At 41.7% G+C, this 144179-nt stretch overlaps 1 protein-coding gene across 4 annotated transcripts; it reads right to left on the bottom strand.

Moving 5' to 3' along the window:
• Positions 1-41247: 41247 nt before the first annotated feature.
• LOC135993877 (core histone macro-H2A.1) lies at positions 41248-88407 on the bottom strand. 4 transcript variants are annotated; one of them, XM_065644035.1, is made up of 9 exons: positions 88269-88407; positions 79868-80068; positions 66396-66502; positions 64729-64926; positions 61991-62101; positions 55246-55345; positions 49804-49893; positions 46481-46655; positions 41248-41975 (listed from the first exon to the last, which is right to left on the bottom strand). In XM_065644035.1, exons 2-9 carry the CDS (start codon positions 80037-80039, stop codon positions 41810-41812), a joined length of 1119 nt encoding a protein of 372 aa, XP_065500107.1. In that variant the 5' UTR covers positions 80040-80068; positions 88269-88407; the 3' UTR covers positions 41248-41809. The 4 variants fall into 4 exon arrangements, with proteins under 4 accessions (XP_065500107.1, XP_065500109.1, XP_065500108.1 ...); XM_065644037.1 differs by lacking the exon at positions 55246-55345 and adding an exon at positions 53661-53751; XM_065644036.1 differs by having other exon boundaries at positions 61991-62098.
• Between the last annotated feature and the right edge of the window lie 55772 nt (positions 88408-144179).

Here is a 144179-nt window from a genome sequence, read left to right as displayed (position 1 = left end):
CCAGGCAGAGTGGCCTGGCATGACCATGGCAACCGTAGACGTGCAAGGGCCTGAGGTGTAGCTGTGGCCTGCAAATGTTTGGCATTTGTTATCTCCTTCGGCTGATTTTTTGGGTTGTTTCTGCATTTCAGCATTTGCTCGGTGTCCTGTAGAGGAGAGGTTGCCACCATTTCCCTTTTCCATGCCATACTCTTCCTTGGCTCTTAATGGCGAATGGCTGCCTTTACTGCAGGCAACATGGGAAAACTGAGGACGAATGGGGCCATTGATAAGTCGCTAAAATATCTGCTTTCCTTTGAAAACCCCCCTGTGTGGTTTGCTTGAGTACTAAGAAACTTAACTGTTCGATGTATTTAAGTAATATTAAACTCTGCCTTTTTTTTTTTTTTTAATGTTCAAAGGGAAAGACCCTATATTGGTACAACTCATTTTTAAAGCTTTTAAAAAGTTCTCTTTTGCAACACCTCTTTGAAGTCTAATCCAATCTGCAATATATGTCTTCCGAGTTAATCCAAATTTTTTCAGGACAACCAGTAATGTTACATAAAGGCCTTCCAAAGAATAACAAGACTACAAGGCACAATATAGGTATATCTCCTGATAAGGGGGACAATTCTGCTGTTATTTACAACAGCATAAATCCACAGTCACTCCACCGGTGGGTTGACCGTGCAGGACCAGCCCTCTGGAAACCAATTTCAGCTTTTTTTTTTCCTGTACTTGCCACTCAAACTGAGATTTAGTTTTAAAATGTAAATTTTAATAAGGCAGCCATTTTGTTTTAGAAGGCTCCAGGAAGCAGTTCTGGTTTGTGTTAATCGCAGAGCTCTGTGGCTTTTTCAGGATCTCTCTAGAGCTTCCATATGCATTTTCTAAGTGCTTTTCTACGCAGTCTGTGCTGTGTTACGTTTGACCTCCGAAGAGTGAAATTAGGGACTCCACCTTCTGATACAAAAGAAAACACTGGAATAAAAAGTGGTGGAAACACCCTTAGGTGGAAGGAAAGATCTGTAAGTGGAAATGTAGTTCTGAACTGTCCTACCAATCTTTATAAGTCACAAATAAAAATCTGTTTAAGGTTGGCACACAAAACCCCCTGGCTTGAAGCCAGAAATGAAAAAATCGAAACTGGAACTAAGAGGTAAACTTTTAAACATGTGATTAACAGGACAGCTTCCCAAGGAACATGATAGAGCCTCTTGAACTCCGGTCTTATTGGCCGTCACAATTTTCCTCACACAACCCCCTTCTCCAGGCAACCCTCCAAAACTCCTGCTCTCTGTCCCACAGAGTTAAAATCTGATCACCTTCTTCAGCCTCTCAGATGCCAATCACCCTTTTTACTCAGACTAACAAAATGACTAATGTAATTACACCACGCAGAGAAGGTTTTCTCAGCCTGTGTTGGGCTTGACATTGACGACTTCTACAAGGGCTTTTGTGCCCCAAAACTTCTCCATAGTTTTCCAAGAATGTTTAGTCTAAAGAAGAAGCATCTTCTCACAGACTGTGCCTCTTCAAATCATGTCTTCTGAAAAATAAATCTAGTGGCTCAGCCATATGTTTTTGAACTTGGTGAAGAAATTATTGACTTGGGCAAAGAAAAGGGCAGTGCCCATTATTTCTGTGTTCCCTAGGGCCTTCAAAATGGGCGACTCTTCACTCTGTGTCAGTAGCCATCTACCAGACTGAGTTGGGAAGGTCTTTATATTGTTTTTCCCCAAAACACCTTAAGCACCTTACTGCTTCTTTGTCATCAGAAAAACACCTAGGCAAAAGTGGTGTCCAGTCTGAGCTGTTTTGGGTTTGTTTATGGTGCTTTACATTCCTGGATGGTGGACGCCGTGATATGTTGTGCTCGCGAGCCAGCTTTCCTGAGCCATTACTGCTTTCCAGGACTTTCATTATGTGGTGCAGGTGTTCTGCATTATAATTCATTTTTCACTCACACAGCTGTAAGAAGATAGGGCAGTCCCACTTATTTTTGTCTTTTCTTGTTACCAATAATCCATATTGGTGTTTGCTGTTGGCTGATGGCTCATTTGTACCATGAATGGTATGATATGTCTAGTAATATGACCCAGCAGATTTACTGCACAATTTGCAACATTACAGCACACCGAGACATCAGCCAAAAACCTATGAGGTCCAGAACAGATTAGGTAGATTGCTATTGCAGATACAATATACTTCCACAACGTCGTTCTCAGGGTTCATTTGGATACTGTTAAGAGCATTTGGCTATGAAGCATAAATCTGTTTCCATCTGCATTTATTTACCTTGAAGCATGTATATGCTGTTTGTGTGTGCATGCACATCTGTGCATACACGTGTGTCTGTGTGTTCATGTATGTGATTTATACACACATAAATATATGTATTTACTACTGAAATATTTTTCAGTTCAAGAACCTCTCACATGTCACTCCATCTGTTCCCTTTTACTGATTGAAAAAACACATCTATTGAAAAGAGTTAATTTCCCCTTACTCTCTTTTCTGAAGAAGTGCTGTTGGTCTGCAAGAGTAAGAGAATGTAATAAAAATGACTGTTTATATGATGAAGACACGAATGAAGAAATGTAGTATAGACTTTGCAAATGGAAATTACTGATGTGTGGAGCTGATAAAATATTGGGCAAGATTTTTCTGCAGAAAGTATGATGAAAATAAAGTTTCCATTACAAGCAACTTGTTGGCAGGAACTAATACATAAAATTTGCACTTTTCAGCAGATACATTTCAGTGCCCAGGATTTCCCTTTTCAGTTGAAAATACAAAGTTTTTAGCAGAAAGAAAGCACTGTCTGCAAGTTTCTTTTAGTCAGAACAACAATTTTGCACAGAAAAAAACCCCAGATTTTATTTTATTTTATTTCATTTTATTTTATTTTATTTTATTTTATTTTATTTTATTTTATTTTATTTTATTTATTTTATTTTATTTCTTTAAATAAGTCCTAGCTGTGTGGTTTTCTGGCTTCAGACAGTAATTCCAGAACTGGCTTAAAGTAAGATCTGGTGAGATGAACAAACCTCAGTTAGGTTTAGGTCATATGTTGAACACTCATGTCCCAAATTATTGCCTTGTGGCCTGTATGACTTCATAATGTTTCACTGGCACAATCTGATTCCTCTGTCAGACTGATAAACAGCTCATTAGATCATGCTGCAATCTTCTTAGTGGGCTGAACCCTTTTTCTGGTCAAAAACCTGCTCACTCCACTTGTGATAAGCAGAGGACTCACTTCATAAATTCGTTATGGAAGAAATGACTTTGTCCAGCCATGGCACAGCTGGCCATAACCCCTACTCCAATGATTATACAATAATATGGCACAGTTATGATATTATTATAGGTTGAGAAATCCCATATTTCTGTCCTGGTCTTGAATTACCCAGCACATACCGCAAGGCAGTCTGTGCAAACCCAGTGGCTGCTGGTGCAGGACTTTTGGGCAGCCAGTGGCTGCTACAGCTCTAAAGAGACTATATATAATATACACATGTGTGCGTGTATAAAAACATATATATAAAAAGCATTTAAGCAGGCCAAGTTGAACCCCAAAAAAGGATTAAAATGCCCATGCCCCCTGCAGCAAATATCTGTGTTATTGTCACTCCCTACTTAAACTGTACCTCATGTGGATGCTTTCTCCAAATCAAAACACTTACGGTTATGGGTTTCTTTTTTCCTGGCTACAAAAGACTTGGCCTTGTGCAAAGAGCAGTGAAAGAGTTTTGGCAAAAGTAATTGCTCTGCCTTTACCAGAATTATATTTCCAAGAACACAATCCCCAAAGAAAAGGGAAAGCAACTTATTCTTTTAATTTTAAACTGAAAACCGAGATTCTACTTCACATTTCTGGGTCTCCTCTGCCAAGAAAATAAGTTAGAAAGGCCAGTGGCTTTGCAGACCTACAAAATTCACCTCGAGCTGTTCTGAAAATAAACAGCATCAGAACTAGATAGTTTTACTGAAATATAACCCTGCAGTAATAAAACAAATGACTAACAGTTTCTATTGGTCTACGTAGCATAGTACATGATACATACATGTAAGCAAGTCAAGATGGATGACTCATCTTGACTTAATAAAGCTTACAAATGCTTGCTAAATATTTGAGAAGTCACATGCCAGGAGCCTTCATCACTTGTTTTGTTAGACTCCTGCTTTGCCAAGTCAAAACAGTCAGAAATCATAAAAAATAATCCACGCAATCTGTCTGAAAATGCACTTTTCTGGCATTATTTTTCTTGGTTTACAGCAGCAAGTCCTCCATTCTGCCATCAAAATTTTGCAATCTAGAGCACAACTTCCTCTTCTCATAAGGTAAGAAAATGTTTTGCATTTATCAAGTTCCCAGAGTCTAAATGGAGATGGAGAGTCAGCAGACCTCACATGTTTATGTTTCTGTGCTGGAAATGAGCCACGGGAAGTTGCAGTTAAAAGGCTGCTGTGTCTCGAGGTTCAAGGAACACAATAGACTTCAATGACTTTAACATAGTTGAACATCTAAAGGTCTGTTTGCCTTAAATATGAATTTTAAGTGCTCAGAACCTCTGAGAACGGGGCCAGAAACCAGAAGCCTGCATTTATTCATGAAGCCCACTACTAGTTCATGTTGGTTTACAACCTTGTTTTCCTATTAAAAAAATACTAATTGCCCCTACTCCCCCATCCCACCAATCTAAATACAGTCCAACCTAGAGCTATGTCGACAACTGCATTTTCCTGGACACATTCTCCCTTTTCTCCTGGAAATTTTGTCTGAGTGTAATCTGGAGATTTTTTTTTTTTTTTTTTTTTTTTAATTTTAGGGGCGGATATCCAGATGTTTGGCAATCCAAGCGAGTTTTCGTGCCAGTTAAGCTGCTGGCCATCCTGAAATCTCAGCTCTATCCATTGCCCGTGATTAGATCAAAGCTATCACGAATGTGCTGTGAGATAAGTGCTTTGGGGATAGTCAGACCTACTGCTCAGGAGCTGCAGACACAGTCTGTGCTAGTGATAAACATGATGTGTTTGAGTCATGGTGAGCTTCCTCTACCAATGCTTGCATAGAAGGACGGAGTCTTCCCAGAAGTGTCAGGCTTGTTAAATATACCTAGAAGTGAAAACACGCCATTGGTATATGGAAAGAAATATTGCAAGATAACCCAGCAGCACATGAAAAGTCCACACGGGCAACAAGAAAAGCTTGGTACTTCGAATAAAAGCAGAGAATGCAGTTGGACAGGTGGGAGGATTGAAGTCTCAGTTGCCAATTTCCTTCCAAGTTACCAGTGCAGGTTGAACCTGTTACTCACTAAATAGAAACACAATAATCAACAGTAAAACAGGCTGCTCTTCCCTTGTGACTGTGCTCCATAAATCAGAACTCAGGTGTGGTCCTTCGGCAACAGAGATAAAGAAGTGACTGAATGTCAGTGGAACAAAACAAGTGATGGAAAGGGCTGAACATTATCCACTGAGTTGCTGGGGAATTAAATTAGCCTAATTGACTATGGATGGATAAAATTTCCCTTCTTACCTGACAGTTGTGTTACATTTGCTGTCTGAGGGCTTAATGCAGATTTAGCTCTGTGCTGTACACATTCTCAGCGCCTGGGAGGTGTTGGTGCACTGCTGAGCCAGAGTTCCGCAGTTATAAACAGGAAGAAATAGCATTTGGCTTTTACTGTAAAATTTGTGTCCCACAGCCTTCCTCCCATCAGAATTCATCATTTGTCTCTGACACGGAGGAGGAGCTGCAACATTACATTCTATATGAGTGTCTAGATGTCGTATTATCTCCTTTTAATTGTAAAATGTCACAGGTGTGAATGCAAAGAAAATGGAAACCTAGCAGTGAAGCACTTTTACCTCCAGTGGAGGATGTGCTTTAAACAATGTATATATGAAATTAAAACAGCACGGAACTCTTTTACAACCTATGAAAATTACTGAGTTTTAATTTTAATTAAAACAGATCTTGGGGAGGAGGGGAAATGAGTATCATTAAAACATCATGGGACTGTAAAGATCTGTGGTGGCAACACTGGTTAATTTTTCACAAACAGAAATTATTACTGTTATGTAGAGGTCTACTTGTATGTCAATGCACATTCACAAAACATCTAGAAGAGGAAAATATTTCATTAACTGTATCAAAATCTCATATGAGCACAAATAGGGATTTTGGCAATAAGTGTAGGAAAAAAGGACAGATTTTGTAGAAGCTCTCCCAGCTAAATGGGATCAGCTGGGACATGCGTAGGGCACTTCGGGACGAGAAGGACATGGTGGCATTAGTTCTATTTGTCTTCAGGAAAAATTATATCTCCCAAGAAAATGGTACTGCTTGTGTGAGAAAGGAAAAAAACCAAACCAAACCAATCCAACGATTTGGCCTCTTGGAGAGGAAAGCAAATGCGTTCTTACTAACCTCTACTAACTTAGTCTGTTATTTTTAAAAAGCTTGTGTGGAGAATACGCAGACAGTTATTAAGTCATTTGTCTGTTGCAACAGAAGATTAGGAAGGGTTTGATCTTCACTCATATAAGGACATTGTCTTTACTCATAAAAGCTTTCCTTTGAACATGCGGGAGTTCCTAACCTGGGGCTGGATCGCACCCCCACCCCTCCACTATTAAATGCCGGGAGAGGTTTTCCCTGTGGACTTCCCCATACATCATCCAGTCAAGAGATCTGTAGTTGCTGGCCTCCTCTTCCCCCACCTCCATCATTCTTGCTTTCCTTGTGGACTGGGCCATGGTTCCCAAGCTCCAGGTACCCCCTGGGATCCAGAAAGTCCTGGTTGCTCCCATGTGAAACCTTTTTTCTCCAGATGACCTTGAGAGCCTCCACGCTGCTGCTGCCCGGCATCTTCTCCCTCCAGAGCTGACTGCCAGCAGCTGCTCCCAGGACCACCCGAGGGTTTATCTTTCTACCCTGGAGATGGACAGACAATCCAGGTCCCCATGGGGTAAGGTGGAAATGCAGACCCTCTCTTGGCAAATTCCATCTGGGAGTTTTTCAGGAGTACCAAAAGCTGTTGTGAAAAATAAACAATATGACCATACAGCAAAATGAACTCAGCACAGGGATTCATAAACATGGATTTTGGATTTCTTTTGTACTTTTCGGTGGCTTTCAAGGAAATAACTCAGTAACTCAACAATAACTTAATGCAAGTTATTGTATTTTCAACTACTGAAATTCAGTGGCCAATCCATGGAGAATAAGATTAACAAAATTAGTTATTCATTATTGTTGGAATTTTAATGATACGACTCTGTTACTGGAACACTTAAACGGCATGACGTCTTTCCCTTTTTGATATTATCTGCCTTGGTGTCTGCTTCACTTCGTAAGTAGGGACACATCAAATATTTTATACTACTGTAAAACAGTCTGAATTATATTAATGTACTGTGTTCCTATATGTCTGCTTTCCTATGATTTTCAGAATATGGAACTCATTTTCATTTCTGAGTATCTTAGCGCACTTAGCACCCCTTCCTTTTTAGTAATCTTTGCATTTGCTATGCACTATATTCCTCCTAATAAAACAAAATATTCAGACTCCCATTTTACAAGCTTTTAAAAGAACACCAGACTCCGGCGACTTGGTAAAATCTCTTTTCTACCAAAGCTTAAAAAAAAAAAGAGTAGATAACTTGGGAATGTGTGGCATTCTTATTTGCCTCAAAAGCCTTTGATTCGACGGTATTTGCAACGGCGTTTTGTATGCAGTTGTTCAAGACAAGCAGTAACTGGGCTTCCTTATCTTGGGCTATGCAGCTCCTCGGTGGGAATAGCCCTCTTTACATACAATCTAAGATATTTCTTTAGCATAATGTGCCTTTGCTCCTGTTGCTTAATTGCACTCAGAAAGCTAAGTAATTCATGCAGTTTTCATATAACAGTGGCAAGAATGGTATATTTTTAATTCAATTTTAATGTTTTCATTGTGTTTGTGAGAAATCTGCAATTGGGCCTGAAGGAAGAACATTTTGTCAGTACAGCATTATTGCTTGTAACACCAGAGTTTCATTTTTTTACTTTAGATCATTTAAATCTAATCTCTTTACAGCTTTGCATGTCTTTAAGATGACTTCAGAGAATTCTGAATCAGGCTCTAAAATGCTTCAAATTAACTGGAAATACAGATCAAACAAAAAGAGACACAGCAGCAGGCTACCCGGAAAAATCTACAAAATCTACTGACTACATGACAGTAGAAAGTACATTTCCCATTTTCAAAAATCTGTTTAAGCCATTTCTAAAATCTTTGGCTTATTTTGTTCTTTGCGTATTTGATTTCTGTGAACCAAAATGAGTAATTTCAAAATATGGGCATTGATGGTTATTCTCATAGAGATATTTCCTCAATTCCTACATTTCTTCAGTTGGTAAAAATAAAAAGATTGATGTTTGCTGATTACATTTGTCTTATTTATTCTGCATGTGGAACCCCCCTGTAGACTTTATTTTTATAACAAAAAATAGAAAGGGGTATTGAGCTAAGGAAATATTTTTTCTATGCATCAGCAGAAATAACAGACACAGGAACAGCTTAAATATCAGTGGTGGATCATAAGCCTCTTTTTACGTTAGTCTGCGCAGCTGAACTATATGATAGCAGCTTGTTAGTCTATAGGTTTTTATTGAAATGCCTATTGAGTAAAACATAATTCATGCTGCTGTTCACCCTTAAAACAGGAAATAATATACCCATTTAACTTAATCACAATTTATATTACATGTGCATATTTCTAAACAAGTGCTGTAGATGGAGAGTTTGGTAGCAATAATATTTATGAATTACACTTTTAGTTAGCAAAGGAAAATGTGTGACCTCTTACATTTTGTTTGACATTTGAATTTGGTATCCCATATATGTGACATGGGTGATGAATGCTTATTAACACAGTGTATAAACAGGAAATGCTTCTAAGCTGACCATTTATTAGCGCAGTATGTGTTCAAACTAAAATTTGAATTTTGGTTGCAGTGTTCTTCTCTGATGACTGCAGAGCTGAAATATAAGGTGGGTTTCTTTTTTTCTTGCTTGCTTCCCTGTACAGAATGGACAGTTTTACACAGTATAATTTTTATATCTAAATCAGTCTTCCATATGGAGCCTGAGTAAGTATTTGAACACAAAGGCTTTTCTATGAATTGTACAAAAATAGAGTCATAGGAACTGTATCCAGTGGAAGGATTTTGTAGAATTTGTAGCGAATTTTCCTGGGTTAAATAAATACATGCGCCCAAGTTCTCCTTCATGTCCTGACGTCTGCAACGAGCCGTTTCCCCCTTTACGTCGTTACTGCAGAAATGCAGAGAAGAAATATCTCAGACTTCACCAGAGCTCTGACAGTCGATCCATTTATCTATTTTTTGCAGAACTGGAGACAAAATAATTTTTCATTCACACTTGATCGTGCTGTTTTGTTTATTTTTTAAATTAAATTCCTGACAAATATCTGGAAAGCTTTTTCAGTGAAAGTTTCAGCACTTCATCTTATCAAAGTAGAAGTGAAAAACTTCATGTATTTAGAAGGATTCTTCCAGCAGAGAACAAGAATATTTTTTTTTAAAAAAAGCAGCCCCTTCTCCCCAGTTTTCTTAATGATTTGCTGGGGAAAATATAGACTAATACAGAGAATCCATTTCCCTTTCTGTATCACATTTAAAGCCAGCCATCGGGAGAGAGAACATGAATCTTTTTTTTCCTAAGCACAGGCTTAATATTCCAAATCACTCGCATGAGAATTATTTGTTTAACAAAAGAACTGTGATAAACTGTTTAAGTATCTCAAAGGGAAGATTTTATTTTAAATGTCTCTGTCAAAAGAGTTCTACTGTATTGCACAGTGTGGGTCAATGAAATTATTCTCTATTTTAAAAGTCAGTAGAGAACCTCCATCTAGCTATTGTAAGTAGCAGGTATAAGACCATCTTGACTGTTACTATTAATATTAAATACCTTTACTAAATATAGAGCTTTCCACATTTCAGGACCCAATCACAGGAAGGTTAGCAACCTGGAAATTGAAACTGGCAGATCTTTAATCTAACATTCTGCTTTTTAGTGGAAAAAAGTAACGTCTTTATAGATGAGAGTCAAAGGTTAAATTTAGTTTGTATCAAATTACAAAAATATGCTTTTGGTGAGGTTAGATTCTCATGCTCAGAGCAATTCGAACTGTAATGAAAGCAAACATTGAAAGAGATAATCCCATTAAAGATGAACTATTCACTTTAACCTCAAATATTTGGTAACTAAAATAAAACCATGCTAGTAGGAGGATGAAGTTGAACTCTTAAGGGAAACTGGAACTCAATATTATACCTCAGACGGCATGAAAAAAAAAATAGCACTCCTGTTTCTAAAAGAAAACCTTATTTTGGGGGAACAAACTAACCCATGTTTTCCTCTTGAGGTCTACACGAAGCAGTGGTGACCCTTTTGACAGTGTGAGCTTATACACTGCAGGGTAAATCATGTTTTTCTCCAAACAGCAGCTCTTCCAGAAACAGTGAAACCTCCATGGTGCTGTTGGACGGCGGCGAGTCAGGAGCAGGGGGATGAACGTCTGCAGCTGTGACCTGGCTCGGACTCACGTGTGACATCCCACAGCAAAGGTCTGTGCCGACTCTTCCTCCACACCTTCCACCATCATCAGCATCAGGTTCTCTTTCTTTGCAGCTGTTTTCTGAGAAGGAACTGAGCTGAGCTCAGAATAAACCTTCAAACAAACCTGATTTCAGATATCCCAGCCTGTCCCCTGTGCTACCGCAGCCCGGCACAAACAGGGAGCATGGTGGGACTCCTTGCTCGGAGCTTGGTCAAGGTACCGACTGTGGTTTGGAGGTCCTGGTTATTTAAAATTATCCACTTCCCTGCACAAAAAGGGGAGCAAAAAATATTTTTAAAGCACCATTGCTAAAGAACTGAGCTCTTGCATATAATATGACAAAGCTTTTGGCTTTTAAGAAATACCAAAAAGCATCTTTAGTCCCTGGACTTCTGATACCCCAATGGAAACTCGCCCCTAAATGCAGCCGCAGGCAGAGTCTTTGTTCCCAGAGGCACGGATGCCAGTTTCAAGAATTTGGGAAGAGTCTCATATTCTTCCCTTTTACAACTTAAAATAGACTGAAGAGGTTTTTTTTTTTTCCAAGGCTAAAATTAAAAAAAAAAAAAGAAAAAAATAATCATAGACTGTTATTTCTTTTTCATGCCAAGTTTCAGCCTGGAGAAAATTTTATGGCTGAGTTCTAATCCACCCCAAACCCTGGTTTATAACAGAAATGCTGACACAATGATAACTATAGCGTTACAAATGCCGGTGCTATGATATTTATTGCTCCCTAGTGCCAGTAGGGGTTAATCCTTATTAAATGCATTCATTTTCTGGCCTGGTGGAGAACAGATCATTTAGTGATCAGGCAGAGTATGGGTTCCCTGGTAGCTTTAATGGGAGATATCACACAAGACGTACTAAGTGAGGAGTCTTTAAGGGGGCTACTGTAGGTGTTTCTGAGGATTAAGTGACCTTCTCTAGGGGCTTGAGTTCAAATCCAGAGTGTCTATAGCCAAGAAGTGTCTTTGCTGCAGCAGAACAGAACATACTGAGAAGAACGTTCTTCTTCTTTTCAGCTTTAAGGAAGAGTATGGAAGGAAACGTGACATTATCACGTATTTCCACAATCAGATCCCACATATTAGGAATTATCAATCTCTCTCACACCTGGATATCCAGAATCCTCTTCTACATTGAACTATCCTGTTTAATAGTTTCAGAAGAGTGAAGGAATATTAAGATGCCTGTTAGATATCTACCAGCAGATCCTTGTATTATCTGGCAGAGAAAGTGAAACTTACAGTTTAATTGCATTCAGTTTTTCACATCCTATCCTCATAAGCATATATTTTAGCAACAAGAGGAATGAAAAATCTCACAAAAACTTCTTCATAAAGCTGTGTGAGATGATGGATAGGATTTTTTTGTTGTTTGGTTTGTTTGTTTTGTTTCGTTTTGTTTGTTTTTTCCAGAGATTTACACACTGACATGTGCTTGCTGCCTTTATGCGATAAACTAGACAAACATGAAGGAAAGTTGCAGATTTGGTTTAGAAAAGAGTAGGATACAGTGGACATTTTAACATGTTGCTCTTGCTGCAGGGTCCCCAGTATGAGCCTGAAATCACCTGCCAAGCTCTCAGCGTTGGAATTCTGTCTGCAGGCTTTACGCAAGGGGGTTGCTTGCTATGAAAAAAAATCTGAAGACCAAAGGAGTGAGCATGCGTGCAAAGTTCATGATGAGTTCAGTGAATGATCATCTTTTCCCCACAATAATAAATACTTCTATAATTTATAAATGCCTCAAAAGGCTGGGATATGTGGGGGATGCAGAATCAAAGTGTCTTGACAGGAGAGAGACAAAGGAATGAGCCAGAGAGGGAACAGACTACTAAAATTCCTCGTCTCTGATTTGTTTCTTTCAGAACTCATCCCCAGAGAAAAAGCTGCACTTTCTAGAAAGCCTTAAAAATAAAAAGAAATCCTCTGGGCTTGTGAACAGTCAAGGAGAATTTTAAAAACTTTCAAATTGAGCACAGAGCCAAAGAGCAATATTCAAAATGTTGTCCTCTGATTTTTTTTTTTTTTAATATGAGTAATGAGGTAGAGAAAAAAAGTGAGGCTTTTTATAAAAACATTAAAATCAGAGATTTTTTGTCTTCGTTTCAAAGCAATGTTCTGCCTCGCTACATGTAAGCTGTCTAGTAAAAGAGAACCAAAGTAATTTTCATCAAAACTACTTAAAGCAAAACCAAGAGTGTTCAAGAGAACAGAAAGCCATGTCTTCAGTGTTGGGAAAAACTTGTTTGCATTAAAAAGTCATTTTGAGAGAAAAGGGGCTAATGTACATTCCTTTGATATTCAGAGGAACTGGAAATGAAAATAAAAGTAGCTTTATTTTTGTTTAACATTTCCACAGGGCAAAATACAATGTCATGACCTTCTCTAATAGATAGAAAATAGAAAAATGCTCATGTTAAAAAAAACCCCAGCCACTGAAACATTCAGGAAGGTGCCTTTAGCAAAGAGACAAAAAAGGCTTGTTTCTCTTTGTCCTTCTGTCAGGTACAAAAGTTTTGTGTTGAACCGTGGGCTGCAGGGCTGCAGGCCAGACCCAGCACAGGACTGCAAGCTCCTGAGCATCCCCAAAGCCTCCTGATTTTTAACAGGAGCTGGGAGGGGCGAGCACATGGCAGAACTGTTTTGGATCAACAGGATGGAGCTGTGGAAAGACAGGGAGGGTCAGACATCACTGCTTCACATCTGCACCATCCAAAGGAAAAGATGGTTTGGGCAAAGATGGGCACTATGCAGTTGACTTGAGCTTCGTATCCTGCTTCCAGGAGTTCACAAAACTTCCCTCACAGAGAAAGAATTAAAAGGAGAAAGAAATAATATTAAATTCCATTGAAATATTCACAGGGATGCCAAAAGCTTACATGGGCTTCTCTGTAGATTGATAGGAAAAATTCTGAGGTTCGTTCCCTACTTCTAGGGTTTCTTTACCTCACTTGGCTGCTAATTTGTTCTCTGCCTTCATTTTGAAGAAGGATTGAGCTCTACGACTGGAAGAAATGTTTTCTCACCCATTAGCCATTTGAGACAGAGATAGATTCTCACAGAAATCAAACACAGCCTCCTATTATCTGCCCCACCAGCATAGACTGGTCTAACAGAGCTTTGTACATCTTTGAAGTTAGCAGTGTAAGTGAGCCAGGTCTTTTTATAAGGTTGCATGTGAAATTGTCAGAAGAATGAAACCATTTGCAGATGGTGGAGTGATAAAGATGGTACAGTATCTCACTTGTATTTGCCCCTCATTTCCTTGGGAAGAGAAGAAAAAGAAAAGGAGAGGAAAAAAAAAAGGCAGTAGGAGGAAAGAGAAACTCCAACAAATGAAATTCTTTTGACAACACAGTGTTGAAGGAGTAAGTGAGATTTCTGGCAAAAGCACTAGGACTCTGAAGACAAGCTGACTTCTGCAATATTTATTACTTTGCTTTGATGAAACCTCTGACATCAAGGACTTTCCTAGTGACTGATTTTTGTCAGAATAATGTTGCAGGAACTGGAAGTGACAGACGATTTTTTTGTACATGAAGCTTGTGCATAATGGCATGAGAAAGAGGACATTAAAAAGTCTGCCCTGAAGCAGCTTAATGTGGCCCTGGAGAAAAGAGCTGTTATCACCGCTTACTGATGTAGTCACAGCAATATGTGTTACCAAAAAATGGATCCTGAAGTCAGACAGTTCAGCATGGGGCAGATTTTCTAAGAGTTGTGTTCCCTTATCACAGCCTTGTGGAGGCTGGGACTGCAAGAGGAAATCTGGCAGAGGAATGTACCTCCGGAAACAAAATAGAAATTTGCTTTATTGTGTCAGGTTTATCCTCTGTATTGCGATACCACAAGACCATATGTGGCAAAAATAAATGTGTTGATGTTGATGTGTGTTGCTGGGCTCGTGACAACTGCTGATGCAGAATGCAATGTCCCTCTGCTTACTCTTCTGTATTTTCTGAACACAGGGCACAGATGCATTGTGATGTGCCTATGGTGCAGCGACTGTAGCTCTCCACAGAAACACAAAACTTCTAGAAAAAATGTTTCCAAACTAGCTGTAGGATCATATATACTTGTGTGCAGCCAGCTTTTCAAATAGTACCGAGTACCAAATTAATCAAGAGAACCTATGGGAATGTAGAAAAGTTGGGGAATAATTTAAGGTGTAATCTATAGTAATTTCAAAGTAATTAATTAATTAAAATATTAACCACCCTTTCCTCAAGTCCATAGGTCTTTGAGATGGTATTCGTGGAGAAACTTGCAGATCAGTCTTTGGCTTAGGGGAGATACCTGTTCTGCTTTTCTTCCCATCAAAAGGTTCCAACTGAAAATCGGAGTTACAGTGCTTTGCAGCAAAACTGCTATTTTTAAACCCAGAGGCCAGGGTTGCAGCAAGATACCATAATCTTCTCTGGGTATCTCAGTAACCTTTCTCTGTGCTGTACAGACACACTTTGCTTTGATTGTGTCTCATGCAGTGGAATCATGCTTGTTTTCAGTGGGAATATTGTGAGGTGCGTAGTTGGTATTTGTATATTTTGGTGGGAAAAAGGCAAAATCGTTTCAAACCCCAAACTGTGTACTTATGAGAATCAGATTTTGTTTTGACTTGCCTAATATTGTCTGTACATTGAGATGTGGGCTTTATTCAAGGTATCAATCTGCCTGAATAAAAGCTAGACCAAAATGCTTTATATTTACTTATATGGCAAGTATAGAAGAATAATTTCCTGGATGATAAATACAACTCTTAATAGCATAGGGAAGTACCGTCGTTATGGGAAATAGATTACTTTGGAATGGGCTGCAACTCCTTTTGTCTATTTTGTTACATAGAAAAGGGAAAATAAGCAACTACTAACTCTCAAAACATCTGTATGTGTGAGGCCTTTAGTGGGAATTTATAATTCATACATTCTCGAAGAATGTGACGGGATTTCCAAGTACTGAAATGGCAGACACTTAGAGATGCTGTAAATTAACCCACACGTGAAACCGCTGTCTCTGTCATTTCTGTTCATTGCCTCATTTCAGCTGAATTGACAGGGCAGGATTTCTCCCTGGATCTCGGTACGTTACATACACCTGTCAAGCAGAAGCTTCTAGCTGGTCCTGGGGGAACAGCTTTAAAAGGCACTCCTGCAATACCAATGAATTCTCCATCCACTGGCAGTCTGTTTCTTTAAAAGGATCTTTGATTTAAGAACACACTGACCAAACCACTGCAATTTTCACAGTGTGTACTCTCAGGCAGAGTATGGTAACAGCCAGGTTTGGACCTGCACCTCTTCTTGCACGCCCACCAGTGAGGGCAGATCTCAGCAGAATTCAAAGCCACGACCCTGTTGCAAAAGCGATGTGAAGAGAGGGCAAGGTCCCCTCGCCGGGCAGTGGTTGGTGTGTTTGCTCTGATCCATCGGCCTGAGGAAAGCGGTCAACGTGCCGCTGAAGAAAGTCTGGCTTTCAGTTGTACAAAGCTCTGAGTCACTAAGATTTTACAGTAACTCTCCCGAGTGTTGCTGGTATCTCCTAGACAATATTGCAACGTTCTGTCCCCACTGCTCAGCTAAAACCTGGGCATACGGATGGCAGCCACGAGGCCTGCTCCCTGCGGCTGCCACGGACAACCCGCAGGTTGCTGCAAGCAACCGGTCCCCTGCCTTCTCCTCCCAAGGACCCCTTTAGTGTCTGGCAACATTTCAGGGGACACACCAGGGCTTCAGGGACTCAATTTTGTATCTGCTGCTCGAGTCAGGCCAGTTTCTCCTGGGCAGGGCCGTGAGTAACAAGGGCACAGGGAGCTCATGCAAGAGGCTTGTGTGTCCAGCTGGGTCCAGGGGAGATCCCCTCCCCTCCTCCCGAGTCGCTGGGTCTGCACGTGTTCCTCTCTAAATCCTGTCTGCCTGTTCAGGAATGTGGATACCAACTCAGCCATGGGCTAATAAAGCAGATGAAGTGTTGCCCTGTGCCTCAGAAAGAACATCTTAACCCCAGCAGGACTTTGCCAACTGCTTTTATGCAAAACCTCTTGCTTGCTTTGTACAAGACGGGAGGATTTGGCTGACAGTTTAAACTGGGCTAAAATCCGTCACTGATTTTTTTTTTCTTTTTTATTGTATTTTTGCAGTGCATGCTGGCTCATAAATTTATGAACTATTTTTTAAAGGACTCCTTACAAAAATAAGCATATTTGGGCAGTTTAAATTTGTTCTTAATAAGTGGAAAGATTTACTAAAACGGGCTTGATGTGATGACTTGGGAGGGATTATTCACCATTGATGCCAATATATTCCAGACAGCCTGAAGAATTAAGCACTCCGGGTGTCGAAAGCAATCTGAATATCACCTAAAACTTGTGCTGAACGAAGCTCTTGTCTGCAAGAGGTGAGGGTGTCAGGAATCCAGTGCAAGTCAAGGAACTGCATGGCCAGGGAAGGCAGGTAAGACCTAACTTCGCATTTTTATGAGTTTTTGGGATGGTGATGTAGTCAAGCTCTGCAAAGAAATCTGCCCAATAAAGCTGTGATGCAAAGCACAGCTTTGATAACTAGTATGCTTCACAATTACTATCCTACCAAGTGCTGCCATCACTCACTAAGCAAATTTATTGTATTTTTATTCTAAAGTGCACTGAATTCCAGGCATTAGGAATTTTCCCCCAACTCTCTTACCCTGCTTGTGGTTTCACTTTTCTATAAGTAAACAGATTTAACCACTTACAAACAGAATTTACTAACAGTTTTTAATGGTGGTCTCTCAGCAGGGAAAGGCATTTGAAGGAACTGCAGGCACTCCAATGGATCAGTGCATGCAGGTAGCACTGGCACGAGCAGAAGCAGAGTCCTGGCAGGACAGCACACCCTGTGAGAAGGGCTTTCCAGTGAGATCATTCAGCTGTTGATGTGCAGAGAAACAGTCAAAGGCAATGCCAGGAATTATTCCTGAGAATGAAGCATGGCCAAAGCTAGCATTGGCATAAGATGTTTTTTTTTGTAAAACAGGCAGGCTCAATTCCATTTCATGCATCTGCTTGTGTAAGTCTGAGTGCTCCGCAGAAGGCAGAGGTGTCAACTTGTATCATGTCCTGTCTCTGACTGATCTTCCTAAGCGAGTATTTTCCCAGATCACAGTTCACAGACAGCTGACAAGCAGCACGAAACTTTTTGTCCAGTGGTAACGGCTTTCTTCCTCATGTCCACCTATTATAATGGAATATAGACTGTTAAATACCTATTTAAAGGTGAGCTTGAAGTCTTACTTTTGCTGTAATAGCTACAAATATGTATTATTGTGTATGGAAAGAAAAAAAGCTCATTTAACTGCAAAGGAATAGACTCGTAGACTCATAGACTCGTAGACTCATAGACTCATAGAATCATAGAATCATAGGAACATTTCAGTTGGAAGAGACCCTCAGGATCATTGACTCCAGCCATAACCTAACTGTAGCACTAAACCATGTCCCTAAGAACCTCATCTAAATGCCTTTTTAAACACCTCCAGGGATGGTGACTCCACCATTTCCCTGGGCAGACCGTTCCAATGCCTGACAACCCTGTCATGCAATGACAGAGCCTTGAAAATCCTTTTTTAGACCCAGTGTGGATACTGTTTTACTTTATGTTGGAAAGAATCCTGTGCATACCCAATTCTTTGTCTATGTGTCAGTTTGTGTAGGTTTCCTGTTGTTCCCTTTGGTCAAATGGTGGTGTCATTCCAGATGATGCATGACTGTCACTGTCAGAACAATGACACAAATCACACTGACCATTCAATTCATCTGACTTGTGCTAAAATAATTATAATAAATTACTGACATTTTGCTGGCAGGGTAAAGTTGCATGGATTCGCTCCTTTTTACCATAGTAATCTGCATGTTTTACTAACGAGCAGGTGAAAGCCTACACTTCAGGAAGATATTGCAACTGCAGAAACAAGGCTTGAAAGCTGACTAAAATATTTCTCTCTTATTAAATGACTGGGTCATAATAGGGGCAGAAATGTGAGCTGGAGCATGACGTGGACTCATGGCACCATGAACAAGCTGCATGACAAGGCTGGGGTACTGAACATTTCCAAAAGTGCTGCTAGTGACATTGCTCCTTTTTAACTTTTTAACTGCAGAAATCAGCAAGTCTGAAACATTCCAAAGTGAGGTCCAGATCTTTATGTGATCTGTAGAAGGGTGTTTGTAAGAAGACTGTTCCACTTGGCATGGCCCTTTATGACATAGCTAGTGATCAAAGCACAAATTCCAAATCTAGTTTAACATCTTGCCTTCCCCATTTATAAAAAGTGAGAAAAGCATGAGGTGCTAGATGTGTTACTCCAGGAAAGAAGTTCTTTACACCAAAACCAGGGATTTTGTTGTTGTTGCTAGTGTGTTTGTGAGAAGTAATTCAAAGATGCCTTGACTGCACTGAGTAAGAGAAAACTGCAAGGTAAACATTCTGACATCACTTGTTTTATTTCTGTTTTTCTCTATCAGAAAGTCACCTTTGAAACAAAGACCTGGAAAGTTTCACCTAGGAAAACAGTGCCAATTCCAAGTCTGGAATCTCATTTCTGCTACATACACAATTCCCCCTTTTTGAAGTCAGGGGCTTGCTCAGGCTTCCCTACAGCTAAACCCTAGCCAGGAAAGTTGGGATCCAGATGCCTGTTTGGACTACACACAATCATTTTCATCGCTATACAGCACACAAGGATGTCAAGATCCTGGCTTACAGTTTGGAGGGCAGGTACAGCCTACGTAATTTTATCCTAAGCTCCCATTCCCAGTGCTCCCCGTTGGTGATGCAGCCTCATGGTGCACTATGGTAGACAGACTGTCAGGGTCAGGACCTTCATGTTTAGGTGTGTGAGGACTCCTGGTCTGGGTATTAAACCCTTCAGTGGGAGTTGAGACTGGCGCTAACCCTTGGATCTTCCTCTGTCCTTCTCTTGTGAACATTAAAATTCTTTATTAGCTTTGCTTACTAGCCAAATTAATTCATTCTACATTATTTCTTCATAAAAAGTTATTCTAGTTAGAAGATCTGATTCACATTCGTCCACTATGTAAAGCATCTCAAAAGGGAAGTCAATTGTACAGCTGTCTTAAAGTCCTTGGAGGTAAGAGGCAATCAGCCTCTTCACTCTGCTCCAACCCTTGGGTATTCCCGCAACCACTTCATTGCAGGAAAATGAATTGGCTGGATCCATATGAAGCAATTCTAGCAGGGAAAACCGCACTCAGCTGAAAGATGCGTTTTAGCCTTTTGGAAATAGTTTCAGCTTTCAAGATAACTATTCCTTTGAGGGGCTCTGACTATAAATCCCAAAGTGCCCGCTAGCAGTTGGGTAGCAGCCAAAAATGCCAAATCAGAGGAAAATAATTGTTTTCAAATGGTGACAAACCTGCAAGGTCGGCAGGGAACAGAGGAACTGTGTTGCTGAATGGAGACAGCCATGTAACGCAGGACTGTGAGTTCCGTACACTAAACAGAGCCTGACATCTCCACAGGATGTTTAGTTGCTGCAAATGCAGAAGGGAACTGGTCTGCACTGGTCTAACTCACAGGGCAGAAATGATATTGGAAGAGAATCTAAAAACATCAGGTTTAGACAAAGTATGCACTGCTAACACTTTGGCGTGTTCTGGTTTTGTTTCCTAGAGGTGAAGAAATGACAGGTTTGGTATTTTTAAAATTATTGCAATGACAATAATTTGACAGCTTGGTCTGGAGATTTCTGTGTCATTATGAAATGTTTGAAATTGTGCAAGGCAATACAAAAATTATATGGTCAAGCATGTCTGAGGATGAACGATACTTTGAGTGGAGGCTGGGAGTTTGCCACCAGATTCCTTTGTGCCCTGGACAGAAGCGTATGCAGTGAGGGGAGATGCTGCGAGGGCTGCCGAAGCTTCAGGAACAGCTTTGCTTTTGAAACTGCAGTTGCAAGTCGTGTGGAATCAGCTTGAGGGAGCCTGCTGATTACTTTCTAAGGACATACACGTATAAAAAAAAGTATGCCTGGTGGTATAAATCAGCATAACTCTGCTGACTGCAGCATGGCTGTATCTATCCACTGCAGCTGAGGATCTGGACTAAAGTACTTAGGCAACATAGAGGACTGAAAACTACCAGAACACCTTAAAAACTAATGTGCCAGCAAGAGAGGCTTTCAGCTGTGTGGAGCAGCCCCCTTTCATCTGCGGTAGTTAAAGCAGAAAAGTGAACTTTAGATTCTCACAATTTTACTGCATCTGTTAAAACAGTATTGGCTTTCAACAATGAAATGAGTATTCAGGCCAAGTGTCTCTGCAGAATTTTGGGTACTGCATGAACGGATAAAATTTCATTTGCAGAAACAAGAGAAAGTACCAGACACAAATGCACCACGTATTACATTTAAAGATAGACAGTGAAGTGGGCAGGTTACACCGTGGGAATAGGCAGCAGCTGGTGGCTGACCCCGGTGTTATGACTAAGTCACCGATGAGGCCACAAAAAATTAAGAAAATTAGTACGTAAGGGCAGCCTGCCTTTAAGAAATCCAGCAGGGCTGGTCTGCGGGCTTGCAGCAGGGAGCCGCTAAGATCCGGGCTTGTGCTCCAAGCTGGGTCCCTTGTTCCCAGGCAGACAGAGTTGGCAACAGCCCTTATCGCTCTCTGGTGGCCCCTCGGGCCAGAAAGACGAGGTATATTGGCAGCCGAGCGAGGGAACAGCAGCCAGCTCTGCTTGCCAGAAATCAGGTTGCTACACTGGCGGTGGAAAAAGGCTAAAGAAGGGCCCCTTCGATACAGCAGGCATGGGGCTTGCAAAGAGATGCCCGGAAAAGATCTGTGACCGTGCCTTTGGGATGTCGCGGCTTGAAAAGCCCCGGCCAGGTGGGACTCACCAGTCAGATGCCTGCACTGTCCTTCGGCAAGTGGTCCCAGGGACCAGGCGCTGTCGGGATGTCCTCGCTGGTTGGCACGTGGCAGAGCCAGGCGCTGGTGTGGACTAACATTGTCACCTGGTCAAAACTCTTTGGGGCTCAGCGCGGAGATTTCCTGAAGACATCTGTGCTTCAGCAGCTTCTGCGTCCGGAACCGACTGCAACTCTGGTTTCCCCATGCACGGGGCTCTCTGCATGTAGCTTTTCTCTTTCCACTGCTGTTCTGGACAGGCCTCCCACTCAACTTTTCACTTCGTTAAAAGGGGCCTTGACCCCTCCTCCAGCATCTTAAAAGACAGTGCTGGGAAAGTCAGCAATGACAGAAGTGACAGGCAGAACTGGAGTAACTACTACGCCCTTTTACTTAAAGCCCCTGCAATTACCTTCTTTCTAGGTGGGAATCTCTCCAGTGATTGTCTGGCTCTTCTGATTTTCATCAACTGGAGAGCTGCATCTTTGGGATTATCCTCTCAGCATCCTTGCCTACCCCTTAATTTCACAGGCTTTGGCCAGTTAGTGCAGTTATAGCTTCTCTCAATTCCAGCCTCATCCTCCTGGAAAAGTAACTTACAAATAAAGCAAAGTGGGAGTTTCCATGTTAATGTGCTTTCCCCGAGCCCTCAGGGAAAGGTCCTGAACATGATTTCTTCCGCTTGGATGGAAAGAGGAATTTCTGTTAGAGCCTCCATGAAATTACAGTCTTCTATTTTTTTTTTTTTTTTTTTATGAAACATAAAACAAACTAAATATTACCTTAGAGTCTCTTATTCATGTTGCAATAAAATGAGACACTTCCTTGGAAATAAGTTTTAAGACATGAGTCTTGTAATGTTCATATTTATTGGAGTGGAGTTCACAGCGGACCTGAGGTCTGGAGGGTTTGGAAGCAATAGTCTATGTGAACTTCCAATTCTTTCTCTCCTTCTCCAGCACATGAGGTGCAAAACTGCTCAGTTATTCAGACTTCCCCACCCTTCATAAGCTCGTGTGCTCATATATCTCTCATGGTGCATAAAGAATGACATATTGCAGTGAATCTGCTGAGAACAGCTTGTAAAATACATCATTATATGAATCAGCCTCATTAGAAGTCTCCTTCTCTCATGATTTAAAACAGACACAGTACTTGCAGGAATGGAAAGCTGTGCATTTTTTTTCTCTCCTGCTGGCATGTTGTGCTCAACCAAATGTTGAAACAGAGGAGAATAATTCTCTGAACTGAAGGCCAGAAGTGGAAAGCAAGTACTGCATTACCCTGATGCCTCTCTGGCATAATTAAGGTCTTGGGTGTTTCCCTGCATATATGACTTTCCAGCTTCATTAATAAAATATCATGTTGCTCTTATAAATAGCACAAAGCTGCATTCTTTGCATACTCCAAATGCCCCTGACACAGGGGCCTATAACACCTCACATTCAGCATCCTTAGCCGGTCCAGGCTTTTCTCCCACAGCTGCTGCTGTGTTTATGAAGGGGATTAGAGGACATGGTGCCTGTGATAGCAGGAGACAAGGCTTGACAATCCAGGAGGCCTCGCTCAGTCCTATTTTACGCAAAGACTGGTGCACCAGGTGCCAGGGCTGTGTGACTCAGACCTTGTTCAAACTGCTCTATGCTGGTGCAGCCACTTGCCTTTGAACTCAGTGAAGTTAGTGTTTTGCCCTAGATAAGACTGCAGCAGATGCCATCCAAATGACACACCATGGATGGCAGCAGCTCTGGGCTAGTGGCCATGGCATGCAGGACTCAGTGGTACAGAAGGGATGGCTCTTTGCTCCAAGGCAGTGAAATAAACTCTTTCACTCCCATTTGCCCTTGGCATATTGTAGAGCTCACTGACAAACTGCAGGTACAGCAACTTTTTATTGTTTCTCTCTTGTCACTTCAGTATCAGACAATGTAGTATTTCTTGCTGTTATTTCTTTTAAATCACGCCAACACACACACACTCCACACTACGTTTTGGCTTGTAAACCTCTGGCTGCACTCTTCTGAATCACACTGATTTTTTAATTAACTGTGAGAAGTACAGTTACTCAGCTGCCCTTGATTGTTCTGGTCTCTTAATGCTTCCAACCACGTAACCCACGATCTCTCCCTGGTTTGCTCTGCATTGTGGGCTTGTCACTGAAGAGCCTTGTTGGCTCAACAGTGTGTTATATTTCTGTTTCTCACCAAAAATTTTGAGCCAGGGACATCACCAAGAGCCTTGTCACAATCAAGACACCGTGCCTTTGCAGGCGAGCTGTATTTATCTCGAATTTACTTCTTTCCTAGACTCTGTTTTGAATTCCATGGAAGTAGGTCAGAACTTGTAGCCTGGATGAGTTTTACAGAGGTGATAAGCAGCTTCTGCTTGGCTCACCTGGATCCTGCAGGAAGCACCACAGGCTCTGCTCGTTCCCACAGCCTTTAGACACTACCCTGATCACAGACTGGTTGAGGTTGGAAGGGACCTCTGGAGATCATCTAGTCCAACCCACTCGCTAAAGCAGGTTCAGCAGAGCGGATCGCACAGCAATGTGTCCAGGCAGGTTTGAATGTCTCCAGAAAAGGAGACTCCACAATCTCTCTGGGCAGCCTGTTGCAGTCCTACAGCATCCTCAGGCTGCTCTTGCACTCGCAGTGCCTTCAGTGGCTGAACGAACAATCATGTTCATCCCCCGGATGCATTTGTATGCTGGCTTTCAATACCAGGTTTAGTTAGATGTGATGGACCTGCTAGAATGGTCAGAGGGTGCACTAAATACACAAGGGAGAGACAGGGGCTGGGAGTCCAGCAGCTGTAGTAGGGAAGGAAGGACTTAGGTCTCTCCTGTGCTCTTTTCTTGTCAGTGACTAATACAAATCCCTGATTTTCCTTCTGCCATAGTTTAGCTATTCTAGGTAGAGGTCAACGGATGGCCCTGAGGATTCGGCATAGTCTGAAGATGAGGCATTTGCAAAAACCCACATACTCTCATGCAACTGCACCTCAGTGAGGTGGTGGCATTTCAGGGCACAGAACAAGTAAATTTCCTCTCCATTTCTAGACTTGATCATCCTTTCCCACACATTTGCCTTATTTGTCATGATTTGGAGGAATTATTTTTAACAGCAATTCACATAACCTTTGTATCACTGCTGGTTTGGCCACTGACAGAAGTGGGTTTACTTTTCTTTATCACTCTGTTTATCAATAACTATTTTACAAGACCTGTTGCTTTTCAGTTGTGATTTATGCCTGGGGACTGGGCATCCCCTGCAATGCAAGCCTTGGATTTGACAGGGAGGATCTGGTTCCCAAAGCTGGGATTTCACAGCTGTGGTCTGACCGGTTTCCTATCATTACATACAAAAGAAGTGAGTGCACAGCAACAGCTCAATACCCTCTTCAAACTTCTCAGCTGGAACAACTGTTGCGGTTTGAAGTTGTTTTGTTAACTTCTTTGGTTAATTGCTAACATCTGCATCTCACCAGCCTTCCTTGCGTCTCAAGCTACTTCCAAATAGATCGGATAGATAATACTGTGGCAGATCTTGGTTTCTGTATTACTGATGTATCGTTACGCTTTTGGAAAATTGTATGAGAACTGGGGGGTGTCTTCAAATAATGCGTTCTTTATAAAGGTTTTTTTCGCACAGTCACAGAAACACGCCCAGAGACACTAGTAAAGCCTCATGCTATTCATTTGGCATTTTTCTTGTGGTCATGTTCAGATAAAAGAACTTCTAATTTCACACTTTCTTCCTCTGTTTTTCCCTACCGCACTTTCTAAGTTTGAAATTTACATTTGGGCTTTAAAATACTAGGATTAGCTTTTATTTTTCATTAGTTTTCATTTTCTTTGTATTACAAAAGATGGATCAGGAACTGGTCTATGTGATATTTTAGTAAATAAAATCATTGTATTCAGAATCACTCTTGAAGCCTGGTAATACACAGTGACACCATATAGGTCCCAAGGAGACATTATGGTTGTAATGGAAATATCATATATCTCATATCCCAGGTCTGATATATCAGCTCAGCAATAAAAAGAAACAGGATATTTGCAACTATATTTTAACAGGGATTTTGCTGTTACCATGAGAACATGGATTACTCAGAAATTTTGGTGAGAAAACTCTTAATGGCTTCATCAATGTCTAACCCCAGGAGATTTCAGTTCTTTCACTGCTATTGAAATAGCTATTAATGCAGTGAAAGTCAGAAACGTAAGAGCGTGTTTCATCGGTGTCTTACTGTACATCTCAGACTTAAGTCTCAGCACAGGTCAGATGGTCCCTTCTATCATATTTGAGGATTCCCAAGATCAGATCTGGGTTATGGCTAGAGACACATGTCCACTATGAACTCTCCACAGTTCGACATCTTTCCGGTTTTGGTTCTTTTCTCCACCTCTCTCTTGCTGTGGGGATGGTTTGTGCTGTTACTGAGCAAGGTCTAGAGATGTCTGCAGGCCCTGTCACGTGCAAGGAACTGATTTAAGCCAAGACTCAAAGGCTTGAAGTTGCTCAGCCAGCCTGGAGAGCCTCATGAATTTCCTTGTAAAAAGAATTTCTTAGGATTCAGGGATACTTGTGTTACATAATCCTTTGAAAACAATGTTTGACACCGGATAAGGCTATCCACTTTATGAAGTCCCCAGCAGAACCTGCAAGATGCCTTGAGCACTATTATTATTGCAATTCTTTTAGTTTGTGCCATTTCAGCATCACTAGCATCTACAAAAGAAGTCAGATAAAATCCCAAATACAGATCTCTCATAACTTCACCTAATGCAAACTCAACACATTTGGTCTTAATCCGAGTGCCTGGACTGGGATGAGTTCTGCAGGGCTGTAATAAAATAAATATTTTCTTGCACTGAGAATGGCTCAGCACAAGGTTCAGTATCAGGTCAACACAGTGAACTCTTTAACTGTGTTTTCTAGATATGGACCATGTCTTCACCTAAGAAATTGTCACAGCTCCATAGCAGCTGATGGAGTGCAAGTGATTTAAATCATTCACCTCTTGTTCATTTTAAGTATTAGATTAAATATTGGGTACAGACCCAGCTTCCAGAAATAAAAGTATTTCCACCAGGAAAAAAAAAAACCCAACATATACAGCCCCAAGTGAGCGACTTTCTGTGGAGTTCCCTTTCCTGCTCTACCCTGCTTGAATTGAATTACTTACAGAAACAAAGGGAACAAGCAGCCTTATTACAGGAGACTAGTCCCAGGTGAGTAAGTGTGAGCTACTTAACAATTAGCAATATGGTGAGAGCTCTTTTAATTTTTTTTTCAGACAAACCTGAGCCACCTGTTCTGCCATTTAAATGCAGGAAGCAAAGGCAATGTGAGTCACAGGTGTATTATAAAAGAGAAGACAGAGGTGCTTGAGAAGGAAGCTTTTCTTTTCACTATGGCATGAGACAGAGCCTGAAAATTCAGTGATTGACTATTGTTTGCACAATTTGGGCAGAAATAACCTGAACATCAGAAGAATTTGATAAGGTTAGTAGTTTTCCATTCCTTTGTAATAATGTTTATCAGTGCACTATAGATTAGCAAAAAGAGTCCACCTTCCTGCTAGGTAATTCCAAAAAGCTATTCCTAAAGAGAATATCACTGTACTAAAACACTTGGTAACCATATATATATATATTTTTTTGTTACTTTTTTACATATGGGTGCTATTACAGAGTCAAGATAACTCTCTTTCAATTTAGTGGGAATTGATAATGAACTCTAGAGATTCAGCTTTTTAGGTGATGATTCCTTAGATGAAAGTGATTTATGAAGTAACTCTTTTAAAGCTTAATACTTTCCTGGCTTGAGAAGTGGTTTATCTTTTACCTAACTATGTATGTTGTTACTGAATTTTGGATCTATTGTGCCAGATAGAAGCATTTTTCTCACTTCCAAACCTGTACTAGTTCAGACAAAGAACTCAAAGGTTCAATCAAGTTCATGAGGAGAACTATGAGCAGAGCTAGAAATGAGTACACGACTTCTGGTTTCAAGTCTTATATTTTTGGCTAATTATTCACTGATGTGAATCAGTCTTTAGAAAGACCAGCCACACTGCAGATTATCTCAGCTCAAGCAAAGGTATCTATTGCACACTTGCAGACTTAGGTCAGCAAGAAAACCTTCATGTGTTCATAACAGAAGTGGATGATGCTCTGCACCTGGGCCTAGAAGTTTTACTGCTCGTTTAAATCCAGTAAATGCATTCAATGTAATCTCGTATCTCTTGGTAGAACCTAGCTCTTTTTGTTGAATTAAATAGTTATTTACTGAGATACTGCAGCAGTCTCTCTAGGAAGAGAACATGACTCTTTTGGCTGGACTTAGCGCAAAAGTCTTCTCCTGTGATGCATTTTCAGGAGAGGACTTTTAAGGAAAGATTGATTCAAGTATGTATTGTTTGTTTGCTGGCTGCCAGCAGACTGGTTGATATGTCCTGTCCTTGAAGAAGCTGGTTGAGTGAAAGTATTTCTTTATGGCCATTGCCATTTATCCTTTCATTTTGGAGCAGCACTAATCTCAATCCTTTTAGGGTGTGTCAGTACATTTACAGACTATGATAAGTTGCCCCGCATTGAAGGGTTTACAACCATATGTATATTTTTTTATTTTTTGGGACATATATAGATTATGTTAAAAACCAGAGGTCCATTGTTCAATCAATCAAGTTAATCCTGGTGCTCCTTGATAACTATAGCTATCGCATTTCAGAGTGATTTTACTGGATATTACTGGGATTACTTGTAGTAGCCACTCAGTCTAGACAGGGGTTTCTATTACAGTGAACACAGACAAAAGGGTAAGAAATATTAATGCCCAACATCCATTAACCATGCACAAACTGCATATCCAAGAGTGGATCCTGTTCACTTGGCTGTGGTTCCCCCTCCCTCTTGTTTATCTCTCAGGAGGGCACTGGCTTTTTTAATTAAGAAGAAACAGGTTGTCTTAATAAAGGTGGGGGGGGGGCGGGGGAACCTCCTAGAAAACTTGGCCATTTGGAGTTAAGGAAAATTAGAGATCTTTTGATGAACTGTCCCAATAGGGAAAGGTCCAAGTATTCTGGCCCAAGAGCTGTTATCAGGATGGCTTTCTCTTGACCTTTCTGCAGGATGGGAGCAGGGTCATGGTGATCTTGCTGAAGTGAACAGCTTGAAACTTGGATCTCTGAGAATCCTGTCATTGTGAGAAATACGGTGAAGTGGATCTCAAGACTGTCTTCAGGGCTCAATAAAATTATACTACCCATTGTTTCTGAAACAAAGCTATTTAGAATGACAAGCACTCCAGGAATGCTGCTCCTTGGATAGATGTAATGTGACAGTGACCTGTAGTTCTCACCATCCCCTAGAAGACCATTCTGCTAAATTAAGACAGTTGGTTGATTAAAATTAGGCCTAGTTAACAAGGCACTGAGTGAGGTAATAAAGTCAAACTCTATAGCATTTCAAATTCTCATTTAATGCTACTCCACATATTCAAACATTGTATTTGTTGCCTGGATGGTTTGTTGTCACAGATTTTGTTTTGAATATGGCATATTTCAGATTGTTGTCAAATTGTCTATCATAACTTAAGCTCCACCAGGTCCAAAGCACATTAGGAGTAAGAGTAACAGTAGAAACACTAGAACACTTGGCTTACTTATGGCTTGCTATCCTGTATTCATTCACCCAAAGACCTTGATGTCCTTTTATTCTTGATGTCCTTTTAAGACTTTCAGAATCAGGAGCTAATTAGCCTGCTGTTTGAAGGGTCTGCAGATTCTATGGAAGTAGAAGCTTCCAAAACTGTGGTGCCTTTTCTCTTTTTTGGGGGGAATAAAAAAAAAAAATCCCCGGTTATATAAGAAGCTTGCAATTGTTTTGAGATGACCTTAATTCCCTGGGTGATAGAGCCAATTCAGCATGATGTGGATACTTAAATCAAGATTTCCCTGCAAAACTTTAGCTCAGTGTAGACTTGGGGAACATACTCTGCACACCAATGCTCTCAAGCCCCTTTTATATCTGACAGCTCGTTTCAATATGTTTGAACAGTAGGAAGCACTGGGATTCTGCATTGCTGCTGCTGTCGCGATGTCTGTCATTCAGTTTCTAAGGCTGGGCTCTGTCCACCTCTGATCTTCCTCAGTAAGTTTGCCCATGACTGGAAATCTTGTCTGTTGGCTGGCAGAGCTCAGCAACAGGTTTGGCTCCCAGGATGTCCCTCCAGGCAGGGGGGAATAAATAATGTGGTGGTTTTTGGTTTGGTTTTTTTCTGTGAGGCAAGAGTTGTGTTTACATCCCTACTTTTACAATATGGAAATTAAGAAGTTACGGTCCAAGTTTATCAAACTATGTGAGTACCTAATACTCAGGGTTATTTTAATCTGCAGTTATATTCTTAATACAGTTATGGATATGATAATAAGTTACTTACATAAAACTTGTGGAGCAGTTGGGTTCCCTCAAATTCTAGGCTTACCAATGAACATTTTTTTTCTCTTGTTGTGTGTGTGTTTATCTTGATCCAGCAGCTGCAGGTCTGCTTGTCCTGAAACACCTCCTCCCTTGAACTCTCATTTTAAGGTAATAAAACAGGAGTTTCTAGAGTATTTCTCACTGGAGTGTCAGAAAGGAGTGGACAGCATAAACTTATGCCCTCATTTCCAGGAAGACCACGGTGGCTTGTGTGTTTTACACCTGTATTTTGAAAGCAAAGCCTTTCAAAGGAGCCCACGGGGATTGTCCTCGTCAAGAAGTCAATGGGTAGGCAGGAACTATTGCTTGGAGACTAAACCTGATCCCTCCTTGGAATAAGTTTCCTTGTTTTCTTGCAGGTGTGTAGATGAGGTGTGGCCATTCATGTTGTATCCTGGTGTAAGTAATAGGTAGGGTGATCCAAAGAAAGCATATCAAATGCTGTTAGAGTCCGAGAACAACATGATCAGAAAATCTCCCCTATGGAAACACTGTCTTTGTCCAGGGTGTTTTGCTGGGCAGCATAACCTGACTCTATTGAAAAAGTTGAACTATTGTTATATACTTTTAAAAACAGTATCAAACTATACATATAATTTGAGGCTGTTTTAAATAAGTATTTTCTCTAGTGTGTGGTTCCCTCTGGTTTAAATGTTCTCAACATTTTTGTCAAATAACAGAATAGAACAGTATTTTTAGGAAAAGATAATACTTGGCAATGGCTGGGGATTCTGTGGCTTTCACTGCCCTTCAGAGCGCTTGGACTAAAGTGTATACTTTACAAGAAAACAACAAAAAAAATAACAGCTTGGGAAAGTTTCAGCTAAAATACCATCCAAGAAAAGTCACAACTTTTCCTTTGATTCTGTTAGCTGACATGAGGGTTTTCATTTTCGTGTGTGTGTGGTTTGTTTGTGGTTTATTTCCCCCTGTATATAACTAGGCTTTCTGAATCTCTGTATACCACCTCCTAATCTTTCTTTCCTTTATTTTTTCTCACTTTCCTCTGTTTTTCTTCTTCCTCTTTTTTGCTCGTTCATTCTTTCATTTATCTGTGCATTCCTTCCACTGTTTGTTCCTATGTTGCTGCTTTCCTTCCTAGTTCTTCTGCAGTTCAAAATTACCTTGTCTTGAACAGTTCCAACCAGCCCTGGCAAGAGTCAGGTCCTTGTTGAGGCCAAATTATGCTCTTGATCTAAAGTCCTGAGATTTCCTCTTTGCCTTTCCTTCCCAAATTATGCTTCTTGACAAATCCATCACTTGACTGTGCTGTCACCTCCCCTCAGTCTCCACTTTCTGGCTGTGTAGCTCAGCTCTGGATTTTTAGAAAGCAAAATGTTCTTCAGACCTAAAGATAGTGAACTGCCTTGATTTCTGTGGCCTCAGGCTGCCCTTTGAGCTTTTCTGTATTTCTTTCATTACTTCCCAAATACCACTCAGGTTCCTGCAAACTGAGCAATCAATGGTGCTATACCAATATCATTAACTTTGGATTAAACCTCTTAAACTTCGTCAGTGATGTGGACATTTTGGAAGGTAATCGTGTGTGGGAAAGGCTGGCTCATGCTATTTCATTAGTTGTCTGGCTGGGAGATCCTGATTGTACCACTTCAGTCAGTGTTTGAAAGACTGTAGAAGACGTAGATTTTTAAATGATAATTAATAACAGTATTCATCTCAGTGATTCTCTTGGCAAAACTCTTGCTTTAACATTAGTTTTCAATAAACCTCTGCCATTTTAAAGTTTCATTTTAAACAGAAAAATGCTTTTAAAGTTCCATATTTAGAAGCTTTTATGGGGCTTAACAAAAATTGGCTTTTGGGGCAAAGCACAGTTGACAGCTGTATTGGTACCGATGGTTTCTATTTAAAAACACTGTCTCTCCATTTGCTGCATCTTGCAGCTGCTGAGATTCTTTGTCTTGCTTCCTATAAGTTTCTTGTATCATTTCACAAGCGTCAGAGATGGGGGGTTCAAGTGTCTTCAACAACGCCAGTGGAGAGAACTTGATTTTATTCTCTCTCCCATTACTCAGCTCTTTGTATTGGTGTAGGAAGGATAGTGACCAACCTACCAGGTGACCGAGCAAAGTATTTTATATATAGAACTTGTTGGGACAGAGGCTACTGTTTATTTTACGTTGGGTATTTCCTTGAAGAATAGAGTCCTATAAAGACAGAAATGACAGCGCTGTGGGAATCCTGCTAAATGCTGTTGGTTTTGGACTGACATTCCAAGGACAGATAAGCAACAGCAAAATGATAACCAGAGTAACATGGACTATTCCAAGAGCATAATTTAGGGAAAAATGCACCTATGAATTCACTGGGCAAAACATCTGTCTGGAGAGTCTGGGATCCGACTCATCCTGCTGTCACACTCCTGGATGCCTCTTGCTTCTAGGAAGAAGTTAGCAAAGTGCAGAAAAGGAAACCAAAAAGTTAATCTCTTGCCTAACTAGTAGCTGTATCTCTTTACCAGCTTAGCACTTCTGCACCATATATTCATGCAGGAACCCCAGTTCTACTTCTTTTTATGTGTATTGACTTAGTGGAGTGCAAACATGTTAAAAAGTTCACTTTCCCCTTTATACGAGTCTATAAAAAAGCTCTTAAAATGGAGTCATAGGGTTTCAATGAGACAAATGAATGATCAGCCGAGACCTAACAGTCGTTTCTGATGGATTAGGTGCTTTAGTGTGAGAAAGTTTAAGATGCTAATCAGCCTAGAGAGTTTTCATGCCTCCAGCACTATGTAATGACACACAATACTGTGATGCCTCCCAGTTATAATGGAATAGGCAAGTAGGATGCAGTTATAGGTATCACTCATGATATTTGATTCCAGTTAAAACTACATTTTCAAAAGTCTCTAGGCAGCAAAGATTTCTTATGCATTTATGGGAATTTGAGTAAAACTGAACATATACACACTAGCTTGGAAATTCTAACAGCTATTTGGAACAGTAATGTACAGAAATAATTGTAAACACATGCACAAGTAGATCAGTGTGTGTTTTCAGTGCCTGCTTTTAGGAGAAATAACGCATTAACATGTTTTCTGAATTTTGCAAATACACTGCAAAATTGCAGTTCAATAAACTTAGCTTTATATGTTCTTCTAAACTGATGACACCAGCATAATATCAATGTTTTCTAGCTGGGATGTAAGAAGCTGTAAGACATGATGGAAGTGTTCATAATAGGACATTTCAGCACAAATTTTAACTTGCATGGAGTGGATCCAAAGTCAGCTCTCCAGCAAGGAATGTATCTGTTTACAACACTTACTGTGGAAGGGATCGATCCCACTGCGAGAGCAGTAAAACACACATTTGCTGCAATAGCACAGAAGCAGGTCACAGCTTACCCGAAGGAACCATTTACTGTACAGAGCTATTACACTTTATTTCTGTACATTTGGAATTTTGAGTTATGTCCTGTCACACTTGCAAGTATGTAAGTGCTGTGTTTATATTCCATGTTGGTCACTGTAAGAAGAAATAAAAAGGATATTTCATCTGCCTTTTTTTTTTCCCCTAGGAATGGTATTGTTTTGGGAGATAAAGAGCAGAACTTTAACGTTAGAAAATTGTCCCTGGGACAACTTTTGTTTCTACAGGTTTACTGAGCATCACAAGGATGAACTTGAGGTAGTGCTGAAACTTGGTAATGATGCAGGCTGGAAAGGGTTAACTAGTAGCACAGGGCTGGGAAATGAGGATTCATCCCTGGCACAACTGCTTCAGGAATTGTGCCAGGAAGCAGTAGCCAAAAGCCTCACTAAAAACAACAGGACAACACTATTAAACGCCTGGAGTCTTAAATGGAGAGTAGTTTGTCAAGGTGACGTGCTTGTGATCTTTATTGAAGTGCAAGCTAAAGAGACGTCTCTGCTATTTCCTGAAATGTGTAACCAATGCAGTTTGTGAGTATTTATGTTGTCATTACAAGAACAACACGTTATCTGCATAATTACGAAGTTATATTCTGATAGGGATTGTTATTTAAGCCTGTTACATGCTCCAGCAAAGCAGAAAATCCCTTACTGAGCACCGTTAATAATGGAGCATTAAGAATACACTGTTTTCTTTTCTTGTTTTATAGATATTTATTTTTAAAACAACTGGGTTCGGTGCTTTCTAGGATTTCTCTCCTGGGTGCTGGAGACGTCTCCACAACCATTTCTGGTCATGTCCCTTGTGCCTTGGTGGGACCAGCCCTGTCCCTCCCAGCACAGTCTGCAGCTGGGCCTGGGACAGGGATTTAGGTGGGTGAGGGAGGTTTAGCTCTAGGGAAAGCATGTGGCCCAGGAGAGGCTGGTCATGTTTGGAGAGTCCTTCCCATAAGGATTAAACTGAATTTCTATTTGGAAAAGTCGTGGAACTGCTCCTCCGCTTAGTGCTGTGTCTAGCGGGGATATTGTGGTCAGACAGTAAGAGGGGAGCAATCCCGGGAACCTGGTTTCCTGTGGGGATTCCCACACTGCGGAATCCTGGAGTTGGAGGATGGTTATGGCAAACCTGTAACTACCTCACGTAATGTGATTAGCTGCTAGGATCCATCCCCTTTCTGTATGAAATGAGCTTGTCTCTCCAGTTTCATCAAGACACAGCAGTAATGAAGCAGTGTAAAAAAAAAAAAAAAAAAGCAGAATTAAACCCTTTCCTGGGCTGGAACTTGCAGAACTGCTAAGTGTAACCTTAGCATTATGTGGCTTTATTATGGACACGTGCACACTTGGCTTTAAAGGCCAGTGGCTAGACTGAGCAAATATTCAGTGTGGATAGGAGGAGGGAAAACATCTATTTTCTTGTGCTGGTACAAAGGATGACTAATTACAGCAGGAACAGCTGCAGTGCACTTGAAACTATAGAAGACCAGCTGATTCTTATTGTGTTTCCCCAGCCAACTGGCAACACCTGAGCCCTGCCAGGTAAAAACCAGGCTCTGTGCTTTGTCCAAGTCATTAGAGCTCCATTTGGAGAGAAGTGAGCAAGGAACAAGCTTTGCTTCACTGCTTAGAGTTACTCAAAAAGGAAAAAAAAAAATACCTGGAAGAAATATTTCAGTCCAAAGTAATATTTACTCGGGTGCTTAAAACTTAGTAAAATGCCCCGAAGGTCACAAGCCATTCATCCTGCTGTGTATTTCTCTTTAAGAAGGTGCTTGTAAGTACTACTGGAACACATGTGTGATGAGGGGTTGCCATGGCAAACAGGTTTTGGCACTATTTAAGACAGAGTTTTATTGCGCAGCAGAATAAATAAGCATGTTAAAGCCACATACAGTAACTTGTTGGCACATACATTAGTGCTCCCAAGGGCTGCAATAACTTAAGCACCCTCCCTTTAAACATTTTTTTCAACGTTCTTTTTCTTTTTTTATTGACTACATGCATTTAGTATTAGGGCTAGGAATGTCCCGTTTCCACCCTCTTTTGAAGTGAGTAATTGAGGCAAAAAAGGAGGACTGTCTAATAAATCATAAAGAGGCATTGTGCACACACAAGGGGGGCAATTTTCCCTTTCCTAACATACATGAGGATAAACCAGCGTGAGACCTGGCTGTGCACTAAATCCTGACTCGCTCCCTCTAGACTTAGGAGTAGGTTGGTGTGTTTATATTTCTGATAGAATCTGAATGATCAGAGTTTCACACCATTTTCTGCAGTTTCTGTCATGCTCTTTTGTCCCAAGCCGGTCTTCTACCACATCGCAGCAGCAAGCTGGTTACTTCAGCTTTACTCATTTTAGGAACCACCTGTTCTGTTCCCAGTTTGGCTCCCAGTTCACACCAGTGAGTCCTGTCAGGTCTGGAAACACTCCCAGCTTCGAGGAAGTGCTGCGGGGAGGCAAGAGGCAAATCTGTGCCTGTAAGAGGGCTCAGGTTTGTGTTGCTCTTAAAGGCGAACATAAATTACACTTTATAATGAAAGCTCTGGTTTAAGAAGAGGTATTAGTGTATTAGGCTGGGCTTTATGAGCTCGGAGGTTTCAGAGTCATGTGGGAGGTGGGACACTGGCTCCCTCTTCTGTGGGAAGCAGTAACTTTTCTGGTTTGGAGGACTTTGAAGCTGCCAAAAAGCAGGCGAGGCCCATAAAATCTCCCCCTTCCCCTCCCACCTCAGAGGCACCAGGGCCCGACCGGCGCAGGTGATGGGATGAGAGGGGCAGAGCTGGGAGGGAAGGGTGGCCCAGGCCTCCAGCTGGAGCTGGCAGGAATTGGTTCTTGTTAAAAGCTGGCGAATTGCTGAGTGTGATGCACCTAATTCTCCTTGTTTCATCAGTGAGTGAGGAGGTTACTGGGGAACAGTAACAGTACATCTCACCCTAAAAGACTGAATTCACTGCCGGCTCCCATTACACTCAGAATAAAAATCTGGTTTACATATTCCCTGTGGTTTTAGGATGAAAGCTGTAATGTATTTTTACTTTTGATGCTCTTTTTGCCTCTTGCCCCGTTGCCAAGATGACCCCCCAGCATTCAGTGAGACTTGGGCTGATGATCATCAGAGCTACTTGTCCTCCCTAAACTTCCCTGTATGCTCAGCAATCGCTGAGGCGTGCTCAAACCTCATAAAAAAAAAGGAATTGATTTCTCTATGAAACATACATGTTTGTAATATCGCATACTGATAGGTTCATTATGAATTACAATTTGCTGAATAAGAGAATTCACGAGGGAGGGATAGCACATGGAGAGAAAAGAAAGAAAAAAGGCAGGAGGTGATTTTTTTTATGCCTATAAAGGTGTCTCCTGGGCATAACTGGAGTTGAAGATCTACCATTTTGTTCTAGCTGTTTGGATTTGCTTGCAATTAAAGCCTAGTGGAGCTGTCAGGGGCTGTTGACAAATATATTATAACCAACTTAGCTTAAGCGAAAGTTACTTAAAATTAATCCATCCCTGCACGATACTCCTGTTTCACTTCAGAAGAATGTGCCAGGAGGAATAAGTACAATCCTGCCTCTGCTGGGAGAACCTCCTCAAGGTGGGAATTTGCAAATAGGGCTACTGTAGTATGTAATGAGAGGCTGCAGGGCTTTCAATTATCCCACATAGTCTGTCTCTTTGCAGCTTGACTGACAGCTAATTATGCTGGTGCCATTTTTTTGGCAGTGGAATTTAATCTCCCAGATGGAAAGCAAATCAATCTGCCCATCGCTGCAGCTGAGGCATACTTTGGCTCAACTTTAATTTATTCTCCTAAGCCTGAGAAGGCTAGTCATTTCAAGGTACAAAAATATCAAATTTCTTCTGTTAACCAGGCTGGTGGAAAAAGTGTGAAAGAGTTGGGATTTCGTAGGCTACGCTGTGAAATGTTGTCGCTCTTTCCTTTGTATTAGGAAACAGCAGCATCATTGCCCCTTGATTCCTGTTCGTGGAATCTGACAAGGAAGAAGCATTTATGAGCAGGTTGCTAGTGATAATGGTTAAACATGAGTTGTGGAGGCATTAAGTAGGATTCTATGGAGGAATGAACTAAATCTCTGAAGAACTTGACACAAAAAGGACTCAGTGGCAATTTTCAAGCACTTTAGCCAGTGTGCAATAGCCCGGTTCCCGGCGGGTTTCATGCCAGGGATATAAATACAATCCTTCTACTTACCTGTGCTCCTCAGGCCTATCAATTATGCTGCTCCCTCTGAGTTGCTGCTACAACTTTAGGCATTACTGTCCTCTGGAAACCCATTGTAGAGCAGAGTATGTGACTAGTTACCGCAGGCTACAGACCTGATCTTCAAGCACCCAGGCACCTGCGCCTACTGTCAATGCCATTTTTCAGGCTAGAAAACGCCGTTTTAGCTGGGATCAAGGGGAAGTGAGCTCACAAAAACTTGGTGCTAATGAATGCTGGAAAACCGAAGTTTTTTTTTTCTGCAAACTTTTGTCTGTTTGGCTAATGCAGTCACAGCCTGCATATGGTACTAATGTTTTGTCCGTTTTGTTATTTTTCCCTTTTGGGGAACTTTCTCTGAGTTCTTAATCTCTCAGGTTATAGGATGGATGTACTCTGGTTTTTGGAGTTTACAAACTGAAAGGTTCCCAATGCCTCTTTATTAAAAAAAACAAACACCACATTTCTAGAAGTGCTTTGCTCGCACCCAATGAATCTGATTCCAGCCTTCCTCACACTTGGACAAACAGCCATTCTACTGACTCCTCCTTAGTACGTTTGGAGGCTGAATGATTACAAGCTCATCTATCTAGCTGTTAATACTCGTCTTTTTATATTTTCATATTATGCTTATAATTATGTTGATGCTGCTCCTAATGAGCCCGTGAATGGCTTTTTATAATTATGATGAAATCTTGTACATGGAAGCGTTCGTTCATGTCAAATCTCTGGAGAGCAGATGTTCTGACACTGTCCCATCAGTGCATTCATTACTGTGCTGCACACTGGATTTCTGCAATGGGATAGTTTAGAGAGAGCCTTTGCAATGCCCTCGCAATTTGTAGCAGAGATATAATTGAATGGATGATTGGAATCCTAATTAATCTAGTCTGTGGGAAGAACAATCAATACCTGGGGAAAAACAGTGTAGGAGCAACTGAATGAGGGCTTGACAAGTGACATCCTGTGCATCTCGTAACTGACATCAGAGGCTATAATGCCACTTAAAGATGCTCGTTGCAGGCATTTTTTTGAAAATGTACATGTAACAAAGGGAAATAAAACATAATATGGAAATAACCAGCTAAATGGAGTATTATGAGGAAACCCACCATTCTCGGCAGATGTCAGACCTCTCTTTGTAAAGTGCTGTAAAATATTGGTGTGTCCTTATGGCCTTCCCAAAGGGTGATAAATTTTTTTGCAAGTGGCGCTTGCACATTTAGCTATAATGAGCAAAACACTACGGAGATTCCCAAAGTCATGTCCTGGCTGCAGTGGATGTGTTAGCAGGAATTTCTTCTCTTGTTTTTCTTGTTATGTGTGTAACCTGATATGTTACTTTTTAGGTTCTTGACTGCATGCCGTAATCTGCTCGGGCTGCCCCATGTGGCGGAGTTCAAGCTTGTGCTGGGACCTCAGGTTATCCTGACAGAGCCTGCTGGATCTCTGGAAACTCAGAGCAGCGTTCCCGGGGCTGCGGGAGGTGGGAGAACACAGACCGGGAGGCAGGACCGTGTCAGAGATGGGCTCACCCCTCCTCCAGACAGACTCACCTGGCTGTGAGCACCGTGGGGACCGGCTGGGCAGGGGTTCAGGGTCATGTGCAGAAAAAGATGGGTCAAAGCAGCAGATTCGTGGTTTTCTTTGGACACACTGAGGGTTTATGGGCTTTTGAATGAATGATAATGGAGGGGATGCTCTGGAACTGGTACAGAAGGAGAATACGGCGATGCCTCTGGGAGAGCAGATTCAACACTGTGAATGGTTTTGTACAGGAGCAAAATGTGGTCCATAGTGACAAGCTGGAATGAGAAGAGACTTTCTGACAGCTCTGGGACTGTGGCCCTGCCTGCCATGGGAAGCAGAGCATGTCCCTTGCTCAGGACAATGGTAAAAATCCTTGATAACTGTTTTTGGTCATGCTGGGACATGGTGCTGAGAGCTCAGATTCTCATCAGGTGGGAGATGTTCATGGCATTTTTTTTTTCTTTTTGCAAAAGGCCCTGAGTTTGGACGAAGCAAACAGCACATCACCAGCAATCCCAGTGAAACCAACAGAGCTATTTCTGGAGCCAGGAGCTGAAGCAGCTGACGAGATGCGAGGCCAGAAGGGGCAAGTCTGTGTGATTTGAACTACAACAGAGTTTGCTCTGGGATTTTCTATAATAGTTGAAAGACAGAAGTTGGCCCTCCCACCATAGTGTAATGGTGTAAAATACCAATTTATTAAATGCAGTTGGAGGCTGTGCTTTTCACTACTTTGAAAATACTTGTGGACAAACCCATTTTTTTTCTCTTGCTGATACTAGAATTGAGACTTTAAAAAAGTGAGACTTTCTAGAGTGTACAGTCTACAGTGCAAAAAGACCAGAAAGCTGTAATCTGTGCACTCATTTTGATGTGTGCATTTCTTCTGTGTTCAAAATCTCCTTCTGTGCTGAGAAAACTTGGGCCTTTCTCTCACCAAGTCTTTCCTCGGGTACCTCCTCAGCTGTGCTTGTTTTTCAATCCTTTTACTGACACCTAGTGAAATTTGTGGGAGGTGCAGTTTGATTTTTCTTGAAGAATCAATGCAACTGCAGTAACACACCTTTCACAATTAAATGCTGAAGTGCTGCACCTTATTTCATTTACTGCCACTTGAACTGCTGTCTTTGAAGAATGACACCAGATGCATTTTGGCTGTTTAAAAATTAAGTTTGAGCCCATAGTATGGTCAAACACCTTATGTATTAGAGGCACAAAAATTAATTTACTCTTTCTTCCTTTTAACTTTGTGTATGTAGAATAATGCTTATTTTAAATTTTGTCATCTTTTGTTGCTGCTGTTGTTCCTCTAGAGCAGCCCGCCTGCCGAAGCCACAAGTATCTGGACTTCTACACAAAACACCAAACTCTTGCAAGAGCTTGAGCTACACATTTTTAATATTTGGTATTCCTGAGCTCACTGAAAAGTCAGTCAGATTTGGCCCATTCATTGCTCTGGATAAATCTAGTGTGGATCTGAAGCATTCTTTCATCAGCAAATGAAGTTCTCCACAGTGATGGCTAACACATGCGTGCTACCTAGAGAGAAGGCTACAGTCTTCAAAGGAAAAGCTTCCTCTTCAGAGCAAGTGTTCATATGTAACTGCTTTTGAACGTGTAACCTCTTCTTCCTTAAACCTTTGCAGAAGCCACTTGTTTTTGTACTTTATTTTGGTATGGAATTCAGCTGTGCAAATGATACAGCAACCATTACAAACAGGGCTCATAAATATTTGGAAAAAATACAAAATGGCTTCAAATGGGCCAATATGAAATGACTGGAACTCCTTCAAAAAATCCTAGGCCTTGCTTAATCTAAAAGACTTCAACCTCCCCAAACTAAACAGGCAAGTAGGTCAGATTCAGAACAGGAATCTGTGAAGCACCAACTGGGAAGACAGAATGCTTATTGGGAAAAGATGTGACCATGTGTCACCCAGCTGGTGCAGGTAAGAGGCCCCACATCTCCAAATGAGCTTCCAGCTCACTGGTTCAGATCTGGTGATCAGATCTTCTTAGAATTTAGAAAATGAAGGCTTAAGGGAAAATTAATTCAAGTACACCAACAGTTCAAACATTTTACTAAATCAATTCACACAACTTCAAAATTGTAAATATAATCAAGGACAACAGGGTTTCTGTATTTTTTCTTCCAGATTTATCATTAAGACAATAAACAAACACAAATCAGGTTTATAGCATCTGTTCTTTTAAAAAACGAAAGGAACGCCACTTGATGTATTGATAAAGCACCACAACACAGTTACAAAAGGAGTTGGCCTGTTTCTTTCACAAGTAAAAGACTACATACTCCTAACGGCTTTCTGTTTCAATTCATACTTCATTAAAATAAAACTATAAAATCTCCTAGATTACACTAAGTTCAGACAATGCCTGGTATACAGTGCATTAACAGCAGTAATGCCAACTATCAGTGCCAACATAAAACATTTTAGGAAGTAAAACCAAAACAAACAAAAAAATCCTCAAAACAAAGAAACAACAGAAACCCCACCTTTCTTCCCCTAGATGAGCAAAATTTAAAATAAGGGATGCTCTGCTTCACAATGAGTTAAGGATGGGGAGAGGACAATGGGCAGAAGAGGGGGCTGGTACTGCAGCTTTCTGGGCTTAGTTGGCATCGAGTTTGGCCATTTCCTGCACGTAGATCCCTATACTCTCGCTGTCAAAGAGCACGAAGTACACTGTCTTGATTGAAGAGGACATTGTTGACACAAAATAGCTGGAGATGGCTTTCAGGATCAGCTGAGCGGCTGTCTGCTTTGGGAAGCCATTTCTAGAAGGAAAGGCAAAAAAAAAGGAAAGAAAATCAAGACTTGCTGAAAAAGCTTTTGACAGTCTGACCTTGCAGGGAATGCTTAGTTTTTTTTCTCTACCGCAGCACGGTAAATAGAGCTACAAAGCCAGTGTTTACAGTCTGAACTAGAAAATACAAACTTGTTTGTTTAGGCAAGACTTAAAATGTTCAAACAGAAGAAAAACATTCCCAAAATATAAACACAGAGTCCACACACATTAATGGCTTGAACCCTACAATATCTGATGGGTTAATTATTCTCACTTAACAGAGAAGTAAACCAATGGCCAGTCAGCCTGAAGTGTTCAGGAAAGCAGCACATATGTGAAGAGTTGCAGAGTTCAACCTGTCCTGAAATCAAACCAACCATTAAATAAAATTTAAAAAGGATAGAGAACTTGATATAGAAAGTGAAGCACAAAAAGACACAAAGTACAAAATGGTTTTATCGCTATTACTGGTTAATAATATAGCACAACATTTTAAAAGTTACTCGTCCAGCCTTGCTGCAGACTGAAAGGAAGAGTATGAGTTGTAGAGGTTTGGTAGTGAAGAACGGCACTGGCAGCCCCCTTCCCATCACAGATGTGGTAGAAGAAGTGACGTGTGCTGAGGGTCACCTGGGTCACCATGAGCCTTGTCCAGATGGGGCCAGTCTAACCCCACTGGGCTTGGGAAGCCCAAGGAGCTGTGTCGGGTCTAAGCACAGACTTGAGGGACAATGGCTTTTCTAAACCAACCTCAGCAACACTTGCAACACTCCTTACACCCTTTTTAATTAAAGGCTGATTCAATGGAAGTACAGTCCTAAGAAAAATATCTTGTAAGATACCTGCTTGGTATCAACCAGAAAGATTTAAAAACCAGAGGCCTTTCTACTCCCCTAGCAATGTCTAAAGAGGTTCCTGCCTCCTTCTGAAGAAGCCACAGACAAACAGAACAAACCTTGCTACTTTCTCTTCATGACTGAATTTCAAAGCTCAGTGCCTAATCTGGGAACCCTTCTTACAAGCTTTTCCACACTTTTATCTAACAGCCCCTGTCTGAAAGTTTCATCTAATCTTAAAACAGGTCAAGCACAATGTTCTGAACGAAGCCATGGCCCAAACTGTGAGTTTTACAGGTCATGGCAAACTTCTGAAATTATACCTGGTAACTACCATGGATGTGGCCTGAGCTTTGCTGCTGTATTACTCATTAAGAACCTCTACCCACCCAGGCTGTGGTTTCGCCCTGGCCGAAGTCTGTGTACTCCCTGAGCTGCAGCAAAGTCTGAAGGACACGATCAGTGTTACGAGCAGGACCCAGAGCTTGAACGATGCTGCTGAACATCACCTGGTTGCCTGCCATGCACTTACACATACACGATGGTCAGTACTCTCAGTTATAAAGTGCGTACTATTAATACTACTAATAATTTACAGATTACAGATAGCAGAGTTCCTCAGGAGTGTCCTCAGCAATTTGAAGAAGCTGGGCTAAATTCACCTCTGGCACTAAGAGGTGCAACATCACATAGCGTTTGCTCACTGAAGCACCAAACTCTGGTAATGAAACGCTGCTGTTCTCATTACATGCTGCAAGACACTAAATGAGAAAGGCAACTGCCTGTGTCACGGCCCACTTACTGCACATTACCTTACCATAAACTATATTCCAAGAGCAACTCTGTGGTAGTGCTGCCTGTAATCTGATATTGTACACACTGCCTGAAGATAATGCTTGTGATATTTCAAAAATGATGACATGAAATAGCTCATGCTGTTTCTTTCTTTCCTGAAAAAGCCCCATTTTTTCTTTTACCCAAGAAGAAAAAAAGGAAAAAGCATTATGAGAAAACCTTGTACTCTTCCAAAGCCAAATGAGCTGGTCAGCGAGAATCAGCTGTGTGACAAGTTAATCAACTGAGAGCATAGTTTTGACACAGGAGCTACTTCCTACTGTCAGCTAACACAGTGAAAAAGACAGAGACTCAGCATCCCTCCACCTCTGATCACTTGCTAGTTACTTATGAATGCTGCATTCTGGCACATAATCGAACAGTTCTTTGAGGAATTTTGCTCCCGAGCAGGAATTGTCATGCAGGCCAGCATCAAAATGAGGGTATACACCACTGCTGAATTGCTCACAGGGGATTCTGAAGTCAGACAACTTCCACTTCAGTAGTGTTCTAACAAGGTGGTCACACCAGGGCAAAGGGAAGAAGAGCAGCCTGGTCAGAGGGAGGGACACACACAGGAAGCCAATTAAAGTAAATCCTTTAGGACCACTCTTTCCCAAAAGAAAAAGTAAAAAATCAGAAGCTGCTGACCCAATGGCCATGTATGGGCTGCAAGAAACAGAAGCCTCTTGCATTGATTTACTGCTCTGAATTAAACCCTTGTGAAAAGGCCGTTCGAGACTTTAGTCAAGTTAGTGTCAATTCAGATCAAAGTCTGAGCCTCAGAATGAGATCCCTACTCCCAGGATGATTTTATGTTCAATCCCTAACTCCCCTTTCCCTGTTCTCCTGCTGGCTCTACCAGACTGAACTCCAGGCTACCTTTGTACAGCACCCAACTTCTGCTTTCCACAAGTTGGCTGTAGCTGCGCATCTGGCCCACTGAATGCTACAAATATGCTATTTTATTTTCGTCCGTGATTTATTTGAACTGCCTTCATGTAATCCCATTCCTCAACTATAAAAGAGAATGAAACTGTTTATGTGGGTTTATTGGGTGATGTCTGCTTGACAGATGTCTGTACTAGAACAGCTGCATACATGTGGTGTCTTTGGCATTTGTTGTCTTTAAAAGCTTTACTTTTATTTTTTTAACGCTTCTGACTTAATAAAAACAAGTAGAGTACTGTCAGAATATATTCTGTTCTCTCCAAAACTAATTTATGCTTGAATATCTCTAATTAGGAGAAAAAGGGAAAATATACAACCTCATTATTCCTCAAGGCCTGTTGATCTCTCTCCATCTTTCAAATGCACCACTTGAACTGCTTTGAGCGAGAATGACATGCATATGCCAAGCTGAGGACTTAGCCACAGATCTTGCCTGTCAGTAACCAGATTTCATAACAAAATGCAAATCTCATGATTATTCTAGGTCTCATCATCTTCCAATACCAATCCACTACTTCGCAACAAGGGTTGGAAATGGTTCTTCACGTTGGGAATATTTCTTTGCTGGGAGCTATCCCAAAAGGAAAGGGCTCTGTGGAAGATACTTTTTAGTCTCACTTTAGGCGCCTACATAACCAACTCTACAGTCTGTGGAGAAATACAGTTTCTCCAAAGAGCAATTCAGAGTTTCGCTTTGTACTGACTAGCCTGTGAACCTGACGGCTAATTCAACACGTTAATACAAACCTTCCACTGTATTTCTCTACAATTCCACAATGTTTGCTCATATTACCTCCTTAAAACGACACCCATGCAAATTAACCTTATTTAGAGCTTTGTCTGATGCAAGTCGTTTAAATTTATTATCCTGGTGAAAGTTGTTTTTCTTTATTCACCCAAAAGCTCAAATAGCCCTTCTTGTCCTAACCCACAGAACATGCAGGAATCCATCTAGTGTTGCAACACAGCACAATGGGAAGAATATTCTTGCTGTGCATCAGCCGACTTCTTTCATGGCAAATTCAAAAGTAGCAGTTGTTCAGGGTTAAATACACAACTGTGTAATTCAGCCTAGATTTGGCCCTTGGTCTTCACACTGAGCCATCATTACTGGCTAAGTGTTCCAAACCTGCCTTCCCATCCCAGACCCAAGAGCCTCAGATTAAATCTGTAGTCCATATTTAGGCTCTTAAGACCATGATCCAACTTTCAAAGGCACCGAGCATCCTGTACAAAGCCAAAGGACCTTAACAGGCTTCTGCTTTCAAAAAACTTGGCAAAAGTTTTTAAAGCCTTTTTTTTTTCCCCAGAAAAAGAGTCCCGTGATGTAAACTGCATGGAATTCCGCTTATGGTTTTGGGTGAAAGCTTGAAGTGACTCTGCAAACCCTGAGTATCAAGGCATTTCAGGTTTCCTGCTTAAACAAATGCTAAGCCATGTCTTCTGGTCATCCTAAGACATGTAGTCAGTAAGTTTAATTATGCACTAAAACTAGGTATAATAGATCTCTTTTCTTCACATTCTCCTCCACATCTCCAATTTATATGAAAAAATTGACAGCCTGAAGTCTTTTAATATAATCTTGAAAAGTTCATTTTATGCTCTTTAACCTATTTGTGTGCTTTAAGATTCTGCAGGGATCACTACTAGACCTGCCAAAAAGTTGAACTAGTATTCAGGACAACACTGCAGGCTCCGTGCAGAGCTTGAAGGAACCTAGAAGAAACATTTCATTCAGGGAACTGATCTGAACAAACAAGAATAAAGTCAGCATTGTAGCAATGGGTTTTGTGCACGAGAAGGAACTGGAACATACGAGACGGCACTAAGAAAATGTGACCTATTTGGCATGGGGTTTGTGTAACAGCCTTACCTGCCACTGCCAATTGAAGGAAATGCAATTGATTTCAGCTTCTTTTCATCAGCCAGAGCCAAGCAGTTCTTCACCGTCTTTTCCAGCAGCTCCTCACATTTGTCTGAGCCCCAACCTGGGCTATTACAATGGATCACAAATTTCGCGGGCAATCCGTGGCCAGCACTGACAACAGCTAGTAAGAACCGAAAGTGAAACACAATTACTTTCTTCTCCTTAGGATTAAGAGTGCATATATGATTAAAATAGCAAACAATTGACAGACATTCCTTTAGACCCTCTGAATATTTTACATTACAAATCACAGAGCCTTAAAATATAACAAGATGATTACATAGACTTTGTATTTTCCACTTCCAGCTGCACTTTACTGCGGTAATTTATAAATAATAGCTATAATCGAGCTTATTTTAGAGACAGCAAGAATTCATGGCTGACATCAAAGGAAACACATTTATATTGGGGATTGTGCAAACTTGTGTAATATGTAAGGAATAGGGCAAATAATCTGTTAGAATGTAAACCGTTCAGGGGATGATCTTGCTTTGGTTCAGTTTACTGCAGAGCTACAGTAAGTATCAGGATGTTAAACAGTCGCACAGTTACCACCTGTGTGACCTTGCTGCTCCTGCTTGATGCAGTTTGTTCAGACACCTTCTGATCACGCTGCAGCCCCAAAACTGGATCAGTCCAGAGCTACTAGTGCTCTGCAAACTGTTAAGAAAGGCTAGAAAAGAGGTGAATTAAGATTTTTGCTTTAGTTCCAGATTTGTTTCTGAGTAACTGTAAAGAAAACATTTTGCACGACTTCAAGACTTTGGGCCTGATGTTATTCAAGCTTTTTTTTGTGTATGGGTCGTCCAAGACCACTTAAACAATGCTGGTTCTAGTTTATCTCTTTCATCACATTCTCGACAGACAGTTGGAGAGGATGCATTTATATATTTACAATGCTTGATTCACACTGTTTATATACAAATGGACAAGACCTTGTATGTACAAAGAAACAAAGAAGAATTTTTAGTATGTTAATCCTATATGACCACCACAATACTACCACAGATACGTGGGGACTAAGGATGCAGCACAGGAGCGTTCTCTCAGCAGAACACAGTCTGGGTTCACCACAGCCCATCACAGAGCAAGAACAGACTGTGCCCTGCCTGCCACAAAACAAGACAAGAGGATCACGGTCATTTCTGAACTCACAGGTCTGTGGTTGCAATTAAAAGCCTGTAACTTCAGCTTGTTAAAAAAAAAAACAGGAGGGGGAAGGAAAACATTCCAATCCTAATCACAAACTGAGGGAAGAAAAACACCTAGTTGAAATCTCTGAAGAACAAACCCTGAACCTTCAGGAGTCAGCCCCCTTAACACACGCTTTGAGATGAGATCATACATGGCCACAAATGTGTAGGTATAAAATGGCAGCTTACATCTTCGAAAACAATGACGATTTTTTTATTTTTTTTTTTTTAATAATAAAAAGCCAGGTTTGTAAAGGTGCTCAAAGGCCAGAAATCCCCTACTCCATTCTGGAATGTTTATGAGACATTTTGTTACTTAAGTGTAGTAGAAATAACTATTGGAGCACAGTCATCACATATGGATACTATCCTGTAGCTGCTGCAGGAAAGAGAAAACAGACTTTGTCATGTGGTGTTCTGACCAGAGGTTAATCAGAAGGGTCCATTTTGAAGGACTATGGAAGTACAAGCATTTATATTCTTATGAGTTTGTAGATTCTCAACATGTTGAATAGCCTCAGTGGTAGGCAATGCTAATTTGTCATAATGTGCAAGGAAAATGTTGGCAGATTCATAACGCATCATAAATCCAAGAAAAATCTATTAAAAGCAGCTGACATATCTCTACTCAGATGTGAAATGCGGATAATACCATTGTCCTGAAGTAATAAAATACTGTATCGATACGCATCAACAACATTAATATTTCTCAGGGAGTGTTTTCTAGGGTAGTCATTCATTAACTCATTAGAATTCTGTTGAGGACAACTGTTAATTACTAAGAGCAGTTGTCCCTTACTTCAAATGCAAATGCTCTGCAAGGGGAGTGTTCTGCCTTTGCTGTAGAAACAGAAAGAGGGAACAGTGGCTATATCCTGTGCTAGTTACAATTATAATCCAGGTATGGATCCTGGTTATTGGTAGATTAAAGGGATATCCATATAACTGAGAAATCTGGAAACTGGATATCCATGTGACTGAGAAATCGAGGTGCACCAGTTCTCTCTAGAGTTCTCCAACAAGTCCTTGACAAGCAGTTTCTGCCGGTGTCCTGTAGAGCTCCCCCCGGGCAGGGCTGCCACGGAGCCCACAGATCTCAGGGATGCACAGATGGCTGAGAAAAAAAATCTTTTCTCTCCAACTTCTAACCAATTTGTGAGCAGTTTGTTCTGATACAGAATACTGTACAGAAGTAAGCAAAAAAGAAAAAAAAAAAAAAAAAGGAATCAATTATACATATTTTTCCAGAACAAGAATTCCAAGAAAAACTTATTACAAAATTTTAAAAAGGAAAAAAACCACCATATTAAGAACCAAAAGTAAACAGTTGTAATTTTTCCTGTCAGAGCTGAAGGCTTATATCTCCCTTTCAGCTTCAGTCAGAATTCGTTTACAAAACTGTGCACACTGTATTTATTTTTATAGCATAAACACAGATGGCAGAATCAGCCTTCTATATGAACAACATGCATCAGCAATTTCACAGATGGTGTAAATTATATATCGCCATTACCAAACTTTATTACTCATATAGTAGATTTTTCTCAGATATTACATAAATTTTGATAACTAGGCACCAAAACGTTGTAAGCTTTTATAGTGATGATTTTGGCACTGATTAAACAAAGTACCCAAACAGATGCTTAACTTTAAGCACGTTCTTAAGTTCAGTGAAAGTCAGTGGCACTTCAGCAAAGCAGATGTTTAACAGAGTTGGGCTCAACTGTTCTGAAAAATAAGCATCTAATTAATTGCTTTCCTGAACTGTGCCCTTAATAATCAACATTTTCTGTGTGTGCACGTATTCGTGCACAGCCTGCTAGTACTTGTAACACGACATCACTACACCATTTCCCAGATGCTTTGGTAAAGGTGACTTAAGATGCAACGTGTGTATTTTAACTTTGGAGAATACAAATATCACGTAACCCGTAAGAGTTGTCTGGAGATGTGACAAGAACCCAAGTGTTGTACTGGAAGGATTTCAGCCGCCTGACCACAACGAAGACCTGGCAGGCAGCGAAGTCTGTGCCCGCAGAGTTTTCATCTGCAGGTTCCCGAAGCGCAGAAACTCACCTCCAGCTACGTCCAACGGCCCGTTCTTTTTCCGAAGCTCAATGACGGCTTCCACAAACTCCTTGCCGCCTTTCTTTTCCAAAGTGCTCCCTGAACAGAGAATTGTTGTTTTACTCCTCTGATCCCAGGTTTCCACAGCAAATATGTGATTAATCGTTATTTTTTTATTACATCATTCTAGAGTTTTCTGCCCAAACATTTTTTTGGGGACTGCAAAGTAAGATCTAAACCTTTTGGGACTTCAGAATTAGCTAGTCATTAAAAATAACAACAACAACAACAACAACAAGAAAAAAAAAAAAAAGACAACCCTAAGAACCCAAAAACCTCACATCCATTGCTTACATTCTCAGAATCTGATTTTAAAGCTGAAACATCTGACATGACATCCCTACCTCCTTCCTTATCACGAGCATCTGTTAGTGTGAAATGTTCCAGAAGAATGTGCTAGCTCAAGAGTGGCTGAAGGTTCATAATTCCTTCCCCTAAGATTCATTTCCCCTCTCTCTTACAAATTGTTTTAAAGAGCCATTTGCCACAATAAGAATTTGAAACTCACCTGATCTTGGTCCCTGACCCCAACAGGTGGCACCAGGAATGAAACAGTCTCGTGAGTGCAGCGGGCTGCTTTACTTGGTAACTGCCCAGCTTGTTGAGCCACCTTTAACCAAGAGGAAGAGCCTCAGAAATCAGGAGAATCTCTAAGGAACATATTCCTCCAATGAATTTCTCTATACTACAGCTAAGGAGCTGGACAAAGTCATTCTGGGAGGAGAAGAGCTGTGCAGCGTGTCAGGGCAACCAAAAGATGTTTACAAAGGCAGTCCGTCACTAAATGGTTTAGATCTTATTTTGCAGCTCTAGTTGTAAATATTAACTTAAAAAAAATGGCCCAAGAAAGCATTTTCCTAACTACATAAGCATCCCACATAATTTTGCACTGTGCATATTAATTATAAAGGTAGATAAGTAAAAAGCAGTGATATCATAAAGGCTCTGATTTGAGATATTACTTTGAAAACTGATTTCCAAAAATTCAGAACTAGGATCTCTAAAGATCTAGACATTTATTTGGTGAAATCCTCTACTTTCACTGATGAAGAAAGAAAAAACACATGTTCTGATGGAAGTGCACATACTATACGCTCAAGGAAGCAGAACTCGTCCTCCGAGATTCAGTTTACTAAATGGGGTTATAGCTCTAAGAACTAAGAGGACTGCAAGATGCTTTTGTTTTGACACCGTTGCTACATTTCTTCCAAAATAAAACTAAAAGTTGAAAGCAATGCATTTGTTTGTTCACTCAAATACTGGCTCTCTGACTGCCTCTATTCTGCTATTGACAGTCTATTGTTTTTGGAGTACAAAAGCTGAGGATAATTAAACAATGTATGCCTTTTCTTTTGCCTTTTTCATAACCAATTCACAATGGGTGTTGGCCAAAAGCTGGATTGCAAGGTCAGATTGTAATTTGCTCTTTGTGCTCAGTTGAGCTTTGGTCTAAGTTTATTCAGACAAACTCCTCACTATGAATTTTCTGAAACTCAAAGTTACCTATTCCTGTGGAACTGAGTAGAAGGCACCATCTTACCAATCTCTTAGAAAAGACAGCGATGGCTTTATTTGTAGCAGCAAATAAATAGTCTTTGGAGAGTGTGCTGGGAAGGGAGATCCAGCCCAGAATGGAGGTGCCTGGAAACGAGCTGCCAGACACCAGGTTGTACAAAAATCACTGACAGAGCAGGGATGGGAAGGGAGAGAAACAGTCTTCCATTCTAGTTCTAGTCCTGTTGTATGTATTTCTATATCATTCCTATTTATATTTGTATATATTCCAGTTATATTCCCCTCGAGTCCATAAACTCAGATCAGTCCTAAAACCCATGACATTCATAATCCTTAATTTCTCTTGTTTCAAGGGGAAACATAATTAAGCCTTGTGCAGAACCGAGGAACAGAAAAGACCTATTAAGTAGGTCATTTCTTTGCCATTGCAAAGCTGTTGTACATTTAATGGAATTTAGCCTAATTTGGTTTAATTCAATCCAGAAGGATCTCTTTTTTTCCTTCTGCTGGGAATTAATTTATAATTAAAAGCAATGAACAACCCTGTCAGTTTATTTCACTGAGCTCTCTTCTTGCAGATCCAGTACAAAGAAGAGCAAAAGTAGTGTTTGCTATGAATCAGTGAGGTTTTCTGCATTTACTCCTCAATTATGCTGTTCTGTCTGATTAATAGTGAGGGTTTATATCAAAATCATCTTTCAGACCTATGTTGTAAATTAGCTTCATCTGGGAAAGGACATACTGTATTTAACTATTTTCCACTACGTTGGCAAATTTCTTGATGGAAGTCTTGCTTCACAGCTTCAAGGTTAGTAGCTTATTTGCTCACAGGCATAAATATGTGTCACTCCCATGAGAATAAGATCATTATTATCTCATGCTTTCCAAGCAGGCATTGGTATCAGTGTTGAAAACAGCGTTAGCAGAAATTTAGGCTCTAAAAGTCTCAGGATAACCCCCGGTACATTTAAATTGTTAGGGAAAAAACCAACAAAAATAAATAATAATAATAATAATAATAATAAAAATATATTTAGATGGGTAAAAGTTAATCATTGGAAGCTAAGCATTTGTGCACTTCTATTCTTTCTTACAGCAGTCAGAGGCAACAGGAACCTACACTAAGGAATGAGCAGTGCAGCTTCGAGAGACAGTTTTCTTTGTAGGGTAGGAAAGCGCTCTAAATGGGTCTGACAGACGTTAAAAGCATATTCTTCAGATACAGGGTATTAGGGCATTTTTATTTTAATGTCTCTGCATAACATTTAGGCAGCCAATTCCAGCTGTTCCTGCCAGGCTATGCAGAGCTACATTTGCCCGCATGTTACTCAGCAAGCGGCCTGTCCAGAAAAAGCAGGTGTTGTAGAACACCCGGCTCTGCAGCAGGACACGTGCCCCTCCAAGCCAGCACTGGAACAGGACCTCAGGCCTGCAGGGACTCCGTCCACACAGCAAAGAGGTGGTTAAGGTCAGAGGCTGGGATCACGTGGCTTTTTTCTTTTAAGTGTGGTGGGTCTTCACCCTTACCAGCAACATCTGTATTCAGCCCAAATTCTGATTTGCCTTCTCAAATTACCAAGGCAGTTCAGTAAAAGTACTGCTACCCTTTTACAAAACCCTTCAAAATACTGTACACAGAGAGGGGTACTACTAAGATACTCAAGGGACACTTAAGATACTGAATTAAGATGTCTGTCATGTTTTCTACTGTGTATTCTCGCATCAGTGTAGCTTAGATGACTGACCGCCTGGAAAATGTCTGTAACGTCACTAGCCATGTGCTTCTGGGGTTTAGGACCATTGAGCACAGCTACGAAGGTAATTGGTCCATAGGTAAAACATGAACAAACTAACCAATCTCAAGAGTTCATAAAATAGAGATGGGCTAGATCAAGCATGTCAGATGTGAACATCTGAAACTTGGCATGGAGAGGGTGAATTGGAACTAGTTAGAAGTCTTAAGATGAAGACTCAAATCATATTAAAAACAGGCATTTAACATGTCAAACAAACAATGCTGTAATTCTTTTTCCTGGGTCACACACCTGCATTGAACTGTTCCTGCACTTCAAATTTTGGCGGTGCATTCTGTTGTTACTTCTGAAAAGTCTGATTTGGTGATAAAGATCAGAAATGCCAACTGAGTTTGCAATTATGCATTTCTTTTTACTATCAGTCAGGACTGCTGGAAGTGAGAAATGAATGCAAATCTGCATAGCTACAACAAGCTTGTGGCTGCTGATTGACCATGCACACACATACAAACTCCGCAGCACTGAACTTGCCATTACCTACTTCACCACCGGTGTAGATGTCAGAGTTTGTCGGGTGAACGACAGCATCACTGTCGATCGTGGCAATGTCAGCCTGTACAACTTGCAACTACAACAGGTAAACAGATGTATATCAACCACGTTGGACAGAGACCCAGCACAGGCTCTACATTTACACATGTACCAACGTCCATATTTTCCTACCTTTACATCTCCAAACCTTGCGCCAAAGGAGTATGCTGAGGTGTGTGTGCAGGTGTGTGTAGGGAAAGGGGTGTAGGGAACAGGAGGAGGAATCTTGAGTATGACATGATCAAATAAATGTTAAAATGACAAGTCAGAGCAATCACACGAGATCATTTGCAAAGTTTTAAAATCAGCTAACACCCCATTTCACTTTGCAGAAACCTAGAACAACCAGTTCCCCACAGAGCATGACACTAAAATATGGAATCTGTTTAAACAAAGAAATTCAGGATCATCAAGCCAAACAAAATAACTAGTTTCTCCATTTTGTCAGCGTCAATAAGCTGACAGGCACTAATCTTCATATGTATAGTGAGCGACTCACCATTTTGTTTTGAAAAATGACAGTCTCCTTCATATGGAGGAAACCACGTATTTGCAGGCAGGGTCGTAATGAATTTGCTTTTAAAAATTTAAATGATCGATATATTTTAAAGATAAAGCATATTTGCTAATTATGTGTTGGAATGGCTGAGACGTACAAATATACATATTTCAGAGAAAGGCTGATTTAAAAATTAGCCTTCTTAAATATTTTTCTTATTAAATTACATATGTACATTCCCATAGGAAATGCAGTAGTAGGGGAATTATGGGTTGTAATCCATTAAGGAAGTTTTAGAAAAAGACAGCAGCAGGTATAATCAAATAAGAAAGGAAGGCAGTACATAACGCATAAAAGTTAATTTTTCTTTTGCTGAAGAACAGGCTTTTGTTGAAGGATTTTTTTTTTTTTTCCCCCAATCTGGAACAAGACAAAAGCTTTAAAAGTGATATACCACCTATGATAGTATCTGCAAGTTCAGTGTTGGTATAATAATGTCAGCATTTTTTTTCAGCTGAATGTGAAAGGGACAAGGAGTAATTTAAGCCTAATGGAAACAAATTATTTAACAGAATTAAACATGAAATCAAGGTAGGAAAGATTTGAGGATAGTTCATTATTTCATTATTCCTCTTTAAAAATTGTATGCTTACTCTGAGTATCAGGAAAAAACCCCAAGACTGCAGTTAGAATGGAGAAACTGCTTATTTTGAAAACAACCTGACAAAAAAGTATTTTAGTCCTCAAAGTATCCAAATAAGAAACCCCCCAAAATAGCTAACAGTCACATATGATCATTATGGAAAAGAATTTAAATGATTTGTTTTAACTGAAATCAACTTGAAGACCAGCAATAACTGCAAGTATTCAGATTTGGTGAAAAAAAGTCTTTTGAATACAGTTCTTCAAGAAAACAGAACCTGCAAGATTTGAATTTCTGCTTTTATTAAATGTATGAAGCCCTAGAGAGTAAATTCTGGGTTCCATAACTTCCATGTGACCGTTAGTTGTGTCAACCCATGCCCCATTTACCTAGGTCATCTTTAAGGTCAATGTCAGCATTGGTAGGATTGATAATGGCCTCCACCTCGAAGCCGGCTAAATTACTGATTTCACTGTGAATAAGGTTCAGCTGAAAAGAAAAGCATGAGGTGGGAAATAACAGGACAGCTGGGAAATCACAGAGAAGCTGCAGAAAAGTGAGCTTTGCAACACAGATGGAGATAGCATCACTGCAAACATATATGCAAAATAAAAGGCAGGTCATAAATGAGGATTATTATCCAAAAAAAAAAATCAAACACAAGACTCAAACACTGTTCACACTGGGAGGATATGAATGTACCTACTAATAAGCTCTATTTTGACATTTGTTTCTCCTCACCGTATAGATGAAGCACACCCCAATAATTTCTTAAGCATCAATTACAGGAATGTGCCATGACCGTTCAGCACTGCTACTGGATAAAAGGTGCTGCTCCTCCTTCTTTATGCCAGCAAACAGAAGCCTATCTGGGAGGAAGCACACACCTGTCTCCAGGGATTCCTCCATCCTAACAAAAGGATGTTTCTTTTTCTTTTGTTATTAGTGGTCACTGTTTTCTATATCGCAGTCACTTCAGTTTTCATTTGTACAATTCTGCTGCCTTTGGGAACGGCTGGTGACATACGGTAAGCAGGCACTATTATGTACTGATTGCTTCTAGTTTTTATTTGCTTTACTTCCTTTTGTAATTTATGAAAATAGAGATTTTAACCCCACCCATTAATGCCCATTAATGCCCAATAAGGCTGAGGGGAGACCTTTTTGCTCTCTACAACTGCCTGAAAGGAGGTTGGAGCACAGAGGGTGTTGGTCTCTTCTTCTGAGTACCAAGTGATAGGATGACAGGAAATGCCCTCAAGTTGCACCAAGGGAGGTTCAGATTGGATATTAGGAAAAATTTCTTCATGGAAAGGGTTGTCGGGCATTGGAACAGGCTGCCCAGGGCAGTGGTGGAGTCACCATCCCTGGAGGGGTTTAAAAGACGCAGAGATAAGGTCTTAGGGACATGGTCTAGTGCCAGAGTTAGGCTATGGTTGGACTCAATGATCTTGAAGGTCTCTTGCAACCAAAATGATGCTATGATTAACTCCTCTCATTAGCACCCATGTATTTAAAGCATGCTTCTCAATTGCTGCCTGAATCATTACAGAAGCAGAAGGATTTCTCACGGGCATACAGTAAGGTGAAGCAGTTAGCGCAGATATCTAAAGATTAACCTCAAATCTGCACATGTTCTTTAAAGTATAAAAATAATTAATGAAATATGAGAAAGTGCAGATTTCAACTTCTAGCAATACATTTTGAGCAAGCCTTACAAACTAGTATATGAAATAAGTTGATGAAAAAAATCAGACCAGCAATGGTAACAAACTGATCCTACTGTATCATACTAGTGAGGATGTTTTTTGGAAGTACTTAGAGGGATAAAGCAACAGCACAGTTTGCTCACTACTGACAGTTCGGGTGTCTCATCATAGTACGTGACCCACGGCACAGAAACAACTCCATCATTTAAGGCAGTTTGATGAGAATGCTGAACTTGGCAAAAGTTAAAACGGCAGCTGACAGGTAGGAGAGGAAGCTCATAACCAGGGTGTGTGACGCTGCTTCGTCCTCAGCCTCAGGAGTCTGATTTCACATGTACCAAGTTTACTTCCACCAAAACTTAAAACACTTTAAAGTGCAAAACATGCACTTTCATGCATGGAAATTTGTTATCTATATCATAAATTATACTTATATCAACAGCATGCATTTAAAATGATCGTTTCAGTAGCTGATTAGGCAATATAGAAATCAACTATGAAAGAGAAAGTTCTCATTGATTTATGCAAGTCCTGAAGCCAGCCGCAGTTAAGCCAGGCTTGCTTTCTAAGCCAAAGCCTGCTGGGTTCAACCTATGAAGCATAACACCTACATTCAGGCATGGCAATGAATCTCATCAATAACTGAATTTTGCCTCTTCGTTTGTAATCCACATTCTGTAAACTTAACACTTCAAATCTTCTCCTTGTGCATGTGAGTTTATTAATAGGGAATGTGAGCCAATTCACGTAACCAATACAAGTGAATGGGTCATTTAAGGAGGCCAACATCCATATACTTAGTTTTATGAAAAAAATATTTCCATTCCATTCATGTGATTACATTAACTGACCTTCTTTCTCTTTTTAAAAGCTTGCATTTTCATATAATTTGCATATGTTGCTTGAGTAAACTATGTTCCCTCAAAACAGGATGATTTTGGCTAAAAATGAGTGTAATTCAGCCCTGGTTTAGGTACAGGTCTGTTCGGGAATTTGTAATAAAATCTAAGAAAGCTTGCTTTCCAAATAGCTTAGAATCTTTTAATACTTCACACGTGGCAAGTTATTCATACTTGAGTTTGAGTCTTGAGTTTGACTACAAGCAACTGCTGTTTAAAAAAAAAAAAGTCAAATAAAATAAAACCAAAATGTTAAAGAAACTTCATGAATTTTGAAATAAACACAACAACAAAACACATGCACACACCAAAAGACTGTTTTGTGGAGATTTTTGCATGTTCCTAAGCGTATTTTGTTCATTTCATAGGTGACTCTTTTTGATCCCTAATTCTGTGTTCTACAACTTTTTGCCTCAGATCTACTGGCTAGAGACCATTTTGGTTTCAGATCTTTAATCTATCTCTGTGCCTACTCATATATGGGATTTACATACCAGCCAGCTGATAATTAAAGTTTTAACAGCAACAAAATGCTTAAAAAGCTGCCCCTTACTGACAGCATATGTTGGCAGCTAAGTATTATTTTGCTAAATTTTGCATGTACTGTTCACTGCACTGTTAGCTATCTGATTGCCGAAAACAATTTTTTTAAAAAAAGATGTTTTCCCATAGAATTAAATTCTCCAATGAATAATTGCTTAATTTTACTACCCAATATTACGAAACATGTATTAGATGGAAGAAGTGATCCCCTAACGGGACACTTAAAAAAAAAAATAGGCACAACGTACAAATACATGTGCAAAGAATGGACATAACCTCAGGTAATATTTATGTTACACGTGAGTTAGATAAAGTGCAGATGGCACTTAGGAGGTCCATGAATATTTTCTGAACCAAACCTTGCATTTCTTGTTTCAGACAAAATTACCTTTGAAACCTTGTAACTTTTTCTGGTATGAGTTTCATACAGAAAACTGAGGATGCTTGTTGCAGACAACAAGCTGAGTTCGCTCTGAAAGTCTAAATCCTAACGCCACTTCAAAGGCAGAGTTGTAAGACCTCAAGGCCATCTACTCCATAATTGTCTCAGGAAAAACAACGTGCAGAATACCATGTTTTCTTTGGGATGTCACTTGTGGGATGTGCAATTATTTACATTGTTTAAGAGTTAATTAGAGTAGCACTAACACATTTCCACAGGAATAACTGAAGGGTTCTTTGCCGTTTCCTGACCTCTGAGAATTTCTAGCTGACTGTCAGCAGTTACTTGAAGATTAAATGCAATAACAGTATTTTTTAAAAACTGAACAATACCCAGATTTGCAACATTCTCATTTGCGTCTTCAGTAGATAAATCTGAGGATATGAGAAGGATGAAAAGCTGTTCTTGCAAATAAAGCCCTTCCCTTTCCCTTCTGCAAACATGGAGCCAAGAAAAAAATTCTCCCATTAAATACTCATAAGTGACGTGATACTGAGAACAGGATTTATTTTCTTCCTTCTCTGCATCTAGTAAATTATTTCCTGTTCTAGCAGATAGCGGTTTTGCAGACCAAAGAGACATCATGTAAAGGTGTTCAAGGATGTCACGGAAGGTTTGAAAGATAGCAGTTGTTTGGGTTTTTCCGCTTCAGGTTTTTGTGTTTGCACAGTGGTTTATTAAGAACACACAGAGCATGAAATTATACTGAAAATCCGTATGTACAAATTCAAGAAAAATCAAATAACTGTGATTAATACAAATATTTTTGCTTTTCAAATGGAAAAGCTCAAAATGTTTTTACATATTAAGTTTTCCTTCCATCCATGTGAAGAGTGTAACTGTATCTCCATTTTGCAAATGGGGAAGGCAACAGAGAAAGAAAAGGTCATTTACAGTATCTCTGAATCCACCAAAATCAGAAGGCAGGAGTCATGGTTTCCAGGCCTCCAGCTAAACCACCTAAACTCCCCGTCCTCCCTGCCCAAGAGACTTTTCCTTCCCTGAAAATGCTGTTTAAGGACAGTGAGGATGTGCTGAACAGCAGATGGGTCCTGCTGCAAACAGGCAAACACCTTCTGCCCTCACAGGCTTTGGAAAAAAATCAACATGCACGAATCTAAGGAATCGAACTGCAACACTACTGTGCAGAATCACTGTTGAAGAAAATTCTTAGTTCTTTATGTTTATGAATACCGCATGGCACTAATTTAAGACAACTATAACAAAGCAGATTTTTTTCTGTTAAGTATCATACTTAGATAAATACTTTAAAACCAATATTATCTTTTTAAACAGCAATTGCATGTAGAAATGGCTCAGCAGAAGCATTTAGCCACTTCAAAGCTACTAGTGTTTTTATAGATAATTGTTATATTTAATTTTTAAATTTCCAAAATAAATAGCAATTATTTGAGACTTCCATGTGTCACTTAAATAATTAACAACCACTGCTATCAATGCGACTGCAGCCTGCTAAACCTGCACGGAGCAGCAGACACCCAGGAGCCTCTTGGCCCATGCAAAACACACCTCACATGTAGGAGAGAGCAAGGCTCCAACTCCCACCGATCCCAAGATTGAAAGATTTATCTTTGCCTTTTTATTCCAAGAAACTAAACATTATTTTGATAATTTTGAAAATGCATGTTTTGAAAATATTTCTAGGAATAGACCAGCATAATAGGGGGTTTTTTGTTGTTGTTTTTATGCTAAGTATAATCTCTTTGATCGCTACAGCACGAAGGTTTTTTTGTATTTTATGCTTTCCACATTTTCAGTCTTAACGAGAAAGAATTTAGGTTGGTCTAAATGTGCTATTTTGGGGGTAAATCAGAACAAAGACATTAATATATTATTTATCAGCTCAAACAAGGTAAGAATTTCAAGTCACAAATAATAGGATATGGAAAACTCCTATATTCGTTAGACATAGCCTACTTTGCTTAGATTTTTACACTAACCATTTACTGCCTCTGAAGACAGTTTCTCACAGGGAATCAAAAGCAAAATATAACCTGTGCTAGAGACATCTCAACAGCACCTATGCATTCTCTGCACCTCAGTAATCAATCCATTTCAATTGGAGTGTTCCCTCACAGGAGACAAATGGGTTTTCATTTTTCTTTTAATTATGTGTACTGTGTTACAACTAAAGGCTGACACCTGGCCCCTCTCATGCACTAAATGACCACGACCCAGCACGGGGACAAACATGTCATATATCAGTAATAATCAGTCAGGGGCTGCACTCCAAGCAAATGAGAAAGCCAGAAAGTCCATTTCCCAGTACAAGGTACTCACTGGAAAGCTCTACAACAGACTCTGGCTTTGCTCACCACAGCTTAAAGCAGTCCTGGAGTTCACGATTCTCTTCCACTAAGCCCAAGATCAAAGCCCTGTTTATTTGCTGGGTCAGTCTTGCTGGAACGCAATGCCAGGTCTTACTACAGGTTTCTTGTAGTAACTAAAAAGGGGCTCAAGATCAGGTCCAGAAGGCTGATGTTACTTGCTTTCTTGAAATGGTTTATAAATTTTGGGTTCTAATTTAGTCATTCAAATGTTTTAAAAAAATACATTCAAAACGACCCCCCTTAGTAGTAGTCAAATAACAAAAAAACCCTACCAAATGAGCAATCTAACCCTAGCTGTAAAATTAAAGGTGGAAAATCACATATCTTGCAAAAAATAATGTTACTCTCGTGCAAACAAACTGTGGAAGGATAAATGGAGAACCACCTCAGTATGACATAAAAATGAATCAGAGGAGACACATCCCACAATGGACAATGGCTCATCTTTTATGACTTACAACACAATGATCTGATTACTGAATGATGGAAGAAAGATGCAGTTTTACTTAACAAAATTTTGTATCACGAACTAAAGGCAGGTTTCAAGATAAAAGACCGAATTAATTTAATGAATTGTCTCTTTAAATGGATCCTCTCTTTAATCAGATATGTATTTGTATTAAACCACCCCATGTCCCAAAGCATATTCACAGGGAAAAAAGGATTGTTGACTTCTAGCTTTTCATAAAAGCATCATTCATTATTACACAGCATTAACTTTTGTAAATAACAAAGCAGAACAAAGCATAAAACCATTATTACGAGCAAATGTCTAAAATAGTTTTTGATAAAAACCTGTAAATCATTTACATCAGCAGTGAAATGGGCTGCCCATTGGAAAAAAGACATTTTAGTCTTAGAATAATGTCATCTTTGGCAGAAGCTGAGCTGTAACAATTATGCCTTTTATGAATAAAGTGAGATAGATTACAAGCACACAGGCTTTCCTTCTCTTTAAGTATTTAATTATGTAGCCATATGAAGTCTCATTTATACATTTTTAAAATGTTCCAAAAGTGGTTTCAGAGAATTTCTTTGTTCAAAAACTAATATGATACATCTCCTCAAGTGCTCAGTGGGGAAATGTCCATTGTACCTAGATGTTCTGGGGAAAGTGGGGTGGTGGGAGGGGGTATTCCCTAAGTAGCGCTGAAAAATAGGTATCCATTTATAAAAACGCAGGAGCATACCTTCTGGCCCAGAAACAGACTTTTGGTGGACAGGACTGTGAAACCATCTGCAGGAGTTCCCTCTGTTGTGCTGTCAGCACTGGCTGATTTGCTCACTTCTCCCTGCTTCTTCTTCCAAAAATACAGTTAATTAGTTAACTCAAGACCGAGAGAAAAACGCCATTTAACAACACTAAGATATATGACATGCCATAAATGCTTACCAGGCAATAAAATGCCAGTACAAACACTGGGGTTTGGATTTTATCCTTCAGTCTAACTAAGGTGACTGATTTCAGCTGAAGGAACCAATAGGAAAAATGACCTCAACGTCTGCACATCTACATAAGCCTTTTCTTGCCTAGGACAGTGCACAATTCAGATGACAGTTCTCTTAAACGTTGCAGGAAAACATGTAAACACCCCCAGACTTTTAACAGCTTTCTAATGGCTTTTGTGGAAAAAGATGATGTATCTATTTATACATGTGGGCGGACATTAATTTTAAGGTAAAAACTGACTTGTTAGAGGGCAAACTTTCTCTCTCTGTGAAGAGCGGTGCTCCCAGATTTCAGAAACTGATTTTTAGAAATACTGCTTTGAATTCTGGCCATCCTTAGAGCCAGCGTCAGAAGAATACATCTACCTTCTACCTGCCTAGTACTAGAAAATGGGCTGAACGATTTTCTCTGTCGTGTTTAACATGATCACCTTCATCGCCAGTAAAACTGTAGGGGGAGAGGAAGCTCCTCTCAACCACTATTCCTTTTTCCAACTGTATTACTGAAATAAAATGACAGATTTCAAGAATGAATAGATTTACTGAATAAAAATGAGAACTAGGAACATGTTGAAAAGGATGTTTCATGAAGACAGTGAATTGACTGCTGCGTTTATAAACTCAGTTTGTGACAAAAATCATTTTATATTTTCCATAAAATTACTACTTATGATTTAATATAAATATTTGGTGCCTCAGCAATACATATGCTGAAGCTAAAAAGCACACCTGGAATATTAAGCAAGCCACTGTTCTCCTAGTCTCCTTTTCCAAAGTATATAAACTAAATCTGTGGCTCAGCAACTAAAATGACTTTGATGCAAGGGTATATTGGTGCTTGTAGAAGCTGTAACCATGCTTTACTTTACACAAATGTTTTGAAAGTTAGATTTTCATGGGTCCAATTTCAATTTCCCAGGAGTTTACTGTTAGTCAAATACCAATAGTAAGCAGACAATACAGTTTATTGTGTGGAAGAAAAACAGAGCCCCACAACAGACTTCCTGCTTTTGTAATCAAGTAGGGGGAAAAAAATCCAGATTTAGGTAAATTATTAGTGCATGTTTATTAGAGGTACTGCACTTGAAATGTCAGCTATTAGGTGCTCTAAAAGACAAAACTAAATTCAACAGTTCAAAAAACAAAAAAGTGAAACAATCAGAAGGGTGACCAAGTAAACAATAACAGAGACATACATGATGAATACAGAAGCTTTGTTTGACAGGAAAGGCAACTTTTCACATGCACTGTCCATTTCACATGCAATTCATGTTATTTTTTTCTGTAATTTCATAGCTTACTGCTTGACTGTAGTTGTTCTGCAAAAAAAATCCTTGGCTAAACACATACACATTAGAAAGATTCCCTACTCCTACAAACTGAAACTAAAAGAACGAGTAAACGAATGTTCACTTCAGCTTAAAAAAAAAGTTATTCTTAGTTTCCTAATACAAGAAAAAACATGTTCTGGTCCTCTTGTTCTTCCCCTCACCTCCACACTTCATTTCAAGTTTAATTAATTGCTAGGAATTAAAACCAAAACAAAATACAAGTCTAAACATGGAGGATTCTCATCTATAACATATTAAAAACAGAGGGGGACATTTGTGGGTCTTAGCTTAGCCAAAGCAATTTTGTGTAGCCATAACACAGTTTCTCTGACATTGCAAGAGACTCAGCTACCTGCTCTAGCAGAAATGCACCCTACTGAAATATTTCACCCTCTTTGGATTTCATCAAGTCAACTAAGAGGAATCTTTTACTAAGTTGGAACAAACCAAATTAAAAAACAAACAAACGACACCACCACAACAAAAAACCAAACAAATAAACCAAAACACACACACACACAAAACCCAAACCAAAACAAACAAACCCAACACCAAACAGAAAAACATGACACTTGAAAACAAGGATCTGACCTGCTGGTGGCTAAGGACATAATAACACAAGAGACTTGAGCTGTTGTTTTTTGCCGATATTTACAATTGCAAAATGTTGCTTTAGTGTGACATTGCTTTTGAAAAAAATACCCAGATTCCCTGTTTCTGGCAGACACATCTCAACACACAAACAAAGTCCCAGCGAGTTTACTCTGCCCAGCCCAATGCAGGCACCAGAGCGAAGCTAGTCCTGCAGTTGCTACGCAAGGTCTTGCTTGCTCACCAGGGCGGCACGACCAGTACAGCCCCCATACACTCGCTTCTTCTGCCTCTTGGTGACTCCAGCCTGTGCCCACCTAACACCTGTTTTGTACAAAGAACAGAGTATTTCCAGCTTGCCTGCCTGTCCTGCGGACCTGACAGTTTTCAGCCTTCCACCCGTGCTGGGCAGAGGGCAGCCCTCCTTCAGCATTTCCTTACACTGCTCCTGAAATCCCTGTTGGCAACAACACACGGAACGGAAAGTCAACCCTGTGTGATGCTCCCCACAGCTAACAGGCAAGCTCGTTGGGTTTACAACAAACAGGTGACTCTACCTTGGATTTCCTCGCTCCTTTCTTGCCACCTGTTTTCTTTGATACAGTTTTTTTCTGTGATGGAGACTTGGCCTTCTTTGCTGGAGGTGGAGTGATGATGGCTTCCAGTTTTCCTTTTGATCCCCGCTTCTTTGCCAACAGCTCTGGGTGAATATTGGGTAACACTCCACCACTGGCTATGGTGACCCCTTTCAATAGCTAATAAAAAAAAGTTGTAGATAACAATTTTCAGCATTCACTCACCAATAAATAGAAAACGGCAGTTACTACAAACTTTGTATATTTTAACTGGTTCTTGTGTTTTTCGCAACACATTATCCTTGAAGAAGAGAGCCATGAAATGTATGAAATGCAGCTGATCATGTACTAAATTTTAACTATAAAGGGAACAGGTATTCTCGCACATATACTTGTTAGTGTCAGTACCTCTTGGGCTCACACCAGATGAGTTTCTGTGAGGCCATGCAATCCAGACCATTACTCAGCTCAGAACAGCCCCAGGCCCAGACATGAGGGTTCTGCAGGGCGGTCTGCAGCAGGGACGGGATCCAAAGTCCAAGGGATGGGACTGCAATGGGTACCACGCTGTGGAGAACCCAATATCTGTCCCAATTGCTGAATCTTCTTGAAAGTGGATTTTTAAAACAGATTTTTTTTAATGAGAAAAAGAAACTTCAAATGGAGGGTAACATTTATACAAATCTCTATACCTGGAAGTCTTTCTCCAAAAAAATCTTTATGTAGTTGAAGAAAAGCAGATCAATATTCAAAAGTGTGCAGTTCATTCAAGCCTTTAAAAGCAGAGGTGAAATATATCATGTTCTGTATTTAAAACCACTTTAACCCATTTTTTTATACACCTAACCGGGACTAATTCACTATTCAGGAGGATACAAAAGGTGACATCGAAGTCCCTCAGGTACTCCCACCTTCTGATTCGTGTTTACTGCTCCCCAGCCACAACTCAGTGAGGCTCCAAGCTTACAAAGGGATGATGAATGGAAAGTATCAAATTTCAGACAAAGTCAGGAGGAGGTTGGTTTGGGGATATTATTTCCTTCTTTCCTGCTCCATCACGATATGTAGGTTTGGAAAAAATATCTTTTCAGACGTGTTTTTACAACACCTCACACAAAGGGACATTAATCCTAGCCAGTGTCCCTGGCTGACACCACAGCACTGTAATAATAATGCCCAAATTTTTTTTTGGCTGAGTTACAGGCATCTTGAAATCTGCAAAGGACACAGACTTGCAAGAGTTCCAGAGCTCTTAATTCTGTGGTCACAACTGACAGACTTCAATGGGAACACGATAGGTCCCACAGAGTCCTAAGCTGCATAAGGGGGAAAACAAAAACAAACAAGCATCTACCAGATTTTCTCCATGTCTCTGTAGAGTCTATGAAAATGTCCTGCTCTAACAGAAGTGGATGTAATAGCGAGAACATCTCCATTGCATTTTTACACATTTTAAGAGTCCTGAAATACATAATTAAGCTGAGTGCTGCAGTTTGTTACACAGGCAGTGTGCTAGTGAGTGAATGAGCTGCTTCCTGGTGGGCTACTCAATAAGCAGAGGTCTTGAGTTACAATTCAGCTATATGGAAAGACAATTTTAAAAGCCCTAAAGGAAATCCTGGCCCTCACACAGTGGAGTTTTTTCTTACCTGATTTAATTCTTCATCATTTGCTACAGCCAATAGGATGTGTCTAGGAGTGACTCGACCCTTCTTGTTGTCCCTTGCTGCATTTCCGGCCAATTCAAGAATTTCCGCTGGGGAAAAAGTAAGTCCCTTTTAATTACATTGTGATCATTAAGAAAAATGAATGTGTTATTTAGCATCCATGCAAATATCTGAATTATATCATGTTATTCCTAACTACTGTAGGATACCCTCAATAGACATCTAACCTTAATATTATAATTTCATTTTATATATCTAATCACCGATGGGCGAGTGCACACTTGAAGTCCTGTAGTCTAAACTAGATTCACTTTTTTGTCCTTTTAAAACAGTCCCTCTAGATTCTTGACTTTTCAGTGTTCTTGTTAGGGCTACTGTGTTTATCTCCTCGGATCCCTCTCCTATCAGGTGACAGAGTACTAGATGTACAAATACTACAGGTTTTTTTCCCAAACCTGTCATAAATATGAGTTCTGGCTTGCATTGATTCTATTTTTTTGTTAGTGGAAAATACATTATCTCAGTTTGTAATTTTTAACATTATGGAAACATGTTAGCACACATCCAAGTTAGGACACTAAAACTACAAACTCCACTGCTACACTGACTTAATGATTTTTTTTCCTCTATCTGAGAAGTTTCTGTCCAGAAAAAGTAATTGATGAATCATGTTTGTTTGCTCCCAGTAAATTATCTCCTTAAAAGAAATTTCCAGTCCTGACAAAACACATTTAGCAGCTGTGCATAAAATGACTTTTATTGGAATCAGGAAAGATTAACTTGCTCCCCTGCAAAGATCTATGAAGTGAAAGGCTACAGCATTACCTGCTAACTCATCTGTCTTCAACTCGACAAGCCTTAGGCAGAGAATGCAATTAATTACAAGAAAGTCTGGGGAACAATTTTTAAAAATGACATGTTTATCTGACTTCACAATAATGTGCTATTGCTGTCTCCATTACACATAACCTTTCATCTCCCTCTGTACAGACTGTGTTTCACTATTGCTTTTGGTAAATTTCCTTTTGCAAATCTGGTAACGTTTGGAGAAAAAAGAAAATGAAAGTGTCTTTTTTACATCTATTACACACTATTATATTAAAATTTAACATTGAATAGGGTATGAGATGATTGATTTCGCATTTAACAACTGGCTATACCATGAAAGCTCTCCTATAAGCTTGCTTTAGAGGTAAATAGAACTGAATTAAGACATTAATCTGGAAATGAAAAAGACTAAAATCAAAGCCCACATGACCACATGCCTTTACCATAACACATAGTAAATCTTAGGTAATAGTACATAGCACAGACTATGGCTTTTCATTAGGCTGAATTTAGCATGATTCCCCAATTATTTTTCATTGGAAGTTCCATAATAACCTAGTTATGACACCTACTGGAAAACTTACAGCTGCTTCTGGATGTTCTACAGCTAAACTTCATGAAGGATTTTGGTAGGCTTTCACTCTTTTTGCATTCTTCAAAGTGCACAATTAACTTTATTATACAAGATAGAATATTAAGTCTAAGCCCCCAAAAGTAACTCAGCATTTCACGCTGACAACAATTGCTTTAATTTATTTTTCAAGCAGGATTAGTGGGGTAAGGTCAACCTGACTATACCTTCCACACCTCCAAAGAACTGAATTAACCTGGCATAATCCTTTTCATGTACTTCTCAAAAGCCACAGCTCACACAGGGGAGCTTTAGCTTGCATTCAGCACTGCATACAGCCGCCTGTCGTGACAGAAGACATGTTACCACCTTCCAATGGAGAAGCTGTGCTCTCGGTTACACCCCACGCATCCCCACTGACCTCAGCGAGATTCTGTGTCACTGTAATAACTCCAGCATCTCCACCTCTCTAGATCAGTAATTGTCTTGGCTGTATCTCAGACTTTAACACTGGCTAAAAAGCACGGGAAGGATCTGCCACAAACAGCACACAACTTTTTGGTTTGCCTCTGCTTCCCCCACCTCTGCTTCTTTACTGTATCAGGCACCACGAAACAGTCGGTCCGTGTTATTCTCTGCAACCGATCAGCATAACTATGCAGACAGGTCGTTTTGTAACTAAAGAGTCTAAGAAAGTGTTATGCCTGTAAAGCGCAGAGGAATGTTTTATTTGTTCCTCATAAAACTAAAATGTCTGCCTCGTACAGTGGAGAACTGTTCTTGTAAGTGCTAAGCCCTCTTCCTTGGACAGGAAACTCATTTTGAAATTACAGTTTTCTAATGGTCCTTTAGGGAAGTTGAGGTACCCCGCTTCCTTTGCTGGAACAGAACGCTTTGCACTGGTGTTGGGGACCACAAAAGAGGAGCTTGGGGAGAGGGAGAGAGGAGAGCATGGAGAGAGGAATTTTTCTTCTGGCCTTCTCAGCTCTCCAATAATAACCAAGCATTGCTCATGCACGCAGAGAGACCCGCAGCACAGAGAACAGCCAAACACAGCTATGCACGCAAGTCCGGTCAAAGGGGGACTCTCCCCTATTTAAAAACAGAAAATCAGGACGTATTCAAGCTGAAGCCAATATAGGCAACTTTTTTTTTTTTTTTTTTTTTTTTTTTTTTGTGATTTAGCACTGACAGAGACAAACCCAATCCAAGCCCAACAAATGGTAGAAATGAAGACTTTCTGGATCTGGATGGGATCTTGTCTGGATTTTGCTTGCAGCCAGCTTTACTTTCACATCTGTTTTATGCTACTTCATGCTAAAGATTGAAATGGTGTTTCATCTGTGTTTTGAACCAATTTTAAATTAGATTAAAATCTGGCACTCTCTGTAAGGGAACTGACTCAAATCTCCAAAATAATCATTCTGGATTTAGATGTGGGTCTGCAAAGAGTGGTAGGTGGGAAAAGGTATTTAAAAATCGAGATTGGATCTGAATTCTTAGGTCAGACTTGTGTTTGGAAATGCCATTCTAACAGGCTCAAAGATTCGAGTCATTGAAGAGTTCTGTTTATTAAAAGTGACCTTCCAACAGTGGGAAAAAATAGACATTCAAAAATCAACTTCTGCAACTGAACAGGGTCAAGAGAGAAAGCTTTGGTTGTCAGTGTTGAGGCAAAAGCAAGTGTTAGGAGCATCCATGACATCAGGATTTACTCAGCTGGTATTTACCCAGCCAGAAGACCAAAACAAGACCATTTTACAAAAATGAGGCCTCACAAAAAGGATGCAAGTTGCATAATGTCTATTCCATTCCTTTCATTTATTTACTCAAGGCATTTCCCCCCAGAGAATAATTACACCCCCACCACTCATGCAAAAGGCAACTGTGAAACACACTTTACAGAAGCACTGAACACTAACTTTTTTTTTTAATGAGGAAAATATACAAATTATTCAATATTATAACCTTTTGAAGGTGTAACTCTTCAACTGCTACATATTGAAATCTTTGCTTAATATGAAGAGATACTCTTTGTATTTACACAAATGGCTTTTTATGTGCTTTTAAATAATTTCCAAAAAAAAGCAAAACAAGATGTATTGCTTTAACTGCAGATATAAAACAATCTAGTGAAGAAACTGAGAGAAGTATATAATTAGGAAAGAAAAAACTATGTAGGAATGCCATGGCAGCATGTGATATATTCAAGTATGGACAGCTTTTATGTACCAAGAAAAGCAATGGATGCCTTAGGAGTTTGACTATAATATGAAAACATCAACTTTATTTCAAAGACCTAGTTTTGATCAATATTTTTCTTTTCACTCATCTTTAAAGTAAATAGTTAAGGGGGGGAAGAGAAAGTCTCAGAAATTAATACATTTTCTCTTAAAAATTAACTTATTTAAATTCTATTAAATTATTAATATAATTCATTTAATAGAACTATGATTCTATGAAATGTAGTTCTCATTTATATCAACTGAAAAGATTCTCTGCAATGTTTAGAACTAGGCAAATGGTATGGGCAGTGAAAACTGGTCTAAGCCTGTTCTCAGCACTTGAACTGAAACTATTTTTTCTCTGAGGTTTTGAAAAGTTCAGTTAAATATTTTTAAAGGAGAAAAAAAAAACCCAGGTTGTATATCTTTGTACTTAAGCCTAACGTAAGACCACAGGAAAAGCTGTTTTCAAGGCATTTCCTAATCAAAGACAACCAAAAAGTTTTAGAATTCTCCACAAAAACCTCATCCTGAAGCAAGTTTTCAGATCGAGTTCCTCATCCTCTACTCACAGAGACTCTATAATCTCTGGTTATCTCTCGGCCATCCTACTAAGTTCCTAATTTCCTTATCTGCACTTCCCTGTTTCACAGTGGTACTGCTCTGCCTTAAATACCGTTGCTTTGGCATTTCACAACACTTGCAAATTTTGGAACAAGAACACAGCACAAGGTTAAAATGAAACAAATTGCAATTAGACCAAGCCAAAGCAGGCACAGTAGCAACTGCAGACCTGGATGGAAACAAAAGCAAATGCATTCTTCTCCACTCCTGGAGAATGCTCTGGTTCATTTATCCTAATTTTCAAACAAAATATTACTGGGCATTACTGACTAAAACTGCTGTAAAGCTTAAATGACAAGGCCTTTAGCTTATCATGCATTCTGAGCTATAATACTTTCTAAATGTAAATCATCAACCTGGTCCAAGTTCATCCCCCATTTTTTTTTTTCTTTTTTTTTTGTTTACATCTCAAGCTAAAACACTGCTGTTGCATTGAATCCCTTTGTCCACCTTCCCTTCAGGGAGATGAAATCATAGCTTTGAAAATTAAATTCTTAACAACTAACAGGTGATATGCTGACACAAGGCCAGTTTCTGAACACGCAAATTCCAACAGGAACAAGCCAGAGGTTTCTAAAAAATCTTGAAGCCTCTGCTCAAAAGAAAATTGAGAACAATATCCAGAAATTAAAGAAAAACGAATGTTGATACAATTCCACTGAGAAAAATCTGTATTTCCTACAAAGCCAACTACATGACAAGGAGTCTGTTTATTGTATTTTAAATTAATCATCCTTCCATCAGCACTTTATTGACTTCAGAATCATTTTACATGATTCTGGAAGGTTTTAACCCAATCAACCCCAATCAACTAAGACTGTTAAGAGTTTCCTGCATTCTTCTCTCCGTGTATTCCACCCAATCTCCCTGGAATCTGCAGTTGTGAGAGTGAAGGTAGAATCATTTAACACCACTTTCCCTCTTATGCATTCCAATAAAACAGTTCTCAGCCTTGGTTCAAAGTCATGGAAATTTGATGCAGTGAAAATCAATTCAAGAAAAGTTACTGCTTTGAACAAGCCTTAATGAAACCTCAACTCTCTACAGAGCAATCATTCTCTTAAGATATGATAAAAAAACCTCAAACCACTCAGTCTTTAGTGTCTGAGCTGTATCAAAACTGGGCCCCTTAAAGGAGATACTGTTCACTTTGCCAAGTTATTATAAGTTTTGCATTTCTGTGAGGCAGATGACAGACTGCTGTTTACATAAAACTCAAGTTGAGGCCACAAAAGCCACCTCCACTTAGAGCCTTCTGATCTGTCTCACACTTCTTTTCAGCTCTTCTTGACACTTTAATACCACTTCCCTCCCTTTTTTTTTGGTAAGAGATCCAACATTATTTAACTTCCTAATTTTTAAAATGTCGTGGTTTACTATCAATCTGTAAAAGGTATGTAAGTTTACTTTTCAGGGAAACCTGAAAGTGAATTTAAGCTCAAATGTTATTTATTACAACAGTCACATCCCAGATACTAATTTAAAAAGCAATAGCCTCCGCTGATTTGAAGAATCCTGATCCAACTCAAATTAACCTTTTTTCTTTTTTCACAGTGGAGCTTCCTCTACCTAGCAGTTTACACTTTGCCATTCCTCCTAACAGTTTACATGTTTTAGAAATGCACTCAAACATGATTAATATCACCGCTGCCAGACGTTACTCAATCAAGTGCAGCATGTATGCTTTGGCCGGGCTGTTATGGTCTGCAGGAGACTGCTCATGTCTTAACACCTGGTCCTAACTTAGTTTCTGGCCTTTGCAGCCACACGTTAGAAATTTGTATTTCCAAACGTTATAGAAGTGGCAGGTGCCAATCATCTACTGAAACTCAGTGAACATTAATCGCATTATTAACAAAAGAAAGAGACAATAGGAGTTCATATTGAAACTTTGGATTTTACTGAAGCGGCTCCAAAGCCTGGGCTTCAAAGAGGAAATGGAAATATGTGTCAAGGGTGTGCGTACTCCTGCCCCTACAAAGAGAAGCAAGGCGTACAAGTCACCATCAAAAACTTTACTAAACAATGACCAAAGGTAATGTAAACCATATATGCTCTGCTCTCATTTTTGTAGTGTACCCATTTCAATGATCTGGCAGATGGCGATAATGGTTCTATTAGATACTGCCTCTGACAGTGAGGAAAGTGGGATTCAATATTTGTTACTGAAAATATTATGACATTAAATTGCTGTTGTCTCAAAGCCTTTTCCCAACATCAAGTCTTTTTGTATTAAGGTAAAAATTGAAGCCATAATAAATACAAGTATCTGTAGACAAATACTTTTTTTTTTTTTTAAACCTATGTCTGGAGAACAAAGCATGTAAAAAATTCTATTACTTTGAGTGTTCTGTGGTAGGTGAGCATATGGATTAGCTATAACTCCACTGGAGCAAAAAAATACATCTAGCCCGATATCCTGTCCCCAGCCAGTGCCCAAGAGCAGATGCTCAGGAAGATTAAAAGAACAGGCAAAATTAAAACGCTATTTTTTTCCAGAACATTCCCTCTGATTCCAGCCACGTGCAGCTTAGTGGTTTCCCAACTTAGAACTGCCATCTTTGTGTTTAGTCCCCCAGTGGGTTTTATTTCTATGCAAATGTCTAATTGTTTTCTGAAACCGTTCAGAATGGTTTGGTATCCATAACATCTTGCAGTAACAAGCCTCACAACATCACAGATATTTTTGCGATTTGGAGCAAAAGTACCTCCTGTTTGTTTCAAAAATATTGTAATCAGTTTCTGGCCTTTGCAGGCACATGTTAGGAATTTGCATTTCCAAACATAACAGAAGTGGCAGGTGCCAACCATCTACTGATGATAAATGTATTTTTCCCCAATGAAGTTTATATTGAGGATGACGCATTTCATCTGACTGCACCTAAGAATCCACATGGAATTTCATCCCTGAAAGAAATTCAGGGATAAATGCACTCTGGAAAAAAAACTGAAGACCAAACATACAGTGTGATCTGAACATGGGTATTCTTAAATAATCCTTATGGAAAAAAGACAAGGGGAAAAAAGCATGCTTACGATACTTGATGTTAGAACTTCAAGTCTGAGAACATCTGAGGAAAGGATGCCGTCTGTTGTTCTCAATGAGAGATATAAGTCAAAACAAAGATAAGGGTAGGAAAAAATGTGTAGCAAAATCAGCTATATTTTTGTTTTACACTTCACTTAAACTCCGTTCTTCAAAACGAAGGGTGATACCAATATTAAATTGAACAGCAATTTATAGAAGTCATTACTTCGTTCAACTTAGCCAAATATCTTTACTTTGTTGCAACTTAGCCAAATAAATAGATGTAATGACTGTTGCTAGAATTAAAAGCATTTAATTCTAGCTCTAAGGATATTAAAATATAACTAAAATTTAACATTTTAAAGAGATAAAATAATTCTGTGACTATGATATAAAAAAATCAAACCAATCCAGTCCAGCATTTTGTATGCTATCCGAATGTGACACACATCACAATGCAAATTCTGATGCATATTTACCTCTCCGAAATAAGTGTATATACTGGCATATAGGTATGCACTGTTATGGCGTTTATTATGAGAAAATGCTTTCGCTTTTATTGTTTTTCATTGAGTCTGATCTCTGTAGCTTTAAGTACACATTAGGATCCTAATCAGGTAAGTAATTTTGTATCAACTTAGCTTTTTGCACTCCAAGATCAACTAAATTCCACCAATTCATGCATTTATAAGTTCAGAAAGAAAGCTGGTCATTCAGTTGATAACAATGCAAAGTTTTAAATTTAAAGAGGCACTTGCAAGTACAGTAATTTTAAATTGTGACAAGCCCCTAATTTATTTTAAACCTCTTTCGGGGGACAGTTTGTGGCACACCACCATAACAAGGATTAGTGTTTCTAAAACTGCCTGTTCAAATAAAAGAAATGTATCTTGGTAGTGAGTGCACATTTCAACAGTATCAAAAAGATACTTTTAATTATTTCTCTTCTTAAATTTCATTACTCCCTAAGGGCCATTATTTATGGTATTCTCAGAGTGCCTGGAACTTGAATCTACTTTTAACCTAATGCTTTTTCACTGTGGACCTCTGAGCTATCCCTCTGCCTGCAAGCAGAAGTTCAGCAGTACATCTGCTTTGTCAAATAGGGCAAATCACTGTTCTCCTCTGTGACCCTGTAAAAATTTTCAGCAGCAAGGAGAACAAAAGAGGTGAGCAGCGGTTCAAGTTGATCAGCTTGCATGTTGGAAAGTGAGCCGCTGAAGTGAGCAGCTAAACTTACTGCATTTGGGAAGGACTTTCAATTTGCAGCCAATCAGCAGCTGACTTAAGAAAGTTTTCCACATCGAAAATTAACCAAGATGGAAATGCAACGAACTGAGCTCCAGCACATGAACCTCCATTAAGGAATTCTGGTGACATCAGAAACCCTGAAAACAAAAAGTCAGGTAAGCACCAGAATGCCCCAGATGCAATTCTAACTGTGGGATTCCAAAGGTGCTTTACATTTTAACAAAATACATGATCAACAGTACACAATGGGCAATAAAAATCCAGGTAAGGAGAAAAAAAAAAAAAAAATCTAATGGAGAAAACAGACATTTAACATTTTCTCCTACCTTACTTCAGTATGTACAGAACAAACATAAATCAAAGTCTCATTTCTTCTGTATTCCTGTTCTCCTGCTGTTTTATAAACTTCTCCTTCTCCTCATTTGCTATGACATTTTGGCAATTGAAAATTATTTACAGTGCAGAGAAAACGATGGGGGCCAGGGAGAGCTGAAATCACTTGCAGGCCTGGTTCTTGCTGCCTTTAAATATACTCAAGAGATTTCTACTTTTTGAGGACAAAGGAGCGTCTTTTTCAGTTAGTAAGAAAGTTTGGACTATATTATAACTTTGCAAGCTATATATCTGAAGGGAACATACCTGATTACATGTATGGCTGGACCAGTTCTGACAAATACAAACCACACAACTTCATCAGAGCAGCTGCAATGCCCAAATGAAGTCTCTGGCCATTCTCTTAACTGACCTAGTTGGTTTTTGTTTTTTGGTTTTGTTGTGGTGGGGTTTTTGTTTGTTCGGTTTGGTTTTTTGTTTGTTTGGTTTTTTTGTTTTTGTTGTGTTTGTTTTGTTTTTGTTTTGTTTTTTGTTTGTTTGGTTTTGGGGGGTTTTTTGACATGAACTGATACTGATGCACTACTTTGCAGAGAAAATAAAGAGCGGATTGGAGTTTTCCGAAGTACACATTAGGGAAGATAAACAGGCAATGAACCATTGTAAAAGAAGTGCCACAATAAGTTAAAAAGACAAAAGGAAATACTAACACTGAACTTCTTGACAGCTTAAAGCAGTTGATAATGCTTACAATTAGTTGTACAGCATAAGCCTAAATTAATCCCAATATTCTGACTACTCCCTGCAAGACAGGCAGCACTGCATGAAATGCTGCTGCAAAGACAGAAGAGAAATGAGAATATGCATTAGAGTTCTTCAGCACCCACACTCTTCCTCCAGAGTACAGAATGGAAGTATATCCACTTGCTTCAATATCAGCAGAACTCAAAGGTACTTTCTACACATTCACCCACAAACACACACTTGCATCCTATTTATAGGGGACATTATACATGATTTCCTTAGTTGAAAAGCAGGAAAGAATAAGCAGGTGGCTTGCTTAAGAAACCAAACTGCATACACTGGGTGTGCTGATGAGAGAATTAATTTGTAATATTATTCATAGGTATCAAGAACCTTCAGTAAAGAAATAAGAGAAGGATAATACTCACTGTAGAACCTGTCTATATATTGAGTATTTGAAATGTAAGATAAGGAAAAACACTTTATTAGCTGAAGACCAGAAGACAAATTGTACATCTAATAATACAGTAGGTTTATTATTATTATTTTTAAAGCTACCAGAACAGGCAACACAGGCAAGATGTATTCCAGGCAGTTCCTGTAGAAGAAGTTGTCTGAAGCCAAGGGACTGAAAAGCAGCACAGCAAAGACACACAGTTTTTAGTTCAAAGCAACCGAAGCAGCCAGACTAACTCCTGTGTGCTAAACCAATGCATGTTCCTGCTGGCAGAGCTGTACTGTGTATAAACATGCTAATGCAAAAGTGTAAGAACAACATAAATGTAGTTTGAAAAGCACTTCATCGGGCACAGACTGAAGAAGTGCTTAAATTATAAATGGGCCCACATACTACAAGAAATTATAGAATGCATAATTTTACTTTTTGATGAGTAGTACTACATATATTGTAACAGTAAGTTACCTTCAGAGTATAAAGCAGATAAAGGCATAACTACAGATCGATCCAGAAGAGAACTCCAAGTCTAACAGCTGGAAGAATTAAGGAAGTTCAAATCTCAAACTGAACCAAATCAAAATCCCAGATCTGAGCATATTATAGGCTAATGTCAGATTTACATCAGAGTTAAACTTTAGCAAAGGCCAGCAAAATTTAGCACCTCATCTTCTAAAGGATTAAAGTCAGTGCCATATTCTGCACACACATGAACTAGTTTTCAAACCTTAGAAGGTTTCTTTCTATTAGGTCACGTCTCTGTCATTTCCCGTCCTAGTCTTTTCTGAAGTTCTTTCCTGCAACTGCTTTTGATATTTTACGTTTCTCTGTCCTTCCTGGATGCACAGGATTGCTTTTTTGATTTAGCCAACTTATTAGCATGCCACTTCACATGGTCTCCTTCCTGTTATGTCACATTCCTGCTTTTATTTTGAAATGGCTGAAATGCTTTGATTTAGTCTCAGATCATGTGCCGACATGAGCATCTTTAAAAACTCTCCTGGAGAAACGTCAGCATTTCTCTGGTTTTGTGAAGCAATAACTGCCAAGAAGTAAAAAGAACACACACCAAAAATCTGCAGGCATCCCATTTCAAGGAAGTGTTGTCGAATCATACTGCAAAAAGATGAATGACCTGAAGTTCAGAAAACATATTGAGCATTAAAAGGCTAAAGAATTACACTATATAGGGTGTGAAAAACTTACAGAAAGAGAATGGGGAAAAAAAACCCCACCAGACTGAGAGAGTCATAAAACATAAAACTATCACTAACTCAGTAAGGAAAGATCATCTGTGCTTTTGAGACGCGACTATGTAGAAGAATGAAAGAAAATCCCAAGATACAGGATGCTAGAACTATCTACCTAGCCTTCAGAGGAAAAAACAAACAAACAAACTCGCAGCTTAAAAATATTTAAAGGAAGAAAAAAGAAGGTACTTTTCCTTCAACTCTCCTTCCCTCCTCCCTTTTTCTTTTTCCTAAAGAAGCAATGTGTGCAATTTTTTGTCGTTGTTAATCTCCTCAGTTTCCCAGGATGCACAGCAGTTAAAGAAACACCTTTATTTCCCCAGCCTGTTCTTAGCTACCTAAAACATCACTGCCTCAGTAAACACTTTAAATCAAACAGTTAACCAATAACATGTGCTGCTCATTAGCAGTGCCTTAAGCTCATGTGTTATTGTTCTGTTTCTTTAAAAGGGCAGCATTCAAAGCATCCTTCACCTTAAGAAGAATTTTATTTGAGTTGTTATTGGTGTAAGCAGGAACCTAGCTGAAGGAAATGTTAATTTTTTTAACGCCATCTATGAAGTTCAAAAGCATTCTTTTAAAGAAAAGGCCCAAATAAAGACAACTATGAACATGAACAAGTAAAGATAAAAAAGGGATATTTAATGGCTGAGAAAAATTATGTAATACAAATACTTTACAGAAAACAGGCACTCTATTAATTATTCTCTGATTTTACCAATCTTCATCTTTAGAGGAAGAAGAGACTCTACAGAAAAAAACATTAAAAAAAAAAAATCGGTCTATTTCTGTTCTTCAAAGTCAATATCCGTTTTAAGGTGTATCTAAAATTGTCTCAACAGCTAGGTCACTTCGGTTTTAAATACTCTCAGCAAAGTTAAACCACATGCTTTGCTACTTTGTGCTTAAGTCAAAGAAAGAATGAACTGTATCTCTTCCTTGGAGACTCAGCTCACTATTATAGCTTAAAGACTACTGTCCCTTGAAACACTCAAACCTGCTGGAACCAGAACACAGACACAAGCAGATGCATTGTAAAAAGAAACACTGCTAGGAGAAATGAGATCCAATGCAAGCTTTTCCTTAGTCACGCTAATAGAACCTGTTTCTCCACACTAATCCCTCTAGCACTTGTGGTTTCTCCTAGATACCCAGCTTACAGGGATATGCTTGTAAATCAGTCTGGCCACACAAATGTGACTGAACTGGTGGTTTATTCTTATCTATTTTTAAAAAATATTAAGTAAACCAATATTGTGAAAAGCCCGTCTGTTGATGCAATTATAGCTGGGGTTTATTTTCCACGAGAAGACTACTTTTGTAATGCTGTCTGTGGGGTAAACTTGGCAATATTTTGAATCTCGCTTGAGAGGAGAACTGCTATGTAATGTTCTTTACTTGCACGTCTAGTTTGTCTTTGGGCAAAGCATTTTTTTCCTTTGAAACTTCTTTCTAAATGGAAGAAAAATAATACTTCTGTCCTCCAAGAAGGTACTGTGAGGATGAGATAATTATTTAAGGTGTTCTCATTGTGATGTGATGACGGGAACAGAGAAAGCATGACAAATGTAAGGAAATAAGCTATGTTGATCTGGGGCAGATGAACAGAGTGTGCATTTATACACAGACTCAACCAAACAAATTGCACACAACATATGCAGTCTCAAAAATAATCTGCAAATTGAACAAAATTGTTTAAACAATGCTGTAAGCAATCTCAGTCCTGTGTAAACACTGAGAAGCTCTCTAAAAGGAATGTATATGCTTCACAGACAATTATAACCCAAACAAAGCCATAAAGCACAAAACTGGAACAGGCAGGACTGCAACACTGAAGGCTCAGTCCATACGCATTGAGGTTAGTAGGAATTCTTCTGCCTGCCTACTTGGAAGAAGTGTGTTTACAGCAGGTCAAAGCAAACCCAGTGCTGGAATGCACAAAAGCCATCAAAGCTGTGAAGTAGAGGTGGAGGTACCTTGATTTTTGGCTTAGATGTGTGACCAGCATAGCACTTACTTCAGCTATAACTTTTTTAGTCATCTATAAATCAGAGCATCTTTTTCCTTTTTTTTTTTTTTCCTCCTGTGCAAATTCAGTTTGTATTATTACTTTCACTGCTGCTATTTCACACTGTTCAGCAAAACCTACCAGTCAGATATTCCAGTACAGCAGCCATGTACACAGGAGCACCAACACCAATTCTGTACTTTGGGTGGCCTTTCTTAATGTAACGTAGCATTCTTCCAACAGGGAATATGACCCCAGCCTTTGCAGAGCGGGAAGTCTTGGTTGACTTCTTCTTTCCACCCCTGCTGGACATTTTGTCTGCACTGGGTCTGGAACAGCACTCTATATATAAAGGAGAGAAAAAAAAAAAAAAAAAAAAAAGATAACACGTTATCAATAAGGACTGATGTCATAACACCATATACTGGATTTTAAGACAGATCAGTATTTTGGAGTAGGCAATGCATTAAGGTGCTTAATGTCACCTTTGTAGATACATAAAAAAAGAATCTAAAATAATTTTAAACAGAATGCTTACTTGCCATTGTAATCTTGGCATGATTTTATACAGTAAATATATAAGCCAGAGAACTAATTTCATTTAAATCTGCGTTGGAATTACATTTCTGAAATTCCTAACAGATCAAATCCAGTACCATTAATGGAACTAAGTGTGATAACTACCTAATGTGAAATAGAGTAGAGTAGAGCTGCTGCATTAAAGCAGAGAATGCTTCCTGCAAGGAGACTGATACATCCCTCTGCTCTCTGGGAAAAAATCTTGACTGGGCATTTGGGCAACTGTGATAGGACTGTAACACTCACTAATAACTATGCTCCTAACTAGGAAAAACTGCATCCACTAAAGGTTTCATAAAGGGCATTCACCTTCCTTAAAGAACTAGATCTTCAAGCATGTGTGAATTTACAGAACAAACACCTACGCATAGCAAAACACACCTCCTGTACACTAAATGTTCTATTTTTAGAAAGATTTGAAATTAACCCCTTGAGATTTGAACGTACCACAAATCAGCTATCTCAACATCAAAGACTGTAATCCTTCTACACACCCTCTAGGAATGTGATGAACTTCAATCTGCCACTTTTCCTTAATGTAACAGTGGTCTGAACACCCAGCAGATATCTGACAACTGTATCTTGGTTTATCTCAGTGAAGAAACCTACTGCTGATACAGCTGTCAAGCATATTTTTTTTCTCTCTTTGATTTCTGCTCAGGCTGTAAATAGAAGCTGACAAATCCAAAGAGGTGGAGGCTTTGCAGGCTCTCAAGGCATCTTTGACGGTTTAGGCAATGCACTGGGTTTTGAAATGAACTCTAAGGAAAGGAGACTGTCCCCATCTCCCCCTCCCTCCCTCCCGCACGTCTGACCTCCAGGGAAACCGGCCGAATGCACCAGTGACACACACGCACCTCTGAATATCCTAGTGCTTTCCTTGCTGCACAAATCCTAACTAACACAAATGCAAATTCACTGGTGTGTTTATACACCCCACAACGAAGCCTCTTTAAACCTCCTTTCCCATCACACCAGTTCTGTTTCCCTTTTTTTCTCTCGTTTATTCTGAATTCGTTCTTATGAGCCTAACTGTATTTGCCATACATCTGAATCCGCAATGATTAGTCGGGCTCAGAATTAGGCAAAACAGGTTCACCAAGCTCACTTCTAAGTTTTGCAACTTCTGTTCTGTGCTGACATGTCCTTCAGTCTTTTAAATCTCAATGAGTCACTGAGATTCAGACTACATAACTATCAAATGAAGTCTACTGAGGATAACTAAAGAAACATGAGTCTCAAATATTTTCTTTCCACTTCCACACTCCATTCATCAAGGAGTCTATACTTGTACAGCACATTAAGTAAAATAAATGCAAAGGGCTTACTGCTTGTTAAAGGTAAATTAAATAATCTCATCTTATTAGTTCAGATGAAAGTCACACTATATTTACTAAACTCATGTCAAAAAACAGACAGAAAACTTTGGAAGAGGGAAGCCATCAAAAGTGTTCCTTCCCCCTTCCTCTGCTGTGAACTCAGCTCTGTAACAACTATTATTCTGCTAAGAAGAGGACAGAAGTCAATTTTCTTGCTTTGAGAAACTGCCTAACAGGAGCTCACAACTGATTTCAAAAACTTTCCATTTAATTGCATTTTGTCAGCAACTTAGCTCTGGCTTTGTTTGAAGGAAGGCTGGGTGTGCCTTTGAGTTGGCTATGGACTTTCTGCCAGAAATTATTTTCATAGTTCATAATCCATTTTCATAAATACTACAACTGTTTAATCTCACAAGTGTTAAGAGATTCACTGAACCAAACACCTAGGAAAGCAGGCATGAGAAATACCAGTGCTTCTAGCTTCCCCCATAATTCCTTTGTTTTTTAAGCAATAGGTGAAGGATGAAAAACATATTTTTTCTAAGGAAAACTTGCAAGCCTTAAGCAGTAAACTTCATCTGGCTTATGAGTTTATGGGATAGTCAGAATAGCTGGAAGAGAATACAGAAATCCTTATTTCCTGATGTTGGTTTTTTTGATTTTGTGTTTTGGTTTTTTTTTGGGAGAGTGTCATGGAGCCATCAGCTGCTGTACCACTTGGATCAGAGTCTGAGTAAAGTATGTATCAATACAGAACTACTGCCAAAGAGGCTTTGAAGGAGCTGCAGTAAATACAGTTCACCCAATCTAAAAATCCCAGGGGAAGACACACATGGATGGCCATGCTGTAGCTGGTAAAAGAAAGAGAAGAAAGAGCACTCACTGCCCTTTCATTTTTAGTTCCAAGAAAAGGACTAATCATAGAGACAGGAAGTGGTTCCTTCATATATTGAAACAAATGGGCACTGTATATCACTGTTTCTGGATACACTTCACCTATGCGAAGCAATGCTAAGTTTGTTGCTAACATCCTGTCAATTCTCATCAGTCACGCTGAACCAACCTCCCCTACGCTACCCTTGAGAAAAACACTTTGCTGTTACTTTCCAACCTCTTTCATCTAGTGTTCAGATGTTCCTTCCCTTTAACATACTATTTTCTACTTAATACCTCCAAGCCTCCTGTCATCTGCAGTTAACACCTACCCATATATAAAATGGTACCTTTTTCTCCTGTCTTAATAACCTTATTTTATCACTTCTGCAAACTTCACAGGTTAATTCCCCCCTTTATTTTATACTCCTGGTCACATTTCTCTCATTAATATTTAAGATAACCCTGGACCAATCTTCACAATCAACCTGATCCTCTCATACTGTACATTAAAGAGCCTTCTAGCTGTAACTTTATTTGTGAGGAAAAATTTTGCCCAAACCAGAAAGGTGAGGGGCTTGCATATTGAAAAAAAGCAAGAACTTCTGCCGCTTTTGGGATTAAAGGTGAAATACCATAGAGATGAGTTTCACAGCTTCCATTCCTACAGACCCCATTCCTACAACATGTAGTAAATCACTGTATCTTTAGATGTTGGGGATGGAGGGAGGGAAATTCCAATTAGGTTTCAAGTACCACTTTTGATTTTGCAAACCATGTAATTTGGAAGGAGAAAAAGGAAGCCTGGCATGGAAGACCTTTTTCTGGCTTAATTGTGGATTCAGGACCATTACTTTGCAGAACGTGTTTGTCCTGTCTTTGAGCTGAGGGATGGCGCAATGAGCTCGCAAAGTCTCTTCTCTACTTCTAGCTCTCCACAGCAAAAGAGAATGAAAAGAGATTTCACTTGCAACAGCCAGCAAAAGAAAAAAAAAATAAGATTGAAGTTAAATGTAAAGAGCATGGCAACATCAAAAAAACAAGAAAACTGCATGCCTTACATGTTCTCAAATGGTTTATCTTTGTAACACCAGAAATGCTGGAATGCTGCCAATATTAATGAACCAGAGCTGTTTGCTGAGTCACTGCGAACCAGCAACCAAAGGGAACCTTATCACATGTGCCACAGTTTAGACAAGATTTGAGCAGGGTAATTAAAAAAAAAAAAACAACCAACAATCACAGTCAATGGACCACTCCTTTCCTTTGTCTTTGCAATGGAATTACTAAGAAACTTTAACAAATACATTGCAAAGTCTTCAAAGATCTGACAATCAAATGATCTAGTTTCAATGTGACAGTTCCAAAAATTATCACTGTGATAATCAGGGGATATCACTGAGAAGCCAACTTAGATAAGTCCACCTTTGACTTTGAATCCAATTTAATGCTATATTCTTCAGTGGCTCTTCTGTACTTGGACACAAATTGCACTAGTCGCAGAATTTAGCACCTGATTCATAGCCCTGTGAAAACCCTTAAAGACTGTAGCAAGATTCAGACTGCTTTCTAAGATCTCAAAAGTCACAGAAATGAGAATTTGATGGTATATTATTTGGGCTCATTGCAAAGATTCAAGCTACAAGGCTCCTCCACTGTCACATCTTTGCAAGCCATAAATACTTTTTCTAAGAAAAAAAAATAATACTAAGGTGTAGCAATGAAATCAACATAAGTAATATTTTTCTATTTGAAATTGCCTGTAGTAAATCTGGTTAGCCATATTTTTCTGTGTGAAGATAGATCCTCTGCTAAACCACACTTTCAAATACCATCTTCCTGTAATGCACATAGGCATCAGTTTTCCTGAAAGGTTTAACATCACACAATTCTGAAAGTACAGCCTGCACATCCTGGTAAAGTGATACCTAATTTCCAAATACCAGTACTTCATTAGCTCAGTCAATTTGACACTTTCATCAAACAATAGGAATAAAAGCCCCTGCTATTAATAGTTTTCAGGTACTGATTCTTAAGGACTTAACAAATTACTATGTATGCTACTGCTGTCAGGCAGGGACTGTTCTGATCATAGGTTTACACTGATGTATTAACTGCACTCAGCAAACAGATGATTAAATTTAGATCTATGTTATAACATCAGGAGATCATTACTACAAGATAAATACTAAGATTTAGTAATTACTTTTCTCTTCTTTCCAGTACAAAGACTAAGCTGGAAAGTTCATTTTTGTGTCACAAGAGATTAACTGCAATGCTATTTTCTTTCCATTGTTTCAAAAGATTAACAATGTAAGTGCTGCCATTCTCTCTTAAATCTATTTATGTACTACAATAATAGCCACTCACTGAACTCTTTTTGAAAACGTGCATTTGAATTTGCTTTGACAACTAACTTGCTCTGTTCTTGGCTATTCACAAACTAGTCTGGCATATTTATAAAATACACTGTTTATAGTCGCTATAAAATGGTCTCTAATATTACTTGCCTAGCACAACAACGTCTCAGTCTGTGACTGTGGCTCCTCAGTACAACAGTAATAAAAGAAGAGCTAATCAGTTACTGTTTGATCTGATGCGATTTCAAATTTTAGTTTAAGTGCTTTATCAAAGCAGTAACTCTTTGTGGTCTGAAACAGGAGTAAAACCGATTATGAAACAGTCATTCCAGTACTATGTTAATTTCTCATCTGAAAAGGCAGCACCAAACATATGTTTACTTTCACTTGGAAAACCAATGAACATTTCTCATCCAGGAATGCCCAACAGGTGTACTTCCTATTGAACATTAAGAAGACTAAAATCCCCACAGTGATAATGCAAAGGATGGGAAAAAGAAGACTAACATTTTCACAAAATCTGTGTGCAAAAGAAAACATTGTTGTACAATTGTATTCAACCAGCAAAAAGTCCCTCCCACCCACAATGGGTCTGAAACCCTGAAACAAATATCCCCTTAATTTGCAAATCTCCACTATGAACAGCACTGGGAGCATGAGGACGGTTTTCACTGGGCATCCTGCCACCAATAGTCAGGAAAATGTAAATACAACTGTCTTCACCGACCACTGCTAGGAGTACTAGCATGAACTCAAGCCCATTTGTGCATTACAGCTTTTTGTATACTAGGTAAATCTGACACAGGACCTTAAATCACTGGACCACTTACAAACTGAGCGTTCAGAAAAACTGTTGTAAAGAACATTTCAAAAACTTTTTTGCCCCTTGACATTTGTGGAAGCAAAAATGCAATCAAGAATTCACGTGGATGTTTCCAAGGCAAAATCCAGATGTAGAAGGAAATCTATGATAGATGCTATACTGCTGAGGGAAGGGAGTGCAAGAACTCAACTCACTGAGAAGGCCATGAATGGCGTGATTCCAGCATCACTCCTGGAGCAAGGACCACAAGATGAATCCTGCCCACCCTCTCTTTAGGGATGGTCTGGGTCAGGAACTGTAACTCTTTCTGTGACTACAGCCTCTTTACCTGAGAAGCGAGCAAGCACTGTGTTCCTTCCACAGACGCTGCATGTTTCTTTTCCCATTTTACCTCTAGGAAGCACCAAGCTGCCAAAACATAACACTCGCTGCATTGCCCACTGTGTCAACAGTCTCTTTTCCAAAGGTCCCTGGAGACTCTTTTTTGCCTCTTGTGGCATCAATTCTAGATTCTTGCTCCTTCATCTCTACTTGATAACCTTGCTTGTGCAGGACCGCCTTCTATGCAGAACAGACAACAGGCCTTGATCCCGGTTGACAGAGCTGTACAAAAATAGTTCTGAATTTCTTTGAGAGAACAAGATTTTGACCATTCTTCAGGAATATGACTATATCACCTACCTTATCAAGAGAATCAAAGCTCATTGCTGTGTATTGGATTTTACCTGCAGAACCAGGCAACCTCTAAGGACAAATTTAAACATACTGATTTCTTTTAAGACTAAGTTTGCAGCAGTGGATTTTTCTTTTTGCTAATGCTGATTTAAAAAATAAGCAGTGCTTAAGCACTCTTCCTATATTACTGTCATTAGGCCAAATTCTAATCTTACTACTAGTTTTTAGATCAGTTATGGCTTAATCTATACTGTCAACATTTGGCTTTACTGGCAATTAGAAGGGTATGCCTTACACAAAACAAAACAAAGTTACTCTTCAGGAACCCAAGTGGCCTAGAAGATTTCAGTGTGAAAGGTTACAACACGTAACACAGCAAAATAACCTGCAGCCATTACTAAGTAAACAATAATGCAATTCCTTTCTTTCAGAACACTTAAAAACAAACAAACAAAACACATTGGGTAGTTTTCTAGAGACCACTTGATACAAGATCTCCCATACCCCATTACATTAAAATATATTTTTCAAAGCAACTGTAATTACCTTGTTCCCACCTAAATCTTTTAACTCTGGCTTGTGCATGAGAACCTGGGTCTTGTTTTTATTAATTGCTCACTTGCTCCTTAGCTCATTCATTTCTTCTGCTCTTAGGAATGAGGGAGGCAGTGGATCTGCAAAGTTCCCAACAGACCTGTTGCTAAGTGACAGCCACACACAGTCCTGGGTAAAAAATGGTCGTTCATTTGTATGGTCAAGAGATAAATAACAAGCCTCATCCAAATACATTTCAACAACCAGTCTCCTCCCATCAGCATAAATGAAGCAACCTCAGTTTTACACTAGCCTGGCTTCAGATGCAATTTCATGGGCCTTCTGCAACTTACTTTTAAAGATTACAGAGGAAACAAAAGGATTATAGAAAAATGCAAGTTACAGAAACAGTTTGCTCCCCTGACTGTCTTCTACACGCACAAACGTGTCAGTCTTCTGTCTAAATCTGGGCACCCCTGTGATATACCTCACGTTGAGTCTTAGGAACCCGCATTCACCTGCATCTTGCAGTACTCGCAGTCCCCCGTGAGAAACACCCACACCCAGAGACAGTCTGTACGGGTTGTTCAAATCCTGCAGGCAGACATATTGCAGGCTATACAAGAAGTGACAGCTCTAAAAGAATAAGATGCATTTCTAGCTGAACATTTATTTTACCACTCTTGGAAGCCTTTGCTTACAGGTTTAAAAGTGCCTTTTTTTTTTTTTAAGTCACTCGCATGTGGCAGGTAACTTTTACGCCACAGTTTCTTCATCCCGAAGTGAAACGCACTGAAAACACGTTCTGCTGCTTCTCGCTTGCGCTTTTTGCAGTCTCTCTAGATTATCTTCTTCTCCTGCCCGATGACCCGAGGTGGAAAAAAGGAACAAAAAAAAAAAAAGGGGGAAAAAAAAAAAAAAAAGAGTCCGTGCGAGTGCATAAAGGAGGAACCGCGGCTCGACACCCGCAGCCGTCCCTTGGAATCACCGTGCGGGGTGCGCGTCTGCGGGGCGCCGGCTGGACCCCTTCCAGCCTCCCTGCCAGAGCCCAGAAGCAAATTCAATAGAAATAAAACCCCGCTGCCACCATTTCCCCGGGAGCGGGGGGATCTCCGGGCTTCACCCGAGGCACTACGAGAAGAGGCTGAACCGCCAGACCGCCCGGCGCGGCCCGGGCCCGCGGTTTTCCTCAGGGAAGGGCTGGGCGGGGGGGGTGCTGGTGCTAAGACGCCCCCTTTCTCACAGCCCACCCCGGCCGGCTCGCTGCCCCCGGCCCGGTGCCACCCGCCGCGGCACAGCCCCTCAGCGACCCCGCCGCCCCCCTTCCCCACACAGCGGGCGGCCGTGCGTGAGGCGGGCGCCCCGCGGCAGCGACTTACAGCCCGGCCTCCGGCGGCAAGATGTCTCCCGTGGGCCGGCGGCGGCCCCGCTCCCGCAGCCGCTGCCTCCGCGGGGCCAACGGGAACGGCTGGCGCGGCTGGCGGCGAACTCCCACAATGCCCCGCGCGCCCTCGCGTCACATCCCTCCCCCCCCCCCACGCGCGTCCACCTCCCCGCGTGGCCCCGCCCCTCACGGCGGCCGCCTCGCGCTCGCCCCACGGGCCGCTGCCGCCACGCGCTCCCGGCCGGGCCTCGCCACAGCGGCGCCCCGGAGGCCGCTCGCCCGCCACCCCCTCCGCTGGCAGCGGTGCGGAGCCTCCCGCCTCAGCGGTCGCCCGCTCGGTTCCCCCCGCGGCAGCTGGCTGCCACGCGGGCGCCCGGCCCGGCGGGTGAAAGGCCGCGTCCCTGCGTGGGGCTGGGCCTTGGCGCTGCGTCCTCCACAGCTGCTCCCGGCCCCCCTCTCCCTGCGCCCTGCCCGGCCATTGTCTACGAGCGTGTTCGCTCCTCAAGCGGGGAGGACAAAGCAGGGGGTTAATGCCACATTCCTCCGAAAATGAAGTTTCTTGTTTGGGGAGAGAAGAGAACGAGTGACTGGATCGTTAGCGCTGGTGCGAGGCGTTCACGCTCCACCCGTGCTGTACTAAACTGGCTGGCTGCCATTTTCTAAAGGCCCCAGATGGAGATTGCGGAGGAGTTTCCACACGGGAGATGACGATGTCCTTGAGTGCACCTTGCTGGGCTGGGAGAGCTGGGTTGCTGCTGCTGCCCACCCAGCCGGCAAACGGAGGGTGCAGCCCCCCACTGCCTCCTCTGCCCTTACCACCGCTGCCGGGGGAAGAGAGTGGCTGCCACAGCGGGCCTGGGCTGGAGCACAGACGGGTCAGAACAGGTTGCTTCTGCGTTTACAACGGTGGGACTATAAGCAGGTGGAGTTTTGAATGTCATGGCAGACTCCTGGCTTGCCAGCACTCCCAGGCCTTTCTGCTGCTCCCACCTGAACAGAGCATCCCCTTTCTTCAGTGCCGAAAGCAGGATGCCAGCACATGACCTCGCCCCTCATTGTTCCTTGCTGTTCCTTCATGGCTAGAGCTATGACAGGTGACAGTGGCATAATATTGCAGCTACCAACAGCTGGTAGAGACAAGGAGTTTATTTCTCTCCCCCTTCTCAACCACCCTGAGCTCTCTGTATTTTGTTCAGTATCGGCATGTATTCACAGCACCTTTGTCATATGAAATAAAAAGCATAAAGGAAGAAAATGGTGTAAAGGAAAAATGAAAACCAGGGAATTGGGGACAGCCTGCATAAAACACAGGGCTGGTTTGAGAAACATCCCTTCAAAAAGTGTTTCTGAAATAAGAGGCAAGAAGACAGAATGCACAGGGCTGCGAGCAATACATGTGGCGTACAAAAGCAATGTTGTGTGTGATTCCACTAGGCACACTTGGGCATTATACAGAGTGTTTCAAAAAGACGGACCCAATTTGAAATCACTAAATCTCTGCAACAATGAACTGCCCATGACCACCTGAAAGGGCGGGTCATAGACTTTCAGATGATTACTGCTTGATAACTCATTAAACTGTTCATAAATTTTTGTGTAATTGTAACATGTTGCCATTGTGAAATATATTGCTTTGAAACTGGGTCTATCTTTTTGAAACACCTTGTAATTGTGGTGTTCTCATCCGTCTAAATGGCCAGGCTTGGTCTGTTTCTTAACGCAGCTGAACTGCGTCTCTCAGGACGTCTCTTGTGATGCTTCTGTGCAGCGTATGGTCAAATGCAGCCTTGGCCTGAGGGTGCTCCCAGAGTGCTAATTGTGACCTGAATACTATTCAGACAAGCGGTTTTGCCTAACAAAGACTCCCTGCTAAGAAAAGTACCCTCTAGTCCCTGATTGCCCTTAACCCAAGGATATGGATACAGTACTTACTGCCATCTGCCATGGCTCCTCTTACACAGCTGAGGACACACTCTGCTCTCCCTGTGTTCCCATTCATACAAACCATCTTCCTCCCTCTTCCTCCTCCTCCACAGCACGGCAGAGCTCCGCTCCCTTTTTCCGTGTGGGTAGAACCACCCACGCAATAACCCTTCCCGTGGGCTGTGCAGAACACCGAACAGAGCTGGTCCTCCAAGACTTGGCTCTTCCCACTTCATTTTGCTGTTACCCACAAAAGTTTTATTTTAAAAAAAACCCCAAACAGCCCCCAAATATCTCTGTTGACATGATGAGCTGCAAAGGCCTATGTGGAATCTAAAGAACCCACCACATTTCTAATGGGGTTGATACAAGGCTACAAGGTGAAGGGAGCGACCTACAGGGGCACATAGAAGGGTTTATCTGGAAAACCAGTGTAGGTTGGTTCCTGTGCTCTTCTACTATTGTTGTTCATTTTGTTTGTTTCCTGAGGCAAAAACCACAATTGTTGAGAATTTCTGGAGCGAGAGCTGCCTGCGTTTGCAGAGGGTCTGAAAAATTTGTCCATGGACTAGGATGCTAGCATGGAGGCTGCTGTGGATGATTTTAATGTTCACATTGACTGGCTCACCTCCCACCAAAGCACAGATTTATCATACTGAACATCTGGGTCTGCAGAGAGCACCCATTTTGAAAGCACACAGTGTGTCATAGATGTTGAGAAGGGAACCTTGCTACAAAAGTCCCTGAAACGACACTACATAAACTACCTCACTAAAACAAACCTTGGCTTAGATTTTATTCCCTTTGCCAGTTTAGTGATGTTTTTATTTACATCTAGAATGATAAAAAACACCTTTCCAGAGCTCTGCTGTCTTTATGATTAATATAAACAGTTCATATTCTTACATTCTTTTATTCTTACTTCATTTTGACACCCTGACTCTGTAATCAATTTTAGCAATGTCAAGGGACTATTTGCAGAAGATAGTTCTGAGTGATTGAGAATATAAACACCTCGCTTGTTTATGCAGCTTAGGTGGCAAAGAAGGAAATATTACTTGGGAGGGGGCAGAGCAATGCAGGAAGGTTGTGGCTGATGATAATCCTCATAAACTGAGATAAGTGTTTTCACTTGGAGATAGCTATCTTAATTCTGAATGCGTTACCCTATTTGTCATTGCTGTTTATTTGTCACTGTGTGTTTGTTATATTGGGTATTCAGAATGCATGTCCTAGGTTACTTCAGTTTGCTGAAATCTCTCTTCAAGGTGTGATGTGCCCAGCCAGCAGGTCCCTGCTCTTTTCCTTCCATCTTCACTTGGTCAAAAGAAAGTACAGAGTCCTCAGACACGACCTACTTCTCTGAAGGGGCTGACTGAGCCTCCTTCGGCTGCTTAGTCTCCTCTCATTTTGCAGACTATATGACTAATCCATGCTTCAGTTAATTCCTTGCAGTCAAGTAACAATCACATATATGTACCTTTAATGTGCGTAATGCTATTGACGTTCTTGCATTCTCTGTCAAATGGGGCACGGTGACGTCGTACCAAATCCGGTCAGTGCTCACCACGCTCTTAACACAACCCACAGACTTAATACCTCTCCTGGCAGAGTATTAACTGTGATTTCCAGAGGGCTGACACTGGCCTTCCTGCAGATTGCTGTAATCCACCGTGGTTGTTACCATATTGAAAAATACCTCACTATGGTACTTGAATGTGTGTGGGACAGGTGTTTATTTTTCTTTCACTTTGGTGGCCAGCCCCGTAAAGATACGCAGCTGCCCTGTTATTCAAAATTAGCCCATCGAGATCAGGAGTTTCTGCAAGTGAGATCGACCACAAGCTGATGCTAGAGCCATGGTGTGTTTTGATACCTCTTTTGCGCAGGGTTGGAGTCCCTGATCTTAATGATCTCTTTTTATCTTCATTATCTAGACAAACAGAGAACTGCAGTTTGGTTTCCAGCACACTTCAAACACTGCCAGCTGACTTTGTCGAAGTGAGCTGCTGTTTCACACTTTTTATTTTCTGCAAGCGAACAGAATTAATTCCATTTTCCAACAGTCAACATTTGCTTTGACGTCCAAGTCATGACAATTGTGAGGATATTCCTCTTCTTCTGAACATGGAAAACAATTACTTGTTCCTGCCTTGACATTCTCAAGGCACCGTCAACTCTGAATCATAGAATCATAGGCTCTGTATTATTGCCAGGTGTGTTGTTCTATAGCAGAAGTGCCAACTGGTGCTAATATGTTATGGTGAGATTTCAGGGCAAAAGAAGTGAATGTCTGGGATTCATTTCCTAGGTTGGTAGACAGAGATAAGTTATTGCAGATAATTTACTTATTTCACTGAAAATTTTTGTAAGCAGGCTACCTCTTATTTTTTTTCAAAATGAAAATTGTGCCAACCAACATTTTCAAATACCTGCGCCATTTTAGTAATTGCTTTGTTCTAGAAAAAGATAAACTATGGAAATTTCTAACCATGCTTATATCTCCTATGAAAAACTGCTTAATTGCTTTGAAAATATTTTATATAAAATGTCACTTTAAGGAAGGCAAACTTTTTCCATTTTAAATCTGGAAAATGAAAGCCACTATGATAACTGCACTTTTGAACCCAGGTTGTAAAGTCATTCATATGGCTATTCATGCCGTGACTCAAAAAACTGCCGAAACCTGTAAAATCATAGTTGATCAGTAGATTAGGGATAATATTAAGCTCCAGTATAATGCATTTCAAAACCTGCTTCTTCCAAAGAAAAGCTGAATGCTGTTTTGAGTTATAAAATTGGTAGCTCACCAGCAGTATAACACAGCGACATCAGGAAACATAAATGCTTGTTTCCCAGTGGTGTGGAAGAAGCGTGCTCCAAAATAAGACAGAAGCACTCTCGAGCAGACGGAGAACAGGCACCTTTGTCTGTCCCTCGCATAGGCCGCCTCTGCTCCAAGAATAACCTGATTCCAGGTTGTGCATTAAGCCAAGCAGTTCATTCTCTTCTGGTATTCAAAACAGCCTCTTGCACAACTGCATTTTTAATGTCAAGTGGCTGGGGAAAGTTCTGTGTTAGTGTGCAAAGGAAGTATTAAATCTAAGAGCTATGATTTATATTATTAAGTCAGAGGATTCAAAATTACATCCTGTGATGATCTGCTCGATGGTTCCTGGTAGCTGGTGAAAAGTTTGGTGGATAGTCGTGTAGTAATAACTCATATTTCATATTTTTAGTTATTAAATCCCATTGCTTCCCCAACATTAATTTTCCATGTAAGCAATAGCTGTAGTTGCCAGGGGGATTTTATATAATTGCAGATGGTAGGAAACATAGTTGGTAATTGCAGAAATGCAGAGGGAGATGTCCAGGAGATGATCTTCTATTAAGATGTGGCTGTTGCTATGGAATACTTTACTAACTGCTGCTGTTCTGCATGAGAGCACAATGATACATCATTTGAAATAAGAGGTTATTTTTAAAGTAGACCCATTTCTTTGCCTGCAAAAGCAAAATCAGATCACCTCTCTGAGGAATATTAATTTAAAAAGCTCCTGTGCTGGACAACAGACATTATGTAGAATATAGTTCATGAAGGAGTCAAGAGAATGAGAGTCCACCATAATACCAGGCAGCAATGAAATCAAGAGCTTCCATATCCATCTCATGAGACAAACCTTACTCTTTAAATTAAACACAACTTCTCTTGCAGATATGAAGATCACCAACTGTCACAGCAAACAAAAGTTTACTAGCAGCTAACATCCTCAGTTTAAACTTAACATCATAAATGCATTCATATCAGAGAGTCCATTATTTCTTCTGTTTATTTTGAAGTATATTCTCTATTCAGGGAGCGGACTGCAGAAAGCAGAAATGATGGTGCTGGATACTTGTTTGTGATGGATGCAGAAATATGAATTGTGGCTGCATGTTTGTGTCAAAAGGAGTGCCAGATGATATGGTCACCCTGGGCTTTGCTGAAGGACCCAAAGACCTCGGTAGCTCTGGGAATGCAGTAGCTGTTTTGCTTCTTAAAAACAGTTTCCATCTCCATCCCTCTTCGGGAAATGTTATTAGGATTGGTGAAGAAAACAGTAATGAATTGTAAATTTAGTAGTGCTGTCTCAACAAGATTTGCCAAGTCACTGCTGTCACTCTGTAACAGTCTATCTCTCTGTGGAGCAGAAATGTGAAACAAAGCTGTTATGTCAGGGCAAAGGAAAAGAAACGTAATACAATAATAGACACGAATGACAAGTTCTAGTGCGTGCTCTGCTTGTTTTAAAAATCTGCATGTTGAGAAGTGTCTGCACGATGACTGGAACACGTGAAGTTTTTCGCATGGTGTGGACGTATGAAAACCTTTAAAACAAGAAGGAAACAAAGCAACGTCTCCCTCTACGGGAGTCGCCTGGATTGCAGCCCCAGGCTCTTGGCAGCTGAAATCTCTTGTGGTGCTGGATACCTGTCCGGTGGGCCAAACCTTGTCAGCCGCTCCTGCTAATTGCAGATGGGCTGTGGGGCCCGACAGCAAACAGATGCTGAGAGTATGAACCGTAACTAATTATTTCTAACTAAAGTCTTGGTTCCTTGACAGCTACTCAGAACTTGTGCTTTTAAAGAGTTTACACATGTTAATGAGAAACCCGTGATTATTGATGGGTTTTGCTTTTTTTTTTTTTTTTCCCCCCCGTAGCAGGCTTTGCAATTTGTTTGTGCGTACATGCACTACTTTTGATGGGGTAACCAGCATGCAACTCCCTACCAATCACCAGGTGAACAGGCCCATCCTTCTGTGTTTTGACAGTTCAACCCTTCTGCACAGTCCCTGGAAGAAGAAGGAACCACATTGTTTTACAGAGGGAGGAAAATGTCACTATGCTGAACCCAAGCAAAAGTCTAGAGATATGAAACAGACTTTGTCATCTTCAGATTATGTCACTAGACACAATGAGAATAAGCAAGTGCCTGTAAAATATATATCTGTATATATATTTTAATATTGCTTGTTGCTTTATTTACATAAAGCCCTACAGTTCATTTTGGGATGTTATTCCCTTTACTTACTTCTTGCTAATTCATCTCATGACATTTTTGTCCATAAAAAGTGGCTTATAGAAAGCACTGGGGTGAATATCGATGAGAAATATGCCAGGATATTTGTCTGGAAGTGCTTAGAGGGTTGTTCTGAAGGTTGTGGATCAACCAGGCCAGCAGAATTAGTCTCACGTGTCAGTTGACCTGTCCCACAAATTGAGCTGTGGAAAGCAAAGCATTCTCTGGGTGATAGTTGTGGTGAATACTTTCCAAACAATTCATACAATAGAAATACGGTCACGTAAACTGTTTATTGGATAATAAATGAATATGAAATATGAATATGAAACAAAATGAAAATCTAAATCTATGTACTCTTCTGAGATGAAAATAGTATTTGGTGACTTCCTGAGTATACTGATTATTGTGAATAACCCCTATAGCTTGGGAATATGCCTCTTAAATTAATTTTTTATTTCCCTTTATGCTATGCATTGAATTCTCAGAGGTTTCTGTCTCATTAATATCATAACATTTTTCTAATGTTTGGCTAGTTTTGAGAAAATAAGAGATGTGTATTTTTATGCTAAATCGCCCTTATCACACATGGAAGCATTTACTAGAGCACAGCATATCTCCTGAATACATCTCATATTCTTAAACTACTCTGTTGATTGTTTTTCCACTGACATTGCTTTTTAGGTACCGAAATAAAGAAGAGAAAACAAAATCCTGATTTTCTTTTATTGCATGATTTTGTAAAAACATAGGCATGCAGGAGTCCCGACAGAAGTAAATGTCAACTTTCTGCACCAATCCCATTACTCTCCTTTTCATTTTTATGCATTGTGTTGTGCATATGTATGTGCAATTAGTGAAATCCGCTGTTATACAATTACTTTAAATATATCTGTGGAAACTTGATTTGGCAAACAAAGCAACATCTGGTCACTCGAACCACTATGTCAAGCCTTTTTCATTAAACATATTCCTTTTTTTAAAAACTGACAGGACATTCGTTGCTTCTCCTTAGACCTATTTTTGTCTCAGAATGTTTCTGGGCTGTCGTGGCCAACTTTTTCAAATGTGATTAGTGATTTTGCAAATCAGATCTTTTAGACATGTATCTATTTAACAGAGCTAGAGGGATCATTAATCACTTTAGAAAGTATTGCCTAGTATTTTCCTTAACTGGGTGTATCATGAGATCTTTCTTAAACCCCTTGCCACGGAAAGGGGAGCATCCTTAAGCACCTTCACCATCTGTCTCTGAAGACATGATGCCATTAAGGAGCTCAGCCAGCAGGTGGAGTTTAAATTGCATTTAAACAGCAGAGCTTTAGACTCAGATTCGGGCTTAGCTGGAACTGCGCTACTGAAAATGCCTCTTTCTGACAGTTCTGGAAGAGCGTTGGGTCGTTAAAGCTTCCATTGGCTGCCAGACTATTTATATGTGCGTCACGTCACTAGTGCAAAGATGACACATACGGTTTGTTAACTCACTTTGGAGTAATGTGGAAGAGTGCTATGTGTAAATTAATAAAAAAGCTGTGGATTTTATATATACCTGAACAGGCATGAAGGGGAAGGAGCACTCAGATGACCTGAATTCCCAATTTAAACTTTTTTGGTTTTTTGCCTTGACAGCAAAAAATAGGATGAGGGTAGGATTCAATGGCAATGCTCCACTAGTATCTGTATTAAGCACTGAAAGAGATGAGAGGGTCAAGAAATATCTGACAAAAATCATAATGCTGGATGGGTAGCAATGGGAGGTAGACGAGAGAAGGGTTTCTTGCATCTGCCACTGAGCTTTATTATGAATCTAGTGCTGAACAACAGCCAAAGCAAGAGAAACCAGAGCTGGCCAAGCCTTCTGAGCAGGATATGGCTATGGCTGGCATCTGCCTGGGAATGAAGCCAGACTCCAAGGCTTATACCTCCATCTTCAAGATGAACTGTGTGGTCTGGCACCACTTTATCTTACCCTGTGAGTTCTGGCTTAAGGTTAAAGAGAAGATCAATTTTATAAATGCTGCTATGATAAGCTATTCTGTTTTGGAGGCATTTTCTGCTGTTATCCAGAAATCAGTGTAAGAAGTGTATAAGTCTGCAAAGAAAAAGCATGATGGTTTTGCTTTGGTTAATAGAGATGTAAGCAGTACTGGCATCCAGGGAAGTCCTTATATTACAGTTTTCAGTGGGTTGAAAAAAAAAAAAAAGAAAAAACAGTACACCATGCTGTGGTGATTTGAAGGGTGACATTTTGGACCTTCCTGACAGGAATGGCTTGCAGAACCTCATGAAGATGCAGTCTATAAAATCTAAAGTCATACTGGGCACAAAACCAGGCAGGAGCATGCAAATAGGAAAGGGAAAGCGAAGCGGACAGGCAGATCAGGGCCTGCCAGGTTACCCTGACTCCCTCAAGCTATGCAGGAGAAGAAAGGGAATTGGCAGCCATTAAAAGCACATGATGACACAACCCGATGGCTGCAGAGACAATGTGAATTACAGGCAAAAAAACTGAAGAAAAATGTCCAGGCTGAAATTTCAGTTATAGACGCTACAGGAAAAACTATTGCTTTAATCTAAACCAGGTCTGTTCCTGAACTGGTGACACTAAACCTGTGACAAAGGACTCAACAGAGATTTGCAAAGCACCACAAAAAGCATGTTCAAAGCAGATGACACAGGCTGTAAAAAAACCTGCTGGAAAATGCCCAGGTGTGTGGAGGAACTGAAATGTCTTTCGGGTCCTTACATCTGAAAACTTGCTCATATTCTCAAACCAGCCAGGCACTTGCTTATCAGAATGCCTTAGGAGAAGGAAATAACAGGAGCTATAAAATGAGCATCTCAGCACCCATAAGGGATGCAGGAGCTAGGGAACAGATGGACAAACTGCACTAGACCCAAGTAACTTTAAACAAAGCCCTAGCAAGAGTTTGCTACCAATACCCACAGTTCAGTGAATACATTTCACCTGGCAAAAAGGAGAATTTTCTCCATACTAAGTGCCAAAAAAACCCCAAAGTTGGCCACTGGTGCGGGAGAAGCATTTCGGGACGCAGCCATCCCTGCCTGGGTGGCCTCAGACAACCAGCCCTAGTTTATTCCTGCTGCTTTGCTGGCTGCAAAAATTAACAGTATTTTGCTTGCCACCTTAGCAAACCTCAGTAATCTAAAAGCCTGGGTGATGTGCTTTCTGCCATAGCAGAAGATTGGCCTTGCTGATCTAAGGATCTGTTCCAGCCCTGGGTCTAGTGCTTCAGTTTCACATCCTCACTCTCTCATAGCTCGCCAGGAGGCAATGCTGAATCAGCAGCGCACTCTACGACAACTTCTTAAAGAAAGCTACAAAAAGTAAAGAAAATATGTGGCGTTCCATTCTTGAAATGATATGCTATAAACTACCTTTCCAGTCTGCTGGTGCAATGCTTCCTGCCTGATGTCAGCAAACTCCTGTACTTCGGTGCTTACAGTCCCAACATCATTAAACCTGCCAGTGTGGAAAGGAGTTGCAGACATAAAGGAAGAAAAATGTGCAAAGGATGAAGGCTGCAACAACTGGCAAGCTATAAACCTTGCTAAACTATAAGTGGGAAATTCTGCCAAGATCAGGCTATTTCTTATTTTTAATTAAATAAAGTTTTCTCATATGATTTTTTTCTTCACCTTCTATACAAAATCTAGCTGCCAATGTATGGGATATGAGGTCAATGAGATGCACCTGAAATCAGATGGGATCCCACAAGTAATGCAATGCTTGGATTCCCACATATTAGCTGCAATATTTCCAGCACACTGATTTTTATTTCAGACATCAAAAGAAATGAACAGGCATTAAAAAAAAAGAGAAGAGGGAAGGAATTCAAAGTCAAGGATGGTGATTTGCTATATAAGATAAAAAAAAGGGATAGTGAGGTAACTCATGATTTTACCTTTTAAGTTGCATCTGAACCTCCATCAATCAATTCTGCCATGAACTCCAGTTTTACTTGGGTTTGCTGTATATTCTGTGTGATCTTGTCCTTTACTGCCAGCATACCTGCCACTGGGACAGAATTTACTATTAGAGTATTACAGAACCAGCTTTATTACAGTGTTTATCAGCGAGGGTCAAGCTAAGTTTGGGGATTTTACATTTGCCAGCGGTGAGGAGTGTTTGGCCAGTCACCTTGAAACTGTCACAGAGACTTCTAGAAGAGGCCAGTGGCATTTTATGTATGTGCTGAAAAAATGGCAAAATGCACTGAGGCTTGGGAGAGTGAGCCTTCACTTCATTAGTCAGTAAATTACAACAGATGGCTTTAAAATTACTTCATCGGCAGTGAGTTTTTGTTTTCTGCAGAGATCCATGCCATCACCTCACTCTGAAGACAAAGCAGACAGTGAGTGTTTTATTATTATCACGTCTTTGCCGATTTCTGCCAGTCAGAGGGAATGAGGAGGGAGGAATGTAAAATGGGGAACTGGCCGTGGGAGAGGATTGTAGAAGATCATCACCTTTGGTTTCTAGGAAACTCGTGTTTTTTTGTTAAAGGCCCCTCGTTTCTGTGCAGGAGCTCCTGTATCATGTAGCTTTAAGTGTGCAGGAGACCCGTGGTAGCTCGTCACGAAGGGCTGTTGCTTTTTTTAGGTTATTCTCCTCCCTGTGTGTTCGTGAAACGTTCACCTCCTGCTGCAAAGAGCGGGGTTTGTTCCTGTCCCTGCGGCGCGCGTGTGTGCCGTTCCTTTGCGGATGGCTGTGCTGGAGGTTGCTGTGATGCAAATGCAGCTCTGCTTTGCAATGCTCCTTTCTTTAAATCTGGGAAATAGCTCAATGGCCACGAGAAGCAGTTGTTTGGAAGGCAAGGGGAACCCCCCGTTTTTGCTGTCTGACTGGGTTAATTACTGAAGTTACAAGGAGGGGGTTGTGATCAGTTTGGAATGTCTAAGATTTGCCACTGACTGTTTAGAAAAGGGGATCATGGTGTGAGAAGTAAGCAGACAGAACATTGCAGCCGGAATGAGCAGATTTAAGCTATTGAGGCTGCAAGAGGATTCATCGGAACAGTTTGCTGATTTTATGGAATAAAGACCTCTGTCAGATATACATCCTGAAGATGCATATTTTCTCATTAGGCAGTACTTGCAGTGTATTGCATGAGGTATTTATTATTTTGCTTTGTATTGTTATTTGTCAGGGCTCTAGATTGTGTAAAACATGCTCGAGTGCCACATTCTCCTTACCTTCTGGACTCCCAATATCCAGACAGCATTAGCTGGGCTGTATCTATTCCTCCAAAAGGCACACAAGAGACATCGTACTATATTAAAGCACTTAAATGTACAACCCCAATGAACATATTTTGGTTATCAGACAAGCTAACAGCTATAAAAGCAGAGTTAATGTAATTAAACAAAATGTCGGAGTTAAAATAATATAGAAACTCACAGGGAATGTAGTAGAATGCGAAGACAACCTCTACACAGGGCGGTGATGTAGTATGACTGTGTCTAGGACTTAGTCTGTACTTTCAAGAAGAAATAAATCCTGAATGTAGCTGCAGAGCTGCCAGGGAAATAGGAACAAAGAGAAGCTAGAACAGTTTCCACAGAGTCTGGCAATAAATAGTAAGAGAGTTAGAGAAATTACAGATAAATCCAATATTTTACTGCAAGTTTAAGGGTGCAGGAGGGGGAGAGTACACGTGACAGAAGGTCATGTCCCATGCACAGCCAGCATGGCAGGATGTCTCTGATTTGCTCAAGAGCTTAAAACAGTTGAGTCCCACTCAGTCCTTTCTCTTTTTCTGCATGAACACCAAATCCAAGAGGCCTTACCATGGGAGGTTTCCAGTTTCATCCATTTTATAGTCTGGTTGATGCCCATATATGAAAATTATTAGGAATATGAGCTGTTGCTCTCCACATCCAGCTGGTGAGCAACAGAGGTGGGATTTTTATTTTGGGGAAAGATCAGCCTTTCCTCATGAGCCAGCTCAATTCCAGGCTGTGCATCTAATGTTTTCATCAGAGGTTCAGATACGAGATGGATCTGGTGCCTTTGCCATTCCAGAGACGCTCGTTATGGTTTTAGGCAGCTGCTAGCAGGATAATGCATGTGCAGCAATGGTTTTCATAGAGCTATCAGGAAAATACAGGGAAAACCTGATTTGTTAAAGAAGCTGATTTAATCCAAGTGCTCTCTTCGTAAACCTCTCAGCAGTGCTGTCATTTGGAATAATAGTCTAAAGCAAGTCTTTCTCTGATGCCAGGAGGGAAACTGAACTGCGTTTTTCCTAATGACAGAGTCATCTCCTTTGTGAATCAGTGAAGACAGGTTGCAGTTCCATCCCTTGGGAAGCAATGGCTTAAAGACACAGCCTTTTTTTTTTTTTCGCTGGGGTTGAGAGCCTTGCCACACATTATTGTGTTTTTCCAATTTGGACTCAGGAAAGACTAAAGTAAACCAGACTAAATCTGGAGAACAATGACATTGCTTTTCCTGTTTTTTTTTTCCATTTTTTTCCCCCTCATTCTTTCCTAGGAGCATTTATCATGTTCTGTAGAAAAAGCAAGTTGTAGCAGAGAGCTAGGGTTGCTTCAACTTCAAACAGTTAAAGGCCTTTTTGTGGCCAGCCTGTACCGCTGTGCCGAGCACTCATACACAGCATTTAGCTGCCTCAGAATGGCATTTGAGCATTGCAGAAGAGTTAGTTTATGGTATATTTCTTCAGATCAAATTTGAGCCCCCAAAGAGACTATTAAAAAACTTAAACCCCAAACATGCCAAGGTTTACAATAAATAATGGAAACAACTAAAAAGCAAAGCAGAACAACATGAAGGTTTCCCCTACATATCTGTAAATTAATGCTCCCGAATCCCAAAGACTGACCAGATGTGCTGTCCAAAAGGTGGATCTCTGCAGTCTGACTCCAAATTTTGAACGCATCAAAGCCTAAAGCTGTTGTACAACTGGCAATAAAACCGACTGACTTTGGTGTGGTCTCATTTTCAGGCCAACAGCAAAGAGAATAAACGCTGAAGAGTAAAGGACAAGTTTTAAACTGTCTTTGACTAATCTAAACTGGCTTCAAAAATGCAAGCAAGCAACTGTGCTAATTGGAAATATATGGCACCGAGTTGTCCATTGGGGTAAGTTGGCACAACTTCAAAATAATAGGATGCTGCTGCCGCCCTTGGCACCAGAAGGCAACGTGTTTGTGGTATTTTACCCTGGTGACACTTGGAAGGTTGCGAGCCAGCCATGTTAAGGAAATATTCTGTGCTTCATATGGTGCAGGTTGTATCTGCTCCTGTCTTCACTTCTCATGTACAACCTACAATCGCTGCAGATCCGGTCCCTGGTCAGTCACGTCGATGAGTCCACGGCCATGGTATGGAGGCACCGGCAGAGCTGCTGGCATTGGTGCTGGGAGAAGAAAATTACAGCTGTGATTTTTATTATCGCTTTACCACAGCCTCTTTTCCTATGATTCATATTGCCTTAAGAGATTAGCTTTCTTTACCATTTAACCTTTCTCAATATTGCTGCCTGAACCAAATTTATGTCTAGGATAAAGCTATGTCCTCTTTTTATTGAATCCAGGTACTTTTCATAATGAAAGTAGGGTCATGTGATCTTTGATTGTGGTACTTTGAATTCTTTATTGAAAATGTATATTATATTTTTTTATGACATTAATTAAATGTCTCAAAATAAATGACAACATAAAAAATAATTACTGTCTCTGTTTGGCTCATTATCTCTCTGAATATGATTTGTTTTCAGAGAGCTGGAAACTCATCTGACCCATGTAGATTTAGATATTTGGGAGTACTGCCTCATGGCAAAATTTAGGACTGAAGAAAGAGGGCTCATTTCATGAGTATGGTACTGTATTTTTTTTTACTTGCTTGCAAGTTCCCTGGGTAAATTGGATTCTCATCTATATGGGATGTTATTCTGCCTTCATCACCAGAGAGGATCTGAGTGCGCCCCAGCTACGCGTTATGTGATCCAGCTAACATCTGCCATGTTCATTCTCTCTTTCATCCTTACCCAAGCGTGTGCATGTTTTGTTGTTGGTTTTAGATCTACATGCTGCCATGTGTCTGTGTTACAGAAAGTCAGATGTGCATCAAACAGTCTCCTAAATAACTTGCATATTGATCCTGCAAGACCCCACTGGTTTATGGCCTGAGATTCAGAAAACTGCAATAGGGGTATGAAGCTATTGTGATCTTGCAAGACAGAAATAATTATAAAATCCATCAGGATTTCATTATCTTTATGTATACTTTTATATCATCCCAGCATCTTGGAGATCTTTAACCATGAATTAGACCATTTGTACTAGAAGCTGTACAGTCTGTACTTTCAAATCATTTACAATCTAATTATAAGACAACACATCTTGTCTTTTGATACATTAAAACGTCCTATTATAGAAAAAGGATGCAATTGCCTATTAAATCTCATAGACAAGTTCTGAATGTCAGCAGAACTACATTTCTGTTAAGTCTTACAAGTAATTCCTATCTGGTTATTATTTTTAGTATTGTTTTTATTATTCTTTAAAATGTTAGTGTGCTGTACACACATACAGAACTATGCTCAAAAGGTATTTTAAAACTCTTTCTGGTGCACGACAGGGAGTTCAGGTGCTGTTCAGATTCCAGTTCAAGCCCTATTTAGGGCTTCATGAAAGAAACCATCTGATGAGGTCTTTGCAGTGGAATATGGAAGCACTTGAAAGACAAGTCCAGTGTTAGAGGACGATTGACATTTATTGACTTCCTGCACCATCTAGTGGGGATTAAAATTAATTGCTCTCATTTTACGAAAGCTCTAAGCTGTTCAGGATGCCCCTGGCTTCCTTTCTCTGGCAATGAGAAGAGCATTGGAGGAGCCAGTTCTCATCATCCTTTGCACAACAGGACCAGGCTTCATTGGGATCACCAGTGCCACCCAAGACAGTGGATAACTGTTCCTGGAGTACATTGCATTCAGCGACATGTAGAAGTAAATCCACTTAAATTAAGGTCAAGAGGACCACTGGGAAGGGCAGACCTCAAGAGGTGTTACTGGTGTGTCATTGAGCTGTGGGTGTATGCAGAACCTCAGAGTCAGGCAGGTCCTCTGGCCATGGGAAGCAGAGTACAATGAAGACCTAGAGGAAATAGCTGCACACTGTTCAGAACGGCTCATGTTGTGGTTGGGGTGTTGGGATGAATTTCAAGAGGTCTGAGTGTGATTCCTCCCTCTCTCTCATGACCTGGTTGGAGTTACAGCTCTGAGGTTGTCCTGAGTAACTAGGACTTAGGAGTAACACTTTTCATCAAATATTAAGTTTTTCAGGTCACTCAGCAAACCACAGAGGAGGAGCCAAGATCTGATCCTGCGGGTGGAAGCAAAAATCACTGCTGTAACCTTAATATAAGGCATTTCCTTGAACATAATTTGCTTAATTTTCAGTGAACAGGATGACATTAGGTGATTACACTCCTAATTTTCTGTTCAGGAAACAGCAGCCAGCTTTTTCTGTTGCTGGGCAACACAAATATGCTTTGAAATTTGCTTAAATCAGTGAGTTATAAACATTTTTAAATAGACATGATATCACTACAGAGGCAACCCTAATTGCTATAAACAACCAGAAGGCTGGAAAATCCCTCCTAAGGAACATAGTTTATGAATTTAAAAATTGCCCAGGCTAACTGAAAGGGAGGAATTTACAGATAAGCTTGGAGACGGGGAGAGAGATCTCCTCCCCTGAGAAAGGCTGCTGATTATTTTCACATGATTGTGTTCCTCGTGCAATCCTTGTTCAGTCAACCCATTACCCTTCCCTTCTTAGAGTCTGTTTGTTGGCTGTGGTCATCCGTGGACACGTGTATCATTAGAGCCGTAATGAAAAGCATACCCTGCCTGGGAAATCTGCATGTCATAGGCTGGAAATTGGTCTGTGGAAATCGTTCTTCACTGCAGATATTCTCCTCTTCAAGACCAGGGCTTATCATGACCTGTCGTTTTGACAGGTTTTCATCTGAGTAATGGTGACCAAGTGGATTTGAAATGCTGCCCTTATGGTTTGACAGATCTTCCTTTGGATTCCCTTGAATAAGGTCCCAAGGAGTTAGTTGATCCATGAGGAGCTGAGCCCTACGGAGGCATCTGCTCGAGATCTTCCTCCTCCTTCAGAAGGTCCCAGCAATGCGTGTAAGGTGACATTGACTCTGGGAGCCTTTCCTGGCTGTGGTCAGCTTTGTAGCATGACAGAAATCAGAAAGGGTAAAGACCTGAATGTGGTGTCTGCTTTGTTTTCTCCTTGTGAGTGCAGGATTCCAGTTTTCCAACATGAATTTCACATTGGCAGAACATCACTCAGTTGTTGCTGCAACATCCTGTGCTGTTCCGTAGTTTGCAATGGCAGAGTTGCCTATGCCTTTGTTGTAGGTTGGTTGTTTGTTTGTTTTTTTCTTTTTATTTTTGATTTTACGCTGCCTATCATTGCAGGCACCGACATCTGCCTCATTGTGGTGGCTCAGGATTTGGCAAGGTCTCAGTTGCCTTGCACTGATCTTGATATGAGAGCCAAGTGGTGCATAAATTTGTTACTGGACCACTGAATATAGACCTTCCAGCTGCCATGCTGTTGCTCTTTGAACACCAACAATACGACTGTTTTAAAATAGTATTTTCTCTAAAGACCTCACACTGCAATGTGCCAGAGCAAATTCCTTCCTTAAAGATGCTGCTGCATTCACACTGATAACTACAACATTGGTTAGCTCAAAATAATTCTCAAGCTGATCAAGAAAGCTGTATTTCTCTCCTTCCCCAGAAGGCAAAGGGCCTCCCACCAGAGAAGGTACATTTCTCTGTGGCTGGGATGCTGGAGCTGCAATGTGTGTTTTTGAAATGCCTGTCTCATGGGTCCTGCCAATAAAACCTAACGACACCTTTGCTAGGGAGGTCTCGCTTGTTTGGTATTGACAGCTGTCTGCTAACACAAGCCCAAGGCTGGTGTCCTGTGCCTGGCAAGGACAGACGGCTTCGTGGTCTCAGTAGTCTTCAAGTGTCTCAGAAAGCTGTCCCGCAACACCTCTTCTTAGCATAAAGAATCTAGTTTTCATAGGCATTTGTGAACATTCATATTTGGATTTACTGAGAAGAAAAAAGGAATGTCAGCAATTTTGAGTGAATCTTCTATGGAATTCACCTTTTTTTTCCTTTTCAGCTTTTTTGTCGTCAATTTTGCCAAAACATCCTTTAATTGTGCGTGCTATTTCAAAAGATCTGGCAGAATTGCAAACAGAAATGAGTGCAGATGCTGTGCTGAGCATGTGAAAATGGAAACTCCATGAATATCTCTCTTAAAAAGTTGGTTTTAAAGACTTGGTTTACTTTTATTTATTTAATTAGTTAATCCAGGTGATGAGAGGCTGAAAGTGCTGGCTAGAAATGCCCCCTCTTGCTTTCCCCCACGCCTCAGCCCTGATCACCTTTTCTGATTAATGTCTGAGCTTCTTTGAGGAATAATGTCATGCGGTTTATGCCAAACTCTCAGATGTTTTTGCTGCTAAGGCTGTTGGCCACAAGGAGAGGTGACAAAGCTCATCTCTAGGCATGGTCCCAGTTAAGCACTGTAACCACTTGATAACCCAAAAAGAAATCAACATAAAAGATCCCAAACCTGCCCTGTTTATACTTTGTGCTTGAACTTGGGAGATTTCTTGATATTTTTGTTGTTCATTGCTTTCCACAGTAACATTGTCTATGTAGCCTTAATGTGTCTGTCCAGCTGATACCTACAGACTTCACTTTCTTTGCTTCTTATTTTGATTCTGATCACAAATGCAGAAAAAAAGCCATTCTGAAACTTGGACGGGTGTTAACAACTAATGGGACCCCAACAAATCTTCTGAAATACAAAGGTGGGTCAGATGAGTGGTTCATATAAAAGTAACTCCCGGTGAACCATCAGGTGGGAATTAAAATTTAATTTAGAATGTACTATCACTGCTGCGGTGGTGGTGGTGGTGGTGATTTACTTGATTGACTGCTGGTTTCTTTCACCTTTGTGAGCCTTAGGTTTTTACTATCTGAGGAAATTAAGGCTGAATTGCAGCAGGAAATTCCTTGTACCCAGGTGTTTCTGGTTATCCGATGAATAAGTCAGCTAGTGGGGAGGCGAGGATTAGGATGGGATGGTTTGGAATCTAAATGATTCTCATTGCTTAGTCCCATACATTGACATTCTGGCAGCCGCTGTATTTGTTCTCAGCGAAGGATGGGAAAATCCTCCTGAGCTGAGTAACAGGTCCTGCAAGCAGCGATAATTTCATTGTTCGCTTTCAATTGTTAGGGTGAAAAGCTGGTTTTATTGGGTGGTCCTGGTTTAATGGACTGAATTTAAAAAACACCATTTAATTCCGTTGGATTGTGATTTGAGCTGCCTTTATAACACAGCTGTGTACTCTCCTGCTCCTGTTCTCCAGCCTGACTTGTGCTAATTTTCCTTCCCAGATGAAAGCATGAAGGGCCCAGCCTCAGTTCCACTGACTTGCCGGGGGATGGATCAGGCTGGAAGGCCTCTGAATGGCTGAGCTGCTCCTTTGTGAACGAATACAAGCAAAATCGGAGTTAATTCAGCGACTGATGAGCCTGTGATAGACCTAGGTGTTGGTGGTAGACTTGATCATTTAACTAAGTAGGTGAACAGAGAAATAAATACACCTGGAGGACAGTATTAATAGTGCCTTCTGACCTTAAAATTCATGATACAATGGACATGCCTTGCAGTTGTGGGCATGGAAAATACACACTAATTTCTCCAGTGCCACCATGATCTGAGGGATCTTGTCCATTAACCAGTCCCATGGCTGCTGTGACCTCTGGGTACCTGCACGCTGCATGGCCCATTCCTGGGGTATGCAAAAGTTACCCAAAAATGGGCTTTGCCTTCTGCCCTAGGCTCCAGAGCCCTCCAAATTATGAGACCTTGGTCGAGACATCCCTCAGCAAGAGTAGCAGCGTCAGGAATAAACCTCCCACAGCCTTGATACACTTCTCAAAACATAAATTATGCCCCATTCCCACTTCCGCTGCTCATAGGAAATAAAGGGATTAAAAGAGACAGAAATGTCTTTGACCAAAGTTGAGGAAAAGGTATTTCATTTACTGCAATGAAGCTGAACGGTTGAATCAGTGAGACTGTTGTGGATGTGCAAGCTGGCAGCCTGGCTTGTAAAAGAAACAGAGAGACCAAGCGAGAGAATTATTTCCCCAAGCCTTCAAAGCTCTAATTCTTGCAGACCCCTGGGCTTGCTTGCATTGTCAAAGCTAAGTGGATGGAAACAGGACCATTTCCCTTAAGCAGTCATTAAGGAAAACGACTTCAGATTGTTCAAGATTTCAGGTACTGCTACAGCAGCCTAATGGAGTGATAACCAGTTACATCTTCCTGGACTGTACAAGGAGACACAACCTGAAGTTTTGTAAAACACCAAAGGCATCAGCTCTCCTTCCCGGTGCCACAAACTGCAAATGAAATAGCCCCAGAATAGAGTAATGCTATGCAAACCGCCTTTGATACCAAATGGAAATGTAATTTGCAGGCATGTGTCAGCAGAGAGAGTCCTTTCCTACAGGAGAAGAGATTCAAGCAGCCACATGGAAATACTTTAATTTCAGCATTAACCATCAGAGGAGATGGCTGTTGCAGATCATGAGAGCCAGGTAATTTAGTTCTGAACTTTAAATATGTGCAACGCCAAGAAATATTAGGGGTTGTGGAATGTGGAATGCAGCCCTGCACCATCAGGGCTGCAGAGTCGGGAGGAGAACCAGGGCAAAGCTCTTTCTTAGCTGGCTGATACCTTCATCAGAGCCACAGCACAACATTCCATCTGAGACCTGGCTTTGAAAAACCTGCCCTCGCTGGTGTTTACCTTTTAGTCATGACATATAAATCGAGCCTGGAGGTTGCCACCTTTTCCATGGTGTGATTTTCTGTATCTGCCAGGGGGTGAAGGATGGAGCTGCTGCCTCCTTCCAGCCTTCAGCCCTCCCTCGCTCCAGCGTCCCCACCCCCAAACCTGGGAATCCAAATAGCTCCAGGGTAGGTGGATTTTTCCACCCTGTTCCAGGTCTAATTTCTCTTTCAAACTAGTACCGTATATCTTTCCCCACCTCCTACTTGTCACTTTATGGCTTGCTGGATCTGTTTCCTTTAATGCTTGAAAATATACAGTTAAAATCACCTTAAAATTTACTAATATGCCTTTTTATTTGAAAGGCTTATTTCTCTGAAAGGCTTTCCCAGTCTTATATGAGGGCATGCTCTCTAATATTAAACATTTTTTTTTAAAATGGGTGCACATCTGTTTGATATTTAACTCAAAACAAATGGTGAGAGTGGAGAACATGGGCAAAATTATGCTTTAGATAGCTATAAAAGGTCATTTTTGCTTTAAACTACAAAGGATGAATAGGGGCATATGACACACATAATAAAGGCAGAGATAGGTTTAAAATGCCCTCAGGCTCTGTTGGGGTCAGCTGCTAGCATACAAGAAAAGACACATTTTGTCCTCTTTTTTTTTTTTGCCACCCGAAAGTGTGGAGTAGCAAGCTGGGATTTGTGTGCAAGGAAGGTCACTCAGTCTCTGCTTTAAAACCCATCACATTTTTCTCTATCATTTTTCTAAGGGATACTGAGCTCTTAAGCCTAATAATTAAATAATCGGCCCCAAACTAAGCCCCTCCTTCTTCCTGGCTGAAAACTGGAGAGGGGTTTGGCTTGTCTTGCCAAAGAAGCCATTGCTTGTGCTCTGCCATACAGCGAAAAATTTCTCACTATCAAACATCTCTGATGACCTGCAAAATAAAAAAAAAAAATTATGTGCACCTTTGTGGTGTGGACAGGAGCGTTTCTGGTGGAGATGCTGAAAACAAGCAAAGCTCAGTCTCCCATATAGCAGTGCCAGTGCAGCAGCGATGGGCTGAAATAACCAGGTTTTGCTTCTGGTGGTGGATTTAGTCTGTGCTGGGTTTTTTGGGCAGGGCTTGATTTGAAAACTGCCAAATACTCCCTGTGAGTTTTGAAGGGGAAATGAAGCGGGAAATGGGCCATTTCTCATTTAGAGCTGGCACGGGACCAAACCAATGGGAGCAGATGAGATTTCCAATAAAACCTTTCTGAAAGGCAAAGGAGTAGAGACAAGATGCTGGGTCGTAATCTGCCTCCAGCCATCTGCTCCAGAAGCTCTGGAAATGCAGGGCAGGGTATGACTAGCACCTTGTCGATGAAAGTAGAATGGAAACATTGGCTCAGATTTGGTCATCAGGTGGCTTTTGTGTCTGCCAGAACATCTTTTCTGCCATTAGAGACAGATTAGTGAAGAAATATGGAACAAGAAGGTCAAAACCTTACATGGAACTCCATCCCTCTAAGGCTTATTTGAAGCCTTGTACTCATTTCTGTACTGGAGGGGCAAAATTTGAGTGTGACTATTTCTTTGCAAAGTCATGCAGCTTTTCAGTTGATTTCCCCCATTTTGCCCCCTAAACACAAGTAGGTTCTTTATCCTGGCGGGAGTTGTTCAAATCATGGGGTATTTCTAAACTTTAGACATGAGAGGTGCATGCACATTTAAAACATTTGGAGCAGAAACTCAGTGTATTTTCTGAGTATTCTTGAGCTTTGTACTCCAATCTGCAATCACTAGAAAGCAAATTGTCCATAGCTCCATCCTGTAACACATAGGTTATTAATGAGAACCAGGTATCCTCCTTCAAAGGAACAGGAACATCAAGAATCATATCTGTTTCTCATGTTCTAGAAAGCATTTCACAGCTCTAATGATTATTCAAAGGGGGGAAAATGCTGGACAACAAATTCAGGAGCTAGCTTGTGTACAGAGGGGTACAAACACCTCCTCTGGCTGAAATGCCTCTTATTAAAGCATGATACACTGTGCTTTATCATAGCGGGCACACGAGCTTTCAGCTGCCAACATGAGGGCACGCTGGCAAACAGCCGACCCAGCTGCCGTGGTTACGGCGCCATTGAAACCTTTATTTTTTATGCTCAGTGTGTATTGAGAGCAATCCCTTTGTTCCATATGGCTTCCATATAGTGACACTGCATCCTGTGTAGGAGAGGTCAAGGAGTGGATTATCAGCAAGTGTTTCAAGTCAAGAATGAAGGGAACTGGCAGGGCAAATCTGCACAAAGCCTGTTCTGTGCTTCTCATCGGTGCGGTGACCTCTGGATTTCGGTGCCTGTATGTTCCCCCCCTTCTCCTTTCACATGCTGAGCACAGCACTGGCTAATGTGTTAGCACAGCATTTCCCTGGCAGGTTTTTAGAGGCAAAAAGAGAACAAAAGCAGCCCTGGAAGTCTGGCTGAAATGTTTAGCTACAAGCAGGGAGCCCAGGAGCAGGGAGGGAGCAGTACAAGGAAAAAACTGCTCCCATCCCCATCCCCACCCCACTCCACTGTCCCACTGCCCAGCACCCTTGGAGCCAGGCATCAAGCTGCAATTTCCGATTACTCCCATCAGCATATTAACCCTGCTTTGATTAACAGTGAGAGGGAAAGGCTCATAGTCCTCCGTGACACTTTTCATCATTCTCCTCTCCTCAGAACACCCCTGATCCTTGAGGCGGCACCAGGACTGACCACTGCTCTGCAAGAAGAGCTCATCTCCCCACCTCTCACACTCCAGGTCCAATCCCCAGCAGGGAGAGCATGCAGGGACAGCCAGGCCAGCTCATCTGCATCAACCACAGCCCTGCTTCTGTAAAATCATAGAATCATTTTGGTTGGAAGACACCCTCAAGGTCATCGAGTCCAACCATTAGCCCAGCAGTGCCAAGCCCACCACTAAATCACGTCCCTGACAACCTCATCTCCGTGTCTTTTAAACCCCTCCAGGGATGGTGACTCCGCCACTTCCCTGGGCAGCCTGTTCCAATGCCTGACAACCCTTTCTGTGAAAATATTTTTCCTAATATTCAATCTAAACCTCCTCTGGTGCAACTTGAGGCCATTTCATCTCATCCTGTCCCTGCCCCAGGCACAGCCAGGCACAGCATGAGCACCATCTGAGAGCTCCCAGGTTTCCCTTTCCAGCCCAGCGCTGCTGAGACCTTTCTCTGGATCCTGGTAACAAGTGGCAGGTCCTGGTCCTGCTCAGGTTCTGCTGAAATTAATGCTCTTTACCAAAAATCACTATAGTTTTGGACCTATTTCTCCGTGACTTAGAAGAGTTGGAACATGAAATGAAGAGCCAGTTCTTCTTTCCTCTGCCCAATGGTTGGGAGAAAAGTTTGCAGAGCACAAGCTTGGGGATGGTGTGAGAGAGGGGAGGGAGCTCCTGGGGCTGTTCAGCCACCAGCTCCTGCCTGCCCCTCCTGCTCCCAGCATCCCTGCTGCCCTTTCTGCAGCCTTGGACAACAGCTTTGATTTCTTGTCCAAGCACCAAAATGTTTGTTTCTTAGAGCATTACACCAGACATTGGTAGGCACGCAAAATTAATAACTGCATTTTAAAAACTCATGACCTGTAAGACCTGAGCAATTATAAACCTCATAGGGTTATTACCGACCAAGTAAAAATTATATTCCATTTATACATTCCTCATATAATATCCCCAGTGCAGTCAGGGTTTCAAGAAAAACAGTGTTACCACTGCTGTTTCTCTGGTACCTAATGAGTTAGCTTTGGCTGGGGATCAGGAGCTTTTGACGGGTGTAGTTTGCATTGACCACTCAAAGGCTTTAGATATTCTGGACCGTACCTTGTTGTTTAATCATATAACGTTAAATTGGTGCCGGGGGGAGTGTAGTCAGCTGGTTACAGCAATGCTGGAAAAAGCACATTGAAACCCAGTGCTCAGCCCTTCTCCGGAGGAGCAGCACGTATACCTGGGGTAGGGACGGGGCTGGAGCAAGGTTGGGGACAGGGCTGTGTCCCCAGTAGTGACAGCACCCGAGGGGCAAGAACAGAGCCTCTGGCATGACCCAAGGTGCTGGGTGCTTCAGGCATGCTTGCGGGGGACTGCCCAGTGACACCCTCCCTCCTCACCCTTGCAGCATCTATCAACAGAGAAAGTAATTCCTCCTTCAGTCTGAAAGTCTTCTGGAGTTTGTAAAAAAGTATTTACGAAGATGCTTTGCCTCTCCAATGGGAGCCTGAGGGGGACGGGCGAGGAGACGCTGTTGCACCCCTCATGTTTTCGCAGTTGTGCCCAGATCTGGGGGCTGGTAATCCCTCTCGAAGGAGAGATTTCAGACTGGGAATAGTCTGAAGAGGAGTGGTCCAGAGAGTCGGGAATATGATTAGATGCTGAGGGGTCTGGAGCATCTTTCTTATGAGGAAACACTGAGAGAGCTGCGTCTGTTCAGCCTGGAGAAGGCTGAGAGGGATCTTATCAATGCTGATAAATATCTCAAGGATGGGTGTCAAGAGGATGGACCAGACTCTTCTCAGTGGTGCCCGATGATAGGATGAGGGGCAATGGGCACAGACTGAAGCACAGAAGGTTCCATCTGAATATGAGGAGAAACTTCTTTACTTTGGGGGTGCCAGAGCCCTGGAACAGGCTGCCCAGAGAGCTTGTGGAGTCTCCTTCTCTGGAGACATTCAAACCCACCTGGACACGTTCCTGTGCGATCTGCTCTGGTGAACCTGCTGTAGCGGGTGGGTTGGACTAGATGATCTCCAGAGGTCCCTACCAACCCAAACCACTCTGTGCTTCTGTGAATATGTAATAGCTGCCATAAAAAGAGAGGCTAAACAGAAAGATTTCAGCTTGGGAAAGAGAGGATGGAGGGGAGTATGGCAGGGATCAGTGAAACTGCATGTGGACAGAGAAATTGAGTAGGGAATGATTATCGTTTTTGTCATAAGACAAAAGGAGTGAGCACTGAGTGAAATTACAGGGCAGTAGCTTCTGAACAAACCAAAGTACAACTAGATCCTGTAGCAGTCCCGCAGCTCGGCTGCTCGGTGGGAAACACGGCAGCCTGGGCTCGGACCCCAGCCTAGGGAGCCCTGATGTGTTGGCATGCCAGGAGCAGGGAGGATGCTGGGGGAGCATTGCACTGTATTTATCCTCTACCTCATTTTTTTTTTTCAAGCCTAAGCACCAGCTACTGTCAGGTAGTTCATCTTTGGTATGACCCATTATACACATTCTTATGTATTTCTCATTTTATTTCTATTTTACCAGTAGTTCTTTCTTTGCCCATGAAAACATATTATCATTCTCTGTGATTTTATGTATCAGGAGGAACTGATGCCAGCAGTGAAAACAAATCCAGAAAGTTCTTCCCTTATGCTCTATTTACACTGCATCGTATTCTATCTGATTTGATTTCAGTATCAATATTTTTGTTTTTTACCTTTGCGCCATGCAAAAAATGGAGATACTGAAAGAGATGGTATGATTATGTTCCTGTAAATAATGTTATGTTGACTCTACTGTGTAGTACAAATAATTTATTTGGGTTAAAAAGAAATATTATTGACTATTTCTGCCTGGCGAGTCTGCAGCTCATTTAGAATAATAAACCCCACTTTTCTGCTGAGTATCCTGGAGTGTTTAACATTTCAGTTTTAATGGTGTGGCAAATGGATCTCAGAAACTGCGGATACTTGGTGTCCAGGTGCTATAGAAAACCCTGTTAGTGGACTGTGCCTTTCCAAGTGCCCGAGTGCCCAGGTGGCTTACACAGCATCCAGCTTGGCAAGTGAATTAAGAGCAGAGGAAAAATGTCTTTTCCCCCTTCGTGTACCTGCCTTGTTAGCTTCTTTTTAAGGAATTATGGAAAAATCCTTAGCAGGTGGCATTTCACTCTATTGCTGAAATATATCAAGTTGTTCTTCCATCCAGTGTTGGCTCCTTTGCTGTAGACAGTGACATACTGGGCTGGCTGAGGTCTGTCCCATGTGAGAATATGCAGAACCAGTAAATTAAGAGGAAAGGTTGGGAACCTCACACTGCACGGGGGATTAGTACCTCACCATCCTGCAAATGCAGAAAAGCAAACACATAGGAGACATCTGTCCTGCGCAAAGTATTTGATTTGCTTAATTTAAGCAAAGATCTCAGATATTTGATTTAGACTTCCTGGATGAAACTCTTCATGGATTTTTTGTTCAGAGATTCATGGCACTGAAAGCTGGAAGCACATTAGATTAGGTACATCTCATCTATCACTGGCCAATAAAAGTTGCCCAGCTCATTTCTGTTTGGAACCTCATAATTTCTCTTTTGCCAAAGCACATCTTCCAGGAAGGCAGCCTGCCTTCATTTGAAGACCTCAGGAGATAGAAAATCCAATTCTTCCTTTCGTAATGTGTTAATCACCTTCATCACTCAGCGCATGTTCTTTGTTTCCAGTTCAATTTAGCTGACATGCAAACGGCCATTAGGTCTTGTTAGCGCTTTATAACTAACGGGGTTTTGTTCTGAACTCGGTGAGACCAGACTCTCATTTTCATGAAAGCGTTGCCAGCATTTTAGCATCTCGAGTTTGTGACTCTTCTGTGTGTGACCTTAAAATGTTTGCAAACTTCTAAAGAATGCTGAAAATCTGCTGTTTTGTCTGGGAACATAGAATTAGTTAATTTTGTTCAGACATACAACTTGTTTCATGGTCATATTGTAACTGAATCATTAAAATTTGCAAATTTTTCTGTATCATGTCAGAATATTAAAATCTGCAAGATCTGGAGCATTTCTTTATTATTTTTTATGGTTATTTATTATTTAACCTAAACATGCCATCTGGATCCTGATTATACTCTTTCTTGTTGATTCCAAAAAAACTTGATGCTTGTTTGCTATCTAAACCTGTGATTGTAAAACATAAGAATAAAATGGGAGCAATTTATTTTCCAGATCAAATTTTCTCTCAGCAGGATTAAAACTGCCACAGCAGTAAAGAGTTTACAAACTCACTAAAGAACTGTAATAACTTCCCTTCTCGCTGCTGGGTCAAGGAAAGGTAATACATGTTTCCAATCAGCTTTGAATTGAACTCAAATTGTAGGTTTTATTTCACTTTAATCCGTATGTGAGTTCACGTTAAAGGTAAGAGAAATCACAGGACTGCAAACATGGAGTAGCGTTAATGAAATTCTGCAGCTCCTTTTGGAAGAAGCCCTGGATCTCCTTATGCATAAAGGCTTCCAGAGTGTTTCTGAGGGCAAGACCAACTGGGAAATGGCTCTACTGGTGCAGCAAGGACAACGGCAAATGATGTTATAGTGACCAAATGAAGTACATCGAGAGCCTTGCAACATTCGGGAAATATTGCTTTTTTTTTTCCTGAGCTATGCGCGCGCACACACACACACAAAAAGAAGCAAGCTTGCTCCTCTCCCCTTCTCCCTGCCCCAGAAAAAGAAGAAAATATAGCCCCACAGCTGACAGGCATGGGGAGGACTCTAAGGAAACGGCACGTTCCCAGCTCAGACCCAGGCGAGATCCTTCTCCAAGGCACTCCCTGCTGCAAACGTTGCTTTTAGGAATGCTAAATGCTTATTAGTCCTTCTCTGTTTCCCACTTATTGTGGGAATTGGTCTTTTTTTCTCGGATTTCTGGTTTTCTGTCCGACTTTGTTTTAAATGTGTACTGGAAAAAAGCTTCTACTAAGTGGGGGAGAGACTACTCACGTGCGTAAAGTTAAGTCTGCATTTCACTGACTTGCAGAACTGGGACCTGAGCTCTGGCCACTTTGCAGAATCAAGTGCACTAAGCTCCTGCTTATCCTTTTTGCAGGTCTCGGTGCAGACCTCAGCCCCCGGCTGCATGCACCTGGGAGGAGATTCATCTTGAACCAATAAATGCTTTTTTTTTTTTTCTTTCTTTCCACAGCTGAGAGGTGTTCTTGGAGCATCTCCAATATCAACACCAGAGTATGGTGATGGTTGTGGCTCACCCAAGATCTGCACATCACTGGAAACTCGGCTGGAGGACACATCAGTTGCACACAGCGGCAGGATCTGGTGACGAGAGATGCCTGGTTACTGTGGGGAAGGCAACACACATTTAATTCTGCTTCTTGGCATGAAGCCATGTCCATACCAGCACACCAGGCTGACCAGCAAGGTACAAACCTCAGGAAAAAGGTGTTTTGAATGTATTATGTCAAATGGTGGACTTCACTTGTGAGTGGTTTGGAAATTTGAATGTTCATGAAACTACCCAACAGAGAGAGCTCTCTCGATGCACTCGTTTCTGGTTGCCAATGCTTCTATCTAGAGTAACAAAGTGAAGACTGCATCCAGGGAAACCAATTTTTCTTCCCACGTGAAGCTGGCAGTGAAAGGGTTTTCTGTCTAGAAATAAGTTGTGTTCCAGAATGAATTACATGCAATGTGTGACATTCTGGAAAAGCAAGCCCTCCTCAAGCATTAAAATGTGACATTTTAAAAATCCGAATCTTAAAATAATGCACCGTGCATTCATTTTGCCCCATGAAATAAAATAAAAATCTCCCTTAAACAAGTTCATAATTCTTAAGCTTCCCACAGTCTATCAACGAAAATATGAATCACTTAAGCACCAAATGCCAGATTCAGTGTCTTCTGAGGTGTTTCTTGGTAGCTTGAATAAGCCTGAAAGATCCTCTATCGGGATGCCAAAGGCAACTGGCCTTTCTGTGTAGGCTGGGAGCTTCGCCTTCTGCAAAATCTCATCTACTCAACAAAGGAGCGCTTCAGACCTCACTGAGAAGAACTGAGTCCATGCCAGTGAGTTCTCCAGTTTATCATAATGATTTTAATGGCAAATTCTCATTTTCCTCTATTCCCCTGCTCAGGTGCTTGCAAGAGTACTTGGAAGTTATTTGTCCTCAAGGCCACAGGTACATGAAGAGGCTGTTTTCATAGATGTGCCTAACAGCATTTCTTCTGTTTCTTATGCCAGCTACTTAATTTCCCCTCTATACAGAAATGTCCTTGGCTGTTCTGAGGTTCTGTTCCCTGAAGATTCTTTGCTGCCAAACTCAGATGCTCAAGTGCTCTGTCCTCAGTGTTTAGAGGTGATTTCAAAGCGGTTCACCGCAATTCTCTTCTATATAAACACTTCAAAATTACTTCAGCAAACTGAAACACTTGCACATCAACAAAGCAAGTGTTGATGATCTTGTGTTTTGTGCATCCAAGTACCTCTGACTCAGGTGGTTTTCTTTTATATAACGAGCTTGTACCTCTTAATAATTTCCTGACTGCAAGTTCAAGCTTTTCTCTTGGGCAAATTTGGAGATATGAACACAGTCCTGTTTTCTCTGTTAACATTCGAGTGTGTGTTAAAACAACAGATCTTTTCTCATAAGCTTTCACCTTGGAATTACCTTGGTGAGTTTTTTATGTTGCTTTGGTCTGTAGAATTGTCCACTCATTGAAACAAAGCTAATTCAGCTCTTGCTAGTTCAGCTTTTATTCACACATATAATTTGGGTGTGCGGTTGTTTTTTTTTTACATCAGTCACCTCTGGTTTTGTTGCATTGATCTATCAGTCTGGGTTTGAGGTAAATCAGTTTGAAGCAAGACTCTTTTGTGAAAACATCCATCATACTTGGACTCCACAAACATGCAGTCCATCACCTAATTGCAATCACAGTCTCTTCTCTTTGTGCTGGTGACTTTCCTTGGTCACATTTCTGAGGTCAAATGCCAGGAGAAGGTTAATATCAAAAGGTTCAAGGTGACTAGGCTGACTCCACATCTTTTAGCCTGAATCTGTATGTGCTCTTGTAATGAACAGATCATTAACTTTGCAGTGCAGCTGCTGAGAAATGTCTTGAAATACTTCAGCTCTTCAGTCAAGGTGATAGCAGCTCATTAAAGCACAGTATCTGAGCCCTCTCTTCAGAGAGGGTTTGGAGACCACTGCTGTTTCTTCTTTCTGTGCTATCAGAAGCAGGAAGGAAATAGAGCTCGGCTGATATTTTATGTCCTTGTGCAGAATGTGGTGACCTCGGGGTTGAAGCACTTGCAGAGACATCCCTGTCCTGTGCAAAAGCACAGGAATCTCAGTGCACATTGGGTTAAACTGGAAATGAACTTCTTTTCTGGGAGCTAAATGAAGATAAAGCTATGTGAGCTAAAAGATTAAATTTAAACTAGCAAACTAGCAAAATCCATCCTTTTATTTCCTTCTTCCCCACCATTGCTGCAGCCTCCTGTGGTACGGAGCGATTGGAAGAGGTGGCACTCAGGAAAGCCACATGTACAGCTGATGAAAGTCCTCTTTATGAGCCAATTATAAGCTTTGCCATTACTCTGAGCTGAATGCGTCCATATTTTGGGTATATGTTTAATTCAGGTTGGAGTCGAATGTTTATAGATGAGGGTTAGATGTTGATGTCTGCAGCGCTTGCTCCTGAGCAGCCCCACTGGGAGGAGGAGACTTTGTCCCATCAGCAGTTCCATGGTTGTGCAGGCAGTGGCTCATCCCTCTTACTGGTTGTGAACAACAGGCAGATAGTGGCTCTAGAGATTTGCCTAACGGTCACAACGGGGTTCCTGGAGGAAAAACCTAAGAGGGAAATCCAGCTATTCCATGAAGAAATATGGCAGGACTGTGTATATGTCCAATGAGTACAGGAAAGCTGTCAAACGTGTTTCCCTGGGGCATCTGCAGGTTATAAATTCAGCCTTGCTCCTTCTCAGGAGCGTATGAATTATCTGGGATGCGTCAGGTACATCTTGGACACAGCTTCCATTTGCCCATGCTCAGAGATGTGACTGTGGACCTTTGTCTCCAAAAGTTCCACATTGCCACTCCTGGGGGCTGAGCAGCTCAGAATGCAGCTGCCCCCTCATTAAGCTGAATTTCACACCCACAGCCCGTTAGAGCAGAGCTCTGGGATCAGTGCAGCTGCCAACAGGTTTCCGGGTGGAATTCCAGGTCTGGAGCAGAGCTTGCAAAGCCTTAACCATTTTGTGACTTTGGTAGTAAAGAGAAGGAAGGAGCTTCTCCTGCCAGCATGGATCTGCAGCATCTGCAGGTGTCTGAGAGACTCCAGCCAAAATCCTTGGTGAATGGGGGGAGTAGCTGACAGAGCATCCTCATCGCAGCCCCCTCTTTCTGAAACGTGCTTCCTCGCATTTGGTCCAGCAGATTTATTAAACTCTCAGGCGAGCTGCAAGGACCATCTGTTTTTCAGGGACTTCAGGGATGAGTGGAGCAGGGAGGAGAAGGTGGCTTAAGGGGTAATTGAAAGTCTTGCAAGTGCGTCTGGTTTTCTTTGACGGGAGAGTGGTTTTAGGCCGGCTCTTTGTCTACAGCTACAGATTACAAGCAATGTGGTATATTTTAATGCATTATTGGGTGGCCGGATGACATGGTAAGTCCTGAGAAGGCTTATTTCACACATCACACTAAGATGCAGTGCTGCTCCTGCAGCATGAGTCTGTCAGAAACAGGGGGGAGAAGAACAATGAGGAAAACAGCACAAGGCTTGGCTGGGCACAGGAGAACTTGCCTTAAGTTGGAATTTTCCCTTAGGCAGGATTTTTTCTGACTTTAGATTCCCTCCATTCCCTGCTCCCAGGCTGACACGTGGTCAAAAGGAACTAGAGCAAAAGCAGTTTAAAAGCAAGAAGGGTGGCATGATACTGAGTTGGAAGGGCCAAGAGGGAACCTAAGACCCAAAGAAATGATGACCTCAGAGGGTTAAAAACCATTTTTTCTGTCCAGTCTGTTGCTTCCAAAGATGACAGAGGAGCAGATTCTGAGCTGTACCTCTCTGTTTGATAAGACCGTTGCCTTACAGAAGGTTGAAAACATATATTGTATTAATTTTCATTTCATTTTGTCTGAAATTACTTGAAATATGTTTCTGTAGACAACCAAGCTTATTCTTAACTCTCCCTGTTACACATTCAGCAAGAATTTATAGGCGGTGTTAGAAGTATTCATATCCTCGCCTATTGTTCATGCCGAAAGCCTCTGTCCTGGAAAAAGAATTGCACTTCCTAATGCTCATCCACAGAGCAGTAAATCAGGAGCTGGGGAGAGTGTAAATGCATCCTCTCCTGCACTGGCCATAATGTCCTGGGAATGTTTCTTTTTATGAATAAGAGCTACTTCTCTTGCCTTGATCCCTTGATCATCTAGGGAGAGATCTGGTTTGGTGCCTAGCTGGAAAGATCTGCAGAATTGAGCAGATACTGTAGGGTATTTCCAGAGTGGGCAGAAGCAGCAATTGCAAACCATAACCCCACCCATGCAGATGGATCCATCCCTAGAACAAACATGCCACAGTCATGTCATGGGACTCTGTGCAGACATACGTGGTGCTGGGGGCTGGGGACCTGCTCTTGGTGGGCCTTGCAGCCCTCCTGGCATGGTGCAGGAGCATGGGGAGAAGCTCTCAGCACAGCCCACAGTCTCCTCTGCAGCCTGACCTTGCACTTGCGCTGCCTTTTCTTCATTTCCTACAGTACTTCCCATCTATGGGACGCGAAACGTAGCTGACAAGCTAATCAGAGAAGACCACAGCTAATGAAGTAAACTTTGGGATAAGTGAGAAGAGGAGGAGAACCAGTCTGTGAGGACATCAAAGCTGTGGTTCCCATTATTTTCGTTCGATTGCACTGGGAAGAGAGAGGACAATTCTGCTCTTGGGGAAAATGAAGCAGCTCCACTGAAGTCTGCTCACTCCAGATTTACCTCGAAGAATTTTAGAGCAGAAACTGGTCTGAAGTATGTATAAAATTTTATTAAAGCTTTGGGACAGATTGTGCTTTGCTTGAGTATGTGTGTGCAGGAGGGAGCAGGAATTTCCCTCTTCCTTCCCACAGAAAAGTGCTATAGTCTCTGGCATTAAAAAATGCAGGACTTAGTACATTTACTTGCCCAAAATGACATCATTGAATGGCTCAGAGAAGGTCAATTTGAATGGGCTGGAAAAGAGAGAAGGCAGTGTTCAAATTTCGTTCTCCAGCCACTGCTTCCATGTGTCCTGGCATCCTGAGGATCATCTCACCAGGGGCCAAAAGGTGCAGATCCTCTACCACCCCATGCATGAGTGTCACATCTCTCCCAAGAAAGCCAACAGGTAGATGGCAAAAATGCAGATCTTGCTTATTTGAACATCAGTTTATCCAGGATGTGATCCTGCCTTCAGGCAAAAGCACAGTTCTCCCAAATCAAACATGAGCTACATCAGGTCCTTGGACTTCTCTGGCCAGGAGAATAATAAAAACTCATGGTCCTCTAGCCCTAATGGCTCATCCCGCAACAGGTAAATGGGAGAATGCTGCTTTTCTAAGTATATAGAAAAGAAGTTAAGCATAGTACTGAAAAAATAGATATAAAGAGAAAACAAAATGATGGAGATGATGAATAATTCCCCTGACATCGCAGTACCTGGCCCTTCGCCTGATCCTTCTTTGCACCAGCGTCCCCATTGGGAATACAGTCGCTAGGTCTGTCGTCCGCTGGAGCTGTAATGCTGCATCTAGTGTCTTAGATATCTGTTCTCTCTGTGTTGTGCTTGGATGCTCTTGCATGGCGAGATGTGGGGGAGTGTCAGCCCGCAGCACCCATAGGTGCTCAGGGGGTGCTGCAATGGGATGCATGTGGCTCCAGAGATGCTTCGAGCAGCAGGATCTTCATTTCAGTGCAGCAGGTTTTGAAAACTGTGAGGATAAGCTGAGCTGTAAGATTGCAAGAAAACATTATCTGTCCACACAGGAAAGCCATCTGCATTCACACAGAGGGGGCTGCACACACTGCCTGCTGCTGGGGCATACTGTCTGATTAAAAATAGTCACTGAGTTAGTTTTACTAGGAGATTTAGATTTAACATCTTCTGATTTACTTCCTGAGGAGTAAGTAACATAACACATGCTACTCTCCTATTTCAAGGTAATCCTCACCCTTTGTTGTCAGAATGCAAGCCAAAGGTGCACATTTTTCAAGGAATCGTTTGAATTACTTTCCTCATCCTGATTACTTTTCTTCACTTTTTCCTTCATCAACCATCCTTTGGGTATTAACCTTGTATTTATGCTCACATTAACCAGGGTCAGCATCAGAAAATGTTCTTGCTCTTGCTTTTGCTCAGCCACCTGGAGAAACAGAGAAAGGAGACAGTACCAGACATACACTAATTTCTAACATGTGTTTGCTGCCTCGGCAGCTCAACCACATAAGTCACTGCGGGAATAATTGCCATTTGAGTACAGTCTTTGGATGTGCACAAGCCTGAGAAAGTTCTGCCATGGAGTGAGTGTCCTGTTGAATATCATCAGACTGAGAGCAAGAAGGAAGCCAGCTTTGGTATAGAGTAGTAATTGGTGATGCTCAAAAGATTCAAAGTTTGGCTTCATCTGAGCTACTTACGTAAGCTGGTTGAATAATAAAAGGAAACAGGTATAAATTGGGATGAATATTTATATCTGTGATAAAAACACCCTCTGTTTGACTATTAGGAGAGAAGCCTGGGCTTCCTGCTGGCCACGCTATTTCCAAAAACATCCAGCAAGATCAGCAGTGGTTTGGGTTGCTTTCAGAGTTTCCTTTGCATGGAAAGGACACGTGAGGTTGGATTTGTGGGCTTGTGGCTCTTGCTGTGTCCTGGGGTGGGCTGGGGCTGCACAGTGTCCCTGGCCCCGGGCAGACATGGCTTTTGGTGCCAATAGCCTAGTTTAGCTCAAGCGATGAAGGCATCTGACCCTCGGTGGGTGGCACCTGCTGGTCAGGGGTTTGGTGGCCTGGAAAAGATGCTGCCAAGGAATAAGATAATTCTGATACTATTTATTTAGCCTTTGCCTGCAAGTGGATAAATGATATCTCATCTAAGAAAGCCTTACGTCTTACCCCTTCTCTGCACATCTGTAATTTTCATCGCCATATGTAATAATCCTAAAGCTTCAATGGAGTGGCATTTTTCCAAAGTGTTTTGCTTTGGCCCAGCTTTTGCCCTCACTGGAGCAGATGGGAGTTTTGCTGTTGACTTCAGTGTGGACATCATTAGGATCTGGAAAACCCAGCAGTCTCCTGTGATGATTAGGTCAGGGTGTGTGCTGGAGGCTGTTTTCTGCCTGCAGAAGGAGGGACGTGTTTGAGGATGTGCCCAGTTCAAACTCACTGGAAGTCCCAATGACTTCAGAGGTGAACCTGGCCAGGAACACCACTCACAGATGAGACCATGTTTCTCATAATGTTGGAAAGGATAATGCTGTGGAAACTTTTCTGCCATTCATAGATGAAGGCAGAGCAGCCCTAAGCCTGGTTTCTCATGGAAGGGAGTTTCCTAACGCTCATGTCCTTCCCTGTGCCTGCCCTTTCCCACCTCTCTTACCCTGCTGTAACTTGTGAATCTATTGATCAATTTTATCCAAATTCGCCAAACAGTAAGAAAGCTCAGATATAGTTAAATTCTTAAAAGTTTATGGGAGTAGGAAGCAATGTATGTTTATACTGACCAAGTAACGTTATAGCACCAGCTTACACAGAAGATACTCTAGAGTATCCGTGTGTGACCAACCCCAGAAAAGACTACTGCTGCTTTGCCTTTAAGATCAATCACAAGTGTGGCGACATCCAGGCTTTACTAGTTTTGCTATTTGCAGGATAAATTGCTGTGTTAAAACTCACAAGGAAGCTAATATTCTCATTTCTAGCTTCTTTTTGTGTGTTGTGGGGAGCAAGATTTTCAGTAGTGGGAACGTGGTTTCTTCTAAAGGCTCTATCAGATGACTGGGGCTGTAATGCCAGAACCCTTTCCTATTGCCAAGCTGGAAAGCTGCTGCTTTCAGACCCAGCCTGTGCAGGAATGATAACCCCCTGGGTAGGGATGCAGGACCTGGTGTGCACCTGCCTGCTCCGAGATCTCTCCTCACACTGACGTCTCCTTTTGGAAGCTTATTGTGTGGACCAGGAAAACCAAGGGCTGAAATTCTGCAACTCCCTAGGGGGAACCAGCCTTGCCAGGTTTTCTGTTATGCAGTTTGTTACATCTTGTCTTATTTCAGTAGATGCGAAACCTTTTTCCGGAGGTAAAAGTATACTGTAGGAAATGTGGTATTGGAAGGAAGCCCTTCTCCACCCAACTCTGCTCCCCAACTGCCAGGCCAGAGAGGATCCCAAATCACTTCTGAGTATTTCTTCCATGCAGTAATTCCTAAAGAAGTGACCCTTCTCTAAGCTGCCTTTCTTGCTTTTAGAGTTTCACTCCTCCTTGCTTCACTGCAGGGACTATGAAGCCATTTTATTGGCTTTTCTTTTTCCTAATTTGAGTTTCGGCCAGTGCTGCTCATGTGGCTTTCCCAAGGCAGCTGAGGTCTGGGCTGAGTTCTGCTGTGGCTCCATCCCAGCTGCCGTAACACCATTCCTTTGCTCGTTGCTCCCTTTTTCTGGGATTGCGTGTTGGGAGGACTGAAGGAATGAGGGAGGTAGATTGGGAGGGGATCTCAAGCCCATCAGGTCTGCTCACTCTTTCCATCAGCTTGCTGGACTTGCTCAGCCAGCACGGCTCCCAGAACAGCTTTTTTCTTTCTCTGTTTCAATAAGCTGGCAGCCACAGCCATTTTCTTCCATTTTGTTCTAATTATTGTATGTGCTGGGTGCCTCACAGGTGTGTCACGATCCTAAAGGCTAATTTTTGTGCGGCGGTCTTCACCAGCAGATCTCTTTGCAAAAAGGGTTGACATATTTTCTCTGGTTCTCAGTGGGGAAACTGAGGCACAGAGCAAGTCTGTGTGAAGCAGAGGCTGAACTGGGGACAGAAGTAATTTCACCTGCATGCCAACACTGTGTGTCTCTTAAGCCACATGGCACAGATCATATAATATAGCCCCTGCTTGAATGTGCGAGCCTCCTCTGTAGGTGGACATGGGCTGCTATTAGCCAAGGCTCGCTCTCAATTAACCCTGTGACCAAAGCTTGCTGCAGACTGAAATCCTTGGCCATTTTTTAAATGCTGTCTGTCAGTTATTCTTTATAGGCCACCGAGCAGGGCTTTCCCTTGTTGGGTCAGTTCTTAATTAGCAAGGTTTAATAGGACCTGGGTTTATCAGGCAGAAATAAAGCTTTGCTTCCAGCAGCAGCAGCCGCCCTGTCCGTGACCGCTGCAATGAGGACACACAGGGCTAGCGCAGGCAGCGATGGCCGGGGATGGCGGTGGGAGGCTGAGCAAAGGCAGCAGCATTAAATACACTCAAAATCTTCTCTCTTTCCACCTGCAGGCCTTTTAGCATCCAGTCTGAGCCAGGGCTGTGCTGGTTCACTGGTCTGGGGAAGGGCTGATGCAGCCAAACAGCTGCACATTCCTAGCGTAGGGTTAAGCAGGCACTGCTCGGGATTTTAAAGGCCTTATTTCAAGGCATATTCAAATTTACAGTTACTCTTTTATGTCCCAGCATCTGCCTGTGATACAGAAACATCATTTATCATTTCCACAGCGCTCTGGTGCTGCCGTAAATCCCCAGCACTTCAGTCGAGCCTATTTCAGAAGAACAGGTTGTCCTGCCCCAGCTGGCCCCCGGGGCAGTGATGGGCTCCATGGGGCAGCCCCACACTACGTGTCTCCAATGATGGGGTTTTATTTCGTCTGCATTCCTCCTACGACTTAGCTTTTAAAAACCTTCCTACTGCACTATGAATGGGTGAGATGATTATGTTTTGCTCTAGTTCTCTTTTCATGTTCCAGCCTGTTTTCGTAATGAAATAAAATATCTGCCGACATGAGCATCCTGCTGCCTGCATCCTCTTTGAGGACACCAACCTGTGTCACCTCAGTGATACCCACACTTGTTTCCCTGGGTGTGGACATACAGCTTTGTTGTCCCTGCTTTTGTCTCACCTCTTGGTGCTGACCCCAGTAAGTTAATTATTCCCACCGGCAAAACGTAGGGTTAAAAGCTGCGACTCCCCTCAGGCATGACGTGGACATGCCTGTTGCCCCACGGCAGCCATGGGTGCTGCCTGCAGAAAGGTCTGCGCAGGTGCTGCTTGTGCTATTTAGTGATTTGCTCTTCCTAAAACCAATATATACATATATTCCTCAGTGTTTACCCTGGAGCAAGCAGATTTCCACTGCTGGAAATTCAGCCCACGATTTCCTACGGCAGCAATTCACCTCCAGTCACAGAGGCAGTGGGAGAGGAATGTTTTTTGCTAAAAATAAATGCTCGGGAAAGCCAGCTTATCAAGACCCTTTCTACTTTTCATTGCCAGCTTAAAAGGCTCCACCTCGCATCGTCCTTTTCCCTCCGGGCTGAGGGATGCTGCCCTGGCCATGTCGCTGCTTCCCTTGCCGGCGTGGTGCCATCCCCTCCCATCCCTCTCGCTTCGGTGGTCCCCGACATACTGCAGGGACTCAATCCCGCGGTGCGGCCGGTTGTGTTTCTTGGGCGAATGGAGACACGAGACCATTCACGTGTGGTTTTGTGCTGCGCTGCTCAGCACACGGCTCCAGGATCAGGAGCACCAAAGTGATGACACAAAACTGGCAGCTGAAACGTCCTCGCTCCAGAAGATCCAGGACCCCTGCACGGGCTGTCTGCACAACCCGGGGATTTTCATTTCGTTTTTGCTGTAACTACCTTCTATGGTCCATAAACTATATTGTTTTCATTTAATTCTGGGAACATAATGAATTTCTGTGGGCTTGTTTCCTGTTCGCTGTAATATCTTTGCTAGATGTGAGGTTTATTTCACAAGCTAGTTATAAATTTACTCAAACTCCCAATTGTTTCATCTTGGGAGCAATCAATAAAAAGAAACATGAGGGAGATTTTAGACCCTTCACATCCACTGAAATTCAGGGATGTAAATCTGTCGTCTGACTTTTTTTTTTTCCCTGAGTGCTGAGTAACATTGGAAAAATGTTAAACCTCATACTAGTGCTTCAGTATGCCTATGTAATGGCCAAAGTGTGAAATGCTCCCCCAAAAAAGCGTTTAGCTTAAGAAAGCACATTGGATGTTGTGAAGAGGCAAGTAAAAACTGCCAAAAATGGAGGGTGCATTGGAGTCTGGGTCCGTTCCCTATGCAACTATCCATGCCCTTACCTCAGCCCAATCTACTCTGCCTCATGACAGCATCATACGGATAATATCTATTTTTCCTCAGTTTCCTGAAAACTTGATGAAGGCCGTAAGATAAAAGCTAACCTTCCTGTAGCTAATCTGTAGCTGGCCCTTCTGTGCCTCCTGGCTGAAATACCCAGATTAAAGCTAACATCTGGCTATCAGCAAATAGATTTAGAGCAGCAGATATATATTTAATTTTCTAGGTTTATCCCCTTTATTTTTTTGCCAATAGTGAGAACCCTAGGAGCTGCTGAGCGCTCTTTTGAAAAGCTTGCCAAAAAAATGCCTAATTCTCTTCTCACTTGTGCAGGCCAGTTGGAGATTGCTGGCAGTGTCAGTCTGGCATAAATAAAAGGAAAATCAGGCACAGACTACCCAGGTCACCGAGAGCTGCCTGGGAGACTCCCCAGCATCCTGGTGGTTTTACACTCAGCCTGGAGTTGCTGCTTGTGCATTAGGTGCTGCTCAAGGCGGGGTAAAAAATATCATAATTCATCCCCGTTCTCTTCTTACAGCCACATTTACTTGTTTTTCTCTTCAGTATTGTGTTTCTAAATAAGTTTGCAGCCCTTTTATCAGTGCAAGTGTGTTTGTGTTTGTGTTTCAGCGAGCTGGGCTGATGCTCGAGTACCGGGGGATGAAGGCACACGGGCTGGGGTGCGGCAGGAGCAGCCCCATGAAGCCTCTGCAGGTTTCCAGCAGCCCAGTTGCTGCCCGTAGGACCCACCATGGTGCTCAGAGCCAGCTGGTCACTTCTTCTCTCACACTTTTCTTGCTGCCTTCACGCAGAGCCACTAATAAATAAGAACTGCATTGTGCCCAGGCTGAATTTTATTCTGCTCGAATGCAGACCCGAGAAATCTTGTGCTTTTTTTTTTTTTCTTTTTTTATCTGGAGATTATTTTGTTCTGCCTGTTGTCTCCTTTTTCTGACTTTGAGCATTTCTCTTTCCCTTTATTGCTGTGGGCTAAATGCAGAATCTCAGGTCCTGCTCATGAGATGCAAAAGGCCAGCACTGGCTTGTGAAACAGCAACAGAAGCTTGAAAAGTCCCTGTTCCCACTTACTTGACATGTTGTGATGACTGTACAAGTGCTCTTCATCCCTTCCAGTGCAGAGTGAACTAAACTCACATGAGCCATTATTGAAGCAGACTATTGGGTGGGCAAGGAATTTGCAAGAGCAAATTCTGCATCCAGGGTGGTTGCCAGCCCTGTGATGCTTTAATAATAAACCAGGTGTTGCCACTGAATTCAGGCATAATTTAGGACACAGTGTTAGTTAAAAGCAGAGAAGGCTTTTATTGTATCCCTACACAGCAGGTGAACCTATTTGTATTGATTTTGTACAGCTTTTCTGTCTCCTTCTCAACTTGGTTTAAACCCTCCAGCCCTAACTCTCTGATGGAGCAGCAATCTGAAGTTGCAGGAGCTAGATGAAATGTGGACGTTCAGGGTCCAATGTCTGTAAAATTTCCTAGTGCAGTTGCATCAACAGCCTTAGGCCGTTTAGCTGAGACACAAAAAGAAAGACCAGAGATGTTAAGATCCAGCAGTTAGTGTTGGCTTTTGACCTCTTCAAGACATGTATCCTCCGTGCTCACTCCCTTGGTGAGATGCTGCGATGGGGTGAGGTGGGACAAGGCAGAGCATGATCCAGCGCTCTGGGGATGGGATGGGTGCGGGTGGGAAGATGGAGATGGTGCATTCATCATGGACTTTAACTGTTCTTTGCCCCTGACACGTGCTCCCATCTCCCATGCAGCTCTCCGCTCGCTCGACTTGGGAAGGGGATGAGGGATGTCGGTGATGCCAACTGCTCGTGCCCGTGCAAAGTCCAGCATGCAGATTTACACACCTGGTCTGGAGATCTGTGGAGCAGACAGCCCTCTGAAATGTAGATCTGGAATAACTGGGGAGTGAGCCTGGGTGTGAGCACAGATGTGGAAGCATTTCATTCTCATTTTCCTTTTCAAGTTTAGTTTGAAGCACTTGTCTCAAGGCGGGGGGAAAACCAATGACAGGCTCACTCCTTCTTATTTTGTGTTTTAGGAGATGTCCCAGCATACAAGCTGTCATGGAAACACGAGGAGCATGAAGCAGAGCTGGCTGCTGGGCTGCATCCCCAGCATCATCCCCACGGGCGTGAGCGACCCTTGCTGTGGACCTGCCCTGCGATGCTGCGGCTGCAGGTCCCGCATCCCACCCAGCCATGCAGAGGGGCCCCGTACAGCTGCACCAGCCTCCCCTCAGCACTGCTCCTGCCAGAGAGGTGACAGATTTGTTCATTTGCTTAAAAAATTCTCATTAACTGGTGGCGGTGTGGATCCCGTGTGCCAGGTACACGCAGGCAGAATTTATTCCATAGTAATTTGTGCTCAAGTTAAAATCACCAAGTGCACAACCTCATGGCAAATCGAAGGAAACCAAAACCTATAGGAAGCACATTTGGAGGACGATTCAAACCCACCTTGGTGCTGGGCTCCAACTTTGCCATCTCACCCTGCTCAATCAGCCAAAACGGGCCAGAAACACGAAGTGATTCCCAGGGCTTTGCTCTTCCAAGCACTCGAGGAAACTCCACGGAAAAGCTTTTTGCCTGGTATTTTGGTGCTTCCATTTTCAGTTCCGTGCAAGACATACGGGAGGGAAGGTACATGACAAAATCACTGTGGGAACAGACCGGGACTATTTCAGTTTGATGTTCCGGTGAAAATTTGGACCTGAATCCTTATTTTCCGCTATGATTTGAGTGTGTCTTCTGACTGAGCTTTCTTCAGCATTTGTAGCCTTTTTTTTTTTTTTTCTTTTTGGCCTTTTTTGAAGGAGGATTCCTTGTAACCTGAAATGCAAATCCCAGTCCGCTGCTCAGTGGAGATGCTCACACTTCGCAGTCCGTGAGAACTGCTGCTCTGCCTCATGTCGTCTGCCCAGGGCCACCCACGGGATGCTCCTCCACGAGCATTTAGAAGGAGTTTGCTCATGGAGAAAGTGATTAGAGATGAATTAATGCCCAGAAGTGCAATGATGGGCACTGTCCTTTCCTGCACACCAGGGTCACATCCCAGCCCTACTGACATCAGTGGCAAAAGCTCATACCCTGGGTATGATTCACCCTGCTTTCATTTCTTACTATTCCTCATCCAATCCATTAATTTCTTAATCCTTCTTATTCCCACTCAACTGCATTCTCTTCTGACACTCAGTATGTTCATTTGTGCATTTAGGCCCGCGATCTGGTTGTGCAAATGCCTCTGTTTATAGTGGGTCCCCAGTAAATCCAACCTCCAGCTGCAAACATGGGGAACTTTTTGTGGCAGAGGGAAATTCGGGTCCTCTCTCACTCCCCCAGCCTCTGCGTCATTTATATCTGCAAATCTGTGATCTTGCCTTGAAAGAATCTGTAATGACTCATTGCCTCTCTTGGACCTACTGCCAATATCACAGTTAGTTATAACCAGTTAATTAACTGGAAAGTCTAATTACTTAAAATTCAACCTTTTCCTGGGTTTTTGCTGTTGCAGGAGAATGCCAAATAATAACAGTGCTTTTCAATATAACCTCATTTTATTTTTCTTGGGGAACATACAAAAGTTATGTGTAAATATTTCTTTCTCCAGTGAGCACACTTTATTATCCCTTTTCCTTTAGCTTTCATTAAAAACTGCTCCCACCCCTTCTTTAACTTGAACATATAAATAAATAACGCCTGATTCAAACAACCTCAGCCATAAAAACCCGCTTGAAAAGAATCTCAGGCAACTACCACATCTGGAATAATAGTCAACATATTTTAGAAAGAGACTTCATTTTTCTCACACAGGATACTAAATCATGATGGCTCCATGTGCCAAAAATAACAGTGGGATATAACTATGGGAGGACGTGAACCTATAATGAGGTTCAATAAAGTACTAATCTTATGGGGTAATGCAATCTGGTTTGCTTTCGCTTAAAAAAAAAGCCTGTATGTGTGTGTGTGTGCGTGCATTTATAGACTCTGGTGTGCTTTTTAAACAGGATTCTGGTATCTTCTCTCAAATTCTCTTTGCTGTTTTGCAATGCAAACAAATATTTCAAAGCTCATTAGCTTTGTCCCAAATTAGCCTCACTGCAGGCAGGATGACAGATTCCACCTGCCCCATCATTTCGATGCAGGACAATCTAATGGGACAATCTACTGTTGTGACAGAGGAAGAGCTTTACCATTTACTGAGCATCTCCAGAGATGATCAGTGGTGCAGCACAATTTCTGCAGGTTTGATATGATCCCTTCTGCTCCAGTTCATCCCCAGTTAGAAAACGAACACCTAATTACAGGGCCAGCTATTAAAATCATTCCTGAACCTGGGGAAATAAAAGATTATTCTCTTTTTGCTCTGTACAGCACCATGGAGCTGGAGTGGAAAAGAAAAGTGACAACAGGAATGAGAAATATGGGATAAAACTAACCAAAGGGCAACACCGAATTGCAGAAAACTCTTTCTAATGCTGAAATTTGAAAGTCTAGATTTGCTAGAAGGAAAGGAGAAAACCCTTACGCCTTCAGATATTTTTGTCTCTGTAGTGGAGGAAGACTGGAGGGGGTGTCAGACTTTTTCGCCATTTTTCTGGAAACCCATTTTCCTGGGAATATCCTCCACCATCCTCTGTTGGGATGCTCCGCTGTGCAGCTGTCAGGATCTCTGGCCTGGGAGGATGGTTCTGAGGTGGTTGTGCACAAACCCAGGGTGGAGGATCCCACCTTCCTCTTCCTCCCCTTCGCTCACAGGTCTCGCAGTCCCCATGGAGGAGGGCACTTTGCTTCCAGCTGAGGTGAAAACAGGGAAATAGCTTGGCCAGGTCACCCCACTGGGCAGAGGCAGAAATGAGAATGAACCTCAAATCTCTGGAGCCCCGTTTAATGCTTTACAAGACATTTTTAGCCTGCAACATTCTTCATTCCTTTCTCTGACTTGATCCTTGGGAGGCTGGTGCAAATATTATCCAGCACTTTAGCTTGTTGTGACACAAGAAGACATGACACATGGATGCTTTGGCTTGGGGAACATTGTCCCAGGCGGATTTTGTCAAACATAACTCAACATTTCCCCAGACATCTTGATCACCAATATAGTGCCAGCCCTTCTGAGCAGCCTATTTACTACACTGTAAATAAATCTAGCTTCAACCGATATATTTTTTGCCATGTAATCAGTCTGCTTTCATAAAAATTCACCTCTCTTGGCATTCATTCACATGTGCCTCACAAATGTGCACACTGTATTGAATCAGATGTGTGGGAAATATATATTTTTTCCATATGGATACCAATATACCATAAATGGTTTTCCCCTGCCCCCCTCTCCCCTCCTTGCAGTCTCTCGAGGCCATATATCATAACAATTGAAATCTGATGAGAAAATGAAAAAAGCGCTTGGTGTTCTTATCTTCCAAGTAGTTTTCCAGAGTCCTGCTGCTGAAAGGGACATAAATCATTAGCAGCACTCAAGCAATGCTGTTACCTGAATATACAAAACAAAACATGCTGAGTTTCTTGCTACTGGCAAGAGGAAAGTATTGCAGCCACACGTATATCTTGAAATTGTTTATCATTCAGGTTATGTTTAACTGAAGGAGTTGTGCATGCTAGAAGAGACGGTAGCCAAAAAAGGAGGTGCAGCCCGTTGCAGGGATTACTTGGCATGATGAAGGATAACAGGAATACTTTGGTGCTTTGCTACCCTGGGTGATGTCTAAATTGGTGCTCAGCCCACGTGGCATCGCCCAGCCCTGGACATGCTCCCAGAGATGCCGGTGCCCTGGCAGCATCCCATGGGATAAAGCAGGGGCAAGCCCCCTGTTAGAGGTGCAGAGGACCCTCCCTGTGGTCTGCCTGCCCACTGCTGACAGGGGCTTCCTCTGGACCCTGGCACCAAGGGGAAGGGGACAGAGCAGCCAGCAAGAGCCGTCTGCAGCCTAATGGAGCCTCCCAGGTCACAGCACTGAAGCTTTCCTGCAAGTATCTTCTGAGCACGTGGCCTGGTCTAACCTGTCCTCTTGATAAAATAAAAATTAAAAAAAGTAGACCCAAAAGAAGTAAAACAGTAAGAAGTCTTTCATAAAAATGTTGCCTTATTTTTTTAATGTTATTTTTGTAAGTAAAAGATCTAAAAATGACAACTCCGAAGACCTCTGGATAGTTCTGCAGACAGTCAAAAAATAGGTGATAACTGTTCTGAAAATATTCTCCAAATCATTCACTTCCTGCTCCAAATTTTGAAGTTATATATTAACCAAAAAAACCCCAAGTGCCTTGAAAATATCCATCAGGTTATTGTGTGTGATGAATATATTCCCAGAAACCACACTCTGGTCCAGGATGTGCCATCAGCTGGAAAAGAGGCTGAAACCTGGGACCAAGTTACAAATAGTGAGCGACAGCAGTGCACTCTGTGCAGTGCCGCTGCTTTCCAGCACAGGCAGGTTCAGCATCCCCCGGTCCCCAGTCTGTCCCCTCCAGCAAACACAGGGACACCGGCTGATTCAGGGTCTTGCTCTGGCCTGAAGGAAATTAGCAGCCGGACTGGGAATAAAACTTGTGTATCCCCATCCCATCCTGCTAACTGGCAAGCCCGTCCTTCCTCTGACATTGTACAGGGGGTCATGGAGAAGAAAACAAGAAAACCAGTCTCCATGGTACCCCATGGCATCTCTTGTCCCCAAGGTGTGGCACCTTCACCACTTAGGACAACTCTTGAGAAGGGAAAGGTTTTGCTCACCAGCAGGAGGAGAAGGTGATTTTCCCACACTGCAGCAGCAACTCTCGGCTTTCTGGCACCATCTTCTGGAAGTGAGACAAAACATAGATTTATCAGAGCCTGAGCTCTTAGAATGAGTTTCTAAAAACTCCTCCTGGTTCTGTGGGCTCTGCAATATGTCTGAAGCGAACAAATCCCTTTCATAATGCACAAAACTTGTAATTAACTTCTGTAAAGTGCCTTCACAAGGAAAAAAATATTGAAAGAGGACATCACAGTTGTTAAATGAAACCCAAGCTGCAGGTAAGGAACAGAAGGTTGAGCATTTCACAACTAGACCATGCAGGGTGGCTGTGGGTTTTTTGATGGAGCAGGCAACAGGGCCGCCATGCAGACAGCATTTTCTATCTCCTTTCTAAATCATTCCCATTCGATATGGGAGAACAGATGGATCCAATGCATAAAAGCACTCTGGTCACTCAGCGGCCTTTCGGTTAGAAAAATGAAGATGAGAAAGGATTTCAGAGCTTGGCTGAGCACAGTTTAGTGCTGGGACCCAGTGTCGGTGGGACAGGACTCTAACACCTCATCTCTAAGTGAGCCAGTTCAAACCCCCCACCTTTCCCAGTGCCCCTGGGCTGCTTGGCCTCAGCACATGAAGGATGGGGCATCCCAAGTGCACAAATCATCTGCCCAGACTTTTTGGTGGCATTTCCCCACCCAGTGTCAAGATGCTGCCATACTGGGGTGTGCAGAGCATGGGGGACAGAGATCCTGACCCTGAAATGATGCTGTCAGTGTTGTTATAGGGCTTGGAGAGCAGAGACAAAGCCTTTTCTCCTCTGTTTAACCCAGGGAACTGCCCTTTTAGAGTGGCACAGCAGGGACATGGCGGGAGCAGAGGGACATGGGGAGTGATGGGGCAAACATGCTGCTTGCCAGCCTGGTGCTCTGGGCTGCACATATCCCAGGAGCAGCACTGCCTGCTGAAAACCATTTAGGATACAGAACATTTCCCACCGCTTTATGCTCACTGTTTGCAAAGCAGACTCTTCCTCCGCTACTTGCTTTTGGGTTTATGCCACCCAACTTAGGTTCCCAGGCACTGGGGTCCCTTTGGCCGTGGGTGCTGGGCAGACGCTTGCCTGAGATGTTCCAGCTCTGCTGCGGCACCAAGGGCAGCCAAGAACCAGCCCCAGGAGCACAGGTTTAAAAGAGTCAGGTTTCTCCTGTGTTCTGGAGGTGCATTTTGCCTGCAAAACCTAAGCCCTACAGATCCTCTTAGAGGTACTAATTAATTTCATGTGGCCACTATAATTGCACAAGGGCATCTTTCCCCCTCGCAGGGCTGCAGTGCCATGTACAACCCGGCCACTCAGCAAAGAAGAGTTTTGTTCATTTTCATGGAGAAAAAGCCTTTCTCCTTCGCCCCTCCAGTTTAGCTTTGTGCCAGAGGGTGGTGCTCGATCCATGCTTTGCTGACCTTCCTGCTGCTGAGCTTTTGGGGTGGTACCCGGGTGAGGAGGCGGAGCGGAGTGGGGGGTTGCACGCCCGGGCGGTGCAGCCGGTTTCAAAGCGGCAGCAATAGCTTGGGATGGAACATTTTGGGAATATTCAACTTCAGCTACCTCTGAAGAACTTGCTTTTGAAAGGCCACCGTGTGCCTCTACAAAGCCGGCTCTTGAGGTGGAGTCCACAAAAAAACAAGGCATAAACAACCTTGAATGTGGGAGTCTATTAATTTCCTTTGTGCCACCTGTAAGGGGCTACTTACTCCAAGTGGAGTTTGGCCTGTAAAGTGTTTCTAAAGTTTTTATTTAACTTTCTATAGCTTACTTGTCATGATCTTCTGGCTCGTAGTAATCAAAACTACATTTGAGGATAATTTAGATATTAAATTCCCCATCTCCTTACAGCCCAGCAGCACACGCTGCTTCTGTAGGATCAAAGTCCTGAGCGAACCAGAATAAATTCAGATGCAGAAACACTTTTCCAAATTTCAACTGAGATAAACGAAGACAGGCAGGGGGTCTGACTTTTGGGGCCAGGAGCCGTTTATTTCCCTCACCAGCAGCATTTCAGGGACTATGAGGACATCCTCATCTCTCTCCAGCATAGGCAAAAGCTGCCACATGGTCATGCATCCTTATTATAGTCATCAGAGTAATTAAGTAGAATATTTACGGTTATCCTATTTTAAAAGTGATTCTTACAGTGAAATGATTGATACCCCGAGCAAGTAGCAGTAGATTTCCATGGCCCTGCCACTGCTACCACAAAGACATGGGAGCAAAGTGAAGCACACGAGCGCTGGTGCTCACCAGAAAAGCTGCAAAACAAAATGCTGAAATTCCCAGAGATACCCCCAAAATGTGCACGTTGAGTTCCCAACTGTTTTAAATGGCTGTGGAAATCTAATCCAGCAGACATCTTGAGAGTCTCGCCTCCTTTCCCCTCTTCCTTGCCTCTCTGCATATAAATCTTTGTCTCTCGATCGCTGGTGTGTGACTTACAATGCTTATTTTGGCAATGGGCAGTAGTGGGATGTTTCAGCTTTGCCTAAAGGCTGGAGCAGGACTCTCTCCTTGGAGATAGGTTTAAATGCGAGGGATTTGGCCAAGAACTTCCTGGTAGAAATCGCTATTCTCCAAAGCAGGACTCTTAAGGAAAAAGCCAGGAGGCCAGTTTGGACATCTGTATGGTTTTTGACTGAGATAATAGTAAACCATGGGATAGTGACCTGAGCAAACGACAAAGCAAACCACAGATGATCTGATTAGTTTTCTGCCATGGACATTTTATCTGTATGTTCAGCACTGAATGAAAGACCAAAGCCTCAAGTGTCTTTGGGGAAATCTTCTGTCATTACTACCCATGGTGATGTCAGTCAAGCCATACCCTGGCTCCCGGGCAGAGAAATCCATACCCTGTCCCAGGCAGCTTCTTCCACCGATGCCGGTGAGCAGCTTTCTGCAGGATGCTCGCAGCAGATATGATTATATTGCTGAGCAAACATTTGCTTGCTGCTGGGAGACACTTTGAAAGCCCCTCTCTCTCTCTTTCCCTCCTCAGGGGTACGGAAGCTTCCTTCTTCTTCTAATGGCATTCCTAGGCAGATTTGAGAGTCTTAGAGTCTTGGAGGGAGATAGTTTTTTGTTGATTTTAAAACGCAAGTGTATTTAAACATTAATTCTGGTCATTATGAATAACAAAGTGAGGCAGTGAAGAATGAATGTCGCATGTCTTTTCAGTGCCTAGAGATCTAAGTTTGACTATAGCAAAGGGTTTTTCATGTCTCTTAGGCATGATAACGCAACTCAACCCAAGGTGACACGGTTGGACTGCAGCAAGGTTTGTGCATCACATGGGTACGTCAATTTTCAAGGCCATCGAGGGATGGTGATGATTCCATTTAGCATTTAATTAATTAAAATAGCTTTCTAAATTTCCAGAAATCCTTTGGCCATGTAGTAGTGGGCTTGTATTATATTTAACATGGGCAGCATTTGCAACATTTGAATGGTTTCAACATTCAGGATCTAAAAATGACTTGGGATTATTTTGCTTCCCTGACCTGCCCTGCTTTTCATCCACAAACCATGACAAAAGAGAAGGGAAAAGGCTGGGCTTTACAGACTGGTAGTCACAGACTGCCTGGTCTTCTTCTAGCATGGGCAGGTCCTTCTCTAGATGGGTTAGCTCTCTCTTGAAGGGTGTTCTTTTGCTCTTTATTGGCACCAGCTTAACTTTTTCCTTCCTAGTTTGCCTTCAGAGGCAGTTATTACCAAATATTCAGGTTGCTGCATTTAAAAGCATGTTTCACGATAGCAGCCTAAGGACACCAGCTTACTTCCAGCAGTTTTCCACTTTATCTTTGCTCCCTTCACTGGTGCTTGTTGTGAACCACAGCTTCTGGGGCTGGATGAGAAATAAATTATAGACTCAAATTTCAGTGCCTTGAGAAGTCACTTGGTTCAAACTCAGCTCCAAAACCATGAGCCCGTCTCCTTTGTATGTGAGGGAAGGCTGGAGCTTGGTGTGGCCCCGGGAAGATCCCATTCTGACAGGCACCATGACAATAAACACGTTAATTAAATTAATTAATTTAAAGGGGCAAAGGTTCAGTGGGCGGGTGGTGCTTTTGTATTTCCAAACCAGTTAACTCAGCTCAAATTCAAACCTGACCAAGACAGATATGCTTGGACTAGCAAAACCCAGCATAGTGCAGAGACTAAGCCAGGCTCTTTGTATGAGACTAGCCTTGGTGGCTGGGATGAGGCATGTCCTTAGGTTAACAGAAACCCAATAAGATATCAAATTAGTTGGGGCTCTCTGTTCTTTTTTGAAACCATTAGGAGAATTGTGATGCACCAGGACACAGGGTGCTATTCTTCCTATCTCTTAGCTCCATTGTGCGGGGGTGAACAAAGCCAAGAGGTGTAATTTAAAGGTGCTGTGACCTCCCATGAGCAGCTCTCCCCATTGTGCTGCCGGTTTTGTTTTCTGTATGTGTTTTTTTTCTCCACTGAGATCTACTGATCATAAATATGCATGAATAAAAGAGCCAGGGGAGAGGAGGGGAGGGGGAGAAGTGGGCTCATAACCAGCTTGGATAAAGTCCTTTTCTGAATTTTCCACTCTCGGCTTCCTGACGTTGAATGAAATAAGGGACCACACTGCCGGATTAGCTCAGCCAGAGTTCTTATTTCCAATTGTAAAAGCAGAACCCTGGCATCATAACAATCATTATAATTATCACTTACAGAGGGGTCTTATCATATAACAGCTTCTTTTTATTGGGGATGGAGGAGGACCGAAGGGGGCTGGGGGAGATAATTCCAACCGCAGGGGTTTGCATCTCCATTCATCACTTTCCAAACAAGCCACTGGAAAATTGAAGTCCCTGAGCAATTTACAGATTACAGCTCTCTCCTGGTACAGGGACACGTGTGCGCGCACACACACCCACACCCACACACTCGCTCCAGACATCAGACACAAACCAGGTACGCCTTGGGTGACCATCAGAAAGAATGAAAAAAAAAAAAACCACCAACAAGAAAAAAACCCACCTCCCCCCGTCCTTCTTTTCTGCTCCAAACTCAGGCAGAAACGGACGTAACCTTCCCTTTTAAGCCTAGCAACTCCAGCCTGGCCGCACAGCTCCTCCTGGATTAATCTTTCTTTTTTTTGGCTCAGTGAATTGTGGTCAAGGCCATTGTAACGTGAGTGCTGCCGGGGCGCGGATTGGCTGGAGGAGGCTCAGAGAGGCCCCTTTTCACAGGGGACTAATTGCTTTAGACCACCAGTATTTGGGAGCTACAGATGTCTTCCTTAATTTGCCTAGAGAGCACAATTGGCCCCATCTGTTGCATTTTTTTCCCCCCTCTGTCTCTCAAGTCGCCTTCTTCCCCCTGTCTGCAAAGGCCTAAATTGAAAACTCATCAAAAAGTAATACAAGAGCAGTTTGGCTGGGAAGCTGCTGCCGTGGGGCTTTGCCTTTAATAAAGGCCCCCCTGCTACTTTTACACATGGGCTGGGGAGCAGAGAAAGGAGGAGGAGGAAAGCAGAAACAACCTAGAAGGAAGTGGGGGGAGGAAAAAGAAGCTAAAAACTAACAGCCAGATGGGATATTTGGAGGCAAGATAATTTGATGTGTCATGGCTGGAGGAGAACAAGGGGCAGCCCCTTGTTTTCTGTGTGTACACACAACAAAATAGATGACTTCTGCAGAGGGGAAGGGAGAGGAGCCGGGGGCCGGCTGGGGGCTGCCTATCCCGACATCTCGGTGTTGGTGGCGGGGAAGTGGTCGCTGCCCCGCGGTCGATGGCTTCCCCAGCACACACCTTTGGGCATGGAGGGAGGTGGAGAGGGGTCAGAAGAAGGGAAGAGGGAAGAGAGAGGAGATGAGCCTTTGCCCTTCTGCAGGGCTGGGAGGTTGTCTTGGCCCGGAGTTTTCATGTGGAGGTACTATACGTAGGGTCTGGACTGAGGATGCTGCTCTGCACCTACCCATACCCAAGAAATCAGAAGAGGGTGTTGCTTTCTCCTTGCTGGAACAGTGCTTTGACTCCGGAACATGTAACGGAGCTGCATCACTCACAGGATCTTCCTCGTGTGCTGGCACTGCTTCATCTCAAACTCAGTTCTGAGCAAAAAGAGAGGGCAAGCCCAAAAAATCACTTAAAATATTAATTGGGAAGGTTGTAGGGGAAAACATGCCTCATATTTGTTCAAAATCCTCATTATGGCCCAGCATCAGCACGTGCTACTGACAAGAGGGTCATAAACCTCCATATTGTTTAACGCAGGTAGAAATGGCTTTTCCTTATGACAAATTTGGTGCTGGTGTTGGGTGGGGGTACGGTGAAGGCACCAGGCATCACTGACCAGATGTGCGTGCTTGGTCTGTGCCCCTGCAAAAAGCAGTGAACGTCCTCACAGCCCGCCTGGGAGGCAATAAATATTATCCCATCTCATGCAGCCCACTGTTTGCTTGAGCCAGCTTTGGAAGCCATGAGTAAGATGGGAATGAATTCCCAGCCCTGCGGTGCAGCCGCGGGGACATCTCCTCCCAACAGCGACTGCCTGGGCTGGGCCAGTGTGAAGAAATAGCCTGTTTCACCTCATCTGTGATTTATTTGGCACCAAGGGTTTTTCTCTTGCCTTAGAATAATCCTGGTTTGTGCAGTAAGTTGAAGGGTGTGTGGTCAGTGTTGCTGTCCTTTATGCTAAAAGAGAAGAAAGCTCAAGTGATGGGGAGAGCCCCCCGCATCCTTCTCCCACCCAGCCGCCAGTCACCCTGGCTCCTGCCTTGCCAGGGATGGGTGCTGTGGTGGCAGGAATCTTTCTGGCTGCCCACTGCAGAGGAAGGCAGGGAGCTGCCCGTGCAGGCAGCACGAATGAGGGCTGCTTCATTATCAGGCTCTGCCCCGAAACCTGAGCCCAGGTGCCAGCACCATAACCGTCAGCACTTGATGGATCATTCCCATTTCCTGGCTGTCCATCAGGCAGGATGAAGTCCTTGGAAAGATTTTGTTTAGATTTTCAATTATGGAGAAAGGAAAAAAAAAAGTCCATCTATCTTGAAGTACCGTCTCAAAACAATGTGAAAGAAATCACTGCAGCAATTTAGTGCTACTGCTGGGAGTCCCGTGAGGAGCAGTCTGTGGGCTTGGAACTTGTGGGATTGAGCTGGTGGCTCTCACATCTGCTGAAGGACAGCTTCCAACTATTGCCACCATCAATTCCCACATTGCTTACACCATCAACAGCTGCTTTTTAACATAGGTTTCCTAAAAAGAACGGAAAACGGTGCCAGGCTTGCGCCTCTGCCAGCTGAGATGGAGGCATGGGGACAAGATGCTTTCAGTGCTGGATGGTGGGTCCCACCAGCGCACCCCGCAGCCACGCAGCCTGTGGGCTGGGTAGAGCCACAAGGGGGCTAAAAAGTGATTTCTGCATTTCATGTACTGCCACTCCTCTTGGAAGTGGGGAAATTCTCCCTCCTGGGAAATATCAAAGGTTTATCAGTCTCAGAGGAGCTAAATGAGGTCTCAGGTCCTCTCCGGTGCTGGCAAAGTTTTGGAGAAATACCCCACCTCAAACAGCCTTACTGCTGTCTTTACTTTTTTGCTTATTACTGATTACTTTGTTTATTACTTTCTGCTTTTCCTTGGGTACCATTAGTTTAAAAACATACAATTATTGCTTCTACTAGGGAAAAAAAGAAGATAAAAAGACAGTTTATCAAACTGTGAAGATCTCAAAAGCGCTGGTGGAGAATAAAGGCTGCAGGACCGAGGCTTCACCATCCAGGCTGTGTCCTGGAACCACTCCGGTGACCTGCTCGGATGGAAAGCCCACAAGCACATTTCTGTGCTGGGCCAGTTGCTTCCCAAGGCAGCCCTTTCCTTGGGGAGAAGGTGTGAATGGCTTCCTTGAATAAGTCACTGGATAGCCTCAGCCAGGCATGGGCTGGCTGCTGCTTCCCGTAGGTCTCTGTCTTACTACTCCAAAACCGGATACTCTGTTATGACATTTATTTTTCCTCCAGTAGACTTCAGAAAAGAAAGCGGCTGGGCGCAGTACAGCGGTGCTGATGGGGAACAGCGATGCTGCAGGCTGTGGGGTGAGAGGAGACTGAGTCGGGGTGATGGGCGCCCATCTTGGCTGCCTGTGTTTCCTGTGAGTGTTAAATTACAGATCAGCAGTGGAAAACTTTTAGAAGAATATGGCAATCAAAAAAATGCAGATCCAGTTCTTACTGTCAAAGCAACCCAGAAACTGTTGAAGAGCCACTGGGAAAGCCATTGAGCTTTTGTCTAATAACTTCTGTGATAATAATTGACTAAGCCAAGGCAGATTTTAAAGGGGCTTTAAAATTCTTGTTCAGTGGCTTGAAAGACAAAAGGCAACCAGAGGCTCCTCTCATGTGAACATCAATGTGAATCCCACAAAATCCCATTATTCCTCTTTTAGGCCAGCAGTTTGATCAGTTCAGCCTTTTCCCTCCCCAAGGCGACAACTTTCCCCCTTTGTGCTTGTTTCCCCCCTCAAGATCTGAGCACCTCACTGTGCACACATGTGATGCTGCAGAGCCTGGTCCCCTTCTCCTTTGAATCCTTGTAAGTGGCTGTGACTTGCAGTCCCCACCATGACAGCAGAGGTGACAGAAAATGAACGGATAGAAGTAGAGGAGGGAAGTATTTTGCAAGAGCACCCACATTCACCAGGCTATTTTTCTTAAGTCAAGAATAAGCAATTTGTTGCATTTCAAAACCTGCTGATGCACTCAGGCTTTGCTTTCAAGATGCTGGTGAAGCTTTAGCACCTGACAACTTGAGGCAAAACTTGATGGTCTAAAACTTGCATCTTCATTCAGAGCTAGGTAAAGCTACAGCAGAAGGTAAGATTCTCCTAAAAATCAATGGTTTGGTTGACTTTTTTGAGTGAGTAAACCACATAGAAGAAGAAATGCTGACACCAGCTCGGGTCTATTAAGCAGGGACCTTGCTGGGCTTTGCCTCCACTGGAGACCTTCCATATGTCCCCCTTCCCAGGTTCACTGACATTTAAACCAGCTCATGGGCAGCTCTAAATTATGATGACTGGGATTAAGCAGCTCTGGCCACAGGA

This window comes from Caloenas nicobarica, chromosome 13, assembly GCF_036013445.1.
Source record: "Caloenas nicobarica isolate bCalNic1 chromosome 13, bCalNic1.hap1, whole genome shotgun sequence".
NCBI lineage: Eukaryota > Metazoa > Chordata > Aves > Columbiformes > Columbidae > Caloenas > Caloenas nicobarica.
The sequence above is the reverse complement of the archived record's forward strand: the minus strand, read 5'-3'. Positions and strand labels throughout refer to the sequence as shown.

What these genes read in the sequence shown, in the direction of transcription:
- LOC135993877 (XM_065644035.1), bottom strand. Translation starts at nt 80,039, where the DNA reads ATGTCCAGCAGGGGTGGAAAGAAGAAGTCAACCAAGACTTCCCGCTCT. An exon ending in AAGGAGCGAGGAAATCCAAG is followed by an intron (nt 62,102 to 64,728) that starts GTAGAGTCACCT and finishes TATTTTTGGAAG; the next exon opens with AAGAAGCAGGGAGAAGTGAG. An exon ending in TGACCTTAAAGATGACCTAG is followed by an intron (nt 49,894 to 55,245) that starts GTAAATGGGGCA and finishes TTCTCTGTTCAG; the next exon opens with GGAGCACTTTGGAAAAGAAA.